General features: G+C 52.4%; 8 protein-coding genes across 11 annotated transcripts; 3 read left to right on the top strand and 5 right to left on the bottom strand.

The window, feature by feature from the left end:
- Positions 1-25,107: 25,107 nt before the first annotated feature.
- LOC115914993 (cyclic nucleotide-gated olfactory channel-like) lies at positions 25,108-32,409 on the bottom strand. The gene is given in 8 exon segments (XM_030967903.1): positions 25,108-26,534; positions 27,191-27,297; positions 27,675-27,782; positions 29,944-30,017; positions 30,019-30,115; positions 31,006-31,116; positions 32,158-32,289; positions 32,387-32,409. Coding segments are annotated over 8 exon segments (2,079 nt in total).
- A 3,816-nt stretch (positions 32,410-36,225) lies between these two features.
- On the bottom strand, positions 36,226-46,784 carry LOC115914729 (mitochondrial fission factor homolog A-like). Its single transcript, XM_030967433.1, has 7 exons — positions 46,724-46,784; positions 42,901-43,096; positions 41,946-42,094; positions 41,140-41,228; positions 40,433-40,594; positions 37,353-37,431; positions 36,226-36,357 (listed from the first exon to the last, which is right to left on the bottom strand). Exons 2-7 carry the CDS (start codon positions 43,094-43,096, stop codon positions 36,226-36,228), a joined length of 807 nt encoding a protein of 268 aa, XP_030823293.1. The 5' UTR covers positions 46,724-46,784.
- Positions 46,785-47,555: 771 nt separating this feature from the next.
- On the bottom strand, positions 47,556-57,522 carry PRRG3 (proline rich and Gla domain 3). Of its 3 annotated transcripts, XR_004061449.1 has the most exons (5): positions 57,456-57,522; positions 54,196-54,236; positions 53,433-53,996; positions 52,386-52,567; positions 52,101-52,286 (listed from the first exon to the last, which is right to left on the bottom strand). XR_004061449.1 is itself a non-coding variant. In XM_030967435.1 (4 exons), exons 2-4 carry the CDS (start codon positions 54,200-54,202, stop codon positions 49,281-49,283), a joined length of 708 nt encoding a protein of 235 aa, XP_030823295.1. In that variant the 5' UTR covers positions 54,203-54,236; positions 57,456-57,514; the 3' UTR covers positions 47,556-49,280. The 3 variants fall into 3 exon arrangements, 1 of the variants encoding a protein (XP_030823295.1); XM_030967435.1 differs by lacking the exons at positions 52,101-52,286; positions 52,386-52,567; positions 53,433-53,996 and adding exons at positions 47,556-49,820; positions 50,351-50,511 and having other exon boundaries at positions 57,456-57,514; XR_004061448.1 differs by having other exon boundaries at positions 52,098-52,567.
- A 4,460-nt stretch (positions 57,523-61,982) lies between these two features.
- Positions 61,983-62,678, top strand: CLDN2 (claudin 2). The gene has a single exon (XM_030967436.1). It carries the CDS (start codon positions 61,983-61,985, stop codon positions 62,676-62,678), a length of 696 nt encoding a protein of 231 aa, XP_030823296.1.
- A 13,374-nt stretch (positions 62,679-76,052) lies between these two features.
- Positions 76,053-82,918, top strand: LOC115914721 (nuclear pore glycoprotein p62-like). The gene is made up of 12 exons (XM_030967425.1): positions 76,053-76,357; positions 77,151-77,527; positions 78,332-78,442; positions 78,903-79,034; positions 79,439-79,543; positions 79,989-80,097; positions 80,249-80,393; positions 80,830-80,879; positions 81,001-81,135; positions 81,810-81,921; positions 82,320-82,386; positions 82,707-82,918. The coding sequence occupies exons 1-12, from the start codon at positions 76,062-76,064 to the stop codon at positions 82,796-82,798; spliced, it is 1,731 nt and encodes a 576-aa protein (XP_030823285.1). The 5' UTR covers positions 76,053-76,061; the 3' UTR covers positions 82,799-82,918.
- Positions 82,919-83,180: 262 nt separating this feature from the next.
- RBM41 (RNA binding motif protein 41) lies at positions 83,181-91,742 on the bottom strand. The gene is made up of 7 exons (XM_030967430.1): positions 91,571-91,742; positions 90,763-90,879; positions 90,474-90,666; positions 86,410-86,614; positions 84,598-84,971; positions 83,852-83,999; positions 83,181-83,543 (listed from the first exon to the last, which is right to left on the bottom strand). Exons 1-7 carry the CDS (start codon positions 91,576-91,578, stop codon positions 83,386-83,388), a joined length of 1,203 nt encoding a protein of 400 aa, XP_030823290.1. The 5' UTR covers positions 91,579-91,742; the 3' UTR covers positions 83,181-83,385.
- A 2,266-nt stretch (positions 91,743-94,008) lies between these two features.
- LOC115914722 (nuclear pore glycoprotein p62-like) lies at positions 94,009-101,901 on the bottom strand. Its single transcript, XM_030967426.1, has 12 exons — positions 101,555-101,901; positions 100,385-100,761; positions 99,223-99,333; positions 98,631-98,762; positions 98,061-98,165; positions 97,507-97,615; positions 97,211-97,355; positions 96,725-96,774; positions 96,469-96,603; positions 95,970-96,081; positions 95,378-95,444; positions 94,009-94,232 (listed from the first exon to the last, which is right to left on the bottom strand). Exons 1-12 carry the CDS (start codon positions 101,848-101,850, stop codon positions 94,141-94,143), a joined length of 1,731 nt encoding a protein of 576 aa, XP_030823286.1. The 5' UTR covers positions 101,851-101,901; the 3' UTR covers positions 94,009-94,140.
- A 166-nt stretch (positions 101,902-102,067) lies between these two features.
- Positions 102,068-111,743, top strand: PIH1D3 (PIH1 domain containing 3). 2 transcript variants are annotated; one of them, XM_030967439.1, is made up of 8 exons: positions 102,068-102,094; positions 102,290-102,378; positions 103,102-103,219; positions 105,472-105,535; positions 106,682-106,787; positions 108,546-108,642; positions 109,435-109,520; positions 111,025-111,743. In XM_030967439.1, exons 3-8 carry the CDS (start codon positions 103,115-103,117, stop codon positions 111,158-111,160), a joined length of 594 nt encoding a protein of 197 aa, XP_030823299.1. In that variant the 5' UTR covers positions 102,068-102,094; positions 102,290-102,378; positions 103,102-103,114; the 3' UTR covers positions 111,161-111,743. The 2 variants fall into 2 exon arrangements, with proteins under 2 accessions (XP_030823299.1, XP_030823301.1); XM_030967441.1 differs by lacking the exon at positions 102,068-102,094 and having other exon boundaries at positions 102,230-102,378.
- The last annotated feature ends 9,933 nt before the right edge of the window (positions 111,744-121,676 follow it).

Here is a 121,676-nt window from a genome sequence, read left to right as displayed (position 1 = left end):
CTCTCTTTCTTTCTCTCTTTCCTTCTCTCTTTCCTTCTCTCTTTCCTTCTCTCTCTCTTTCTTTCTTTCATTTTCTTTCTTTCTCTCTTTCCTTCTCTCTCTCTTTCTTTCTTTCATTTTCTTTCTTTCTCTCTATCTTTCTTTCTGTCTCTCTCTCTTTCTCAGTTTGTTTTAATTACATGCCTCCTGTACCATAGAAATGTGTCTTGCATAAGAACTAAAGGCAGAAAGAACACTCCATAAAAAGTCTGATCAATACTGCTGGGCAGCCAGAGCCAAAAACATGTCAAAAGTGAGCTGGGAATTCAAAGAAAGTAGCAGCTGTCATTCAGAACCCCGGGGTGTGACAAAGGGCTGAGTCCTGCCCTGCCTGGCTGAGCAGCCCTGGCAGCCTGGGAGCTCTGGGACCAGGGAATCCCTGAGCTTTGGGCATCAGATGGAAAGCTGGGGGAGTGATGGAAACCACGGGAGCAGCAAGAGGGGAACTGCCCAGCCAGCACTGAGAGCTGACCCTGCTGCAGGAGAAACAGGAGGGATGGGACACCAAGGGCACAGCAGTCAATGGCACTGGAGGTGGGGACAGCAGGGATGTCAGGGACCATGGGGCGAGGGCAGCAGGGGGACAGCACTGTTGGGGGCAGATGAAACAGGAAAGCCTTATGAATATGATTGCCTGGCAAAAGATTTTGAGAATATAGAAACTATAAGTGAGATTGAAATGAAAGCAAGCTTTGAGATACCTCAGTTACTGAACAACTGGAAAACAATGGCGTGGCCAGCTGAAGGTGATCCCCTTTTGATGGAACAACACCCTCTGCTTGCAGACAGGCCCAAGGGTCAGAGCAGACCCTGCCAGCTTGGCAGAAGGGGCCCAGAGAGGAGTTTTTAGGGTTTAAAATGTAGCACAGTATAGTAATGTAGTGATTCTTATAGGCTGTATGTAAATGCTATAGGATTTGTATCTTGTACTAGATTGGTTAGTGAGAATTAGAATATTCAACACGGAAGAAGATTTATTGTGCTGTAATGGGAACCTCACTCTCTCTCATTCTCTTTACCTCTCTCTTTACCTCTCTCTCCCTCTCTGGGCCCTGCTCCAGCTGTGGCTGGCAGCTCCCAGCAGGGCCCTGCACCCAGGCCCTCTGCAATAAACCCCAGGTTCCATGACCTGGCCTCAGAGATCTCTGTCTCTGTCCATCCTGCCCATCCTGCCCCTGCCACTCCTACACATCACCCAGTGCTGAGCCCAGGGTGGCCCTGCTGGGAGAGAGCACCGAAAGGGGAGAGCAGGAGGATTTATGGGCACAGCCATAATGAGAGCCAGTTATCCGTGACCATCCTAAATCTTGTCAGGGAGGGGATGAAGGGACGTCTCCAGTGGACAGGCTGGAAGATTTAACACCCTCGTACCACAGTGTAATCACAAAATGAGCCCCCGGGCTGGCAGGACAGGGACTGACTCCTCCCAGGGCCAGACAGGGCTGAGCCACACCTCAGACAGGAGGGAGGGAGGTTAAATAACACCAGAGGCACTGCAGAGAGGCACAGCATCTCTCCCTGACCCCAGGGAGGATCAGGGTGCTGCCAGCATCTCTCCTTACCCAGGGATGGTCAGGAGGCTGCCAGCATCTCTCCCAAAGCCCAGGGAGGGTGAGGATGCTGCCAGCATCTCTCCATGACCCCAGGCAGGGTCAGGATGCTGCCAGCATCTCTCCTTACCCAGGGAGGATCAGGAGGCTGCCAGCATCTCTCCATGACCCCAGGGAGGATCAGGATGCTGCCAGCATCTCTCCCACAGCTCAGGGAGGGTCAGGATGCTGCCAGCATCTCTCCATGACCCCAAGGAAGGTCAGGATGCTGCCAGCATCTCTCCCAAAGCCCAGGGAGGGTGAGGATGCTGCCAGCATCTCTCCCTGACCCCAGGGAGGATCAGGAGGCTGCCAGCATCTCTCCTTACCCAGGGAGGATCAGGAGGCTGCCAGCATCTCTCCATGACCCCAGGGAGGGTCAGAAGGCTGCCAGCATCTCTGCCACAGCTCAGGGAGGGTCAGGATGCTGCCAGCCTGCTGCAGGTGCAGGATGCACTGAAAGGCTCAGGTCCCAGGGGCTCATGCTGGCCCTGCCCAGTGGCACACATCAGCAGAGCCACACACACCCATTCCCCCACAGCTTTTATTAATTACATTAATAAAACATTAATTCCACATTAATAAACATTTATTACCACATTTCCAGCCCAGCTGCTGCAGTGCCCCTTGTCCCAGGCACAGGAAAGAGGGGCCAGCCCCACAGCAGCAGCCCAGGGGCTGAGGAGGTGCTTTCCTTCCCAGCACCACCTTGGGAAGGCTGACCTAGAACAGAGATTGGGCAGAGTTGAAGAATAAAGTAGGGATTTAATAAAAGGCCTCAACAGATCCACCTTGGGCAGCAGAACTCAAAATGTTCACAAAAATGCACAACCGGTCACGGGGTCTCACACTTTTATAAGTTCTGCATTTTGGAGTTAATTGTCCAATTCCAGCTTTAGCCCATGCAGTCCCATCCTGCTTGTTTTTCTCTCTTCAGCCCACGGTGTTTGTGCTCTTGGGGCTGAGATTTGGATCATTTGTCCTTGGTCCCCAGCTGGAGCAGGAATTGTTTTGTCTCCCTGCTCTGTGCACAGAGCTCACCATCCCCTCATGTGAAACCCAGACCCACACACCAAAGCAGCACAGAACCTGAGAAATAGAAAAGTTAAACCCTGAGGCATCACCAGTTGTGCAGAACTCTCAGAGCTGCTCCTGTGTGTGGCTCCCATTGCTCAGAGCCCGTGCTGGGGCACTCACACTGCTCTGCCTGCCCTCCACACGTGCCCTGCTCTCAGCCCAGCCCTCAGCTCCTGGCACAGCTCTCAGACCAGCAGCAGTGCCCAGTGGGCTGAGATTGCACAGCAAGGCCTTGGGGAATGTGAACCCAGCCAGCAGCAGAGGGGCTGTCACCCTGATTTTTTAAAATTTCCTAAGCCTTCTGATGTTTGCATTCTTGTAACCAACTTTCTCACACACTTTATGTAAATAACTCATTGTTTTGCATTCTTTTATGGAGGAGGAGAAATTTGATGGACTGTTGGTTTGTCCAGTGTCATTGGAGAGGTGGCACTGTCACTTTTGGAAAACTATAAATGTTGGAGTCAGAAATTTAAAATTCTCTTTTTACCTTGAAAAGAGCAGTGTGAGAGTGTTCCCAGGGGTCTGAGGATGAGGGAAGAGACGAGGATCTGACTCCATGTTTCAGAAGGCTTGATTTATTATTTTATGATATATATTACATTAAAACTATACTAAAAGAATAGAAGAAAGGATTTCATCAGAAGGCTAGCTAAGAATAGGAAAAGAAAGAATGATAACAAAGGCTTGTGGCTCAGACAGAGTCCGAGCCAGCTGACTGTGATTGACCATTAATTAGAAACAGCCACATGAGACCAATCACAGATGCACCTGTTGCATTCCACAGCAGCAGATAACCATTGTTTGCATTTTGTTCCTGAAGCCTCTCAGCTTCTCAGGAGAAAAAATCCTAAGGAAAGGATTTTCTATAAAAGATGTCTGTGACAGAGCAGTGTGTCCTTGCCATGTTATTTCATGTCCTATAGTGACATGGGGCCTCTCCCCAGCCTGGGGACAAGGGTCACTGCCACCTCCCATGGGACATGGGGGCACAGGGGACATGGGGAGAGCAGTCACAGCCCCTGCAGCCCCCACAGCCACAGAGGGAGGCCAGGGGAGCTGCCTGCCTCCCCCTCAAGCAGCCTCCTCATCTGTCCCCAAGAGAGAGGGAAATCAGGTAAGCAATGTCTACGAGCCCATATGGACGGGCTGGGATGCTGCCCAAGCTTCAGCTCGGAAAAAAAAGTGCACATTTGATGGTATAAATATTTTGGTTTGCCTCCTCCTCGCCATCCCACGGGCTGCAGCACAGGAAGCACAGCAGCAGAGCAGCCTGGCAAGAGGCTGATCCCCACAGCTCCCAATGTGTGCTGCAACAAAAACCCACACACACTGACCTGCCTGCCCACGTGCCTCCCAGGCACGGCCACCAAGCACAGAGGCTTCTGGCACAGTGAACTGGGGCTTTCAGTCCCTGCAAGGTGCTGCTTCCCAAAGAACCTCAGTTGTGACCGGGTTCACAGGGGTCCGAGGATGAGGGAACAGACGAGGATCTGACTCCATGTTTCAGAAGGCTGATTTATTATTTTATGATATATATTACATTAAAACTATACTAAAAGAATAGAAGAAAGGATTTCATCAGAAGGCTAGCTAAAGATAGAATAGGAAGGAATGATAACAAAGGCTTGTGGCTCGGACAGAGAGTCCGAGCCAGCTGGGCTGTGATTGGCCATTAATTAAAAACAACCAACATGGGCCAATCACAGATCCACCTGTTGCATTCCACAGCAGCAGATAATCATTGTTTGCATTTTGTTCCTGAAGCCTCTCAGCTTCTCAGGAGGAAAAATCCTAAGGAAAGCATTTTTCATAAAAGATGTCTGTGACACTCAGTGGCTGCCACGTTTAGGACCAAGGAGATGCCTCGTGACACTACTCAGTTCTCATGGAGCTGTTTGGTACCTTTTGTTGCTCCCATGACAGAAAAGAGCTGACTCCCTTCCTGTTAGCAGCCTGAAATCACAGAATGGTTTGGGTTGGAAGGGACTTTAAAGTTCATTTCATTTCACCCCCTGCTGGGTTGCCCAGGGACACACTGGGAGCAGCTCCTCACTGCTGGATTGCTCTCAGACCCCCAGAGCAGGACAAGGAACCTGCAGCACTCACTCAGACAGTGCCTCCCTGCGTGTGTGTGTGTGCTGCTCAGAGCCAAAGCTGAGCCTGGGATCTGCACTTACCTGGGCAAACATTTGTTTTGTGCTCTATCAGCATGGTGAGTGTGCTATTCCCCTGTGTAAACAGCAGCTCTCAGACATAAGCACTTCTGAGCTGTGCTGCACTCCCCTCTTGAAACAGCCACTACGCACGTGAAATCTGCTGCACTCTCCTGTGTCAGCAGAGCCAGTGCTCCAGGCTGTGCTGGGCTCCTCTGAAATGCCTCTGTCTCGCATGGTGTCTTGGTTTGGAAAGACAGGAGTCTGCTGAGGAAGGCAGGAGCCTGCCCTGAAATGGAGAATGTAAACCCTCCCCACCCCTCCGAATTGCTATAAATTTTAAATTAAGGGGATCTCAGGCAAACAAATATGGGAGCAGCAATAACAGTTCTTTAATAGGGAAAGGAATTAAATAAAAGGATAAAATAAACAATAAACTGGAACAACACTGACAGAGTCAGAACCCAACCTGACACCCTGTGGGTCAGGCTGTTGGCAGCAGTCCCATTGGAATTGTGGCTCAGCCCTCCTGCAGTGTCAGGGGTGGTTCTGCTGGAGCAGGGATCCTGTAGAGAAGGATGTATTCTTCCTTCAAAGATCCAGTGGAAGAAGAGGCAGCTGCTGTTCCTCTGGGGAATCCAGGGGAGAAAGCCGTGCTGGTGTCTCAAAACCTCTGGATTATATCCAGGTAGGAATGCTTGGCTCCTCCCTCTGGGCTCACATCTCCCAATGGGATGCTGTGGTTCTTATCAGCCATGCAGGGACATTCAATGGCGGTTATCAGCAGATGTCCCCTCCTGAGGGAGGAGTGATTGTGGTCACTCAAAGAGAGAGATAAGGCAAACTGCCCACTTGACAAAGGTAATCTGCCATACAGATGGCAATTGAAAATATCTTGCATTGCAATCTTCAACACATGGCAACAGTCCCAGCGTGTTTGTTTATCCATTTGTAGGTGCACTCTGTTCCTTCTGCCATCTCAGTGGATGGGTCTGCAAGGCAGGAGCAGGAAGAAAGGAGGATCAGCAGCATTGACACAGGAGAAAAAGGGTTAACCACACTGGGTTTGTCCTGTCAGGGCAACATGGGACCTGTCTGAAAGAGAAAGCAAAGGGATAAAGCAGTTTCCCCTCTCTGGCCTGAGTGCTGGAGCTCCCTGGGAGATGGTGACCAAAGCAGGAACGTGTGGGGAGTGAGAGGACCCAAAAGCAGCCAAAAGTGAGTCCTGGAATGGGAAGAATGAGGCTGGAGGGAAGGTGCCAGCATCTTGTGAGCTCAGTTGTTAACTGCAGCCCCGAGATATGTAAAAGGTCTCTGTTCCGGCCCGCGCATCCGAAGAACGAGTCAGAGCTCTTCGGTTTTTGGTCTTGAAGTTGTTTATTAAATCTTATCTATAAAATTTTCTTTCTGCCCAGCCGAGTTCTGCTCAGCAGGACAGTCACAGGCACTCTGACCCCCCTCGGGGTGATGTTGTCCTTTTATACTACAAACTATGTATAACATATCTACAATTACTTTCCAATACCTATCACCTGTGTTAGACAGTGAGCTTCTGCTCTAAACCAATCCCAAAGTGGCAGCATCACAGCAGAAGATGGAGACCAAGAAGAAGAAGAAGGAAGGCTGGACATGCCCAGATTCCTCCATCTTGTCCCCAAAACCCTCATTCTAGAAATCCTAAAATCTACCTTTTCACCCGGTGATAATTTTATTATTATACTATTTAAACTTCTGTGACATTCAGGTCCTCATACAAAGCTGGTAATTTGCTCCAGGGGTCATAATCAAACCCGCAGGTGCTCTGGGCTGTGTGCCAGGGTCTCTGAGCCCCCCGTCAGGGCCCCAGCAACTCTGGACACCCAGAGGGATGGACTGAGTTCCAACACCAGCAGAGCTCCCTGCAGGGCAGGTCTGTGACCCCTCCCAGGGTCTCATCTGTGACCTGGTGCTGGTTTTGGAGCTGGTGTGGGGCCAGGAGGGGCAGAGGGAGCTGCACAGCCCAGCAGCCAGCCTGGAGCCTGCTGGGAGGGGGGGAATGAGGAGCACAACCTGCAGGGCTCAGGGAGCTTGGGGATGGGAGCAGCTCCTTCCACTGCCCAGCAAGGGCTCATCCATGGGAAGGGCCCAGGAAGAAAATTGTCACAGACATCTTTTATGAAAAATCCTTTCCTTAGGATTTTTCCTCCTGAGAAGCTGAGAGGCCTCAGGAACAAAATGTAAACAATGATTATCTGCTGCTGTGGAATGCAACAGGTGCATCTGTGATTGGCCCATGTTGGTTGTTTCTAATTAATGGCCAATCACTGTCAGCTACAGAGAGTCCGAGCCACAAACCTTTGTTATTCATTCTTTCTTTTCCTATTCCTAGCTAGCCTTCTGATGAAATCCTTTCTTCTATTCTTATAGTATAGTTTTAATGTAATATATATCATAAAATAATAAATCAAGCCTTCTGAAACATGGAGTCAGATCCTCGTCTCTTCCCTCATCCTTGGACCCCTGTGAACACGGACACAGAAAATTATCTGAGTCAATGAGCCCAGGAAAGCTTTGATAATACCTGAGTGTGACAGAACACCTGAGGAGAAAATGTCTGTGGGGTCCAAATGTCTCCTGAGACACTCAGGAAGGCCCTTCAGCCTCAGCAGATGGTGGCACCACACAAGCCCCCAGCTGCTGCTGTTTTCACTGGAAAACATTTTTGCCACGACTTTCTCCCCTGGTTTGAGGCTCCTGTCAGGCCATGTTTGGTGATGTGGGGGTGAGCTATCCCCACCCAGCCCTCTCTGGAGGCTCAGCTGGGTTGCTCAGCTATTCTGAGCTGCCTGCAGTGGTCTGGGGCACGGCTGGTGGTCCCATATCTCTGCTGTTCATGTTTCTGTTGAGATGGAAATGCACAGAGGACTGAAATGAGCCCACATGGAGGAGCTGGGCTGGGAAGGGGAAATCTCCTGTACCTCCTATAGCACCTGACTCACCCCATGCCACAGGATGGGGTCTCTATAGGTAGGGAAGCCAAGGCAAGAAAAGCAAAATTACTTGCCCAGGATCACTCATCAGAAGGCTCTGCACATCCAGAAGGGTTCAAAAGGAGCAGAGAAGGGCACCTGAGTGAGCTGGTGAAGGAAGGACACGTGGTATAAAAGCTCTGTAGAAGAACAGAGCTTGCTCAGCCTTGATAAAGCAAACTGGCAGTGATGTGATTTTTTTTCTCTATAAATACACCTGGAGGCCAAACACCGGGGGTGGGGGAAGCTATTTAAGCTGAAGGACGATAGTGGCACATGAAAACATCCATATTTATGCCTGAGGAAGTGAAAGAGCAAGTGTGGGGAGAGGGAAGGGAGAAATGAATGGCCTGAAGGGTAGGCAGAGGAGAGGCAGGCAGGGGCCAAGCAGGAGCTGCCTCTCCCAGAGGAGGATTCCTGTGGGATCAATGGCCTCGCAGAGCTCAGGGTCCTCACCCTTCCTGCAGGGTTAGACAAGGCAGCAGGTGGGAGAAGGGAGGGGGAGCAGGAGCAGGGCTGTGAAGGGGAGGAAGAGATGTTCAGCCCCGTGTGGTGTTCAGGGAGCTCTGGGTGTTTATCTGGGTGTGTGTTCTGTCCCCATCTGTCAGAGCTGGGGCAGTTCTCTGCTGTCCATGGGGCAGTTTTTTCTTTATCTTTCCCACAGCCAACCCTCCCTCCAGGAGATCTCTGCTGTCCATGGCCACTGAGTGTCCCTGCAGGGCTGATCCAATTCCAGCATCCCATGGGGAGATGCTGCGCCCAGGGGAGGAGCCAAGCATTCCTACCTGGATCCAATCTGAGCCTGGAGCAGCACAGCAGCCTTTGCCCCCTGCATTGCCAGAGGAGCAGCTTTCTGCTGCCCTGCATTGCCAGAGGGAGCCCAGGCCCATCTGCAGCAGCCCTGGAGCTGCAGAGGAAAACTCCCCCCTTGTGCAGGATCCCTGCTCCAGCAGCAGCACAGCTGGCACTGCAGGAGGGCTGAGCCCCCATGGGATGGGGCTGTGCCACCCCCTGACACACAGGGGGGCAGATCCTGCTCTCACTCTGGCAGTGGGGTGGGGTTTTTTTTGTTTTGGGGGCATTTTTTTGTCTGTTTGTTTGGTTTTGGTTTTTTGGTTTTGTTTTTTTTTTTTTTACTATTGCATTTGTTTTGTTTCCTTAATTTTTCCTACTAAAGAACTGTTATTCCTACTCCCATATCTTTCCCTGAGAGCCCCTTAATTTCAAAATTATAACAATTTGGAGGGAGGGGGTTGACATTTTCCCTTTCAAGGGAGGCTCCTGCCTTCCCTAGCAGACACCTGGCTTTTCAAACCCAGACACTGGGGAAGAATGTGATTGCCAAACTGCTCCTCAACGTGAGCAGCAGGAAAACAGCTGCCTGGGCTCACAGGAGGAGCTGGTGCTTCATCCTCTCATCCCCCAGGCCTTCCACACACACTTGGCAGGTGCTGGGAGAAGTCCTCACACCCCACAGGCCAGCAAAGGGTACAGACCCCCCAAAATGTCACCCCACAGCAGCCCCAGCACACCCCTGTGCTCTGCTGCCCTCCTGGCTCAGAAGCAGAGCCAGACATTGCTTCCTCACCCCTGCTTCTAGGAGCAAGCTGGGATTTCCATAACCATTAAAAACAAGCCTTTGTTATTAGCCCTGTGAATTATTTATCCTGCCATAATTAATGCAGGACTGTGAGGGGCCGTGGCAGAGCTCCCCTGGCAGCAAACACCAGCCCTGCTCACCGCTGGGGCATTAAATATGCATTGGGGCTGATAGATGGCTCCAGCTCCTGATCCCTGCCAGGCTGGGGTCCAGCAAAGTGCCCTGGGCATGGACACCTCCCTTGGGAAGGGCTGGATGAGCTGGGGGTGGCAGGGGAGGGAGGCAGCTCCAGGGAGCCCAGCTCAGCCCTGCTGCAGCTCATCCATGAGCAGAGACACCTTCCTGGGTGGGATCTGAGCCATCCTCAGACACATCCCTGCCCTCAGGCTCTGGATTCGTCCTGGCCCCTCTGTTTTCAGGTCAGGTTTGGGGAGGATGAGCCCCTGCAAGTCCTCCTGGCTGTTCAGAGATGCCAGCTGGGCTGCAGGGCTCCAGGGACACTGAGCCCAGAGGGAGATGCCCACCCTGTCCGGGCTCCCAGGACCCTGCAGAGAAGGGGTGGGATCCTCTGCCTTGGTGGCTTCACAGGTTTTAATCAATTGCCTGCAAAAAGGAGGGAGATGGGGAATAGCCTGATTAATTAAACAAGAGGAAATCAACATTTGCTCTGAAGCTGCTGAAGTCTTTTGCTCATTGCTCAGACCAGCCCTTGAGCAGCAAAGCAATTCCAGAGTCTGAGGTTTCTCAAACTGAGCAGGCTTTTAGGCAGAGAGCTGTGCTGGGAGCCTGGGGAGCAGGATCCCATAGGCACAGATATTACAGGGCACCACAGGCGCTCTGTAACAAACTCACTGGCCAGCAGGATGGTGAAAAACAAACCAAATCCAGGCCCAGTGCCACAAATCAAGCTGCCAGGGATCAGCACCTGGATGCTGATACTCCTGACCCCACTAAAATCCCCTCCCTTTGACTGCCCTCTGTCAGGCTGGGTCCTCCAGGACACTCTCAGCACCCCAATCCTGCTTGGTTGACACCTTCTTTCCCTTTTTTCCCTTTTAGTTTAGAAAAAAGTTTACACCTTTTTTTCCTTTTTTCCCAAAACTGCCACTCCTTATGGATGACAATGGCAGGGTCCAGAGAAAAGCTGGTCCCAAGTACAGCTAAATTGATTTAAATCCAATATATGATACAGAGCACATAGATTTCATCAAGATATGTATATGTCTGTGCTCAGAATATATATATAACTGTAAGAGCAGCAGTTTTGCAGCCTGGTCCCATAAAATTGCTGCAAGCAGCCTTTCCCTGGTGCCTGAGAAAGGATTATTCCAAAATATTCCATTAACTGACTCTGCCACACAGGTCTGAACCCACTGGCATGACTGGAGCTGCTCCCATCCCACCATTTAGGAGGTTTCAACCTAGGAGAGGAAAAAAGAAGCATTAAAACTTATTGTGTGGGCTAATCCTGGCCCAGCAGTGAAGTGCACTTAAAATGACCCTTCTCTCATTTGATGTTTCTCTTATTCGAGGCTCTTTCTGGCTCCAACATCCATTTCTCTGTCAACAGCCCTCAGTGCATCTCTCCTGCTATCTTTAGGCTCAGTTTATTGATCCCTCATTCCTATCTATCCATCTCATTCTTTTGTGCTCATTCCTGCCTGTCACTCCATTTACCGCAGGACGCCTGTCCTGGTTTACAATGTGCAGCTCATTTCAGCCCCTTTTTTCCACATTTCCCCTTCCCTGGTGAGGAGATCCATGAGGCAGGGACCTGCTGGGCAGCCTGCAGTGCCCACCCAGCTGGGAGATGAGCACACAGAGCTGTTTTCTGCGCAGGAGCAGCCCCCTTTGGCAGGGCTGGAACATCCCCTCGACCGCTCCTGGGAGGGAGTTAAATATAAACCGAGCACCAGAGCTGTGGTGCCAGACCTTCTGGCCTGCAACTCCTGCTGTGACACTCCTTATCTGAGGAGATTAGTCAGAACTCTGTCCTAAAGCTGCCTCTGAATCCCAAACACCAGCCTTACCCTTGGAGATAAGGGCATCAGTGTCAGCAGCCTCAGTGCTGGATCACAGCAGAGCAAGGAGCAGGGAAAGGCAGGGGAATGGAGGGGAGACAAAGGCTGAGAAAAGGGGGAGGATGAAGGTGTGCCCTCAGAGCTGCTCTGGTTTTGTTTTCACCTTTCATGTCTGGAAAGGTGAGCTGGGGAAAAGAGAGGCCAAGAACAAAGCCCTGTCACTTAGCCTGGCTGGTTAACTCATTATCCCTAATGTGTGCCATGCTGTGGCAGGCAGGACAAGGTGAAGGAGAAGGGTTTTCTGTCTCAGAGCAGGGAAATGAAGCCCCTCCCTGCTCAGCAGACAGCCACTGTTCAGAGGGTTTGAGCTGAGGGATGCCCAGACACCCCTCCCCAGGCCTTGGCAGGGCTGAGGCCCTCCCAGAGGAAACCCAGCTTCCCTGAGGATGGTTTGTAACTAAAAACACCCTGCCCTGCAAGCAGGGACACACACACACAGAGTGGGAAAACCAGCTGGGAGCCCAGTGCCTCAGTCTGAATGAGAGTGAGGCCTCAGAAATCTCAGGGAATCCCAAATTCTGTATTCACCCAGAATACAGCATGGAGCAGCGAGAAGGGCTGAGGGGGAACAGGCAGTTCCATGAAAATGTGGCCATGAAAATAATGGAACTGCAAACCTGACCCCCTCTCAGTGAAAAGAGATACACCTCAGGGCCATCAAAGCTTAGGGGTTTGCACTCTAAACTTTCCTTTACTTATCTTACCATGTCTCTGCTTTAAACTATAAATCCACATTCTCACTTCTAGCACCTAAGTTTGGAAGCTTTTCCCAAGGCTTCAGATCAAATGCTGTGTTTAATTCCAAGCTTTGGCTTAAAAGTTTTGGGAGTTCCTTGCATTTCAGATTCCAACACAGATCCAAAGTTTTGAGGGTTCCTTGCATTTTGGATTCCTGACAGCAGTTTTGTGACCACCAGGGACATGGGGAACAGTCCTGGGGTGTTTCAGAAGGCAAGGGAAGGGAAGGGAAGGGAAGGGAAGGGAAGGGAAGGGAAGGGAAGGGAAGGGAAGGGAAGGGAAGGGAAGGGAAGGGAAGGGAAGGGAAGGGAAGGGAAGGGAAGGGAAGGGAAGGGAAGGGAAGGGAAGGGAAGGGAAGGGAAGGGAAGGGAAGGGAAGGGAAGGGAAGGGAAGGGAAGGGAAGGGAAGGGAAGGGAAGGGAAGGGAAGGGACTCAGCCTTAATTAATCTGGTAATTTCTCTGAATTTACAGAGAATGTTAGCAGCATCAATACAACTCATTTGCTGCACAGCACAGTCCTGGGCTGCCATGGCAGAAGGCAGTGCAGAGCATCCTGTGCTGGAGCCAGAGGATGAGCCCAGTGGGTCAGTGCCCAGAGCTCCACCAGCCCCTGGAGTGCTCCCCAGTCCAGGCCAGAGCTGGGTTTGGAGCTGGCAGCTGAGACGTTTTCTGTGCTCAGGAGACACCACCTGTGTAGGAACACCTCAGCCTGAGGGTGCCAGAGCACAGCCCCACCATCCTCCTGGTGCAGCACTGAGGCTGCAGCAGGGAACAGGAACAGCCTCCATGCAAACAGGGCTGTCAGGCTGAGCTCTCCCACAGGCACCAGCCCTCTGAGTCTGGCAGAAAGCAATCAAGCCAAGGCCAGCTTACAGGCAACCTTTGCCTCTGCTTTGCAGCAGAAAGATTTCCACAGACTGCTGGTTTGGTTGTTCTTTTCATGAGCCATTTTGTCTCAATTTGTCTTTCCCTAAAGGTCATTCTCACAGACAGCAGCCCACTGGCTCCCATCAGTCAGAGGCTCTGACAAGCCAGAGGATCTGTCAGACCACAGTTTGCCTCCCAGCTACACTCAAGGTTTTACATTCAACATTTTTAATTCCCCTAATGGAGTTTTCCCTCCAAGGCTAGCGCACTATCAGAAGCCAGGGAGGCAGGAGCTGGCACAGGAGAACTCTTAAAATGCACATTACTGCCAGGGAAATGCAGGCAGCCACAGCAGGAGAGCTCAAAGCAGACTTTGGGCAAGAGGACACAGAACAGCCCCAAATTTGGGAGCATCCAGGTAAAGGTGAGATGCACAGGGATCCCAGCAGCTTGAAGAGGAGTCAGACTGTGTATCCCAGGTGAGCAGCCTGGGGAGTGGATCAGGAGATGGCAAAGCCTTGTCTGGAGCAGGACATGCCTCTGTGTCACCTGCAGGCTGCAGAGCTGGCAGAGACCCTGCCACAGGGTGTGGAATGGTGAAGGAACTCCACAAGAAACTTGTCCTGCTCCTGCCAGTGCTTCTGGAGGGCAGCAGCCCAGCAGGGGCTGCAGCTGGATGGCCAAAAACCACACACGTGGCAGCACCTGCTCCAAGAAGAGCTGTGTCAGTACACAGCATTAAATATAATCATTTCCACTCCCTTTTGGTGAGGTGCTGTGTGGTATTTGCAGGAGTCCCCAGGATGAGGTGAGAGATGAGTGAATCTGAATCCAGGTTCTTAGAAGGCTAATATAATATAATATAATATAATATAATATAATATAATATAATATAATATAATATAATATAACATTATAATATATATTATGATGTATTATATTATATTATATAATGTTCTTAGAAGGCTAATATAATATAATATAATATAACATTATAATATATTATGATGTATTATATTATATTATATTATATTATATTATATTATATTATATTATATTATATTATATTATATTATATTATATTATATTATATTATATTATATTATATTATATTATATATTATATATACTGTACTAAAACTATACTATAGAATACAGAAAGGATACAGACAGAAGGTTTAACAAGAATGATAATGAAAAACTCCTGACTGACTTCTCAGAGTCCAGCACAGCTGATGGTGATTGGTCATTAGGTAAAAACAATTCACATGGAACCAATCAAACATTGACCAGTTGGTAAACAATGTCCAGACCACATTCCAAAGCAGCAAACACAGGAGAAGCAATCAGATAATTATTGTTTTCATTTCTCTCTGAGGCTTCTCAGCTTCCCAGGAGAAGAAATCCTGGCGAAGGGATTTTTCAGAAAATGTGACAGTGGCAGTGCTGGAGGCAGCTGTGAGCCATGCCAGGGCTCAGGCAGCCCAGATTTATTTCACTGAGGGTGTGAAGGGTGGCTCTGGGTACCTCAGGACAGCGACCTGGACCTGGTGAGAGGGACAATGGTCTCACCATTGCTCAAAATCATGATATAAATAAATGATTTAAAAGCTGAGGTAGGATGAACCCCCTAAGCCCCAGAATAAGCTGCAGAGGCAGAGTTATGAGCCTGAGTGCTGAAGATGTGGGCAGAGATGGTGTGGGACCCTCAAATCTCAGGGATGGCCGTGCACACTTGAGAGCTGAGCAGAATTCAGGGTAACAGGAGCATGGGGCACGGGCTGTCCCTTGGATGTGCAGGGAACAGGTTCGGTCAGATGAACCTGCAGATCAGTGAAGAGTGAGATGAGCACAAATCCTGTTGAAAAAGCCATAAAACCTGTCCCAGGTGGTTTCCAGGAGGAAGAAGGAGCCCCCATGGTGAGTGGCAGAGAGTTCCTGGCAAAGAGCTGAGGAGGGGGATGGCTTCTGGTCCCTTGTGGACCCCAGGGCACCTGGGGGAGCCCAGTGCCAGGGGCACAGGGGAAACCCTGGCTCTGACTGCACAGCAGCACTGCTGATGCCATTTGTTAGCCATTGATTGCACAATCAATGGGCTGTCAGCGTTAGTAGCATTTTAGCTGGAATTATAATAACAACAACTCTTTATTGCCTTTTTGGTTATATTGTTAGAACTTCTAATTAGCCAAACAATGAGTTTTGGGCTTGGCATAAGACAGTGTGTTTGGCTTTTGGTAGGTAACAGCCCCAAGCTGGGCTAACACATCTCTGTGCTGCCCTGCCTCAGGGGGATGAGCTCAAGGAAAAGCTCAGCCCCACACGCCCCTGATGCAGGCTCCATCCCTGTCTGCTTCACCTCCTGCAGCCTTCCCCAGGCTGCTCCTGGGGACAGATGTGCCAGGCACCATCCTGAGAGTGGGCACGAGCCTGACAGCCCCAAACTCTGCCCCAGTGTGGGGCTGCTCAGCCCTGGCAAAGCCCCTCTGAGTGCCCATGGCAGCTTCACCTTCTCAGTGCAGTCCTTCATCCCACCATGGAGGCACAGAGCAGTTTGGCCAACCAGCACAGAGCTGCTGAGCCCCAGGTCCCTCAGATCAAGTGGAGACTTCATCCAGCTTCCCCCAGCAGCCCAAATAATCCAGGCATTTCCGCATCTCCCAAATAATCCAGGCATTTCTCCATCTCCCAAATAATCCAGGCATGTCTCCATCTCCCAAATAATCCAGGCATTTCTCCATCTCCCAAATAAACCAGGCATTTCCCCATTTCCCAAATAATCCAGGCATTTCTCCATTTCCCAAATAAACCAGGCATTTCCCAAATAATCCAGGCATGTCTCCATCTCCCAAATAATCCAGGCATTCTCCCAAATAATCCAGGCATTTCTCCATCTCCCAAATAAACCAGGCATTTCCCCATTTCCCAAATAAGCCAGGTATTTCTCCATCTCCCAAATAATCGAGGCATTTCCCAAATAAACCAGGCATCTCTCTATTTCCCAAATAAACCAGGCATTTCCCCCTCTCCCCTGCATGCCCTCCCTTTGCTCCTCTGAGCCCTGCCCCAGTGTCTGGCAGCATCTCGGGGCTCCCAGGGCTAAGAGACAGCCCGTGCTCACAGCCCACCCAAGGGAACAGCTCACCACAGCGTGCTCCCTTTTCACGTGCTTGTCCAAGCAATCAAGCAGAAATGAGGACTGGCAGCTAATTAAAAGTGTCGATTCATGTGGCATTGAAACCAGCCAGACCAAGCCAGGGTGGGGCAGGGAAGGAGGGATGAGGGGCCTGGAACAGAGCAGGGCACAGCAGGGCTGCAGGCAGGGGTGTCCTTGCTCCCTACATGGGGAAAACTCTGCTCTAACAACCCTCTCCTACCAGGCTCCGTCCCTGAGACGCTGGGACTTTTCCTTACCAGAGTGCAGGAACGTGTTCCCCGTTCACAGAGTGACAAAATCATCCTTTGTCTCCTCAGAAAGGAAAAGAGCCCAGAAGTTTCTCTCGTCAATTAGGTGACAAGACACCTCATAGCACCTGGGGCACTTCACCTCAAATTTAAGGACAGCCAACTGGACAGGAGCCAGAAAGTCCCTCCTAAGCAATTTTTTAGAAAAAGAAGAGAAATAAACTAATCACTTTTGTGAGGTGTTTTACCTCTTGCACCTGGCTTGGTTTTTCTCTGCAAAGAGTTTTGTTATTTTGCCTTTTTATTAAAACTTTTTTGTTTCCAACACTACCACAGAAGCCATCCTGCTGATTTTAAGCCTTCTAAGGCAGCTGAGCTATCTTGGGTGTGAAATAGATCCTGGCTGGAGGAGACCCCTATTTCCCCAGAGGAATCTCCAAGGTTCCCCCTCCCTCAGCTCCCTGTGCATCCTCCTTTGACCTGCCCCATGTATTTTTAAGGCTGGCTGACAGCAGGCAGGCACCCAGAGACTGGGGGGAACACAGTCAGGATGTGTTTCTGCAGTGAGGCTCTCAAAGGTCACTGCTGGCAGAGCCCTCTGCCCTTCACATCAGGAGAAAGCACACGGGAGATGTTGTCTCTGTGACTCAGGCACAGGCAGGACTCACAGCGTGCCTGGGGCCAGAAAATCCAGACAAGTTCCAGCTCACCTGCTCTGCACACCGTTGCACAGGGTGGTTTTTAAAAGTCAGTATCTGTCACTCACATGGGAATGGGAATGGGAGAGATGGGGGCCAGCACCAGGGTCTCAGGTGTCTCTTAGCAGAGAGCTGATGGGAATGGATTCACACTGAGAGTAGGTTTAGATTAGCTATTAGCAAGAATTTTTTTCCATGAGGGTGGTGAGGCATTGGCACCAGTGAAATCGTGGCTGCCCCATCCCTGGAAGTGCTCAAGTGCAGGCTGGATGGAGCTCTGAGCAGCCTGGTCTAAGGGAAGGTGTCCCTGCTGGGCTGGGACCAGGTAATCTTTAAGGTCAACCCGGCCATTCTACAGTTCTGTGAAGAGGAAGATGTTCATAACAAGACAGGAGCTGGGTTTGCCTAAGCCTGGCCAGCGTGGGTCTGTCTGGAGGGGAAGGTGGCTGCTGAATCCTCACTTCCCACCGGAGTAAAATCTTTGCATCTCAAGGAACGAGCCAAGTGAGGAGCATCCAGGGAGTGCTGTGCCAAAGACAGAGCTGGGAACAGGCTCAGGAGCATCCACAGCCACTCATGAGGTAAGAAACTGTCACTCTCTTCTTGCTCTGCATCACCCATCCCATCCCATCCCATCCCATCCCATCCCATCCCATCCCCCCCCCACCCATCCCACCCATCCCATCCCATCCCATCCCATCCCATCCCCTCGTCTCCCCATCCCTCTGTGTGGCACAGTTACCAACAGCTGTGCTCATGGGATCACTGAAGAGCCAGAAACTCTGCCAGAAATCTTGCTCCCTGTCCCTCTGACCTCACACAGCAAGCAGATGCCAGCATGGCCTGGAGGACGAAGGGAGCAGAGTCCCCCAAGTGCATCATCCCCATCCCAGCACTTAGAAGCAAATAGGAACCTGCAGAAAAGGATTCCTGCTCTGAATATGGTCCAAAAGCTTCTCAGAGAAGTGACAAAGTACCTTCTCATTTTTCAGGCTGCCCTGGCAGCCTCCTCAGTGAGGTTTGCACCCAAATTGTGGGCATGGACCCAGGGGGGTCTCCATCCTCTGCCTGGGGTGGTATCACACCACAGCTCCCTCTGAGCTCTGGGGGACTGCAGGCACAGCTCAGGCTCCTGCTCTGCTCCTTCTCCTGCCTTCCCAGCCAGCAGCCTGCTCCACCAGGCCATGGCACACCCTCCTGCCTTGCCAAGCACTCAGGCAGCTCTTCCCAGAGCACAGCTGCCACCCTGATTTTTTAAGATTTTCTAAGCCCTCTGATGTTTACATTCTTGTAACGAACATTCTCACACACTTTCTGTAAATAACTCATTGTTTTGCATTCTTTTCTGGAGGAGGAGAAATTTGATGGACTGTTGGTTTGTCCAGTGTCATTGGAGAGGTGGCACTGTCACCCTCCAATCCACTGTCACTTTTGGAAAACTATAGATGCTGGAGTCAGAATTAAACTTTCCTTTTTTTCACCTTGAGGGCAGCGGTGTGTGTGCTCGTGTTGTTTTGTGTCCTACAGTGACACAGCCAGACACGGAGAGGGCCAGTGCCAGCTCACAGCTGCTTGTCCCCATCCCACGCCACACCTGGGCATCACAGCCCTGCAGGAGATCAAAGATCCTGCTGAGGAACCCATCCAGGCAGGCAGGAGAGGGATGCACTCTCTGTGACAGGCTTTATGTGGCTCCCAGAAGGATAAACCCAAATCCTCTCCTGTGTTTCCCCTCCACCCTCCAGTCCAGCACATGAAATGTGACGTGTGGCCAAGACCCCAAGGCAAAGTTTAGGACCAGGCAGGGGGGGCTGAGGAGGGCACCAGGGAGAGGCCATGATGGGACAAGGAAACCTTCACCCTCAGGAGCCCCAGACTGCGGGCTCAGGGGCAGAAGGGCTCTTGGGAAGGCACCCCAGGATCTTCCATTCCATCCCTCCAAGGGAGGTGGTGGAGATGGCTTCACCTCCTGCTCACCCATCACCCTGAGCTGCTGTCATGGCAACACAGGCTTGGATTCAGGAAGGAACAGGTACTTCAGCTTGTTTACCCAAGAAGGAGGCAGCATCCTGGTATTCAGAGCAGGAGAGAAGGAGGGGAGTGAGCCAGCAGGCAGCTCACAGAGCTGGACCTGCTTGCTGTGCAGCCTGCAGCCTCCTGGCACCCACAAGAGGGGCGCAGCCTCCATCCACTCTGGTCCCGCTGCTCATGGCTGGCAGATGTGCTCGTGGGGGTGGTGACAGTGCCCACACCTCGCTGGGACCCCACACAAACAGGGGCTGATTGAGGGTTGAACTGCACAGGACAAAACTGGGACGTGCTGGGCACTCAGCGCCAGCCTTGCCCTCCAGAAGGGGAACCACACCTCAGAAAGGTCCTTTAGTGCTCAAAGAAAACCCAAAGACTGCAGCCTCCCAGGGCTCTGGCAGGGGGCTCCTGCTTCTCCAGCCCTTTATTTGCCAAGAGCAGCCCCAGCACATGGCACATCCAGCACCACCCAAGGACCACGAGAACAGCTGAGGGCAGAGCCTTTCCTTGGAGCCTCCTCTCCCTGCAGGAGAAGCAGGCAGTGCTTTGATCTCAGAGCTCCTGAACCCAAAGGAGCCCGAGCAGGATGTTTCCCCCTGCAGGAACCCAGGCTGGTGACCACCTCCACCTCCTCCAGTGCCAGCCCCTTGGGAAGGGGTGGAATCTCACTTGCAGCAGCCCTGGCTCCCCTGGGTGCAGAGGAGGCAGGAGCTGGGGGAAGAAAAGCTGTCTAGGGAGCTCTAAAAGAGGCCCATGCTGGAGCTGCCTCCAAACTTTCCTGCTTTTCAAGAGATTTGGGTGCAACCAGCCCAAAGGAGAGCCACAGAGTGGTCAGGATGACAGAGCAAGATGGGAGCTTGCCCCTGAGCTTCACACCATCCCCCTGGCACACAGATCTTCTCACCAGGCTGGGTCTGCTGTGCTTCAGGCTTCATGCCAGACCCTCTCTGCAATGCCCAATCCACTGCTCCAGCCTGCTCTGCAGCTTGCTGACCTCACTGAGCTCTGGAGAAGGGGCAAAGCCAGGTGGCCTCCAGTGCTGCAGCCCTGCTGCCCACAGCCTGAGCAGAGGTTGTTTTGGGGTTTGCTCACTATCTCCAAGTGGCCTCCTCGTGAACACCTTAAGAAGAACAGCAAGCAGGCAGCTGGGAGGCAGCAGTTATCACTGTGGTGTTCTGCAGGCTCCCTCCATTCCCCCAGCTGGGAAATGGGGACCTGCCCTCCCAGAGGTCGGTGAGAGCTTTGCCTGGTGTCATCCAGTGACATCCATTCCATTCCTGGAAGCGATGCTCACAGGGGAGGGAAACGCAGCGTGGCACAACACAGTTATGGGTGATTCACCTGAGCATCCCAGGCCTTTGCCTGCAGCTCTGGCAGGCAGGTCAGCTCTGAAGAACCTTTGAGAGCAGAAAACATCTGCTGCAGATGTCAGGGGGCTTCCCTGGTCTGATGGGTGGCTCTCTGGTGAAGTACGTGTTTCCCCCTGGCATGACCTCTCCCAAAGCCAATATATTTGCTGCACAGTTGATGTCTCCCATCCACAGCACGCAGCTGAGAAACACCCCCTGTACAACAGAAGCTATCTTTGGAGAGAGCTAAAAGGAGGAAATTATTAATAATATATGGTCAAGGCAGCTCAGTGCTTTGTGTCCCTGCAGGGCACTGAGCAGACCCTTTCAGAGGGGTTTTCCTCCTGGATGCCTTTGGCAGCTCTCTGCTCCCCATCTCCAGCAGAGCCTTAGGGAAACCACCTGTGAAACGGGCAGCAGCCAAAGCTGGATCTGCTGAGCCCCACGTCTGCTCTGCCGGGAATTGAGGCAGCCTGCAAGTGCAGCTGTGCCACTGTGTGCTTCCCTCCAACATCTGCCTGTCCTGCTCACTGAAAAAACCATGGAGCTGCTGCTAATTTCATTAGCAGGCCCATCAAGCGGTTCATCAATCCATGATTTCCTGGCTTGCAGCCCTGAGGAAACAAGCGGGATCTGCTCTGAATTCACAAAGCCATCCCCAGGGGTCATTTGTCTGAAGGCTTAAAATTTCCCGAGTGCATCATTATCTCGGATTAAAACTGGGGGAGGGAGGGGCCTTGATTGGTTTTTCTGTCCATCCCCGGGGGTAAAGAAGAGCTCCCTCAGCCTCCAGCAGCTCCCGACCCGCGGCAGGAGCTGCTCTGCTCCGTCCGTGCCCCTTCTCCTACCCGGGCTGGGGTAAGGATGGGGCAGAGCCCACGGGCAGGGGCACAGACAGAGCCCACGGCGCTGGGCGGTGGAAGGAGGGGACATCGAGAAACACCCAAAGGCCACACCGAGGGTCCCGCAGGCAGGGTCCCACCCGCTCGCAAGGAGGGTCCCGCACAGAGGGTCCCTTCTCCCGCATGGAGCGTCCCGCCCGCAAAGACGGTCCCGCCTGGATGGTCCTGCTGCCCGCAAGGAGAGTCCCGCACAGAGTCCCCGCTCCCACCCGGTGATGTCGCACTGAGGGTCCCCCATTCCGCACGATTCTCCCCTCTGCACGGGGATGTCGCATTGAGGGTCCCCCCGATCCCGCACGGGGATGTCGCACTGAGGGTCCACCTATCCGGCACGGCGATGTCGCACTGAGGGTCCCCTCTGTCGCACGGAGGGTCCCTATCCCGCACGGAGATGTCGCACTGAGGGCCCCTTCCCGCACGGGGATGTCGCATTGAAGGTCCCCTATCCCGCACGGGGACGTCGCACTGAGGGTCCCCTCCTGCACGGGGATGTCGCACTGAGGGTCCCCCCTATCCCGCCTGGGGATGTCTCACTCAGTGTCCCCCCGTGTCACTCACTGTCCCCCGTGTCTCACTCAGTGTCCCCCGTGTCTCACTCACTGTCCCCCGTGTCTCACTCAGTGTCCCCCGTGTCTCACTCACTGTCCCCCGTGTCTCACTCACTGTCCCCTTCCCCTCTCCCGCACGGTCGGGTCCCGGAGGGTCCCGCGCGGACGCGGCGGTTCCGCGGCCCACAGCGCCCTCTGGCGCTCGCCCGCGGCACCGCAGCGCCGGCTGGGAAACGGGGAATGGAGAACGGGGAATGGGGAACGAGGATGGGGAACTGGAACGGGGAATGGGGAACGGGGAACGGAGAACGGAGAACGGGGAAGGGGAGCAGGGAATGGGGAACGGGGAAATGGGGAACGGGGAAATGGGGAACGGGGAATGGGGAACGGGTGGTGCGGGAGAGAACGGGCGGTGCGGGAAGGAACGGGCGGTGCGGGAAGGAACGGGCGGTGCGGGGAAAGAACGGGCGGTGCGGGAGGGAGAACGGTGCGGGGAAAGAACGGGCGGTGCGGGGGAGAACGGGCGGTGCGGGATAGAACGGGCGGTGTGCGAAGGAGAACAGGCGGTGCAGGAGGGAACGGGCAGTGCAGGATGGGGAACGGGCGGTGTGGGATGGAACGGGCAGTACAGGGGAGAGAGCGGGCAGTACAGGAGGGGGAACGGGTGGTGCAGGAGGGAGAACAGGCAGTGCGGGAGGGAACGGGCGGTGCGGGATGGAACGGGCGGTGCGGGAAGGAGAACGGGCGGTGCGGGAGGGAGGGAACGGGCGGTGAGGGAAGGAGAACGGGCAGTGCAGGAGGGGGAACGGGCGGTGCAGGAAGGGGAACGGGCGGTGCGGGAGGGAACGGGCGGTGCGGGGAGGGAGGGAACGGGCGGTGCGGGAGGGAACGGGCGGTGCGGGAGGGAGGGAACGGGCGGTGCGGGAGGGAACGGGCGGTGAGGGAGGGAGGGAACGGGCGCTGCAGGAAGGAGAACGGGCGGTGCGGGAGGGAGGGAACGGGCGGTGCGGGAAGGAGAACGGGCAGTGCAGGAGGGGGAACGGGCGGTGCGGGAGGGAACGGGCGGGGGGGAGGGAGGGAACGGGCGGTGCTGGAGGGAACGGGCGGTGCGGGATGGAACGGGCGGTGAGGGAAGGAGAACGGGCAGTGCGGGAGGGAACGGGCGGTGCGGGAAGGAGAACGGGCGGTGCGGGGAGGAACAGGCGGTGCGGGAAGGGAGAAGGAGCGGTGCAGGGGGAGAATGGACGGTGCAGGAAGGAGAACGGGTGGTGCAGGGGAGAGAACGGGCGGTGCGGGGAGGAACAGGCGGAAAGGGAGGGAGAAGGGGCTGTGTGGGGTAAAGGGCGGGCTCTGCAAAGTGCCAGGTGCAAATCCATGACCGATCCTGGAAAGGGGGCATTTGGGAGCCGTGGCTCGTGGCATTATAAGGAGTAGGAACGGCAACTATGCTGACTTCAGCCAAGAGCTACTTTACCATAAAAGGAAAAAAAAAAAAAAAACAACAACAAAACAACAAACCCAGAAATGCCACAGTTTAATTTAGAGATTATGAAAAACTTTTATTCTTACCCCGACTTCTAATTTTGGTAATGTAACCATTCCTACCCCCACAATCCCAAAACACTAGGCCATTATTTTTAAAAGAAAAACATTCCTATGAAATGGAGAGAGGCAGTTTTAGATTGGAGGGAAAGAACAAAGGAAAGAACAAAGGAAACACCCCCAGTTTTCCACTATGAACCCTTCTGGGTTGGTATTTCCCCATGTGTCCTCCCATCATTTTAACCAAATTCTTGGTTCAGTTTGACCCAGAACACGAATTCCCTTCTGCACCAAATATTTCCCTGCTTGGAAACCAGCCCAAGCCCACCCCATGGGTGCACAGGTCCATATCCAAGAAATGAGGTGTCATCCTCCCGTGCCAGCACTGCCCCATGCCCTGAGGCAGAGGTGACGCTGCTGCTTGCACTGGTGCTGCTGCTGCTTGCAGGGGTTTGGGGCTGTCCCTGCACTGTCCCCCTCTCCCATCAAGCTGCTCACACCACGGAGCCCCCATGGCTGCAGCACAGCCTGGCAGAGCTTTGCTGGCTCTCACAATGGTGCCACATTTCCACCCTCACACGTGTCCCTGTGGCTCTGCCACTCATCTCTCCTCCAGAAGGCAGGGCAGGGGCTTCTGCAGCCTGCAAAGCCCCAAAACTCCCACTGAGTACAAGAAAACCCCCTGCCTAAGAAAATAAATGTGTTCTGTGCTCTCTCTGAGCTACCCACAGCCAAGCAAATATGGGCACAGTTGGCTCCCACCATGGCTTTGTTCCTTAAAAACATGTCCTTTCAGTCAGACCTGTCCTGGCACATCTGGCTGTCATTAGACAGAGGAGAGAGACGCTCTCAGTCTGACTGCTGCTCTCTGTCTGACTCTAGCACTGCCAGCACTGCACCTCTGCATTGCACTTGTCATGCAAGGCACCCACAGCCCCAGTGGGAACCACACTGCTTCCACAGCAGCAGGGCTTGGGAAGGCTGTCCCCAGGAAGGTGCAGTGCTCAGGGCACCAAACCACCTGCACCAGGTGCCCCCTGGCAGCGCCAAACAACAGAAGAGAGAGGCAGCAGCTGCAGGCCCTGCCAGCTCAGTGCCCAGGGCAGTGACAGTGGCCCAGACGAGCCTCTCTCTCTGCAGATGTCAGAGGCACAGTGTGGCCTGTCTTAGCTGAGTTTGGGCACCTTGTGGGTAAAGTTTCTGGGCAGTGTTTGCAGACACTCACTGAGGACTGATGACATGAAGTGAGTTATAAAGGCTGAACCCAAAAGGCAATGAAAAAAGTGACAGGACAGAGGAGGAGCTGGGAGAATCCCCTGATTTGGAGCCACCTCAGGGGCTGCCATCAAGGCAGTGCCACAGCAGCAGTGCTAAGGACCTGAGAAAAGGCCCTGGCAAGGCAGCCTTCACGGGGGTCTGCCTTGTGAAACAGCAAACACTGCCTCAGCACCAGGTCAGACATCATCCAGCTGACTCTGTTCCCCTCACTGCATCCCACCCCCAGGTGAAGCTTTGTCCTCATCCTCAAACAGACTGTCTGAGCTGTCAGAGAAGAAATCCTCCAGTTCCTCCTGCCTCATCCTGGACTCCAGAGCAGTGATGCGCTGCTTGAGCTTCATCTGGGCATCGTTGTACTCGGTCAGGAGCCGGCCAAAGCGGGTGTGCAGCGTGTCCAGGTTTGAGGCCACCCTGTCCAGCCTCTCCTCCACGCTCTTCCCTTCTGTGCTTTCCTCTGCAGCTGACTCATCCAGCAGCCCTTCCTTCATTAGGATCTCCCTGCCACGCTCCTCCAAGATCCTTTTGGCATCGGGATACTCTGTGACTGCTTCCATGAGATCTTCCTTGGACAGGCAGAAGAGATCAGAGTAGCCCAAGCTGATGATGTTGGCCGTGCGCCTGTTGCCCATCTTGCTGCCTTTGATGTTGAGGATGCTGATCTCACCAAAGCAGCCCCCTGCAGTGAGCAGAGCATACTGTGTCGTGCCATCGTCCCCCACCACGGCCAGCTTGCCCTCCTTGATGATGTACATCTCCTTCCCGATGTCCCCTTTCCGGCACACGAAATCCCCCGGGCTGAACACCTGAGGGCGAAGCTTCAGCACCAGCTCCACCAGCAGCCCCGCCTCACAATTCTGGAAGATTCTCACCTTCTTCAGCGTCTCCAGGTGAACATTGATGGCAATCTCTGCCCTTAACTTATCAGGGAGGTTCTTGAGGACCTCCCGTTCATCCACCGCCTTCTTGTTGGTCCACAGATAGTCGAACCACTTGATGACTTTGGTTTCCAGCTCTTTGCTCACCTTGCGGAATTGCATGTAGTGTTTGACGGCATCGATCCTGGCCTGGAACTCCGCCCTGGTGGCGTTCATGTTGGAGATCATGGAGCCCACGTTGCCCACAATGGTGGCGAAGATGAGGACGCCGACGAGGAAGTCAAAGATCACAAAGAGATACTCTTCATCCCGCACGGGAGGAGGCGTCTCCCCAATGGTGGTCAGCGTGAGCGTGGACCAGTAGAGACAGTAGACATACTCCCGGGTCAGAGAGCCATACTCGGGCTCTGTGACGTTGGGGTACACCCAGCTGTCCTCCCCGAAGCCAATGGCCTTGGAGATGGCATAATAAATGCAGGCGTTCCAGTGGATGATGACCAGGATGTAGAGAACCAGGTTGCTGATGCGGAAGAGGTTGGGGTGGCTGGTTCTGGTCTCGGTCCTGTCGAAGAACTCGAACATGCGGGAGAAGCGCAGCAGCTTGTTGAAACGCAGCTCAGGGCAGTGCAACCCCACCCAAAAATAGGCCAGGTCTGTGGGCAGGCTGGAGAGAACATCCAGCTTGAACTGCAGCGTGGGGATGTAGTTATCCCGTAACTTCTTGAGGTCCTTGACCAGGAGGCCCTGTTCCAAGAACCCTAAAGAGAAGCAAATCACAGGATTATCTCGGTTGAAGTTTGATTTTTCTGCAGGTTTTGTGAGCACCTGGGCAATAGTCTATGGTATGCCGTGGATTTGTGTGCATAAATACTCAGGGTCACCCAAATATTACCAGTTCCTGCTCTACTCAGTTTGTTATCACTCAAGGCCTTCATCTGGCAAAAGCCACCCAAAGATATAACTCAGGGATTTAGTCTTTTGCCACGAAGGAAAAGGAACACAAAAGTTTCCATCCTCCAGATCATGAATTATTGCAGTTCTGACAGAAAACGTAGAACCAAGTGCTGCCTTCCGAGAACATTAAATTCTACCATTTTTCCATGCAGATAATTCATTAGCTGAACTGATGCAAAATCAGAGATACAGACCTTCAACCATGCCCGAATACTAATAGTAATGCAGGTAATTTTGTACAATTATTCAAAGGTGAAGTTGAAAGCTGGGATGATTAATCTTTCATATTGAAACTTGCTCCATTTCTCAGATCCTCTAATTAGATTCTTTCTCTGGAGACTGTTTCATACTAGTGAACACCGAGGTAGGCAAAACCCTCCTTCTAATGGAACTGTGGATTGGGCCTGTCCCTTGCAGCTCATCTCCACTTGTAAGGGATTAAAGGAAAGCTCCTGCTCACCTGTGTGCAGGCGGATCACTGTGTCCCCGAGGTAGAGAGCATCTGAGATGTAATCCAACACCAGCCACAGCACAAAATAGGTCTTCTGCAGGTCAGTGAAGCAAGCCCTGGTGGAGGAAGGTCATCAAACAGGGTGTGAGACCACAAATCCCCACATCTTCTCTAACTATTACAGCTGAATGTTGGCTGATCCTGAGGCACCCAGCTCTGCAACAGAGCTTGGCCACTGGGAGCTCCTCTTCCAGGAATTTAAACTCTCTCCTCTGAAAAATCTGCCCTCCCTTGATGGAGGTGAAGCAGCACCTTGAAACCACCTCCCAAATGACTCTGAAACCAAAGTCCTTTCCAGCTGGGCCAGAATTGACCGTGATGGGAAGGGTCTCTTTCCTTTCAGTGCCCAGCAGTGTCAGTTTGGTCCTGGCTGAGCCACAGCCAGCAGGTGATCAGAAAGGACAGAAGTGGCAAGAACAACCTCCCAGCTCACCTGGCCACGAGCAGGCACCAGTTGTAGAGGACAGGAACTGCAATCACAGCCAGCCAGTGGTAATAGCAGTCCCCCGCAGGGTCCACCACAAAGAACAGCCATTTCCTCCTGGAAATGTGGGAAACAGGGTTGGAACAAAGCATGTGAGCCACGTCCTTCATGCCCTGCACCACACTGCCTCCAGCAGAGCTGCAGCTCGTGCGCCAGCCTGTGAGCCAGGACCAGTCCCAGCAGTGCAGAGTCCCAGCACTGTTCAGGCTCCTTTATCCCTAAAACTGAGCTGAGAATGCAGCAGAGGAGGGACCCGTGGGATGGTGAGGCAAAGCAGGTGGCCCACATGCCACAGCACCCCCTGGCAGAGCCAGGAACAGATGTGTGGAAGGTGGGATCAGAAAAGTTCCTGTGATGTACATGACATTGCTTCTCCCAGGTGAGGCAGGGACCGGTGCCAGGCACATCTGAAGAGAACAGTAATTGGAACGGGGAGCAAAGTGTGCTGCAGATCAGCGGCAGCACCAGGAGGGGCTGCCCAAGCCCCAGAGCAGCGGCCCCGGGGGCAGCTGGCACGGCGGGGCTGCCTCCTGTGCCTCCTGCAGGCTGCACAGCCCGGCCTCCAGCCTTGAACTGCTCCCAAGTGTTTGATCCTGCTCGCCCTGGGACTCTGAGATAAGGAGTGCGTGCTCCACTTGCAGATTCACTGGAGAGACTGGGGAAGAGAAGCTCTGTGGCTGGGTTGATAGGCTTGTAGCAGCCTGGTGAGGCGAAACATCCTCCTTCCCTCCCTCCCAGCTTTTGAACACACAAAACTCCCTCCAGCAACAGAAAAAAACCCCAACCCACTTGCCAACAGGTTCCCCATGCCCACCCCATGACTGTGGCAGCTCCAAAGGCAGAAGCCCTGCTTGGAAGGCTCCTTTCCCTGGGGTACAGGCAGTGCCTAGATATGGGGACTGGCACTCAGCTCAAAGCCAGCCCCAGTCCCTCATGTTCACCCTCTGTGCACCCACAGACAAGTGATGATCCAGCCTCCCCATTAAAAGGGCTTATTTTTAACCAGAAAGTGCAGCTTGAGCATTTGTTTTTTGAGAAGGGGACTCTGCTCCTCCCTGGGACAGACAGCAGTGCCACAGGGGAAGGACAGCCAGCACCCACAGCCACCAACAACCTCAGTAATGCTGTTCATGGGGTTGGTAATTTCAGCTTTAAATCACCAGTGCTGCCATGACAGGGGGCCAGGGTCACTGATTCTGGGCAGCAGGGCCAGGGTTGGAAAAACAGGGTTAACCCAGGAGAGGGGAATAATCATCTGCCTCTCCCCAAAGGCTTTGGAGCCTGCCACGGCCATGAGCAGCTCATGTGTGGGATTACCAGGCTTGGGGCTCTGCTTACCTGTGGAAATGAGCACCTAGAAACCCCCAGCAGGTCCCACTGGATCCCCAGAACCCCCAGGCACTTTCCCAGCACACCTCAGCTCTTTCCAATCATGAACAAGCCCCCTCAGCCTCACAGGGCAGAACAGCCTTTTCTTCCATTACTAGTAAAGACCCAGATACAAGGCTCAGATTATTTTTCTCCTACAGAAAACAATTATTTCTTGGTGTTTTAATTACCCTGTGTAATGGTAGGGTCCAGAGCAGGCTGTGAGCTTTGCCCTCTAATTAGCCAGCAGAAGAAAAGCCAGGTTATTGCTTCTCACCAGGAGTGTGAGCTGAGGAGATGAAAGGGCTGGATTTGAAAGATCCTTTTCACAAAGCTGCTCTTTGTGAGGACACAGGCAGCAAACACAGTCCCTTCATGCTGCAGATGATGAATGAGACTGGCAAATCCCAGGCTGGTGGCTCCTGGGTGGGATGCAGCGGCTGCTGGGTGCAGTCCTGCATCCCTTGGCTTGGGTCCAGCCCCTCACCTGCACAAGCTGCTTCTGCATGTTATTACAGACCCAGGGCTGGCTCCAAAAACAACCCCATGAAACTGGGGAGGTCTGATGTTATTTCCCACCAGGGCAGGGACCAAGAGGGATGGTTCCCCATGGCTGAGGGACAGGCCAGGTCTGAGATTTCCACGGGGACACTCCACCAGATCCTGTGTGCCACCAAAAGAGCCCAGCAGAGCCAGGCTGGTGCCAAGACAGGGGCTGGAGAGGGCAGGAGGGACCCTTCCCACCACCCCACCCCAGTTCCTTCTTTCCCACCCCCATGGGAGCCCCCAAGCTCCACACACAGCTGATCCCCAGCCAAGGATGGCAGGGACCACAGGAAAGGGACCCTACTTTTTGTTTAACTTCTCAGTCTCCTCATCCTCAAGCACATCAGCAGCTCCTGCAGGCACTGTCAGGAGCTCAGGGCGCGTTGAAACGCTCCAGGAAGGGGTCTGGCCTCTGCTGCTCCTCGTGCAGGCTCTTGTTGGCCCAGTCCCTGAGCACCAGCACCAGCCGGACTATCCTGCACAGGGAGACAGGCACACCAGGGGTTAACACTCAGCAAGGACAAAGAAAATCTTCAACACAGACATCAGGGGAGCTGCAGCTGGGGAGAAAACTCTCACAGCTCCCTCTTGAGTGTGCTGGTGTTCACAGGGGTCCCAGGACCAGGGAAGAGAGGAGAATCTTGACTCCATGTTTCAGAAGGCTGATTTATTATTTTATGATATATGTTATATTAAAATAAAATTATCTACTAAAACTATACTAAAGAATAGAATAAAGGATTTCATCAGAAGGCTTGAAAGGAATAGAAAAGAATGATAATAAAATCAGAGATAATAAAATCAGCTGACTGTGATTGGCCATTAATTAGAAACAACTGCATGAGACCAATCACAGATGCACCTGTTGCATTCCACAGCAGCAGATAACCATTGTTTACATTTTGTTCCTGAGGCCTCTCAGCTTCTCAGGAGAAAAAATCCTAAGGAAAGGATTTTTCATAAAATGTGTCTGTGACACTCAAGCGCTAGAATTTGTGGTTTACCCCTTTTAGTGAGCATGTGGGACCAAAAATATGCAAGCAATAGAGACCACCCTGATGGAGTCCCACAACTTCTACCCCAGTCCTGCTGTCACTCTCACAGGAATATGGGGAATCTGGGGGGCACTGAGGCAGAGGGAGGCTGCCTGCAGGGAAAGGAGCCTCTGAGCACAGTGAGGGTGAAGCCATCCCACACCAAAACCCTCTCCAGGGGCGCTGGGGCACAAAGAGCAGCATTCACAGATGCTCATCCCATGAATTCCATACAGCAGAAGGGGCTCCTCACCCCACAGAACAAAGGGCTGTGCAAAAGGCTCACCCAGTGCACAAAGGGCTCACCCCACACCAGGGGCACACACAAATACCTGGCCAAGGCTCCCTGGCCTTGGAAAGCATGGTCAGCCCTCTGCTCCCCGCCACGCAGGCTGGCTCCTCTCTGCAGCTCTGAGCTGGTGCCATCCTGGGTTGAGCAGGTCCTGCCATGGGGAAAAAGGAGATTATTGTAGTAGTGAACCCCAGAATAATGGATATTGACTCCATGACTGTAGAAGGCTGGTTAAATGTTTTATTTAGTTATACTATATTGACACTATACTGTATCATACTAGAAAGAAAAACCCGTGACCCTTACAGACAGTCACAACACAGTTTTGACCTAATTGGTTAATTAATTAAAACACTATTGCCAAAGTCTAATTAAGAAATCCCTTTTGGTAAATAATCTCCATAACACATTCCACATGTGTCAAACAACAGATGTAGCAAGCGAAGATAAGAATCGTTTTTCTTCTTTCTCTGAGTTTTCCCACAGCCTTCCCCAGGAAATCCTGGTAAAGTCTGTGTCTCTCTCTGTTGTGTGACACCGCAGGGGATCACATCCACTCTGTGCCACCACACACAGGCACACTGGAGGAAGCTGGCACCAGAGATAGGGCACCACAGCCCTGCCCTGTGCTGCTGTTCACAGGGGTCCCAGGACGAGGGAAGAGATGAGAATCTTGACCCTGTGTTTCAGAAGGCTGATTTATAATTTTATGATATATATTATATTATATTATATTATATTATATTATATTATATTATATTATATTATATTATATTATATTATATTATATTATATTATATTATATTATATTATATCATATCATATCATATCATATCATATCATATCATGAAAATTATATATTAAAACTATACTAAAAGAATAGAAGAAAGGATTTCATCAGAAGGCTTGAACAGAATAGAAAGGAATGATAATAAAATCTTGTGACTGACCAGAGAGTCTGAGACAGCTGGACTGTGATTGGCCATTAATTAAAAACAACCACACGAGACCAATCACAGATGCACCTGTTGCATTCCACAGCAGCAGATAATCATTGTTTACATTTTGTTCCTGAGGCCTCTCAGCTTCTCGGGAGAAAAAAATCCTAGCAAAAGGATGTTTGGTAAAATATGTCCATGACAGTGCCCATGCCAGGCCTTTCCCTCCCCTCCCAAGGCAGGGAGCAGCTCACCTGCTGGTGCTGAGCCCTGTCTCCTCCGTGCCACCCCCGGGCTGGTGGTTGGCTGGGGAGCTGTGCACACCATTGCTCCTGGCTGGCATCCTCAGGGAGAGGGGACCAGGGGCACACACCCTGCCCAGGGACCTGCAACAAGCACAGAACAGCCACAGGGAACACATGCAGGACACATCACAGGTTTGAACGCAGGAATCCAGCACAGCGTGGGAAGAGAGGGTCCCACACCATGCCAGGGGCCCACACCATGTTCCCCAGGAGTCCTCCAAGAGATCCCACAGCTGCCTGGAGCCACGAGAGATGCTCTCCTCATCGTTCAGGCTCCTCATTCATTGCCGGAGGAACACCTCTGTTTCCTTCTCTTCCCTGGTTCTGCCCACCTCTCCTTTGCCTTTCCTGCTCTCCTCACCTTCTGCTGCCCTGCCTTGCCTGCCCCTCCTCTTCCCATTCCTTACCTTGTGCACTCCTCCTTTTCCCTTCCCTGCCTGCCTCTCCTTTGCCTTGCCTTTCCCACCCCAACCCCTCCTTTTACCCTGCTTGCTTTCCCCTCCCTTGCCTCGCCTTTACTTGCCTTGTCCTTCCTACCCCTCCCTCCCTTGCCTTGCCTGCCTCTTCCTCTTTTGCCTTGCTTTGGGTTGCCTTGCCTGGCTTCTCTATGCTTTGCCTTGTCTTTTCTTTCCTTGTCTTGCCTTTCCTTTCATTTCTCCTTGTCTCCTTTCCCTTTCCTTTCCCTTTTCCCTAGGGCACAGGTGCCACCGGTGCCGCCACCATCATCCACTTATGAGCCCGGTGTCCCCTGGAGCTCTGCCTCAGGTGGGCTGGCAGGGCTGGCTGGGTCCCATCCCTGCCCCAGGAGCTCCCTCGGACTTTTCAGACACGAAGGCAGGGCAGGAGCAGCGGAGGTACCGGCATGGTGACAGGGGGGACAGTGCCCACCCCGAGTGATGTTCTGCTCCGGATGTTTCATTTTCCTATGCACGTGTTCCCTTCTCCCACCAGCCATCACCTCCTGGGGGTTGGAGGGACCCCAGACAGTGCCCAGCTGGGGATGCCAGCCCTGCTGAGCTGCTCTGTGCTCTGGAGATCCCAGCCCTGCTGAGCTGCTCTGTGTCCTGGAGATGCCAGCCCTGCTGAGCTGCTCTGTGTCCTGGAGATGCCAGCCCTGCTGGAGATGCCAGCCCTGCCGAGCTGCTCTGTGTCCTGGGTCACTGTGCAGCCAGGGACAGGCACAGCCAGCAGCCCCAGCTGGGCTCAGCTGCTGCCACACCAGGGGATGCACCCGGATTGCTCCAGGGTTCTGCTCCCACTCCCCTCCCAGCCCTGCCCTGGGGAAGTGCAAAATGGTGATTCTATCCCTGCTTCAGAAGTGTGGCACAGCTACTGCTAGGATGGAGAACTGGGAAAAGCAGACACATTTAACACCCTCACATCCACTTACCTCTTTGCCTGCTGGCAGAGCAGGGGACCAAAAGTGCTGCTCTGGAGTCCCAGCAAAGAGAGCTGCAGAGTTTGAAGGTGATCATGAACTGCACCTTTCACCAATTTCTGTCCTCTTATTTTGCTCAGGAAGTCATTCTAATGCCCAGTTAGCCAAAAATCTGCATCCCCAAGGCAGTCAGGAAGAGGTCAGCTTTTCTCCTCTCCCTCAGGATGTAACCATTAGCAGTGGCTGAGGATCCATCCCCAACAGGCACACGGAGTCCTGCACCTTGTGCAGGGCTGATCTGCAAGCACCAGCACCTGGAGTCTCTTTTATCTTTGCTATCAAAGGTTTACCTCTTCCTTTCCCCTTCAAAGCTTTAAATTCCACTTGTTCTGATCTCGCTGAGCACCCACGCAGCAGGCAGTCCACAGGAACAAAGAAAATTTCCCAGCCTTGGCTGGGGCTCCTGGGCGAGCACCCAGCAGCACAGGATGGCACCCTGCTCTTGTCCCCACATCACACACTCCAGGTGACAGCTCCCCAGGAGCACTGGCAGCAATGTGCCTCTATTCCAATTCTCTGTTTGCTCCCTGCCCGCAGCTGCCTCCAAAAGGAACGTGGGAGCTCCAGAGCTGCTCCCTCGAGCACCATCGTGCACAAAACACTTTATTTGCTGTGCAGTTGTCGTGGCAGTGGCCCTTGGGGACACCCAGCCCTGCCACGTGTGCTGCCTTGGGACAAAGCAGCCCGGAGGAGGAGGAAAGTAAGAGGAAAAAAGGAAATAAAAGCATCACACTCCAACAGGGACAGCATTAACCAGAAGCTTTTCTACTCAGGATTCTCCCCCTCAGCCAGGGCAGCTGAGACACCCACAAGCAGGTGACAGTCCTGCTGCCAAGGGAATAAACCTTACCTGTTCCCACTGACTGGGACATCAGCACCAGACTCCACAGAAAATAAACACATCCAGAACACAAAGAGTTTATTAAAATATGCATTTTGTAGTCAGTGTTTCCAGATTTACACCAGCATTTATGCCTTACAGAGAAGTCTCATTTTCCACAACCTGCCCATGAGAACATATCCAGTTTGACCACCTCTCCTCCAAACACCTTCAAGCCACACTTTGAAGGTGCTGTGCCTTCCCAAAGTCATCTCTCCTCACCCTAAAATAAACCCCGAACACAAGCTTCCTCCACAACACACTAACACCTCTCAAAGGGGAGAAACCAGACAATTCACCTCATTTCCTGGCCCCACTCACACCCCCTTACCCAGAACAGCTGTGCAAGGTCCTCTGGTGACCCTGCCACAGGAGGGTGGGTACCCTGCACACCTTCCTGCCACAGCACCCAGCACACCACCCTGGCTCTGGTGTGCAGGGAATGCCAGCACTGTCCTCAGCTCAGCAATCAGCCCCAGGTTCAGAGCTGCAATTTCTTGGGGACAGTTATTATCAGTTATTCATCAGTCCCTGTCCAGCTGCCAGATTTACAGTCACGGACGCTTGGTGCGGTGTCAAGCAGAAACCACCCGAGCTCTGATGTCTGTAAATAAGCTATTGGGACATCTGGATGACATGTAGATCCAGCTATAATTAGGTACAGGTGACACAGAGAGGTCCTGTTAAGCCTTGCCAAAACCTGCCCCCAGGGCCTGCGTGCACAACTCCAGCAGATGTGCTGGATGAACCACCAAAAACATCTCAAAGTCACCTCAGAATCAAGTGCTAATAAACTCTGGAGAAGGGAACAAACAGCAAAGCTGTTAAACTGAGCTTGTTCACAGCTAAAGAGCATCTGGGTCAGGAATTTCCCTCACCCATGTTCTTGCACCATGGCTGAAGTTGCAGCTTGGCAGCAAGACCTGGGAGAGACACTCCTCCACTCCCCTCTGCCATGGGGAGCCTAACAAATATCTATTTTCCCTGACCTGTTTGGTGCTATTGCTGTTGCTCTGAGGTTTTATAATCCAGAGAGTCACCATGGGCAGGTTTCCCATGTAAATCCCTCTGGGAAAGAGCCAAGCCCCTGGATAAGCCCAGATGCCAGCAAGGCTCTCACATGTGAACATCTGCAAAGCTGCTGTGGCTGCAGGGATGGGAGCTCCTGGCCCCTCCAGCTCCACCCTGCAAGAGGGGCTGTGGCACAGGAGCACCACCTCCACCAAACAGCACTTGCACAAGGAAGAAAAGAGAACCCAGCAGAAGTTTAGGAACACTCAGTCACTCTGTAGACGGTGAGGAACAGAGCATAGCAGCTGGCTGAGAACTTTTATGGGGTCAGAGTTGAGATCTCCAAGGTGGGATGTGGCCAGGCTGTGAGTGTAACAGGACCCCACACCCACAAACACCCAGCTCCTCAGGTTTGCATCTCCTCTGGCAGCCTGAGGGCAACTGCACAGGACAGACACCTCCTGTGCCAGCCACCAGCTCTTCAGAGAACTCAGCTCTTCACAGCAGCTTCTCACACCTTCTCTGTCACCAAGGCCTGAAGGACACACACTCTCGAGGGCCCACAGTGCAGAAAGCAGTTCTAGGCAAGAAAAAAAAGAGTTTCACTGCTGGCAAGTACACGAGAAATGCTCCTCTGCCTGCCCTCACCCACCCTGCCAGGTGAGCAGGGGAGGCTGGCCAGGGGCTGTCATCTTCTGAGCCAGAGCCAGGTGTTGATGAGGCAAGCAGAGATCATCACAGAGTACACCAGGGCCTCCTTCTGTCTCCAGGCGTGGCACTGCTCCTCCAGCACCCGCAGCCTCCCCGAGATCCTGGCCAGCTGCAAGGCAAGCACAGGGGCACTGTCACCTCCCATGGCACAGGAAAGAGGCACAGCTGGAGCTCTGCTCCTTCAGTGTTGGAGTAGCAGAGGTAGGACGGTCAGGGACAGAGATCTCTGAAGCCAGGTCATGGAATTTGGGGTTTATTGCAAAGGGCCTGGGTGCAGGGCCCTGCTGGGAGCTGCCAGGCACAGCTCAGAGCAGGGCCCAGAGGAAGAGAGAGGTAAAGAGAGAGAAGGCAAGAGTGTGGTAAAGAGAAAATGAGAGAGCGAGGAAGAGTAAAAGAGAGAGAAGTTCCCAGTACAACACAATAAATCTTCTTCTGTGTTGAATATTCTGATTCTCACTAACCAATCTAGTACAAGATACAAATCCTACAGCATTTACATACAGCCTATAAGAATCACTACATTACCATACTGTGTTATATTTTAAACCCTAAAAACTCCTCTTTGGGCCCCTTCTGCCAAGCTGGCAGGGTCTGCTCTGACCCTTGGGCCTGTCTGCAAGCAGAGGGTCTTGTTTCATCAAAAGGGGATTACCTTCAGCTGGCCATGCCTTTGTTTTCCAGTTGTTCAGTAACTGAGGTATCTCAAAGCTTGCTTTCATTTCAATCTCACTTACAGTTTCCATATTCTCAAAATCTTTTGCCAGGCAATCATATTTATAAAGCTTTCCTGTTTCATCTTCCCCAACACTTCAGGTCCTCCTTCTCTAAAGCAGAAGCTCCCTTTGTGTGGGAGGAGTGGCAGCAGCACCTCGGGTCTGCAGCAGATGCTTCAGGAGGATTCTCCCCATCAGAGAGCATCTGAGCCCCTCTCAGTGCCACCAGAGGGGTCTGGCTGGGTCCTGCAGCCCCTCGGGGTAGGAGCTCCATGGATAACACACATGTAAGCCCTCTGCTGAAGGCAGGGCCAGGCTGACAGCAGCAGCCCCCTCACCCATCCCCTGTGGCTTTCCCAGCAAGCATTTGCAGCCCTTTCCCCCATCTCACCTGCCTTCTCATTGCTGCCACCTCTGTCACCCCCGCCTCCTCCGAGATGCTCTCTGCAGCTGGGACGGGCTCCTGGGAGCTGGGAAGGAAAGCAGAGATGCAGGGGGGGCAGAACTGCTCGTGGGGTGCAGCTGACCCCACAAATGCAGCGCTGCCCCAGGGAGCTGAGCTGTGCGGCGTCACCGTGATATTTTCTGAAAAATCCCTTCGCCAGGATTTCTTCTCCTGGGAAGCTGAGAGGTCTCAGAAAAGAATGAAAACAATCATTATCTGATTGCTTGGGAATGTGGTCTGGAGAGCGTTTTCCAACAGGTGCACCTTTGATTGGTTCCATGTGAATTGTTTTTAATTCATGACCAATCACCATCAGCTGTGTCAGACTCTGAGGAGTCAGTCACAAGCTTTGATTATCATTCTTTTCCAGCCTTCTGATGTATCCTTTTCTCTTTCTTTATATAGATTTAGGATACAATTTCTAATATAATAAATAATAGATATATGATAGATAATATTATATAATATAATATAGATAATATCTAATATATAATGTAATATATAATATATATTACATGTAGTGTATAATATAGTATAATATCTAATATCTAATATATAGTATATTATATATTATATATTATATATTCTATATTCTATATTATATATTATATATTATATATTATAAAATAGAATAATATATAATATAATGAAATATAAAAATATATAATAATATATACTATAATGCAATATAAAATGTATAATAATATATAATATTATATCATATTATATAATATCATGTATCAACCTTCTGACAACATGCAGTCAAATTCTCATCTCCCAGCTCATCCTCACAACACCACAATGCAGGGAGTGTGTGCCCAGGCTGTGCTGCACCAGGAGAAGGCAAACAGCCCCTGCACAGCATGCACTCATCTCTCCTGAACCCCCCTCCATGCACATTGGTACCCTCCAGCATGCACCCAAAGGGGCCAGCCAGACAGACAGACAGCACGTGCCAGGACAGGTAACAGGAAACACAGGCTTGTATTTCTTTAGAGGTGCAACAGAGAGAAAACATTTCTACTAAGCATCCATCCTCTGCAGTGCCGGGAGTTCACTGAGGGCTGGGTAAAACATCTCTAGAGCCAGCCAGGTAAGCAGGTGTGACAGGACACTGCTGAAATGGAGGGGTGATCCTGTCTGCATCAGCAGGTGGGGAAGCTGCCATCAGCTGGAGGGAACTATCACTTTTTGCTCTCGTAGCACATTTTACCTGCAATCTGAAACATAAACAAGCAACCCAAATGTTCAGCACTTTGTTCCCTCCCTGGAACCACAAGGGCCCCCACTGGAATGAGCTGCTGCACTGGCAGAGGCAGCACAGACCACTGATGTGCAGGGCAGCCCCTGGAGGCACAGCCTCCCTGCAGGGTCCACACCACTGAATCACAAAATAAAGCAGATCCACAGTGAGAAAAATACAAATTCCTGTCATCATAGGCTAGCCCAAAGTCAGCTATTCTATCACCAAAACTGCCCTGTGCACACCAATAACTCACACAGGCACTCACTGATCCCCTAGGGGTTAACAGGCCCCTAACCCCACTCCTTGGAGCCCTGGGGAGGAAAGGGTGTTTATCTCTGCTACACGATGCTGATCTCACTGAAGACAAGCCAGAAGAGCACCTGGAGATTCACTGAATCCCTGTCTGAAACTCCATTTGTGAGATAATACCTGCACAAAATGTAGCTGCAGTGTAAAATGACAGCCACAACAGAAAGAAAATGCAATTTTCCCCAGTAGAGAAGCATGAAAAAAGGACACATCCTGCAGCTTTTCACTCAAAATCCCAGCTGATACAGGTAGACACCCTTTAAAGTAGAGACTAGAAATTGCCTTCTGGTGACTCATACCCTTCAAGAGGTCACTGTCAGCCAGATATTCCAGCTCTGTCTGAGACCAGACTTTGCTAAAATTCAGGACAAACAAGTCAGCACAGTCCTTTTGGGTTTTTTACTGCTGCACAGGGGTGCAAAGCTGTCATACTGAAGGGATGTCTGCATCTGAAGGGATGTAAAGCACCAAGAAGAGGTGTTTGAGGGTGGCTGCTTTCAAAGGGAAATCAGTGCCTGGGGAGAAGCCCCAGAGTGACCCTAGTGCATCACAGCAGCTCTGCAGGCTGCCATGGCCTGCATGCCCTCCACTGCCACAGGGAGGAGGGAGAAGGTCCTTTGCAGCCACTAACCAGATCTCTTGGCCATTAAGAAATGAAAATGATGTTTGAAGACAGCCCCAGCCTCCAGTTTTTCAGAGCAGAGACATCACTTTGGATCCTCAGCAAGCAGCAGGCAGCTGGGGAGGGAAGGCAGGACGTGCCCCTGATGATGGATGTGATGATGGATGCTGCTTCTCCTCCCTTTCTGCCTGGAGGCTTTGCTCAAGGGGAATGAGGAGTATTTAGATGTTCCTGCAGGTGCTCAGCAGCCTTAGAGCAGTGGGGACACCTTAAGGCTGCACGGATGTCTTTGAGCAAAGAGAATTTACTGCAGGGGCACAGATGTGGGCGGTGGAGATGGTTCCTCCAGCACATCTGGAGGGACTTGAGGCCACTGCACACCTGCTCCAGGGAGCACACAGGGACAGCACAGCCTGGCCAGGGCACTGGCTGTGGGATGAGTTCACGGAAAGGCTGACTAAGAGTGACCAAGACACAGCCAAAGGTGTGTCTTGTCTCAGGGACAGCACCTGGGTCAGGCCATCTGCTCTGGATTTCATTCCCTTCACACACCCCTCTCCAACAAGCTATGAAAGCACACAGAAAAATCAGTCCTTGCTTATCAGCAACCCCCAGCAATGCCAGAGCAGCACAGGGCACTCAGTGTGCCCAGGGACTGGTGTTAAGCTGAGCAGCAGACTCAAGGCTGGTTAGTGAGGCTCGCCCAGGCCTGGCACCCAGAGCTGGCACAGGTGAGAAAGGCAGCCCAAGGCAGCCATGCAGGAGCAGCCTGCAGCCCAGAGCTCACAGAGCTCGTGCCCCAGCAAGGCCCAGGCCAGGGTGACACAGAGCTGGCTCAGGACACGTCACCTGCACGGCACGGGGTCCCGCAGAGAGTCCTGGACACGCTGGAGCAGCACCTGGCCCAGCAGGCACATGGTCTGGAAGATGTTCTGCATGGAGTAGATCCTGCCTGCCCCTGTGAAGAGGGGCAGTGGGGCACTGGGAGCAGGCAGGGGACAGGAGCCTGGCCTGGGTGCACACAGAATCACGCCTGTTACTCCCAGTCTCACACAGCAGGGCACAGCCTGGCACAAGGCACTGCCCCTCATCCCTTCAGCAGCTCCACAATCTCTGGGCAATGCCACTGGCACCCAGGCCCCAACAGCATCAGCTGGGAGAGCCCTCAGAGAGCCCTCTCCAGCAGCCCCCAGGCTCAGAGGGCCACCTGGCTGCTCCAAAGCCAAGCACAGCTGTGTGCCGTGCTGCTCTCCTGCCACCCAGGGCAGCTCTGGGCTCCAAGGGGCACAGCAGTCCCTGCTCCGGGATGAGCTCAGAGACAAATTCCCCACTGCAGAGACTCCTGAGCAGAGGCCTGGGGAACAACACAGCTGCCTTCAAAGCTGCCCAGCACAAACAACTCCTCCTCTCATGGATGAGCAGGACCTGCCAGGCATGGCAGTGCTCTGATTTGGATCCTCCCTGCCCCTCCCAGGACACTAAAACAGCTCCAAAACAGCCCAGTGAGAGGAGATGCTGCTCCCCACCCACCCTGGGTGCTCTGGGCCCATGCTCACCCCTCGTGGTGCTGTCCTGGGCTGTGCAAGGCCAGCTGGGCACTGTCACTCGGGGTCCTGTCCCTCCGTGCCCTGCTGCTGTGGTGGCCCTGTGGGAATGGACCAGAACCACATCAGCACAGGGCTGAGCCCAGCCTGGAGCCCTGCGTGGGCTGCAGGGGCCCATCAGCACAGGGAGAGCACTCTGCAGGAGCCCCAGCCTGGTGATGCTGCTGCAGGTGGGGAGATGTGCCCAGAGCAGACACAGGGTCCCCAGCAGGAGCCTACTGAGCTGAACTCTAGCCAGATCAAAAACCCTGAACCTAACCCACCCAGGATCAGCTCTCCAATTTCAGGGAGGTTGAAGCACTTGAGGAGGCAGAACGGCAGCTCCAGCAGCCAAATCAAGTCAAGCCTGCCCATGCCTGGGACCTCTCTTTGAAAGGTTCTCACACAAGGATAAAATCTGCTTTTGGCTCTGACCCCAGAACCCTTTACACTGCTGTAATGAACCAGCTCTGCCACATACTTCATTAAGAAGGAAAACAGGACTTAAAAAGCAGCAGCAGCCAGTGGTGGGACTGCAGGTACCTCAGCCTGCCCCCTGCCCACAAAATGCAGCAGGAGATGTGGCTGGGTCAAGGTCCCAGCACACAGGTGTGCACTGGCTCTGGGGCAGAAAGAGACCCCACCATCCCCACCCCCTCACTCCCAGGGCCTCCTGGAAGATGAATCCTGCCTTGGGGTGATAACAGCTATCTGGAGAACCCCGAATTTGGGATTGTTCCCCTTGCCACCCCAGCAGCCCATCCCTGCCCCCACGGTACCGCTCGCTTGCGTCGCTGGGCGCTGGCTCTGCTGACTGGGGGCAGGAAAGGGACATCCCCAGAGGGCTCTGGGCACACGTGCACCACCACAGAGGGCACCTTCCTTGGCTGGGGCAGCAGCACTGGCCTCAAACCGGTGTCTGGTATCTCTACAGGAAGGAGAGAGGGAAGAATTAAGCCAACATGAATGGCCTCAGGAGAGGGGAGAGAGATGCACCCAGGTGGAGAGTCAAGGCTGTGTTTAGTGCCACATGAACACCATGCCCTGGGTTGTTTGGGCAGCCCAGAGAGGCAGAGTCACTGCTCCAGGACAGCAAGGTTTCAGAGCTGTCTGTCAAAGACAGGGCCAAACATCCTGCATCCCAAAGCAGGGACCCTACCAAAGGCCAAGAGGGAACTGCAAGAGACACGGAGGGAGATGCCTCCGCATTTTGCTCCTCACCCGTTGGAATTAAGGTGTAGGGGGATAGAATATAAGTAAATAAAGGTAGTATAGAAAGTAATCTTACTCCCTAAAGAGTTGCAGCTGGGTTAATTATTAAAGATTAGGAGCAGGCCTGATTTTAACAGGCCACAGCTGTAGCAAATAAGAAGAGTGTTATAAAAGAGGGGATTGGTTGGCTGAAAGGAGCTGGAGTCAGCTGGCTGCTGTGAGGACAAGGAAAAGTCAGTGCAAGAGGAGCTGTCTACAAGAAACATCAAGGAGGTGTGAAACTAGCAATGTGGAACCCTTGCAATGTAATGACAACATTAAGGCCCATCCAGACCTCTGCTGGCGACCTTTTCCCACCTCTTCCCAAGCCATCCCCCATCCTGCCCTGTATTCCTGAGGAGAACTGCCTGCATTTTCTGCCCCATCCTCTCCTCTAGCAAAGCACACAAAAGGGGGATTTATAAAAGGGTTCTACACCCTAGGATGTTGTGCCCCACCCCAAAAGACAACCCAGGGCTTTACCTGCCAGAGAAATCCTCTCAGGGATGTGCATCCTAAAGGATGCAGGGACATCCTCTGCCACTGTGCCCCTGTCCCCAGGGCTGCAGCTCTCTGCCACCTTCAGCCTGCTGGGAACCTGCATCCTCTGGTTGATGGCCTCTGTGAAGAGCAGGTCACAGCGTGCCCGGTGCAGGTCCAGTCCCCAAAGAGGCCACATCTGGGGGTGAACAAGGAGGGATTACAAGGGACTCACCCCTGGAAAGTCACAGCTGGACCAATTACCAAAGAACAGCCTTGTCCTGAATGGGTCACAGCTGTGACTAATGAAGATAAGGGTGATAAAAGGGGTGAGTTGGGTGGTCAGGGAGAGGCCTGGAGGAAGAAGGAATAATCCAGAGAGATGCAAAAACACACAAAAAAAAAAAAAAAAAAAAAAATAAAACAAGGAAGAAAGTTACTGCTACAAAAGATCTGCTGTGAGGTCAGTCTGGGTCTCATAAAATCAGAGCCTGCAGTCACAGTCAAACCAGGTAAAAGCCTGTGGTCATACCAAGGAAACATTTGCAGTCATATTCCAGCAGGAACAGCCAGCAGAGTCTGTCAGAGAAGCCAACAGCAGGAGTTTGCTGTAGTCACTCAGGATGGCTAAGCTGTGAAGAAGAATAAACAGGGCCCCTTTTCATGTTGTTAAATGAGAGTCTGTGCCTTGGCTCATTTCTACCCCTAAGGAGAGGTGTGCTGCAGCACACACCTTTGCAGGTGTCCTCGGGTGTCCTGGGGTTTCACACAGAGGAAAGAAAGCTGCAAAGTGACAACAGGGACAGCACAGCATGCTGAAAGACAGCTAAAACACAGGCAGAAACAAGCCAAAAGGCAGACCCTGCAGGAGTGGTCTGGGACAAGGGATGTCCCACAGTGCCCAGCTGGCAGGACAAGGTGTCCTGGGAGCCACTGCCTCAAGTGAAAGCAAGGAAAGGGCTCAGCACACAGCTCAGTGCTAGTGGAAAAAATTATTTTCTATCCAGAAGTAACTTTTTTTGGAGGGCTGAAATCATATTTTTGTGTTCATATACACCTTTGAGGAAAAATGAGGTTTTCTAAAAGCAAAGCACACTTTTTTTGGTGATGGGCTTCCAGGTTACCACAGGAAAGGCTTTGGTGCTCAGTTTTTCTCCCCACACACACTCACTGCAGCATCCCCAGGGCCATTCCCCCTCGACGCAGCACTCCTTGGGTAACCCACATCCAGCAAGGATGGACTTTGCCCTGAGCAGAGCTGCCAGATGCTGAGCCACCCTCCCAGAGGGGAAGGAAACCACACATCCCCTTCCTCAGCGTGGAGCAGAGCCCCCAACTCAGATTCCTTCCAGGTGGGGAGCAGCTCCAAGGAGGGACACAGCCCCCAGTTCTCCTGGGAGCAGCTGACAGCAGCACCAGGACAGGGGATGTTGGATTATCATTTTCTTTTTTACTTAGAGATGGGGCAACTGAGAGGCATTTTAAAAACTTTTATTCTATTTTTAGCCTTATGTGAAGGGTGAGACAATACAGATGTTTTAATTTACGCTATTATAATCAGAAGTTTACTATTTCTTAATTACAATACACTGTAAGTTTTTCTTGTATGATGGGTAAATCTTTTTTCTTTCTGTTTTCTCTGGATGATTTTTTAATACTAGGTGTTATCACAGTGAGCTTTAAGATTTTTCTATAAATCCACTTCCCACAATGGGACATGGACACCACTGGGGCTTTGCAGCTCTCAGCACACACAGTGGCCCTGTGCCTCAGTTTCCCTTTTGCCAACTCCCAGTGCTCTGAGAAGTGCTCGGGGGCCACAATGTCCCACGACTTTCACCAAGCCACACAAGCAGAGGACAATCAATGCACACTTTTGGGAGAGGAGCTCCAAAATTCACCTTCCTGGCTCCCAGCATTAGCACTCTTTATTCTTTCCCAGAAAGCTGCAGCTGGGGAGAAAGCCCCATCAAGCAAGAGGTGCTGAGGCTGGAAGACCCCAGCCAGACCCCAGTGCTGCCCAGGCTCTCCAAACATGCACGAACAGCATCCTGCACCCTCCTTGCTGGCACCTTTTGATCTCAGGGTGCCCAAAAAGGTCCTTCTTTGCTTCTAGAAAAAATTCTCCACCCTAAGAGGGCACTTTGGACCCTCCTCACCTTCCCCAGCCCCCTGCAACCCTTTAGGAAACCCCTGGGGAAGGACCATGGGATGTGTCCCCTGCCCAGGCCTTGACACTCTGGGCACAGGAGGGTGGCAGAACCAGCTCTGCGCTGCCACAACCAGCACTTCCAGTGATCACTCACCTCCTCCTCTGCCATTAAAAACCTTTTAATTACCCAAGGATTTGCCCAGCACCAGCAGTGGTGATTCCCTGCTTGCAGACAGAATCCCTGTCCTGTGTTGGGTCTGTGGGGACCCAGTGGGGGCCCCACACCATCCCCACCACCCCAGCCAGCCCCAACCCATGGGTCTCATCACACACACATTCCCAAAACCCCAAAGAAACTATTTTTTGCTTCTCCCAAAGCCCCAAAGAAACTGGATATTTTGCAGGCAGCCCCTACTGAGAAACAGGAGAGTAATTCCTGGGATGGTCCCAGATGTGTCAGTCCCACAGGAGAAACCTCAGACCCCCAGGCAGGGTACAGAGCCATGGAGAGCACCAGGATTCTCCTTCACATCTGTGGTGCTGCAGAGGAGCCTGTGCTGCATTCCCAGCCTGTTCTCTGGGAAACCAGCTTATATTAATAACAGTAAATCTGGAGAGGGCAGAGCTGCTCATTTTCTAATCACCTGTGAAACCACTGCAGCTCCCAAGGAACAGAGGGATGGGAGGGGGTGAGAAGCAGGCTCTGAGACTGAGCTATTAAGAAAGGGGGAAAAAATCAGCTGTCAAAACTCATAAGAACAAAATGCTTAAGTGGCTGGATTTCCTCCTTTAACTTTCTTTAGGGCTTTTTCGAGTTCCTGCCAAGCACTCCCCACTCGCCTGGAGAGGCTCAGCCTCTGCTTTGGCACTTCTCCTTGGATTTGCAGCGACAGGGAATTTCCGGCTCACTAAACCGGAGGAGCTTTAAGTCCTGCAAGCCAGGAAAACCTGTCCTGGGGAGGGAAACCCCACAACCTCCCTCTCTCTGTCTCTCTCCAGCCCGGGACACCCCAAACGAGGCAGGCCTAGTGCAGCACACCCCGCTCGGGCTGGGGAGCTGGACGGGGCAGTGGGATTGCTGCCAGCTCTGCCCTGGGCACCCCTGTGTCACAGACATTTTTTATGAAAAATCTTTCTTTAGGATTTTTCCTCCTGAGAAGCTGAGAGGCCTCAGGAACAAAATGTAAACAATGGTTATCTGCTGCTGTGGAATGCAACAGGTGCATCTGTGATTGGTCTCATCGAGTTGTTTCTAATTAATGGCCAATCACAGTCAGCTGGCTCGGACCCTGTCTGAGACACAAGCCTTTGTTATTCATTCTTTCTTTTTCTATTCTTAGCTAGCCTTCTGATGAAATCCTTTCTTCTATTCTTTTAGCATAGTTTTAATATATAATAAAATAATAAATCAGCCTTCTGAAACATGGAGTCAGATCCTCGTCTCTTCCCTCAACCTAAGGCCCCTGTGAACACGCTCACAGCCCTGTCCCGGCAGAGAGGGGCACGCCAGGGCAAATCACCCGGCTCGGGGGTACCTGTGCCCCGGCACGGCTCCGGGGACACACGGCACAGGGGGGTCCCTCGCCCTCCCGGCCCTGGGGACATCCCGGCCCTGCCCCGGGGTCGCTGCAGCGGCCCGCAGAGCCCCGTGCGAGCGGGCAAGGGGACACTTACTGTGTGGCGCAGACCGACGGGACCTGTCGGACCTGTAAACAGCCGGGACGGGCCGGGGCGGTGCCGGTGAGGACAACCCGCCCCCCCCGGTAATGAGCCCCCGGTAATGAGCCCTGCCCCCGTTGCCCAGCCCTGCCCCCGGTGCCCAGCCGCTCCCTCCTCGCTTAAAGCCGCAGCCGGTGATTAATTAACACGTTGCGACTCATCCTGGCGCCAGCTGCCCCGGGAGCCCCCCTGTGCCCAGCCCTGCTCAGAACACAAGGTTTGCTGCCGCCAGGGGCAGAAGCAACCCCAGGACCTTCCCTGTGCCCCCAGCCCCGCTCCCCGCAGGCCCCGGCCCAGCAGAGCCCCGGGCCGCCCTGTGCCGGAGCTAATCTCTGCCCTCCGCAGCGATAAATGATCCCTTCGGGATTAACGGCACTTTTAAACACTTCTGAATGGACACAGGGTCCAAGACCTGACCGTAAAATCTGGGTTTGAAAGGACTTAAAATAAATCCCCCGCTGCCCTAGTCTTGCTATTTAAAGGGGATTATCTAAGGGGTTTAGGAGCGCACAGAGGACGGCAGGACAACCTGCGCACCTCAATCCCCTCAAAGACCCTCAGAAAACCTTTCTGCATCTCTCCTGCCGGCAGCTCGGGGCTCGCAGGACACCCTTAAGGCTTCTCAGAAGGTGCACCACACGGCCAGGTGATGTTCAGGGCTCCAGCTGGATGTGTGGGGTTCACTCCTGGACACTCCCGTCCTCACTGGGGACCATGCAGCAGCTGTGGCAGGGGTTATTGGTGTCACTGTCCCCCACAACACCCTTTATGGGAAAAAGCCACCCTGTGCCACTCAGACAGTGAGGGTTTTTTAATAAATACCTTTTTTTTTTTTTGCACAGAAATATACCAAGTTTTACAGAATACAAACTGCAGGGATAATGACCGAGCATCAAAGACAGAGGATGCAGAGCACCCTTGTGTCTCCCTCTGGTGTTCTCTAGCTCTGGCCCTGAGCTGTCAGCTCTCCCCATAACCCCACCCTGCTAAGGCTGGGGAGGGGACAGACGAGGTGCCAGCATGTCCTGCCCCAGGAGCAGCCAGGCTGGGCAAGCCCCAGCTCTGGGCTGAGGGCACCAGCTGGAGGGCATCGCTGGGGCTGGGCGGGATGCAGGCCACTGATGGATGGACAATAGCCTTTTGGTGCTGGTGGAGAGGCTGCTGCTGGGTGAACAGCGGGTGGTGGCAGTGCTGGGAGCTTCTGGGCTGCTTCTGCGGGGTTGGAGCACAACCCTTGGATTAATCCATCAGACGTGACTGGGGAAGGACCCCCCCGTTGCCTGGACCCTACAGGCAGCTGCCCAGGGAAATGGGACACTGATCCCACAGCAAAGTACCCTGCTCTGCCCTGCCCTGGCAACACAACCACCCGAGCAGGGCTTGGCCCTGCTCCTGACTGTCAAGGCATGGTCTTGTGGCTCCCTCCCCTGTCAGCAGGACTTCCAGGCCACAGCCCTGGACACTCAGCCCACCCGAGAGGTCAGGAGGAGAGTGGGGTCCCTCATTCCACTGTACCTGCTCTGGAGGACAAAGAGCCCCAAAGAGAGGGGCCAGGCAGGGCAGAGAGGTTTGGGGTAGGGAGAGGGGAGGTTTGGCCTGTCTGCAGGCTCTCACCTCTGGGGCAGACACCAGATAGGCCACGCGCCAGGAGAGAGCTGAATCCCCATCACTTAAAGCCGTGAGACCACAGTTGGCTCGGGCCAGAGAGGACCCCCTTGGCCAGCTCTGCAGCAGCCACACCTCCAGCTGCTCAACACCCACAGAGGGGGAGCAGAGAGCATCAGGAAAAGGCCCTGCTACTCCAAAGTCGCTCACCTCAAGTACAAGACCACCACGAGCCCTTTTTCCCTTTCCAAAGAGATCTAGGAGATCAGAGAGCACCTTCTAGCTGCTCCTCCCTGATCTCCACACAGCAAATATCCCTACAGGCACCACAGTGTGGCCCGGGCTCCCCACTCCCACTCGGCAATAAATCCACACGGGGGAATCACCATCTCCCCACAGAGCTGGCCCCACCAACTGCAGGGATGGACAAAAATTTGCCACACCAATCCTGCATCTCCATCACCTAATCAGAGCCCTGAGCAGTAGAACAGGGCCCAAAACACGGGGTGAGGCTGAGCAGCAGCCCAGGGAGCCAGCAAGGCTGCTCTAATCATGGGAAATGTTATGTCTGTTTGAGGGGGAAGTGAGGAAATCAAATGCACCATGGGGAGACCCCCACATTGAGCCAGGAACAAGCTGCTGCTGTGCTCTGGCTGGTACAGCACTTACGTGAGTGGGGAGTGAGGGGGCAGGAGATGGCTCCAGAGCCATCCCACAGCCAGCCCTGCCTCACCCCACCTGGGGACAGCCATTTTTGGTTAGGAGGGTAAGGCTATTGTGTGATGGCACCAGGTTGTACAGGTGAGATGGGGGCCTGACGAACACCTGAAGGGGGTCCCAGGCACGGCGAAGGGAGGGTGGCTGGGTGAGTGTGACAGTGTGAAGAGGCAGCAGGGAGGCACACCCGCTATTTGCCCGCGGCGGGGGCCGTGGCCACGATCTCCTCGTACTTGGGCGGAGGCTCATTGTAGGAGACGCTGGTCTCCTCGCCGCTGCTGCTGCTCTCCGGGTGGCCCGTCACCTCCTCGTAGGAAGGCGGGGGTGTGGCGCTGGACAGTCTGGAGAGGACGGACACGGAATGCTCGGGCGGGCACAGGGTGCCGTCTGCCTGCGGGGTGCCCCCGGCCCGGGCATCCCCGGCCCCGCGGCTGCTGGCTTCCCGCTGGTACTGGGTCTCGCCCTGGCTCTGCGAGCGCTCCCGGTACACCATGACCCTGGGCAGGCTGCGGCCCGTCCGGCTGGCCAGGTAACGGTTCTGGGCGTAGGAGGGGCGGTGCCGGGTGGCCTTCTGCAGCTGGCACCTCCAGATGATGAAGAGGGCGATGACTATGAGGAGAGCCACTCCCAAGAGGGGCACCACCACGTACATAGCGTCAGAGCGCTCCGTGCTGTGCCCGGGGTCCTTGACAGAGTACACAGAGCTGGTGTAGCCCTTCCAGAACTCCATCTGTGACGGGAACAGAGAAACAACCATCAAACAACCATCAAACAACCATCAAACAACCATCACGTGCTGCAGGTGGGAGAAGGACCCCAGCCACCACCAGCAATAACCACTGCCCTCCCCATGCCCACAAAAGGACCAGTGTTTTGGATGTCCCCCAGCCTTTCAACCTGAGATGCTGTGGGACCAACACAGAAGGTCCTGGGAACATCCCTCAATATCCCACAGCAAGCAGGGAAAAATTTATTCTACACCAAGCCCAGCCTAGAGCATCATGGACAATAGCACAGATTTGCCACACGTGCCATGGGAGCACCAGCTCAACCTGCAGCTGTGGGCAGGGAGTCCTGGCAAAAGCAATGCCTGGGAAGGGAAAGCCATGCTGGGAAGTCAGGCCACAACGTGCTGCCTGCAGCCAGGAGAGGACAAAAGGAACAGGAGAGGGTGTTCCCCTTGTGCTCTCCCTCTGTCTCCAGCCTGCTGAGTGTGAGCCCTCGCACATGCCCTGGGACACACATGCAGGACACACGCACCGTCTTCTCCTTGTTCTCAAACACCTCCTTGACCTCCTCATAGCTGCAGACCTCCTCGATGCACTCCCGCTCGATGGTGCCCTGCCGGATCTCCTCCAGGAAGCCATTGGCTCTGGGAAAGCGTTTCAGGAGCGAGTGGGCATTCCTGGCCCCCAAGAACACTGCAACACACAAGGCAGACACATTCTGAGCAGGGACAGATACCCCTACCCCATAGCTGGCCTCTGCCCAGCCAAGCTTCCAGACACCACACGCATCCCCAACACCAAAAACCCAGGGCTACAATCAGGTAGGACAGCAGGTAGGACAGCCAAAGGGGCACAGGACTCTTGGGGTCTGCACCAGGAGCCCTCCTGTCAGGCCTGAGGTGCTAGAGACACCAGAAGCAGCAGCTGCAGCCACACAGGGCAACTGAGGAAGAGACAAAAGGTTCCAAAAGTATTTGTTTCCAACCTTCTGTCCCTGATGGATTTCATCTTTCTGCCCCTTTGCTGCAGGGCAAGGGAGATCCCACCAGGAGAGCAAGACCCCACAGGGCTGGGACACAGAGCTGTGCCAGGACACGGGGCCAGCACTGAGAGGGACTCAGAGCCCACAGTTCAACACGACAGCCTGCTGGGAGCTGGTGTCCCTGCTGCCAGCTGCTCAGGGTCATGCAAGCTCAGGTGGCATCAAGGACTCTGTCCAGGCCCCAGAGAAACCACTGTCTTCTCCCAGGCCCAGGAGAACAAGGGCAAACATCCCCAAAACACAGGGACAGCACAGGGGGTATGAGTTAGGGGCCTGAGCAACCTCTCCTCACACAGCAGCACATTCTCATCCCCACTGTGTTTTGATGCAGAGGCCTCACAAACTTTCCTCTGCTCCCAAAACCTGGGAGACTCAAGTCTTCCCACAGTGCATGCAGTCCTGAAGTCAGGAGCAGGAACAGCACCTTCCTGCCTGCAAGAGGGACACCAAAGCCTCTCCCCATATCCTGAAGGAGGGACACCTCCAGGGGGTGCAGGAGGCCAGCACCTGCCAGGACCTGCAGCAGCACAGGAGGCAAAGAAGCTGTTTGCTCAGAGAGCAGAAACTTCACACAGAACATGATCCTTCCAGGATCCAAACACACATTTCATGCATGAGTGTTTCCATAATGCAGGTCAACACACTCAGCTCTAGGCTGCTTCCAGCTCTTCCTACCAAGCCACAAAATCCTGCTGCTTCCCTTGGGAACGTGAATCAGTTCAGCTGGGTGATCCACAGGAACCTATTTACCTCCTTCACCCTCAGGCTCAGTTTTCCACTGGATCAACAAGGTGAACCCATTCACACAGCAGCAGGAGTAGCAGAGGAGGCAGGGGGACACAATCTCCCATCTGACCAGCTTGGTGCTAACAAAATACTGGCTCCACAAGCAAAACTGTCAGTGAAAAGCCACCAACTTCTTTCCTTAGGAGCCTTTTGCCAGGAAGAAAGGCAAGTTTCCTTCTGCTTTACCTTCCATATATGCTGCTGCTGAAACAATACAGCAAGGTATTTGTGAGAGTGTTTGGAAATATCAACAGGGACAAGATCATGGTGTAAGAAACAACTACTACTGTGCTCCACCAGCCTGGGCTTGGAGGCACTGAGCTGCTTTTGTGCTGTGTAGGTGCATTTTCCCCTCGTGATTTATTAATGCCTTGCTTCTGTGAGAGTTTGCAGAGGGCTGAACCACTGAGGTGTGAATGAAGAGCAGCATGAATGATGTGAGTCACAGATCTTCCCTCAGAATCGACTTTATTATGCAAACCATTTTTTTTTTTTACAAGGACAACCGAAAAAGCATTTTCAAGAGGCACAGAAGGCATCTTGCAGAAGGGCAGGGATCAGCTTGCCTTGGCTTTCACAGTTGAGGAGGGCTATGCTGGCTGGAGAGGGAACAGGCTGGCAGGCTGACCTTGTCTTGAGCCTTTCCAGAAGGAGATGAAATTTTACAAAGACAACATTCACTCTGCAAATGTCCTGTACTTTGCTGGAGAAGTCTGGCCTCACCTCCTTTGCCTCCCACCTTGATCAGGTCGTGGTATAAACTCTCCCCTCCTTGGCACTTGAGCCTGAGACTTGGATTTCAACTTCCTCAGCACATCTTAGAGCAACAGGCTTGGCTGCAGATCTCACAGTCAGGGTTTTCCATCCCTGCAGAAAGCAGTCACTGGACCCCTTCCCTGCTTTGCCATGCTGAGCTGGCCACTAAGGTAGGAAATAAAAACAGACACACAGGCAGGCAGGTATCAAAAGCACTTTCCCAACTGCAAGCATGCTGTGACAGAGGTGTGTGTTTTTCCCCACATGCAATTTCTCTCAGGGACACAGAAATGGCAGGAGAGCAGAAACTGAGGCACTGCTCCTTCCCCTTGAAAGTGCAAAGTGGCTCAGGACCAGAGCAGGAAAACCAGTGGCCCTCAGGAAATGAGCCTCTCATCTCTACTGGATCCCCAGGTGACATGAAGAGCAGACAGCCAGGCAGGTCCTGTCCCCAAACCAGGGGGCTGAGGGGACCTGCCAATGCCCAGCAGCCCCAGTGCTGATCCCCTGTGCCTCTCCAAGCCTCCCCACACCAGCTGGAGAACCGGTGCTCAGGAAAGATCAGAGCTTTTAGGCAGGGGAAGCAGGAGCAAAGGCTGGGTTCACCTCAGCCCTGCTGGCTTTGCTGAGGTGCTGCTGGCCCCTGGTGGACACCACCCCATGTCTCAGCTGCCCTGCTTGGGGGGCTGCTTCTCTGGGGAAGGGCTGTGGCTGTGCCTGCAGAGGGACAGCCAGGGATGGCAGGGACCATGTGGTGGAGAACCTGCCCATCACCACATCCCCCCCTGAACATAAGGGTCACCATGAAGGGGACACTGCCACCACAGGGAACACCTTCCACCACCAGGACATGCTGGTGAGCCAGCACCTGAGCTCTGGGAAGGAGAAAAGGCAGCAGTGGAGGAAGGCAGGGACCCAGCTGGGCACCCTCCTCATTAACTGAAGATTAAAGCAGCCTTTTAAAAACACTGCCTGAAGATCTCTGCTCCCTCCCGCACCAGCACAGCAGAGATAATGAAAGAAGGCATACCTGTCATCCCTGAGGTCCTCCTCCTCCTCCCCAGCGTGGCTACTGCCTCCACCTTCACAGCTGGCTCTGGTGGCACTCCAAGCAAGTCCTGAGATCCCAGACAGATCTCTCCATCTCCCCTTCACTACTGCCGTCCTCCTTATGCTCCCATCACACCAGGGCACGCAGCCTTCGTGCAGGCTGCCCAGGAGAGCCAGAGGGAGGCTTGAGCCCAGCTCTGGACAGGCCACACACCTCTCTGCAGCCTTGCCAGGCTCAGCCCATCTTTAGTGCTGGCCCAGCAGTGCTCTGGATGTGGCACAGCGAGCTCGGGGTGGGGCTGAGCTCGGCTGCCTGCACAGAACACAGAGCCCCGGTGCCACCGGGCACACAGGGCAGTGTGGCCCCCAGGGTGGGCATGGGCACGAGGAGCACTGCTGATGAGAGATGTCAGAGCAGACAGGCAGCCCAGAGGGCCCTGGGGAGGCCCGTCCTGCACAGCAAGCAGCACACAGAGACACAAATGCTGCAGCTCCGGGTAGTCCCGGAGAGGTCAGACCTTCAGCACCTCCTCTCGACTCCCACCTTGCAGAGGGGAGAGAGAAGCACAAGTCAGGCCGGACCTCACACCTCAGCCAGGGCCAACAGCTGATGGCAGCTGCTCCCCAGAGAGGATAACACCCCCCAAAATGCACAGGCACCCCTTTGTTGAGAGGTGGCTGTCAAACATCCCCCTTCTCTCCAGCACCACCGACACCTCTCCGCCTTGCCTGGGAGCACTTACTTGCCATGCTGCCTCACTCGGCCAAGGGGGCTCCTGCCTACCTGCAGGGAAGAAAACAGGAGAGTCACTGACAGCTTAAATTTCCAATCCATTTTCAAAGCCCAAGCTTCCATCACCCAGGATCAGATTCATGCAGAAAGCATGGTGCTGAGCAGTGGACCCATGACAGATCCCAGCCCAGCAGTGCCCCTGCAGAGAGCCAAGGATTCCAGCTGCCTCCCTGCTCCTCACCTGCCTGGAGGGGCTGGAGGGGCTCAGGGCACCCTCAGCTCCCAGAGAGAAGCAGGGCCCTTGCAGACCAGCAAAGTAGGAGGGAAAAACTGGATGAAGGATAAGACTCCATTTCTCACCAGCAGATGAGATGACCTGCATGTCAGAGACTGCTGGGAGCAGCCTGGTGCTCTTCCCTTCCACAAGAGATTGATGGATACAGGTGAAGCAATCATCTTATTTTAGAGCAACTTCACAGACGTGCCAGTTCTCACTTCTGCAACTCCTACCCACAATCTGGTTGTTGGGCCAAGCTAAGGGCAGCAGCAAGAGTGACAGAGCTGCCTGCACACCCAGGACAACAGCTCTCCAGCTGGACAAGCACTTTTTGTGCTTCAAAAGCAAAACTGAACTAAACAAAACCCCACAGAAGTCAAACGAAGCCCTGTAGAGGATATCTGTTTGTTTTCCACGCTTTGTCTTCTCCCTGTGCTCAATGCCCCATGGATTAGAGTGCCCTGGGCTGGCTATTGCTGTGTGTGACACTCGCTGTGGCAAAGCTACAACTCTGTCAGGAGACAGAGGGAACAGGACTGCCCAGCTCCTGCAGGGATTTACTGCAGATGAAGGAGCAACCATGGTTAGAAACAGCAGGAACTAAACTATGTGCTGGTCTCAGGCCCAGGACTTCAGATATCCTGTTATTCCAAAAGCACTTGGATCTGCCCTGCTGGGGTCAGGGACAGCACAGAGCTGCCCACAGGGTCAGCAGGGCTGGAAACACACTTCTCCTTTCACATGAAAGGCAGGCACCCAGAAGGGCTGATGCTGCACACCAGCACAACTCACAACAGCCACCTTCCAGTAAATGCAGCACCTCTCCCTGCCAGCATCAGGTTTGCTGTGCTTTCCAAGGCTCCTACACCTCAAAGTGCCAGGAGGGCATGCAAGCCTGGAGCTGTGTCCAGAGAGAGAAAGCAGCTTCTTCCCAATAGTTTGGGAAGCTCAGATTGCAAACCTCAGTCTGGAGTGAGGGAAAGCAGCACCAGAAGTACATGGGAGAGGTCTGCTGCCTCCAGTGCCCCACAGCCCAACCCTGCTTCTCTGAGCCCTTCTGGGGGATGTGAGAGGCTTCTGGATCCATGAATTCCCCCACAGGCTCTGGGCAGGGACCACCTGACCCACTTCTGCTGTCATCAGTTCTTACAAAGAGACCCAAAGCCCCAGGATAAAAGAAGGCATAGCACAGAGCACATGCCACAGTTTCCACACAAACCCTCCTTGTTACAGGCATCCTCCCCCTCTGATGGACAGGAGAACAAAGACACAGAAAGAAGGATATTCTCACGTCACACACCAGGCAACAAATTTAATGCTGTTTCATTTAATTTACACTCTTTTACTTTCTTCCACGTATCTGTGTCAGTGCACCCAGTGCCACAACCAGGGAGCTGCACACAAGGCTCCAAGCACAAACAATGCCGGTGAGAAGGGCAGACGTCCCAGACGCTTATTTTTATTTCCACATGCAAATTCCTGGCCACCTCCCCTGGCTCCAGCGAGCAGGAAAAGCTGGAGCAGCGCACACGCTGACGCCAAGGGCAGCAGCATCCCTCCTGCCCCCACGCAAGCCGAGAGAAGCCTGAAGCTGGAGGCTGACCTAGCAGACGCCCACCCATTCCCGATGCCCCCCCTCCGGCTTCCCATCCTCTATAAATACCCCATCGATAGGAGGTTGCTAAGGCAACCGTGAGGAGGCGCGAGGGATGCAGCCATGGGAGTGAGGATGCTGCAGTCGCACATTTGTGTCTCCCCCAGGCTCCCCCCATCTCCGCCCCCGCTCCCGTCACTGCTGCCAAAGGAGGAAATCGTGCCGGGAGAACACGGAGCGCGCCTGGAGCCGGCTCCCCGCGGACCCCGAGGGGACCTGGGGGTCCACAATGGGAGGTGGCACCTCCTTGACAGGCTGGGGGTGGCCCAGTCCCCCCAAGCCCCCAGTGCCGCGCCACGGCGCGCAGGGAGGGTGCTGACTGTGCCAGCATCACGTAGCCGCGGTGCCAGCTGGATGCCAGCAATATTGGGGCTTTTCCGTGCCAAGATCCACGGCGAGGAGAAGAGGCTACGCCGGCTACGCCTGACAGGGCAGGAAGCCTCGCCCTCCCAAAACAGCCGTCACACCCCAGCCTGCTCCCTGGCTGCTGTTCACGCTGCCCTGGCAGTGCCAGCCCGGCCCCTCTGTGCCCAAACTCAGCTCCCAATGATCCCCACTGCGCTCTGCTCCCAGAGCCACCCCACGGCTGGGACCCCCAGCCCATCTGTCACCCTGCAGCAGGGACCCCCAGCTCACCTGTCACCCTACAGCTGGGACCCCCAGCCCACCAGCCCAGGTGTGCAGGGGCTTTCCAGTCCCCCCTCAGCCTTCAGAGCCACCCCACGGCAGAGCCCTCAAGCCCAAGTATCACCCCACAGCTGAGACACCCAGATCACCTGTCACCCCACAACAGGGACCCCCAGCTCACCTGCCACCCCATGGCAGAACCCCCCTGCCTACCTGTCACCCCACAGCGGGGTCCCCTAGCTCACCCATCACCCCACAGCAGGATCCCCTTCCTCACTTGCTCCCCCCCCAATAGCGGGGTCCTCTAGCTCATCTGCCACCCCACAGTGCGGTCCCCTTCCTCACCTGCCACCCTATAGCGGGGTCCCCTAGTTCACCTGCCACCCCATAGCGGGGTCTCTTTCCTCACCTGTCACCCTACAACAGGGACCCCCATGTCCCCTGTCACCCCACAGCGGGGTCCCCCAGCCCCACCTCCCCGGCTGTGCGGGGTCTTTCCAGCCCCACCCTCCGCCCCACCGACACGTCCTCCTCGTCTCCGCCGCTCTGCCGTTCGCCGCGCGCCTGGACACGCCGCGCCAGTCCCAGCGCTCCCGGATCCCCTCTCCGCGGGACCAGCCCCTTCATCACCGCTCCAGCCCCGCAGCCACGGTCCCACGGCTGCGCTGTCCTCCCCCCGGCCCCGCGGCCGCACCCCGCGCCCCGCCGGTACCTCATGGCGGCCCCGCGCCCGCCGCAGCCGCTCCCTCCCGCCGACGGGCAGGGGAGGGCAGGCCCCGCCCCCGACACGCCCCCTCCCGCCCCTCGGCCAATCGCATCCCTCCGCGGCCCGCGCGCGCCGCCTTCCTCCTGGATGCGAGGCGGGGGGTGGGCGGGGCCACGCGCTCCTCCCCCTGCTCGGGATGGATCGGCAGCCAATCAGAGCGGGCTGCGGCTGCCGGGCGGTGCCGCGGTGGCTGCTGGGAGCTGTAGTCCTGAGCCCCGCCGTGGTTCCGCGAAGCGCGGGCGCGGCCCGGGGGCGGCCCCGGGGGTTGGCCGGGGCTCCGGGCGGGTCTGGCCCCGGTGCCGCACGCAGCGCTGTCTGCCTTCCCCTGCCGGTTGCCTCACGCCGGCCTGCTAAGGCCGGGGCTGCCAGCATCCTGCGGGTGTCCCGCGGTCACATCCCCTGTCGCCTCCTCCTCTTCATCATCCCTCTCTTCTTCTTCTTCCTCCTCCTCCTCCTCCTCCTCCTCGCTGCCCGAGTCCTCATAAAAGAAGAGGGTGGCCTGCACCGGGAAGTTCTCCAGCAGCTTCTCCCCCACGCTGTACAGGTGGTCAAAGGCCTTGGACTTGGGCCAGAGGAGCCTGTGTGGGGAGAGCCGGGGTGAGCCCCCGCCCGCCGCGCCCCCGCGCCCGCCCGCGGCCCCGGGGCCAGGGCACGTACCTGACCGGGTGCTGGAAGAACGCCAGCGCTTTGCTGGGACCGCTGTGCCCCTCCGCCGGCCGAGCCTGGGGAGACACAGCCGGGTGGTACCGGGCTCCCGCTGCCCGGGCTCGCACCGGGGTGCCACACACACAGCGACTCCCCCGTCCCCTGCCCCCGAGCTGAGGCGCTCACTGCGCCGCAGGGAAGCTGGCATCTACCCCCACACCCTCCTGACGGGCTTTTTGCCAGTGTAATCTCTGCCCCGTGCTCCAGAGCGGGTGCCCAGGCATGCCGCTAACGCCCTGAGGAATGCCCGCCCGGCTGGGAACAGGCGGCCCCCTCAGGGCTGCGGTGGCCGTGTCCCCTCAGGGGCTCCGCCTGGCTGGTGCTCCAGGGGAGCTGGGCACGGCACGGCCCTGGGACAAAGGGACAGAGTGACGGCCTCTGGGGTGAGAGGCTGGTTTAGTGCCTGCAGGGACCCCACGGGCATGGGGACAGTGCCAAACTCACAGTGTCCATCTCCTCCGGCCGCGGCACGGGTCCCTCCTGGGCTCGGGGCAGCCACGGTCTCCAGAGAGGAAGGGCTCTGGGGGAGACAGAGAGAGCAGCTTCAGCGCCACAGCCTGGCCAGCCCAGCCAGCCCTGCCCGAGTGCCAGCACCTCTGTGCCACCCATGGCCACTGACATCAGAGTGTCCCCAGCACCTCTGTGCCACCCATGGCCACTGGAAACAGAGTGTCCCCAGCACCCTGTGTGCCACCCATGGCCGCTGGCATCAGAGGTGTCCCCAGCCTGCCACCCATGCCACAACAACCCCAGCATTGTCACCCACACCGCTCAGAGTGTCACCCAAACCCAGGCTGAGTCCAGACCTGGACCCCCATCCCACCTTCCTCACCCCCCTGCCAGCCCCATTCCCCTGTACCTTGCCCCTTGCTCCAGCCCTAGGGGTGGGCAGGCACTGGGCACCGGCACCCGGAGCCCGTGGGCAGTCAGGCAGCAGGCAGCAGCTTGCATGGTGGCAGGAGATGCTGTCCCTTGTGACACTGCAGACCTTGGTGGGGACACATTTATAGCTCTGCCTCGGCCGTGACTCACAAATTCTTTGGGGCAGGGGAGCGAGGGACTGGGGCTGTGGGGACAGCGGTGTGAAATTTGTCCCAGTTGTGTAAACAGAGGGCCGGGGGGAGGCTGGGGGCGGAGGGGCTGCAATCTCTGGTGGAAAAGCAAAACACAAAAGGGAAAATTTGGACACCATTTGTGAGAAAATCCCCGGGGGGGAACAGGGGAGGGTAGAGACAATTAACAAGGATGATTAAGTGCTCCTTGTAGCCATTTGCATAAGGGAGGCGGGGGAGATGGGAAAGGGATGGGAAATGGTGGGGCAGCATGATGGGTATGGGACTGGGACAGTGCAGTGGGCATGGGATGGGACTGCGTGTTGGGCATGCCATGGGCACAGTGTGGTGGCCTTGTGTTGGGGACAGCACAAAGGGCATGACGAGGACACTGATGGGCTACAGTGGTGGCAAGCACAGAGCAACCAGGAGGCAGCTGAAGGCTCCAGAGAGGCTCAAGAGCAGACAGGGAGGGGGGACACATGGTAGGGATGGACCCCAGGCACTATCAGGGCAATGGTCTTGCTCAGGCACTCATGGCCCACCACTCCAGGGAGCTGCCAGATCCCATTTCCACAGACGGCAGAGCAAGCACTTGCCAGTGTTCCTTGCCCTCTCCTTTGAGTTTTTGAGATGTGGACCACAGCAGGAGGGACAGAAAAGCTCCTCAGTGTGAGGGTGCAAGGCTGATGCAACCCCTAGCCCCAGCAGGGCCACTCAAAAGTGCCACTGGCAGCTCCTGGGAGAGTTTCAGTTTGGGACAAGGAAAGAAAATAGCAAATGGTCCCTGCTGTAGCTCTGCTATCAGCATCCAAACACCGCTGTCCAAACGCTGGCCGGACCCTGCTCAGCTCTGAGCACAATTTGTCACCAGAGGCCCTGCCTGCCCCTGTCCATCTGTGGCAGCCGGTGAGCAGGAGGGGGCACGGGGCCAGCACAGCTCTCATTACCTTCCCCATTTGCTCCTCATTTGGGCCAGTAGTCTTACAACAACAAACCCCGTGGAGGACAAGCAGGGCCAGGAAGAGTAAACCAAAAGTTCAGACTGGCTCTGAGGAGTGGGGAGCTCAACCTGCTGGTGTTTCACTGCCCCTCGAACCCCAAAACAGGCAGCACAGCCCAGAGTGGACACATGGATGATGGCACAGTCACCTGCCAGCCACTAAGGCTGTCCAGAAGGATGACAGCAAGCCTCAAAGCTGAACCCATTAGGTGAACCTACCCCAATAATTCATAGACAACCAGCAAAGCGTTGGGCATCCCAGCTCCCCAATCCTTCCCGACACCCAAAGGGTTTAATTCTGATCTGCAATAAGCCTCTGATCCAGGAGATTTGCAGGTGGATTGTGCAAAGCTGTAGCTGAACAACTGCAGCCCCTGATCCCCTGGGCTGGGGCCCTGGCTGCTCACCCTGCCCCGAGCAGCCGCCTCCAGTCCTGGGAGACTCCCGGCTGCAGTCACCCTGGGTCCCACCTCCAGCCACCTCCGTAAGTACCTCAGAGCCCCCTCCCTCGCCTTCTGCCAGCACCCTGAGCACCCAGGTTTTTCTTTTCTAGGTGTGGGAGGTCTTGGTGAGAGCACAGGAGAGCAGACAGAAAGCTGGCAAACTTTGCTGCCGAGCATTTGAGGTGGCGGTGGGGGGGACAGGAGCAGGGGCAGGCCCCGGGTGGTGGCAGCACGCTCAGCCAGGAGCACTCCCAGCGGGAGGGAGGCCACTGGCCGCCGTGCCGGGCTCAGCCCGGTTTCGCAAGGCACCACAGAAGGAGGAATTTTTAAACAAAGCAGAGGGAAAACAAACCAACCCTCTCCACCACGTCTGCCAACCTCCCCCGGCCTGTGTACAGGGCTGTGGGCGGGAGGTGGCACCGGCACAAAATCCCAGAGGAGCTGCACCCCGAACTGCTCACCCTCCACAGGACAGGTCACCCCGCTTGGCTGGCATGCTTCCACAAAGCATCCCAAAGGAGATGCCAGCCCTGATGTAATTGTGCCCTCTGTGGGCCTCCAGGCTCTCCTGGGGATGCAGGTGTCACTGTCACATGCATCCCTCTCCATCCTTGTCCCCAGCAGCGCAGAAAGGCTGATATCCATGGTTCCACCTCAGGTGGCCATGTCCCTTTGTGCCAAAGGAGCCTCAGCAGCTCGGGGTGGGTCCTGGGTGGCTGCAGATGCCTCGGGTGAGCTCCATGCGGACGGGGACGAGGTGCTATCCCCTTTCCTCAGCTGGGGGAGCTTTGGCTTCACCACCTGAAGTCACCTCCAGCAGGTCCCAAAGAAGATGGGGCAGCCATAGCTTTTTGGCTTCCTCAGAAGACAAGGGACCTCGAGGAAGGCAGTGGGCACTTTCCCCCCGGCAGCAGCTGGCTCTCCATCGCTGCCCGCGGCGTCAGTGCAGGGGAGGGCTTTGGCGTCCGTCCTGGGCAGCGCTGCTCTGCCTCTGGAGCCTGCCTGGGGAGATAGCGGGGGTGAAAGGGCGCCTGGCGCTCCTCCACGGGCTCGGGTCAATCGTTAATCGGGAGGGATTGCTTTCCGCTCCCGCAGGTAACTCCCCGCGGCTCCCACCCGGCACAAAACCGGCACCCCCGGCAGCGGGGTGGAGCTGCAGCGCTGCGAGCAGAGCCTCTCGCAGGGCCATGGGAACGTGAGCACACGGGAGGGACCTGGGCGACAAGCTGCGAGCCTCGGCTAGCGACAGAGGTGACAGCCAGCCCCCACCATGGTGTCCATGGGGCTCCAGCTGCTGGGCTACACCGTGGCCTTCCTGGGCTACATCGGCACGCTGACGGCCACGCTGCTGCCCAGCTGGAAAACCAGCTCCTACATCGGCTCCAGCATCGTGACAGCCATCAGCTTCACCAAGGGGCTGTGGATGGAGTGCGCCACGTACAGCACGGGCATCACCCAGTGCGACATCTACAGCTCCCTGCTCAACCTGCCCGCCGACATCCAGGCGGCCCAGGCGCTCATGGTGAGCTCCTGCGCCGTGTCCTCGCTGGCCTGCCTGCTCTCCGTGTTCGGCATGAGGTGCACCGTGTTCAGCCAGGGCTCGCCGGGCAAGGACCGCGTGGCGGTGGCGGGCGGCGCGGTCTTCGTCCTCGGGGGGCTGCTGTGCTTCATCCCGCTGGTGTGGAACATCCACGTGGTGCTGCGGGATTTCCGCAACCCCGTCATCCCCGACAGCATGAAGTTCGAGCTCGGGGAGGCTCTTTACCTCGGCATCATCTCCTCCCTCCTCTCCCTCGTCGGCGGCTTCATCCTCTGCACCTCCTGCCCTGCCCGGGACACCACCACCGCCTACTCCAGCGCCTACCAGCCCCAGCTGCTGGCGAGCAAGAGCCCCCAGCCCTCCGTGAGCCAGGTGCACAAGACCAAGAGTGAAGTCAATTCCTACAACCTGACAGGATACGTGTAGTGGCTGCAGGGGGAACCAGGCTGGCGCCTCTCCCGGCTCCCAGGGCGTCCGGGCTGGCACCGAGGGACCGGGTAAGAGCAGAGGGCACGGGCATCGCCGTGTACTTGGGGGGGTTGGCCCCGCTCTCTCCCCGGCATTCTGAGAGCCTTGTGACTGCTCGGAGATCCCAGCTGGTGGCTTACACTGCTGAAGGACCCTGAACCCGGCTCCTATTCTGTACCCCGTGCTGCAGCTCCTGGCGCGCGCGGGACCCCAGCCCGCAGCCCCAATGAACCTGCCTGCACAGGGGAGTGGGCTTGTGGCCGCAGGGAGCGGCCCGCTGGCCATGGAGGCACCGCAGCAGGGTCAAGGGCGTGTGCGTGGGTCTGGAGGTGCTGCTGGGGGTGGGGGGTGAGTGCTGGTTGCAAACCGATGTCGCAATAAATACGTCTTTCTAGCCACACTGTATCCGAACCTTTCTCTGGCACCGAGGGGCCGGCACGGGGTTGCGGAGGGGGCCGAGATGTGAAAGGTGCCCCTGGGCCTTGCCCTGGCCTGGCTCCCCCAGCCCACGGCTGATGGCTTTGTCACCCGGGAGCCCCGGCAGGTGGGAGCCCTGCTGAGGGGGAGGAGGGCCACTCCCTGGCACAGTTTGTCCCTGGGCACCACGCTGGGACGTTGCCATGCACCGCTACTGCCAGGGTGCCAGCAGGGACATGCAGAGCTCCCTGTGGGATAATGGCAGGCAGCACCTGCCCTGTGTTCCCCCAGCCCTTCTTGCTTCAGGTGTGATGAGACTGGGGTGCCCGCAGGGGGATTCATTGCCCCTGTGTGTGGCACACCCCAGTCCCCAGGTGGTGGGCAGCCCTGGCATTGCCACATCCCCATCCCAGTGAGCACTGGCACCCTGGGCAAACATGGTCCCAAGGACCAGGGGCAGCTCCTGGCTGTGGTGGAGTCTGAGCAGCCCAGCTCAGCTGCAGGGAGGCCTCACACGCAGGTCCTGAGCCCTGAGGTCCTTGAAGGGTCTGTTTGGGGACAAAAATGCCACCAGTGAGACACTGGAAAGCTGCAAGGGGTGGGAAGCAGGAGGCAATGGTGTGGAGGGAGAGGCTGTGTGGCTGCAGCCCTGCACAGGAACAGCAGCAGGACATCCCCACAGGCTGCTGGTGGCACTGGGGGGTGCTGGCACGTGCCAGGCCATGGCAGGACAGGAGGTGCAGGCAGCCCAGCCCCACAGCCCACCAGGGAGCAAGAGCATTTGAACCCATGTGCTGTACCACTGCCCCAGGTGAGAGAACCCCTGCCCTGCTGTGCCACAGCTCAGGGCCGCCCAGAGACCACCCCTGGGAGCAGCAGGCCTTGGTCTACCTGCTGGCCCCTCATAAAGCAATTTAGATTAGGCCATGGAAAGGAGGGGACCATGTTCTGCACTCGAACGTCACCACCGTCACCCTTGCACCAGTGAAATCGTGTTTGCTGTGGGGTTAGCACGCTCCTGATAACGTTGGGTCACGCTTTCTCCCCTCCTCAGAGGGCAAGGAGCTACACAGGGACCCATCCCAGGGTGACACTCACTGAAGCGACCAAGGTGGATCTCCAGGCAAAGGCCAGTGACCCCATTCCCATGGCCAAGGGACAAAGCACAAAGCACAGCATCAACCCTGGACCAGCTGAGTTATTTATTCCTGCCCTGGGGAAAAGAGTGCCCTGGGGTGTGCAAGAGGTTTAACCTGCTGCTGCAGCCCCCCAGGAGATGCTGCAAGTTCTGAGGGTCCTTTGGCCATAAATGGTTTTTTTCTGGGCAGCTGGTGGAGAGAGTGGAAGAGAAAATAGTTGGCACAAAACGTCACACCTTAAAGAGGAGGAATTCCTGGGCACTGGGTCCTTGCCCCTCGCCTCCCACCCCTGTCTGCAGGCAGAGGCTGTGCTAATTAAACAAAGGGGCATTTGAAACACTCAGAGCTTGATTGGTGCTGGGCTTATTAATGCTTTAATTCAAGGAGCAGAAGGGAAGCTTCCCCCAGAAGGAGAAAGGCAGCTGGCACAGGCAGAGCCCAGAGCTGGGGTACAGAAACACCATCACACTGCAACAGGGATCAGCCACCAGCCCTGCCACAGGGGAACCCCTGCATTAAGCACTGGGTGGGTTCAGAGAGAGGAATGTTTTTCCCCTCCAGCTTTCCTGGCCTTCAATGTGAATGAACCCAAAGACGTGAAACCTGGCTACAGGGCAAGGCAGGGTGACACAGATTTTCCACTTGGGAAGGAGGATGGGGAAGGGGAGGGGAGGACACTGGGTGCACAGCTGTGGTGGCAACGGTTATCTCTGCATCCTGCAATAGCCATGTTCTCATTATTGATAAAGCAGGTTCTTGAGGGCAGCCTGGATGTGGCCCAGCCTAGGGACAGGGAGAACAGGAGCCCAGACTGCCCCAGGGGCAGCTCTGCTGATGGACAGTGTGAGGGAAGGGATGGAGCCCAGCCAGCCAGCACAGAGCCAGCCCCTTGAAGGCTCTTGCCCCTCACCAGCTCAGTGGCAAAAGCTGAGGGTGCTCCAGGATTCCTGCAGGAACAGCACAGGGGAGCACAGCCAAGTTCAAGACAAGATGGGGAAGCAGGGCTGGGCAGAGGGCTGGGTGGGGAAGGGCTCTCTCCATCTCAAGCCCCATCTCACAGGCTGGTGTGGTGGAGTGGGGAGCCCTGCAGCCCTCTCTGGAGGGCCAGGCTGCAGTGACTAATCCTCTGCCATAAGGAAATGTGTCCTTCCCCTCTTTCCCCTCTGGATGGTGCCTCGATGGAAGGAGCAATAAAATAATGTGCCCTTATCTTCAAAAGTGATAGAGGCACTGTAAACACTCAGTACACCCCAACCCAGGATCAGGGACTGCAACCTCATCAGCTGGTCATGAGAAATGTGCAGAAAGTCACAGCTTCTTCTTCCAAAGAGGGAATAACCCAGCCCATCTGCAAGGGCCCTGCATCCAGCCCTTGCCCACCAAGCACTGCCCCAGGGGCAAGCAGAGCCTCTTCTCATGCAGAGCACTGGGCAGGGATGCCCAGGTTAAATAGGGCACAGGTTTGCTCTAGAGCCACCAGGATCACACACCTCCTGCCTCCCTGGAGCCCTCCAGGCAAGCAGAGCTCCTTCTGGCATTCCCAACCTGCTGCTCATCTCTGCCTGGCACAGCTGACCTGGAGCAGCAGCAAAGAATCCATGCAAGCTCTCTGGGGAATATCAGGCCACGAGCTGGGAGGGCCCATCTCTGCCCACAGCCCCCAGGAATTGCTCAGATGGGAGAGAAGGGAGGGGGAAGGAGGTTCAGGCCAGGTTCCTGATGGGCTGAGGCACTTGGAAAGGACCAGCACATTCCTCCACCCTCTCCCCAGCCACAGCACACTCCCAGCTGCCTCCCACGCCGTGTCAGGGCCTCCTGGCCCCTCAGCAAGCCAGGGCTGATGTGGAACATTGCCCGTGGCTCTGCAGCAGCCTTTTCAGGAGCAGCAGAGGATACACAACCAAAAGGGGCTGCTCTGGACACCCCAAATCCTGACTGCCAGGCTGGGCTCAAGTCGTGCCCTGGCAGGAGTGGGAGAGGCAGTCCTTGCTCCAGCCATGCCCCTGAGCCCAGGAAAGAGGCTGATGTGTTCACCTCTGGTATCTGTGGTGCTCAGCTGGAATTGCACTCACATTTCACCTCCAGAGCCTGCCTGCCCTCCTGGGGCCGTGGGGATGGCCCTGCCTGGAGTCAGGGCACACAGCACGGGCTGTTGGTGCCCAGCTCTTCTGGTCCTGCTGGGAGACCCTGCACTGGAGGTGAGGAACAAGCTCCTCTTTGGAAAACACCTCCTATCAGGGGAAAAACTGGTGCACAAACTCACAGCTGTGGCTCCCAGGTGAGACCTGTTTAAAGGAATGTTAAAGGATCTCTCGGTCTTGAAGGAAAGATATGAGGGCAGAATGAACTCCATGACGCTGCAGGGGACAGAGGCCTTTGGAGATTGCTAGAAAGCACCTTCCTGTTTGAACAACAGCTCAGAAATCTATCAGGAGGGTTATAAAAGGTGTTTATCTCAGAAAAGCTGATACCCATGGAGAGGACACGGATGTTTGATCTTCCAGGCGTTGCATTAACATCACAATCAGATTGTTCCATAATAATTGGAGTCTAATCTCTACTGGAGGAGCTTCAGTTAGAGATCTCAGCAAGCCTCATGTACATGCAATCTGTAGCAGCAAAAAAAGGCTTTGCAGTAGAGCCCACACCAATTCAGTGAGCAAGGCATACTTGTATAGTGCTAAAATATAAGATCTTCCACAGATTTTAAAGAAGTATTGGGAAAAACATCTCCAAAATCTGCCAAAATCTGCTTTGGAGAACTGGTTTAGAGAATTGCAGATAAATTGTGATGGTTCCACAGCACCATGCTGGACAGAAGAGAGGAAGAGCAGAGGATCCCAAACACCTTTACATGGACAAATAGAGCTGCAACCCCCTTAGCAAGAGAGCTAGAGAGTCACCCCAAGCAGTCCCTGCATCCTGTCACCTCCATGCCTGAGGGCACCAACATTTTGGCAGCTGCTAACAAAGGTTCATGCCTAGAAGATGCTCTGACTCCGGGCACAGCTGAGCCCCTCCAGGTTCCCTGCTGAGCACCACGAGTCTGGAAGGAACAGATCTCCCCATAAGCAGAGAAACCAGTCAGCTTTGGGGCTGCCTTTTATCTCCACTCAGGATATCAGGGTGTGCTTTGGATGAAGTTTTTCCCTCACTGGCAAGCTAATCTTTCCCCAGGTCAGGTGTCTTTTTTCACAGAACTTACAACACCCTCTATTTCTGGGATGTCCAGCCTGCAAAAAAGGGCTGAGAGCAGAACAAGACTCACGTCAGAAGCAGCATGATTGCCTCGAACTTGCTTTCCCAGAAAAACTGTCTCTCTAGGTTTCTTAGGTCACTGGAGCAAAGTCCCACAGCACCAGCTCTACCTGGCAGGTGCTCCTAAGATTTCTCCAACAGATGCATTTTCATTACTCAAATGTCTAGCCCTTTCCTTTTGAGGCAGTGGGCACAACTTCAGCCTTCAGTATTTTTCAGGGCATAGAAAAGCAATTACAGAGCTAAGGGCTGACCTCAGCTACCCCTGGATGCACCACTGTAATGCTGACATGGCCCTTTGAACAATTCCAGCACACTTTTACAGGAATGAGGGCACTGTTCTTTGTCTCTGGTTCTTCCCCACTGCCACAGAAGCCAGGCACACATCTCACTGATCACTGGAGCCTCTGATCCTCCCACGACTGAGCACCTCCTCCTCAGCCTTCTGCCCTTCCCAAACACCCTTTATTTTAATGTTTCCAGATGGTGAACTGGCAAGATGTCTCACCCCAGGCCTGGCTGCTGGCCGGGGCAAGGCTCACTCCACCTCTGTGCTGCTGGGGAGGTGGCAGGGGAGAGATATCAGGGACAAAAACAATTAGCTCCTTGTTTCAAGGCAAGGAGAGCAGGTCCAGGGATATCCTCAGCAAGGGGAAGGACCCCCCGCCGTTGGAAGGCAAAGCCCCTGGAAGGGGCTCCCAGAGCAAAGTCCCCATAGCCCAGCCCAGGGAGCTGCCAGGATCCTGGAGCACACAATAAATTTCCACCTGCCTGGGCAGACCTGTGCCTGTAGCTGACACCCCAGGGCCTGCTCACAAACAAGGGTCTTGCTGGGGGTTATGGCCTCCTTCCCAAAGCTCAGGGAGCCCCATCTCCCTGCTGTGCTGGGTGATCAGTGTGCCAAGGGGCTGATTCCTGCCTTGGGATTCTGCAGCTGAAAACTCTTGTACCTCACAGGTCACAGGCAGATGCTGATCCAGCCAACTTCAGCCCTGAGTAAAATCCTCATGGGGAATAAAAGGGAATAAGCAGTGCCAAACACAGTGCAAAGACAGGCCAGTCCTGTGTGAGGAGACAAGTTTCCCTCAGCTGTCCCTGAGTGCAGCTGCCCTTTCCCATGGAAGATCTTTGCAAAGCAGAGGGAGGCTGCCCAGGAAAGGCAGGACTAAAGCTCCAGCTCAGTGAGGGGATGAAGAGAGCCACAGTGCCTTCAGCACAGTGAGCTTAGGAGAAACACACCACTGCTCTTCCCTGGCTCCTTGCACCCCTGCCTGCTCCTGCACACCCCCATGCAATGCTGGGACCAAGGGCAGGACAAGCTGGGTCCCCCCCAAGCCCTGCCAGGGCTGCTGGCTGCAGCCCCAGGGCTTCATGGGGCACAGCATGGTGCTGGCACAGTGGGCACTGGGAGGAGAAGGCTTTACCAAACATCCTTATCTCTGAAGATGCCTTTCTGACCTCCTCACCTCCAATATGTGTTTATCTCCACTACACAACTTAATCCTCCCAACTACTCTGGCAGCAACTCCTGGCACAGGCATCCTCGAGAGAGTTTTGAAAGATGCAGAAGAGAAGTGCCAAGTTTCAAACCCAGCTACTCTGATACCAGTTTATCCAAGGAAAATTAATAGCTGCAGCTTGCCAAGCTACATCCATTTAGGAAACGTTCCATCACAGAACTACTTTGTGTGTTATTTCCTCACACTGGGGAAAACAAATCAGCTCAAGAAATGCCAAAAGACCCATGTATTGCTGTAAGGAGCATATATTTTTATCTTGTTGCTGATGTCAGACACAGAGAGGTGAGAATATGAAGCCTGCTAGCTGTTCACAGGCTGCTGAACGCTTCCGTAGGCTCACGGCTCTCTGCTGATGGATGCTTGCATCAAAGCTGCCCTTTGCTCACCACCTCCTCATTCAGCACAGCCCATTCCTCTCACTAACTCCTGAGTGTCTGTTTTCTGCACTTCACCATGCTGGGCTTGGCTGGGCAGACTGAATTTCCTTCCCAGCAGGTGCTGTGGGGCTGGGTGTGGTTTTGTGCTGATAACCCAGGGATGTTTGAGCTCTCCCTGAGCAGGAGTTGCACACAGCCAGGGCCTGTCCTGCTCCTCACCCTCACCAGCTGATCCCAGCTGACCCCAGGGACACCCCAGACCTCATGGCATCACCCTCAGCACACAAAGCTGGGGGAGAAGGAGGAAGGGGAACATTCTGAGTTTGTCTTCCCAAGTAATTGATGGAGCCCTGCCTTCCTGGAGCACCTGCCTGCCATGGCAGGCAGTGGATGAATTCCCTGTTTTGCTTTGCTTGCATACACGACTTTTGCTTTAGTTATTAAACTGTCTTTATCTCAACCCACGGGTTTTCTCACTTTTACTTTCCCAATTCTCTCCCCCATCCCACCGGTGGGGAGGGAGTGAGTGGCTGCGTGGGGCTGAGTTGCCAGCTGGGGTTAAACCATGACAATCACTCAGCCATGTTCTCCTTTCCCTGGGTGGCAGGAATAAACCAGGAGACAGGTTTTAGCCCAAGGGCTTGACACACGCCATGAAAAACTCTGGGGATGTCTGTGAATAATCTGCTGAAAAATAAGGTCGAGTATGTTAGGGATAAAGTTCAGATCACAGAGCTGCTTAAACGGGAGGGAATAAAAAAAGATGCAAAGAGGAGGAGCAGCAGCAGCTAAGATTACGCATATGTGCCGTGAAGAGCATTGAGATCAAGTCTGAAGGAGGTGTGGACATTTCCTGCTTTAGAAGCAGCTTTGGAGAAGAAAATAAAGGTCTGTCTTTTCACCCACCCAGGGTAGATGCTTCAAAGCATGATTGGCTTTGGGGATAAAACTTCCCAGAATGGTCAGAAACATGGATGCTCCCAAAATCATGGGCTATTTTGTACTTCAGAAAATGTATTTCATGCAACCATAAAAGCTGGTGATAAAAACTGGTGCAAGCATCCCAAACACTGCTAAAGTAAAACTTCAGCTCATTGCAATATCCTGGTACAGATTCAATCTCCTCAACAGCTCTACTGAAAATTGAATATGATTGGGGTGTAGGCCTGTGTATTGAGGACTGGCTGGAGAGATGTCAGAAGCAAAACACCAAACAATGAATGAAGGTAAGAAATGCTGCTTTCAAACCATGAATGGAGGGAGATAAGGGACATACCTTCAATCTCAAGTGTTCCCACCTGCAGCACTGACCTGGAAACACAGTAAACAACACAATCTGAAAAAGTCAAGAGAAGTCACAGAAACAGCTCTGAAATCTCAAAAGATGAGCTGGAAATGAAACAGGATTCAACCAAGCAGGAGATCAGGAATGCTAGACACAGACACAGGTCCTACAGACTGCAAAAAACCCCACAGCTGTATAGACATGTCCTTTCTGCCTGCAACAGCAACAGAGAAAGTCCTTTCTGTGGTAAGTTATAAATGCAGCCCTTTCCAGGGGGAAATGACGCGGCACAACCCTCACCATGCAGGATGGGGGATCTCTGTCCACAGCACTGTGTTGCTCAACTCACTCTCAGGAAACGCACACAGCACAGTTTGGTGATATCACCTAAGCACTGGTTTCTGTCACATGGCCTCATGCCTTTCCAGGTAAAATGAAGAGTTTCAGTCAAAGGAGGGATGCTGGGCTGGCCACCCACACATCATCTTCTCCACACCCACGGCCTGGGTGAGAGAAGGCACTTCAGAAGGGACAGGGAATGTGTGACTGTAAGGGTGGGCTCTCCTCAGCTCCTTGGAGCCAGTCATTTTAAGGTATGAAGGAGGAAATCAGGTTTCAAGATGTTTCTGCACTGGAAACCACCTCAGGTTGGAACAACATTGGACTACTTGCACTTGCCCTCGTTTTCTTCCCATGAACCATATACCGCAGGCAGCACAGGGAGTTGCAGCATCTTTTGGGTACAACCCCTCCCCTTTGTCACATTTGGCTGCTCCCAAAACCCTCATCTCCCTCAAACTCACCATCATCCTCGACATTTCCAAGTTTAAAGTACAGCCATGTGTCACTGTGATATTTTATGAAAAATCCCTTTCCCAGCATTTCTTCTCCTGGCAAGATGAGAAGCCTCAACTTCTCCATGTTTTGCTCCTCTGGAATGTGATTTGGAGAACTGTTTACCCAGCATGTGAATTGTTTTTAATTAATGGCCAATCACAGCCAGCTGTGTCGGACTCTCTGAGTCTGTCACGAGTTTTTATTGTTCATTCTTGTCGAGCCCTCTGATGTCTACTTTCTCTTTCTGTAGTTTTAGTATATAATTTTAATATAATATAATATAGTATAATATAAATATAATATAGTATGATAATATAGTATAATATAAATATAATATAGTATGATAATATAATATAATATAATATAATATAATATAATATAATATAATATAATATAATATAATATAATATAATATAATATAATATAATATAATATAATATAATATAATATAATATAATATAATATAATATAATATAATATAATATAATATAATATAATATAATATAATATAATATAATATAATATAATATAATATAATATAATATAATATAATATAATATAATATCAGCCTTCTGAGAACTTGGAGTCAATTCTCATCTCTCGCCTCATCCTGGGGACCCTCACAACATCACAACAATTGGTGACCACAGCCATGCTGCTGGCTGAAGAAGAGTCTAAGAAGACAAGCGTGAATGAGTGAAGCTGCCAGGCAGGACAGCATCAGCTGGAGATGGAGGGAGCAGGGCTCGGGCAGGCTCACCAGAGCCTTCCTTGCAGCAGATCTGAGGCAAGCCCGGCTCAGCACCCGCCGGCTGTTCCCATGGCTACCCAGGAAGATAAATTGAGTTCAAGGAACCTCATGTTGCTACATTATTTAACAAACAGACAGTCACGCTCGGAGGAAAACACAGGCGGGACCCAGTTTAGCAGCTGCGTGGGCCAGTCAGACCGATGGATGCCCTCACGGCATGGAAAGGCCAAAATCCAGCTCAGCCCAAGCCTGGCAGGTGTTAGCCACAAGGAGAGTCCAGCGTGGACACAAAAGAGCCATGCTGGTCCTGCAAGCCACAGCTGTTTGTCCAGAAACACAGCCAGACCGTGCACCTGACACGGCCCTGGGTGCCTGAGCTGTTTATGAAAGAATCCAAAGCCTGACTGCAGGAAAGGAAAGGCCACCCCACCTCCAGTCTGTGCTCTGGCCCAGGCCTCAACGGCAGCACTGGGCAAAGAGGAAAGGGATGTGGGCACAAAGGAAAGCACAGGAGAAAAAAAGAGCTTGGAGGAGTATTGCAATGCTGTGATGACCCCAGCAAGGGGAGAGAATGATGCATCTGACTCCATGGACATCGAAGACTAATTAATTACTTTATTATACTATATTATTCTATACATCTAAAACTGGATCTGTCAAGCACTCAGCCCTGCACACACTGCCCAGAATCTGGTGACTGTCCCCCAACAGCCCCAACACACACACTTGGCCCTGACAGGCCAAGGAAACAAAACCCCATCACTCTGGGTAAACAATCTCCATATTGCATTCTACTTTAGCACAAACACAGGCACAGCAAATGATAAGAATTGTGCTTCCTTTCTCTGAGGTTCAGAGAATGTAAATCCCAGGAATATTCTTGGGAAGAATTGCGCCTTGCTTTTCTCTGGGAAGAGAAATGTGGGGCTACAGAGGAGTTAATGGGGTGCTGGGAGAGATGAGCAGGCTTTGAGGGAAAAGGCATTGATGGAGCTTATGTTGGAAAAGTGGCTCAGCATGGCAGCAGTGAGGAGAAACAAGAGGGGCCTGGGGGAGCTGAGGCAGGGAAAGCAGGAGCAACAGGAGGGGTTTGGCCCCATGAGTGCCCCGAGCCAGCGAGGGATGAGCAGGACTGCTCTCACCACACCATGTTCTCAGTGCTGGTGTAACCCAGCCTTTCCCCTTCCCCAAAACGCTGCAAGGAGGAGCAGAAGGTGACACAGATCGCTTTGTGATTCGCCAGCCAGCTGCACAGGGCCACGATGCTGGGGTTCTGTGAGATGCCAGGGTCCACCGGGCCATTCAGAGGACCCTTCTGGGCAGGCAGGGGACACGCGCGGGACACAGGCAGGCCAGCAGTGCCACCGTGTGGGAGCAGGTCACCTCCCTCTGCAGGACACGGGCAGCGAGCTCTGCAGCGTGACAGAGAGCACTGGAAACACAAACACACACACATCTATAAATAAACGCAGCTCTCACCCTCCCCCCGTCCCGAAACTTGAAAAGAATGAGAGATTTAGCCAGAGAAATTTTCTCAGCCAGAAACCTGCTCCTTGCTGGAAGCCAAACGACTGTGTTGTCTCTCAAGTGAGTTTCAATAATGCCCAGAAAAATAACTCTCTTTCACCAGGCACTGGAGTGAGACTGACAGGACTGTAAATACCTGGGTCTTCCTTCTTGCTCATCTTGAAAACTAGGGCTTTGGCCAGCTTCCAGTGTGCAGGGACCTCTCCAGGCTCCCAAGACTTGAAAAATAATGGAGAGAGATCCTGTGATGACAGGCCCAGCATTTTCATTTCACCCTGGGATGAACCCCATCGTGCCCCATAGATCTGTGTGCATCCAGCTAGAGCAGCAAGCCTCAAACACGTTCAGTTTTGGCTGGGAGTTTATCCTGCCCCTAATGACAGCTCCAGGGGTCCCAGGGCCCATCTGATGTTAATGACAGAGGGGAAGAAGGCATTAAACCTCTCTGCTTTGTCCATGTCTCTGTTTGTAAGGTGTCTGACCTCATCAAGTGCAGGCTGCTGTTATTTCTGAACCTCCTTTTGCTGTTAGCATGTTTTAACAAGTGCTTTTTGCTGTCTTTCACAGCGCTGGCAAGCTTGAACACTAATCAGGCTCTGGCCACATGAACTGTTGAACAGCATCTCCCTCATTTTCCTGTGTAACCTGTCCTTGCTTTCAATGTCTATACACTGGGCCTTCTGTTCCCCCCAGAAATGAGTCCCTGTGACAATAACCTGTCCTTTTTTTCTCCACAGGAGTGATTCTGATACGGAATGCAGGTCAGCTTGACCTCATTGATGCCTCCAACCTCAATGGAGCATAGTCCTCAGCACTGGTTCCACTTCCTCTGACCCAAGGGCACCTGAGAAGGTGGGGTAATCCCAGAGGAGTACACAAGAAATGCAGTTTAACCCTTGTGTGCAGCACAGAGCACTGCGAACAGCTGATTCCAGGGGAAGGCACCAGCACAGTCAGGAGTTACAAGGAAACAGCGTTAGGAGGAGTTCTCTCCAGGCACCACTGTGCATTTGTGTTGGTGTCCTGAAGCACAAGGTAAAAATCTGGCATGTAGGGGTTTAGAACAGAAATGTAATTATCATTTTTCTGGCAGCCACAAGTACTCCACAAGTGTTTTCGCTGAACTTTCCAACACATTCACAGGTCTCCATCCTCAGACAGCGCTGCTGAATTTGACATTGCTTCCTTCTGTTGAAAAGTGCCTTTATTATCTGGTTTCTAAGTTATAAAAATTTACTTCTTGGCCTCCAGAGCCAGCTGGTTTCCTTTCTACTTAATGATAAAGGCTATCTTATCTGGCTCTATGGAATGCTGAACTTCAACAGCTAACAGCCATCAAGCCATATGAACTGGTTGCACCCCGGAATTTGTTGATCAGAGAAAATAATTTTCCTTCAGTAATATCCAGATAGTTGTCCAAACTCTAGCAGTTCTTCCCACTTGGCATTTGAGCAGAAATTTTTCGTAAGAAAGTAAAACTTCTTGTTCTGCAACAGGTCAGGAGTTCTCAACAGGAAATTAATTTTTCTATTGATGTTTTGCCATTGGAATGTAACTCAGTCAGCACATTTAACTAAAACCCACCCAATTCTCTAGAAATTATTGAAATGGACAGATTCCTCTGGAATGAAAGGCTGTTATTCTAATCAGGAAAAAAGAGATCAGGCAGTGATCAAAGAAAGCAGGCACTGAAAAAAGTTCCTGATTTAATGTCGCCTGTTTGAATGAGAGGCAGATATTGGCAGGCACATGTTCCTGTCCCGCAATTCCAGCCTGGTGTCCCCTGTCCCACACCCCGTGTCCCGCACCCCTGTCCCACTGTCCCCTGTCCCCCACTCCGGTCTCTCCCCCGTCCCTCGCTCCGCTCGGTCTCTCCCCCGTCCCTCACTCCGGTCTCTCTCTCCCCGTCCCTCACTCCGGTCTCTTCCCGTCCCTCACTCCGGTCTCTCTCTCCCCGTCCCTCACTCCGGTCTCTCCCCGTCCCTCACTCCGCTCCCGCAGCCGCGTCCCCGTCCCCACAGTAACGCCGGCACGCCCCGCCCCTCACTCCCCAACAGCCAATCGGAGCCGTCATCCCGCGAGTGGCGGCCGTCCTGACCAATAGCCGCAGAGGGCGGGAAGGCGCGGGGGCGGGCCGGGCCGGGCGCGGTGACGCCATTGCGGCGCGCGGGCCCGGTGCCGGGGGCGCTGCCGGAGCTCGGCCCCGCGCCGCCGCCGCCGCCGCACGGCCATGAGCCAGTTCAGCTTCGGGGCGGCCGCGCCCGGCGGCGCCTTCGGCCTGGGCGCGCCCCGAGCCGCCGCCAACGCCACCACGGCCACCAGCGGCTTCTCCTTCTCCGCGCCGGCGCCCGCCCCCGCCTCCACCGGCTTCAGCTTCGGCAGCGCGGCGCCGGCGGCGGGCGGCAGCCAGCCCGCCGGGCTCTTCTCCTTCAGCAGGCCGGGCACGGCCGCGCAGCCCTCCAGCTTCAGCTTCGGCTCGGCCAGCGCGGCCCCCGCCGCCACGGCAGCCGCCGCCTTCCCAATGGGGTGAGAGCCGGGCCCGGGCGGGGACGGACGGACAGGGGGACGGACGGGGGGACGGAGGGAGCGGCGTCCTGTGGCTGCCGGGCGAGGGCTCTGCGGGCAAAGCTGCTCGGAGCGAGCCCTGGCCCTTGTGCCGGCTCTTCCCAGCGCCCCGCAGGGCTCGGCGAGCCCCGGCCCCGCTCCGTTCGCACGGGAGCTCCCGCAGCGGGGGGAAGGAGATGTTCCTCGATCCCGGTTGGAACGGGGCTGGAGACGCGAGCACGCAGAAATGCTGGAGCTCTGCTGCCCAATATCAAACGTCTCGTTCTCTCTGAGCCGGATCCGGAGTGCTCGGAATGCTTTCCCGGCAGTTTGGGAGGGATTTGCCGATCAGGAAAGGCGGCGAGTCCTGGAGCGGCTCTGCAGAGCTGCTGCTGGCAAAGCTTGCCAGATGGGAGCTGTGGGAAGGGAGCTCAAATGGGGACGAGCAGGAAAAAAACAGCCTTGTGGAGAGGGAGTGGAAATGGTGAGCTGAGAGAAGCAGCAGCAGCTTCACGTGTGCTCCATAGAATGCCCTGTGGTACCTGGGTGGGTGGAGGCAATGAAGGGACAGGCGGTAGAATGAGCCCTGAGAGGGGTGGCAGGTGCCAGCAGCTGGATGGAGTCTCTTGTCAGAACTGGGACACAGCCTGGCCAGGTGTGCAGCTCTCTGAAAGGCTTCTGCTGTCAGCAAATGCTCAGGGAGGAAGCCAGCTGTGGACTTGGGTGGATGTGTGCCTCAAGCAGAATGGCTTCCTTTCTGTTCTTTCCTCCCTAGGGCAAACACCCCAAAAGTGACCTTTGGAGCTAGCACTGCCACTCCAGCTCCTGCAGTCACGGGGAGCTTTTCCTTTGGTGCCCCTGCTGCAACCAGCACCCCCTCGAGCCAGGCAGCAGCCTCGTCTGGCTTTACCTTTGGCTCTGCTGCCAGCAGCAGCAGCAGCACGGCTCCCTCTGGGACCCCAGGAGGCTTCACCTTCTCCAGTGGCACCACGGGCCAGGCGGGCACGGCCGGGTTCAGCATCGGCCCAGCGGCCACGTCGGCAGGGCTGAGCTTTGGCACGGCCCCTGCGGCTGCTGCCAGCACCAGCACGGCCACCCTGGCAGCTGCCACCCCCACAGCAGCGCCCTTCAGCCTCGGGGGGCAGCCCTCAGGTGGGTGAGCAGCCTGGGGGGCGTGGAGGGTCAGACTGGGACACGGGCACACAGCTTGGGGTCACTGGGATGGGGCTGTAGGCACAGTTTGGGGTCACTGGGATGGGGCTGTGCTGTAGGCACAGTTTGGGGTCACTGGGATGGGGCTGTGGGCACAGTTTGGGGTCACTGGGATGGAGCTGTGCTGTGAGCACAGTTTGGGGTCACTGGGATGGAGCTGTGCTGTAGGCACAGTTTGGGGTCACTGGGATGGGGCTGTAGGCACAGTTTGGGGTCACTGGGATGGGCTGGCCCAGCCTCATCCCCAGTGGGCACAGCTGTGAGCAGCAGGTGAGCAGCACTGACAGCAATGAGCCATGGAGTGCCCAGGTGTGCTGAGCAACCACCAAAGGGAACAGCGGGGACACAGGGGCACTGCATCAACATGAGGGGGGTAAAGGGTTGGGCTAAAGAGCAAGAAGGGCTGATGCTTGCAGCCTTCTGAAGTGGTTTGGTGTTTTTCTGTGTGGGTTGAAGCCTTCTGAAATTGTTTGTTGTTACTCTGTGTGTCCTGGCTGTCACAACTGTGCCCTGTGCTCTGACAGCCCTGGGGGGCAGCTGGGGGCTGGGAGCCTTTGGCATGGGATATCTAAGGGGTGGAATGGGGTTGCAGATTCTGCATCCCCTGGGTTGTGCTGGGGCAGAGGGCAGCGAGGGGCTGCAGCCAGAGGTGTTTCTGCCAGGCCTGTCCAGGGGCTGCAGTGCTGGGCAGCAATTGCTCTTTAGCCTGGAGGAAGGAATTCCATCTTTTGCTCCTGGTTCCAGGTCTGACCTTTGGGGCTCAGCCTTCAACAGCAGCCACCAGTACAAGCACAGCAACACTGACCACAAGCACCAGCCAGGCACCCAGCCTGAGCTTTGGAGCCAAGCTGGGAGGTAGGAAGCTGTTCTAGAAAACAATTCCTCAAGGCTTTGGGCAATCTGCTCTCCTCCTGGCCATAGCTGTCTGTTAGAATTAGTCAAATCTCTTATACTGGGGTGTGGGAAGGGGCCACAAGTGTTTGTTCCTGTGGGTTTGCCCTGGCAGTGGGAATCTGTGACAGCTCTCAGAGCCATTGCACAGTGTGTCCTGTGGTTCTGATCGTGTCCCACACGCCAGAATCTGTTCTGTGCTTGTTTGGGGAGCACAGGGGAAGGGAGGCACAATCTTAAAGGGGCAGATTGTGAAAGACAGGGAGGGGAGGGAGAATAAGAGGAAAATAAAGTTAAAATGCTGATATGCCCAAGAACCAGGTGTGGCTGGGCAGTTGGTGTCACCCTCCCAGCAGGGTTGTTGTGCAGGGGCTGGGAGCTCAGTGTGCTCTGCTTGTACAGCTGGAGCTGTTTGTCCCTGCAGTGACATCCACAGCTGCCAGCACGGCCTCCACCACCAGCACCACCTCAGTGCTGGGCTCCACGGGGCCCTCCTTGTTTGCATCTGTGGCAACTTCTTCAGCCCCGGCCTCCTCCAGCACCACGGGCCTCTCACGTGAGTCTCTGCAGGCAGGTTTGTCCCTGGGGCAATCCAGGGGCAGCCAGGGGGCTGCTGCTCCCCTGGGGCTGGGGCTGCTGCTGCTGCTCCCCTGGGGCTGGGGCTGCTGCTGCTGCTCCCCTGGGGCTGGGGCTGCTGCTGCTCCCCTGGGGCTGGGGCTGCTGCTGCTCCCCTGGGGCTGGGGCTGCTGCTGCTCCCCTGGGGCTGGGGCTGCTGCTGCTGCTCCCCTGGGGCTGGGGCTGCTGCTGCTGCTGCTGCTTCCCCTGGGGCTGGGGCTGCTGCTCCCCTGGGGCTGGGGCTGCTGCTGCTGCAGGGAGAGGGGAGCAGGCTGGGCAGAGCTTCTCCAAGGGCCCTGCATTCCATGGCTCATGCAACCTCTTAATGCTGTCTTCTCTTCACAGTGGGTGCCACCTCCACTGGTTCCACTGGGACAGCCAGTCTGGGGACACTTGGCTTTGGATTAAAGGTTCCTGGAACCACAGCTGCCACCACAAGCACTGCCACAGGTAGGAACAGGATGCTGAAAGTCACTGAAGAGAAGGGAGACTGAATTCAGTGCTCTGTACAGGTGTAAAGGGCCATGTCAGAGTAGCAGCTCAGCAGCTGTGATTTGTAAAGCCCTCAAGTAACTGAAATCCACAGTCTGTCTTTCTCTGATCCTTTTCCACCTCTTTGAGGAAACACAGAAGTTCTCTCACCCACTGCAGAGGTGCAGGGGAGGAGCTGGGTGTGCTGGCAGTTCTTGGTTCTAGCAGTAAAACATGGGGATGTTGACAAGGGGTTGGGCTGGGGATGTTTTCATTCCCTCCTTGACTGATGTAGGATCTGCTGTTGTTCCCTTCAGAGGGATCTGCTGCAGCTCCCCAGCCATGGGCACCCTGGAGCTGCTCTCTGTTAGAGAGGTGCCAGCTGTGTCCCCTTCTGCTGCCTGACTGGAATCTCTTCCTGCAGGGACAACTTCTGCTTCTGGCTTCCCTTTGAACCTGAAGCCATTGACCACCACTGGTGCCATTGGAGCTGTGACCTCCACAGCTGCCACAACCACAACCACCACAGCCAGGTGGGTGTTTGCTGCCATTGACCCTTTCCTGCCTGGGCTGGAGCAGCTGCAGGGCTTAGGCTGGGCTCTGGAGCAGGAAGGGGAGATCAGTGAGAGTTGTGGTCTTTGTCTGTCCTGACCTCGTGTCCTGTGCTGCCCTCACTCCTCTCAGTGCCCCCCCAGTGATGACTTATGCCCAGCTGGAGAGTCTGATCAACAAGTGGAGCCTGGAGCTGGAGGACCAGGAGAAGCACTTCCTGCATCAGGCCACACAAGTCAATGCCTGGGACCGCATGCTGATCGAGAACGGGGAGAAGGTGAGGAGGCCTCCAGAGCAACCTCATTCTGCTGGCTTGGCTCCTCCAGGGGCTCTGTTACAGGTGCCACAGGCATCTAGAACATGGTACAGATAGCTGTGAGCTCCCCTGGGTGCTTTTCACAGTCTCTGTGTGTCTCTTCTGGCCTTTAGGCCTTGGAGCTAGGAATGTGTTCTGTGCCTTTGCTCTGTGACACCAAGTTCTCTTGTGGGGGATTATTCCAAGTTTATTCCATCACTGGGGTGGATTAGTGATGAGGAATAAGGAATAAGGGAGGATCATTATTCCCTTATTCCATCTTGGGTCTCTAAATCTTTGTGTCCATCTCTCATTTCCAGCAGAACTTGCACGGTGCTGCTTTCTCCCTCCCACCTCTCTTCTTTGCAGAGCTGACTTCCTGGCTTTCAGGGTGTAATGAAATGTCTTCTGTTTCCAGATTACTTCCTTACACAGAGAAGTAGAGAAGGTGAAGGTTGACCAGAAGAGGTAGGTGACCATGAGCACTTGAATTGATTTTATTTCTTCTCTGCATTGTCCTGCCTGGCTGTGGGACAGCTCTGCAATGTCTGCAACACGAAAGGGAAGCAGTTGGCATTTCTCTTTGCAGGCTGGATCAGGAACTGGACTTCATTCTGTCCCAGCAGAAGGAGCTGGAGGACTTGCTGACCCCTCTGGAGGAGTCTGTGAAGGAGCAGAGCGGGACCATCTACCTGCAGCACGCGGATGAGGAACGGGAGAGGACGTGAGGCACCGACCTGCTGGGGATGGGCATGGGCACTGTGCTGGGCTCACAGCAGCCAGCAGCACGTGGAGCTGGGATGGGGGACAGGATTGAACAAGCAGTGGCTGCTGTCAGATATTTAATCCTGTTTTATGCATGGCAACTTAGATTTTATTCTTTAGAAACTAGAACTGTGAGTGGAAACCCTTGAATCAGCATGAAAAGCTCTTTGGATGTTGGTGTAATCAGCTGTCTGGGAAGAGGTTACTAATTTTGGCATAATCTTGGAAAGTTAATGGTTCTTCAGTGCCAGCAGTGGTGAGAGCAGAGAACTCTGTGTGGCACAAGTCACCTCGTAAGGCGTTAGTGGTGCATCATGGCTGGGTAATTAAAGGCAGTGCTTGTCTGGTTCAGGAGAGAAGGAATCCTGAATCCAGGCTCACTGCTTCCTTCAGTCCCCACAAAGCCTTGCAGGACGTCCTCCACTCTCCTGCTTGTCTGCAGATCAAGGGAGACAGGGGTTGGGAGTCCCTTCATGTGGGTTTGGAGCCTCTCTGGCTGCTGTTCCCAGGTCTCTGCTGCTCTTGGCTGCAGATGTGGAAGCTCATTCTGATTGCCCACAGTTGCTGTGACTGCAAGCAGGTCCTGAGGGTTTCCTTTAACCATTCTGATCTTGTTTCCTGTGTGCTCTGCAGCTACAAACTGGCTGAAAACATCGATGCTCAGCTGAAGCGCATGGCACAAGATCTGAAGGACATCACTGAGCACCTGAACACATCCAGGGGCCCAGCAGACACGAGTGATCCTGTAAGTGCCAGCTTCTTTCTTTATGATTTATGTTAAATTGATCTTAATGTTCCTTATGGCTGTACTCAGCAGCTTTTTTTTCAGTTAAAATTTCACTTCAGTATTGCAGACTGAGTTTTTCCACATTCATTTTCAATTTTGCCACTTCAAGCCTGAGGTGAGGAATGTTCTCCTAGTTCCTAGGGCTAAATTAAAATAAACCAAAGCCCCAGACACATGCTCTAAACTGTGCAGTTTTCTTGCTGGTTTGGAGGAGCAAAGTAGCAGCATTGCTGCACACACTTCCCTGGCCAAGTGGCTGCTGCCTTAGGGAAGCTGGGCAAGGAGAAACTTGCCTTTGACTCCTCTTGCTGTTTATGCAGTCTCACAGCTGACTTGCACCTTCTCTCTCTGCTCAGCTTCAGCAGATCTGTAAAATTTTGAATGCACACATGGATTCCCTGCAGTGGATTGACCAGAATTCAGGTAAGCTTTGTCCTGCAGCCTTTTGGGACTGTGAATGGGAAGCAGGAGCCTGTGTGTGAGTGTTTGTTCATCCCTGAATTCCTGAGGATGCCTGAGGAGTGTTCCTCCTCCCCTTCAGTGGCACTGTCCCTTCTGGGCTTGAATTCTCCTGCTGTGCCTGATTAGAGGCCTCTGCTCAGAAGTTACTCCTGACAACTGCTGGTGTTTTACCAAAAAAGCCCTCCTAAAATGTTTTTCTTTGTCCTGCAAGCAAAACTGTGCAGGGTTGTGTTCTGGGATGACTGTCATTAACTGACATTAATCCCTTGTTTCTGCCACAGCTGTGCTGCAGAGGAAGGTGGAAGAGGTGACAAAAGTTTGTGAGAGTCGTCGCAAGGAGCAGGAGCGCAGCTTTAGGATCACCTTTGATTGAAACACTCCCATGTTCAAAGGATGGACATAAACACCTCTCTTTTCTGTGCAGGTTTTGAGATCCAAAATGATGACCTGGCTTTTGTTTCCTTTTCTTGAAATAAAATGTGTTGTTTGTTCCCAAAGGTGATCTTTGTTATATTGGACAGGAGAAGCTGCCTGAAGTTTGTGGGGAAGTGTGGTCTCTGTGCTTTAGCTGTGCCTGCAGACTGGTGAGATACACAAATGCTGCTTTGGAGGGCTTGGGGCAGTCTCTGTCTCCAGAGGAGCCAGCAGAGCTGGGAGGCTCCCAGGACTGAGGGTCTGCAGCAGCAGCAGTGTGCAGCACACTTGGCTCTAGAGGACTTAGGACTATAAACATCAAGAAGCACACACTAAGGAAATACCACAATTAGTGCATTTATTTACCTGGCCTCTTCCCTCTCTCCTTGCCACAACAGTGTGTGGGCACTGCCCAGCTCTCAAGAAGAGCCCAGTCCCCAGCTCTCCTTTCCCCACTCTGAGATTGCTGGTCCTGCACTGTCCCAGGTTCAGCCACAGCTTTGCCACAACCCACTGAACTCCACAAGGCTGCTGGTTCTCCATCCCTCACGTGGCAGGAGGGTTCTCTGCAGCAGAGGAGCTGGGGATGGCAGAGTCAGCCTCTGGCAAGTGCTTCCTGCTTTTCCCAAAGGCGATGACCAGGGGCTTCCCCTGCAGCTTGTACCCGTTCAGCAGCTGCAGGGCTCTCTGGGCTGACTCTGTGTCTGCAAGGAGAGGACACAGTGAGCACAGGCACCTGCTGGCACAGGGACACAGGGTCATCCTCTGGGTGTTCCCATCTGCTGGCCACTCAGCCTGCTCTGACGTGCTGAATGAACACTGCACATGACAGACCACATCACTTCTGCCCTGGTAAATCCCCTTCCAACCCAGGGAAAGGACCATGGCACAACAGGAAGATAAAAGAAGTGAATTCCCCTGCTTCTCCTTGGCAGCAGCACAGTGCCCTGCAGGACGATGTGACACCTCTGGGAGTCAGGGAAGAACTGGGAGGCACAAGGCAGCAACTCACCAGGGAAGGTGATGAAGGCCTGATCCCTCATGCGGCCGCTCAGGAGGCGGAACTGGATCGGGGGGCTTTCCTCCCTCTGGAACCGAGCAAACAGGGACACCAGGTCCCTCACTGTCACTCGGGGACCCAGGTTCTTCAAATACAGCACCTGTAACAGGGACACACGGGGTCAGCCAGCCTTTGCCATGCAAACACACCTTCCAGCTTGTACAGCTCAAGGTGTGATTTAGCTCAACCCTCACACCCACATGCTAATGATGGCATTTAGAGGACACGTGGGTGTACAGAGAAAGGCAGCTCTGAAGTCAAGGCATCACCATGCTTGCCTGCATCAAAAGCTGACAGTTTCAGTTTATTATAAAACAGTTCAGTTTATTTAGTTCAGTTTATTTATAAAACAGTTTATTCAGTTCATTCTGTTTATTTATAAAATGCAATCATCTCCAGCTACCAGACAGGAACAGTCTGAGTAAAGTGACAGCAGGACTCAGCCAGGCCCAGACAGACAGAGCACATCTTGACAGGTGAGCTGCTGGAGCCAGGGAGGGCTGGGCTCACAGGTACAGCTCTTTGCCAGGCTGGTGCCTCCCCATCAGAGCCCAAGGTCCCTTTTCCCCCCACAGTGGAGGCTCCTCTCCCCTGGCCTGCAGGATCAGCCCAGCAACTTCAAGGCAACAGCAAAGAGGAGCCTTTGCCTACTGACACAGCTTCAGGGCATCCTGCTGAGCAGGTTCATGTCAGCTTACCCTGCTGGGCTCCCCTGGATGGTAGGATGAGAACCTGGGGATTTTCCGGAGTTCCTCCTCTGAGAGGCGGTTCCTGAGGATCTTCTGTTCTGGGACAAACTCAACTGGCTCTTTGATAACCACAGTCCTTGGAGGGGACTGCTGGGGCTCTGTTGCAGACACACTGGGACTTGCTGCTTGTTCTGCTTGCTCCTCCTGGTCTGGAAGTGATGAAGTCTCCTCAGTCCTAGACCCCTGTGGGGTGGGGGACGAGCAGGGGTCACTTGCAGCAGACTGGACTTTTTCAGGGCATTTCTTGCTCAGCAGCTCCTGGTAAACACTCTCCAGATGAACCATGGGGTCCTTTTCATCTGTTCCTCTCTTCTGAGTGTCATCTAATTCATAACAGAGATATGTGGTAACTATCACCAATAACCTGGAAAACACAGACTGCAAGGAGAGACACAAAAAGGAAGAACCCTGTTTCACCCCAGCCTCTGTGCCCAGCCCTGCAGGTTGTTTAAAACAAGAGCAGCCCCAGCAAGTGCTGGTTCCTCAGCCCAGGATGAACCTGCAGAGAGCAGCAGCTCCACCTGTGCTACCTCAGAGCTCTTTTCAGAGATGCCCTCACTTGCTTATCTGCAGCCATATTTCAGCACTTTCTAGTGACTCCTTCAACACACTTTCCTCCCCCAGCATGTGCAGCAAGGATGGGCCATGCTGCCTTCCTGTTCCACTACCTGGAATAGGAACATTTGGCTTTCAAGGACATCAGATTAAGGTTCTGGGTTTAAAAAGGTCCATGACATGGACTGATCAATGATCTCTTTTAACTCTGTTTAATGGAAATAAGGACAAATGTGAGAGCAGCATCCCCCAGCCTTCAACTGCATCCAAATCCACTTCAGGGATGAAGCTTTAAACAAGTCATTCCTCCTCTTACCTGCTCTGTGCCTTTGCTACCTTCACCCCCTGCAGATAAGGAACAATCCCCAGTCCCACCCAGGCACTTTGTGTAACTCAGACCTCGAGGCTCTACCAAAGCATCACCCCAGCTCCTCTCCCACAGCCTGAGCTGCTCTGCACTACATGCACCACCCCAAGGAGACCCAGAAATGCACTTTTGTGACAGTGGTCACAGGGGTCTTATGTTGAAGGAAGAGATGAGGATCTGACTCCATATTTCAGAAGGCTTGATTTACTATTTTATGATATATATTACATTAAAACTATACTAAAAGAATAGAAAGAAAGGTTCTCAGAAGGCTAGCTAAGCTAAGAATAGAAAGGAATTAATAACAAAGGTCTGTGGCTCAGACAGAGAGCTGAGCTAGCTGGGCTGTGATTGGCCATTAATTATAAATATTTAAGATGGGCCAATCACAGATGCACCTGTTGTATTCCACAGCAGCAGATAACTATTGTTTACATTTTGTTCCTGAAGCTTCTTAGCTTCTCAGCAGGAAAAAATCTTAATGAAAGGATTTTCATGAAAAGATGTCTGCGACACACTTTAAAAAGCAGGCACTTTGCTTAACTCAGGCACTCTGCTTAACTCAGACCTCGAGGCTCTACCAAAGCATCACCCAGCTCCCCTCCCACACCCCGAGCTGCTCTGCACTACATGCAACACCTCAAGGAGACCCAGAAATGCACTCTAAAAGCCTCTAAGTTCTCATAAAAGAGAACCAACTCTGCCTGCTCCTGTAAGAGAGGAAAATATCTCCTCCCACACAGCACCAAAGCAGAGCCACATCCTCAGGGACAGAACAGCGTGAGGCTCACACACGGGCAGGCTGTGTGTGCAGGAGGAGCCCTGGCTGGGGGCAGCACCTTGGTGGTAGAGGGCCCTGAGGAAGGAGTGGCGGTCCGTGCCCTGGAAGAGGGCCTGCTCGATCTCCATCTCCCGCCGGCTCAGCTGCTTGCTGCCCGCGAAGCGCTGCGGCAGCGCCAGGATGCGGCGCCGCTCCTCCAGCTTCTCCCGGATGGCATCCAGCCGCTCCTGCGTGGCCTCGGGGGCTGCCCCCAGCCCCGAGCCCTGCAAAACAACACAGCTGGCATCAGCAACAGCACAGCCTCCTCCCCTGAGCCAGACAAATGCCCTGAGCCCTGCAAAACAACCACAGCTGGGATCAGCAACTCCGGTATTCTCTGAGACCCCCATCGTTGGAAGGAATTAATGAATCTGACTCCATGTTCTTAGAAGGCTAATTTATTATTTTATGACCTGTTGTAGTGTGTTTTTAGGCTTTATAATTATTGGAACCTGTGACCGTGTTCACAGGAGTCTTAGGATGAGGGAAGAGACGAGGATCTGACTCCATGTTTCAAAAGGCTTGATTTATTTTATGATATATATTATATTAAAACTATGCTAAAAGAATAGAAGAAAGGATTTCATCAGAAGGCTAGCTAAGAATAGTGAAAGAAAGAATGAACAACAAAGGCTTGTGTCTGGAACAGAGAGTCCGAGCCAGCTGACTGTCATTGGCCATTAATTAGAAACAACCACATGAGACCAATCACAGCTCCACCTGTTGCATTCCACAGCAGCAGATAATCATTGTTTACATTTTGTTCCTGAGGCCTCTCAGCTTCTCAAGAGGAAAAATCCTAAGGAAAGGTTTTTTCATAAAAGATGTCTGCGACACGAACCCAGGAAATTCTTCTGGCTGCCCTGGAGGACTCGAGCCCCTGCCCAGGGGGCTCAGAGACCTTGGCACAGAGTGCCTCTGATTTAGCCCTTGAAAAAAACAATTACCAACCTTATATGAAGAATTACAAGCCACAGAAGTTTAAGTAGAATGATAGTGAATTTATCACAGAGTTAAAAATAGATTTTTTGGGGTTTTTAGAATGGGGGTTCAGGAGGCAAGATGGAGGAATGTATTGATTAAATGACCAATCAGGTCCACCTGTAAGGGACCAGTTTATAAAAGAAGCAATTTCAGTAAAGTTGGGGCTTCCAGGCTATCAGCCTTCTGCCCTAGAGTCTGTGTCACTTATTACCCACTCCTGACCCTTACAGTGACATGGGGGCAATTAGGAACCATCTCCCAGGCACCAACAGGTCCCATTACTGCAAGGGTAGGACAAATACAATCACACAGCACGCTCAGCTCTTGAGGGGAGTGGAGAAACAGCTCCTTTGTCATGGCCTGTCTGTGCTGCTTCCATCTCCCTCTGTCTCTGCTGCCTCTGACAGCCACAGCTGTCACCACAGCCACCTTCAGTGACTGCACCACCATCCTCCGGCAGTTCTTTCCCCACACTACAGCATCGCCAAGCTCAAGTTTCCACCAAGCTCTTATTCTGTGACCCTGAGAACCTTATTTGCTGAAAAGTGGACCCCCAGCTGCTGCTTGGCACCCGAGGGGAGGTTTATGCTGAGTACTAAACCCCAACCAGCACCACTGAGCCAGAAACCATAGAGGAGCTGCAGCACGGCCCTACAGCTCAGCTGAGAGCAGGGAGCATCCCTGGGCACACAAACCTGACTGCAGGGGCCACTTCATGCTGCCAAAGCACACCCCAGCTGCTGGAAGGGCACTTCTCCTCCATCAGAACACGTTTTCATGGGGCTGGGGGTGCATTTTCTGTTCTCAAACTCACTTTCAGAATTATGGTGGCAATCCTTCTGCCTCAGGCAAGAAACCAGACTTAACTGCACTGAGCACAGCCCAACAGAGCTTCCCATGGTACCTCTGCCCCACATCTGCACAGCTTCTGCCATTCACCATTTCACAGCTTCCCCCAGGCACAAAAGGCTGTTTATAGGAAAGGCAATTCCCGGAAATCATTTGTTGTACTTTGTTTTCAAAAAAGCTGCCACTTAGCAGATGAAAATAACAGAAATCTGCGCTCAGTACTTTGCCAAGAGCTCCCCAGGCAATCTGAAGTTCTGTCTCAGCTGACATCATTCATCACTCATGGTGGAATATTTCACTCAGGGCCTCCACCTCCAAAGCTGCACATCACTACCTGACTTAGGCTTTCTCCATAAATATTCTCCTTCCAGAACCTGTAGAAGACATATCCTGATGTCACCCTTTTTTTTCTGTCAGAGGAATGTTTTCCATACAAATAATTTTTTCTGAACGTCCCAGAATACATTTCATACTAAATATAACAGCTGGTACTGACAACATTGATTTTCATTCTTAAATTAACACCACTCCTCTCTGCACCAAGCTTTAATCAGGCCACACCAGGGCTGGATTTGCATTTAAACACCAAAGCAAGTAATGACTTCAGCTGAAAAGAGGCAAGCCCCTGATTAGCACAGACAACTCTCTCCTGCACACAGCTATCACTCAGGAGGAGGAGACACAGGGAAGCCAAGGATCAGCCCAAGTTCTGGTTTGCATTTTCCAGTTTGGCAAGTTAAGAGCAGGACACTTCAGTGCACCTGACATAGGAAAACCACAAAAGCCTCTTGTGTCTAGAATGTGAAAAAATAAGGGTGAAGGTTGGGGAAGGGGAAAAACCTGCTGGAAGAGCACACAGGGAGGAGCCAAGGCAGTGCCACCACACACTTGGTCTGAGAGCTCTGCACCATTTTCATGTGGCTGTCCCAGGGCCCCTGAAGGACCTGCAAGCTCCTAAGGAGAACACTCCCTACAAACAGCCATCCTAAATCAGCAGTGGCATCCAGGGATCTATCAGGATACCCAAAGGAGGATGTTGGCATGCTTTGAAATATTTTCTCCTTCTCTTCTAGCATTTAAATCCTTCACACACAGGTATAAACAGGTGAAATGATTTGAGATCAAGACAGAGGCAGGAATATCCTCACGTCCTGCTCTGTTCCAAAGGACCCACTCCCGTCTCCACCACACCTTTTAACACCGACCATTCCACCAAAGGAAAGAGGCCAGAAGAAATGTAGGATAGTGCTGGGCTAAAGGCAAGGGATACAAGGAGTGGCCATTCTTTACCAATGGCTTACAAAGGACTGGAATTTTCTACCAGAGTGCCACAGGGTCAGAGGAAGCTGACCACCCTCAGGTGAGAGCAGAGCACACCCACCTGCCACTGCCACATTTTCTGAAAAATCCCTTTGCCCAGGATTTCTTGTCCTGGGAAGATGAGAAGCCTCAGAGAGAAATGAAAACAATAATTATCTGATTGCTTCTCCTGTGTTTGCTGCTTTGGAATGTGGTCTGGACATTGTTTACCAACTAGTCATTGTTTGATTGGTTCCATGTGAATTGTTTTTACCTAATGACCAATCACCATCAGCTGTGCTGGACTCTGAGTAATGATTTTTTCATTACCATTCTTGTTAAGCCTTCTGATGTATCCTTTCTCATAATGTAATGTAATGTAATGTAATGTAATGTAATGTAATATAATATAATATAATATAATACAGTGTTCACAGGGGTCCCAGGATGAGGGAAGAGATGAGGATCTGACTCCATGTTTCAGAAGACTTGATTTATTATTTTATTATATATATTATATTAAAACTATATTAAAAGAATAGAAGAAAGGATTTCATCAGAAGGCTAGCTAAGAATAGAAAAAACAAATTATGCTTGTGGCTTGGACAAAGAGTCCCAGCCAGCTGACTGTGATTGGCCATTAATTAAAAACAATTCTATGAGACCAATCGCAGATCCACTTGTTACATTCCACAGCAGCAGATAATCATTGTTTACATTTTTTTCTTGAAGCCTCTCAGCTTCTCAAGAAGAAAAACTCTAAAGAAAAAAAAATTTCATAAAAGATGTCTGTAAATATAATATAATATAATATAATATAATATAATATAATATAATATAATATAATATAATATAATATAATATAATATAATATAATAGCCTTCTGAGAACATGGAGTCAGATTCTCAATTCCTCCTTCGTCCTGGGGACCCCATAAAACACCAGACCCACCTTCCTTGCTGAATCGTGGTTCTTCCAGAGCACGATCTCCGAGTCAGAGAGCCCCAGCTCCCGGAGAGAGGAGGTTTCCTTGTCACTCTCCTGCAGGGCCTGGAACTGCGACAGGCTCAAAGCCCCCGCAGCCTCTTCCCCAAAGGGTTTGTAAAAAGCTGCAGGGGCAAAGCATCTCCGCTTGGACTTGCACCTGGGAGCCAAAGGAACAGCACAAACAGCTCAGCGCTGAGGAACGGCGAGCAGCAAGGGGCTGCTCCCTCCCAGAGCACACCAGATCAGGACTTACTGCTCGATGGAGACACTGGTGTCCAGCTGGTGGTGAAGGAGGCTCTTCAGCTGCCTCTCTCCTTCTGTCTCCAGGTCCTCCAGAAGGAGCTCATCGCTGGACAGGCTGCTGTTCACCCTGGGGCACACAAACACAGCACAGGCATGGGAAATCAGGCAACAGGGGAAACACTGCTCAAAACACACCCCTGCTACAGCTCCTCCACCTCTTGGGCTGGTTTTATGGGATTTAAAAAACCAAGGAACCAAAACTACATGACTAAAACTCCCTTTAACATTACTAGAAAAGTCAACAGATTTGGGGCTCCTTTGAGAACATTAAAGTACCCCAAGGAATCTTCGGGTGTTTTTGTATTGATGGGGAGGGTGTTTGTTCACTTTAAAATCACACGCCATCATTTTTATTGACGGAAATCATCCTGCATCTAGCATCTAGCTGCAAGATGATGCATAACTTCCATTCAAACACAGGATCTAGCATCTAGCAGCGTCTGGCTAGTTTCAAATGAGTCAGGCAAGAAAGAAGTGAAACCGCGACGCCGAAACGAAACTGTGACTTTCAGCAGCGCTTTTCCCTTTCCGGGGTCACCTGCTCCGGAGCACAGAGCCCCAAACCCAAAACCCACCCCAGAGCCAGACCCAGCCCAGAGCCAGCCCAGCCCGGCCCGGCCCGGCCCGTGCCGCGCTCCCGCTCCGGGCCCGGCGCCGCTCCGGCCGCAGCACCGGGGCTGGCACCGGGACTGACACCGGGCCCAGGCCGTGCCCGGCAGCCCGTGGGGGCTCTCTGGGCACCCGGGAGCCCCGCTCACCGGCGCATGGCCCCGCCGCTCCGCACCGCCAGCGCCTGAGGGCAGCACCGGGAGCCGCCCCGGAAGGAGCGGCCGGGCCGGGCGGCGGCACCGAGCGGGGCCGGGCACCGAGCGGAGCCCCGGAGCTGCTGCACCGAGCGCTGCCCGCCGTGGGGTGAGCGGGGATCAGGGGACAGGCACACCCCAAAAACACCCGCACCCCTCTGCAGCTGAACGGAGGAGGGAACATTGAATGCAGGGCTGAGAGAAGCACCGGAAGAGATCGCTCGTCAAATGTCGTCACGGGGAAAGCAGGCTGAACGGAGCTGGGAAAAACGCCAATCGCTTGGTTGTGAAATTTTAAAAGTTTAATAGTAATAAAGCGTTTTTTAAAAGAGGAATATAATTAGAGTAATAAAAATTTTGGACAATTTGAATTAGGACAATATGAGACAATAGAGACAAAGAGTTACGGACAGTCCGGGTACCTCTTTCAGGGCAAAATAAGCCCGAAAAAGGACCCACGTTAACAGAGGGTTAACCCTTAAAAGCAATAGCCTGATGCATATTCATACACCTCATACATGATGCATAAATTCCATTCAAATACAGAATTCTGTCTGGTCATCATCAACTTCTTCCTCTGAATCCTGAGGACGTCGTTAAACCAGAGCGAGGCAGGGAGAAGTTCCTTTCCTCGGATAATGAAGCAATAAATTCTTTTTCTCTGAAAGATTTAGGTGTCCTATGGCTGCTATCTCGCTTCAAGTCCTTTCTTTAAACAAGTATCTTACACAGCATAGTTTCTATTTTAACATTTTGTTATAACCTAAAACTATATTTAACACACTACTTAAGAAAATTAATACAGCATAACTTACTTAAGAAAATTAATACAGCATAACTTTCTAACATAACACATATAACACTCATTTTAATATTTTCAAAAACCCAATCATACAATGCTCATTTTTCACAGTAGAGATACTAAATAAGTTTATTGCTAACCAAAGCAGAGCAGGATAAGAGAAAGTAAAATCAGCCCTTAGAAAGGCCTTCCCCCCCAATCCGTCCCTCCTACCCCAGCAGCACAGGGACAGGGAATGGGGGTCATGGTCAGTTCACAGGGACAGGGAATGGGGGTCTGTGGTGGTGTTCACAGGGACAGGGAATGGGGGTCTGTGGTGGTGTTCACAGGGGTCCCAGGATGAGGGAAGAGACAAGAATGTTGACTTCATGTTTCAGAAGGCTGATTTGTTATTTTATTATATATATATTATATTAAAACTACACTAAAAGAATAGAAGAACGGATTTCATCAGAAGGCTTGAAAGGAAAGGAAGGAATGGAATGATAATAAAATCTGACCAGAGAGTCCGAGACAGCCAGACTGTGACTGGTCATTAATCAAAAACAACCACATAAGACCAATCAAAGTTGCACCTGTTGCATTCGACAGCAGCAGATAATTATTGTTTACATTTTGTTCCTGAGGCCTCTCAGCTTCTCAGGAGAAAAAATCCTAGCAAAAGGATTTTTCATAAAATATGTCAGGGGTCATGGTCAGTTCATAGGGAGAGGGAATAGGGGTCATGGTCAGTTCACAGGGAGATGGGAATGGGGGTCATGGTCAGTTCACAGGGAGATGGGAATGGGGGTCATGGTCAGTTCGTAGGGAGACAGGAATGGGGGTCATGGTCAGTTCAGCACCCCAGGTTTGGGGTCCCTCCCATGGGAGACAGTTCTCTGTGAACTTCTCTGACATGAGTCCATCCCACAGGCAACAGCCCCGCTCAAACTGCTGCAGTGTGGGTCCCTCTGCCTTCCAGGACAGCTGCTCCAGCCTGGGAGCAGAGCACCTCAGCCACAGGCTCACAGCCTCCTCCCAGGCATGCCCCTGCTCTGCCCTGGGGCACCTCCATGGGCTGGAGGTGGATCTCTGCATCCCCTTGGGCTGCAGGGGCACAGCTGCTTCACCATGGTCCTCACCACAGGCTGCAGAGCAATCTCAGCCCTAGTGCTTGGAACACCTCTTCCCCTCTTCTCCTTTTCCACTGACCCTGGTGGCTGCAGAGTTGTTCCCCTCACAGGTTTTCACCCTGCTCTTTGGCCACAATTACAACTACGCCACAAATTTGTTTTTATTTCTTCTTAAATCTGTTTCACAGAGGCATTATTACCCTATCTGACTGGCCCAGCCCTGGCCAGCAACTTGTCCATTTTTTTGGAGCCACCAGGGATTGGCTCTGCTGGACATGGTGGAAGCTTCTGGCAGCTTCTCACAGAAGCCACCCCTGCAGTCTCCTCCCAAAACCAGGCCATGCAAAACCACACAGAGCCCTCCAAGGCATCATTTCTGTTACCTCACCAGTCTGCAGGCACAGCTAAAGCACAAAGAGCACAAACTTCATCCAGTTTCTGATGGGAGCAGGTGAAATCCTGTCCAACACCACAAAGACTGGCTCTGAACAAACCACATATTTTATTGTAAAAAAGGAAACAAAAGTCAGGTCATCATTTCAGTCCTTAGCTCCCAAACACCTCTGTTTTCTGTGGAGGTTTTATGTCCATCCTTTGAATTTGGGAATGTTTCAATCAAAGGTGATCCTGAAGCTGCGCTCCTGCTCCTTGCGGCGACTCTCACAAACCTTGGTCACCTCTTCCACCTTCCTCTGCAGCACAGCTGTGGCAGAAACAAGAATTAATGTCACAGTCACCCCAAAACACAACCCTGCACAGTTCTGCCTGCAGAATAAAAAATATTTTCTTGTTGACAGTCACTCAGATATGACAAAGCAGGAGGAAAACACAACCCAAAGCACTGCCAATAAGAAAACTTTTTCATTATTGAATGGCAGAGGAAAAAATTGGTCTACTTTCTAGGAAAATTTAAAGGAAATGGATAGCTATTTTCACACACATTCTATAAAGAATTCAGGTGTCACAGGAGCTGTATCAGATTTCCTAAAAAAAGGCATGTTTGGAATGCGGAGCTTAGCAGCAGTGCTATGAAAGAAAACACCTAATTAGATCCCGACCTAAGCCAATAATTCTGTGTGAACACAGAGAACAGCAGGCCTGCTTTCACACAAGCAGTTACCCCAGGTGTGAGCATTTCCCAGCACTGCAGCCAGGCAGTGCACTCGGGCTGCTGAGAGGAGAGCTGCTTCATTCTGCCGTGCCCCCGTGTGGCTGCTACCAGTTAAAATCCAAACGGCACAGAATTCCAGAATCCCTCACCAGGAGGCACTGTCCCAGGGAGAAAAACTCCTTTTTTCTGTCTTTAGTATGACTCGTGTCAAATGTTCACTCCTGAATGCATCTCTCTGTGCATTGGATCTCAAGCTTTTGAGGCTGTGAAATTCCCAGATTATTCCTCCAATTACCCCACCTGCAGATAAAGGCAGGCTGCTCCATCCTGGCTGGATGAGGCTTCCCATTTTCAGATTCAAGGGATGATAACACTCAACACACAGACCTCCCCTCATCAATTTTCCTGCATCACAAGCAAACCCCACACTCCTTTAGAAGTTGAACTACTTAACATTGGTTTGACACAATGAATAAGGTTTTTAAGTTCTCTGCTTCGCACTGACACATTTCAAGGAGAGCTTTTTGGGTAAAAAATACCAGTTGTCAGGAGTAACTTCTGAGCAGAGGCCTCTAATCAGGCACAGCAGGAGAATTCAAGCCCAGAAGGGACAGTGCCACTGAAGGGGAGGAGGAACACTCCTCAGGCATCCTCAGGAATTCAGGGATGAACAAACATTCACATACAGGCTCCTGCTTCCCATTCACAGTCCCAAAAGGCTGCAGGACAAAGCTTACCTGAATTCTGGTCAATCCACTGCAGGGAATCCATGTGTGCATTCAAAATTTTACAGATCTGCTGAAGCTGAGCAGAGAGAGAAGGTGCAAGTCAGCTGTGAGACTGCATAAACAGCAAGAGGAGTCAAAGGCAAGTTTCTCCTTGCCCAGCTTCCCTAAGGCAGCAGCCACTTGGCCAGGGAAGTGTGTGCAGCAAGGCTGCTACTTTGCTCCTCCAAACCAGCAAGAAAACTGCACAGTTTAGAGCATATGTCTGGGGCTTTGGTTTATTTTAATTTAGCCCTAGGAACCAGCAGAACATTCCTCACCTCAGGCTTGAAGTGGCAAAATTGAAAATGAATGTGGAAAAACTCAGTCTGCAATACTGAAGTGAAACTTTTACTGAAAAAAAAGCTTCTCAGTAAAGCCATAAGAAGCAACAAAATCAATTTAATAGATATCAGAAGGAGCTGGTTATTCAGATCTTGTTTAATGAGGATATTAAAAACAGTATAAAGTATGAGTGGAGTATCCACATGGGGACAAATGAAGAGTGAGAACATTTCAATATCCTTTGCCTCTTCAGCAATATAAAATAAAAGCTTGCACTTACAGGGTCACTTGTGTCTGCTGGGCCTCCTGATGTGTTCAAGTGATCAATGATGTCCTTCAGATCTTGTGCCATGCGCTTCAGCTGAGCATCGATGTTTTCAGCCAGTTTGTAGCTGCAGAGCACACAGGAAACAAGATCAGAATGGTTAAAGAAAACCCTCAGGACCTGCTTGCAGTCACAGCAACTGTGGGCAATCAGAATGAGCTTCCACATCTGCAGCCAAGAGCAGCAGAGACCTGGGAACAGCAGCCAGAGAGGCTCCAAACCCACATGAAGGGACTCCCAACCCCTGTCTCCCTTGATCGACACACGGAGAAAGACAAGCAAGAGAGGGCAGGACTATGAGTAAAATCTAAGATAACATGCACAAAACAGGATTAAATATCTGACAGCAGCCACTGCTTGTTCAATCCTGTCCCCCATCCCAGCTCCACGTGCTGCTGGCTGCTGTGAGCCCAGCACAGTGCCCATCCCCATCCCCAGCAGGTCGGTGCCTCACGTCCTCTCCCGTTCCTCATCCGCGTGCTGCAGGTAGATGGTCCCGCTCTGCTCCTTCACAGACTCCTCCAGAGGGGTCAGCAAGTCCTCCAGCTCCTTCTGCTGGGACAGAATGAAGTCCAGTTCCTGATCCAGCCTGCAAAGAGAAATGCCAACTGCTTCCCTTTCGTGTTGCAGACATTGCAGAGCTGTCCCACAGCCAGGCAGGACAATGCAGAGAAGAAATAAAATCATTTCAAGTGCTCATGGTCACCTACCTCTTCTGGTCAACCTTCACCTTCTCTACTTCTCTGTGTAAGGAAGTAATCTGGAAACAGAAGACATTTCATTACACCCTGAAAACCAAGAAGTCAGCTCTGCAAAGAAGAGAGGTGTGAGGGAGAAAGCAGCACCGTGCAAGTTCTGCTGGAAATGAGAGACGGACGCAAAGATTTAGAGACCCAAGAGGGAATAAGGGAATAATGACCCTCCCTTATTCCTTACTCCTCATCACTAATCCACCCCAGTGATGGAATAAACTTGGAATAATCCCCCACAAGAGAACTTGGTGTCACAGAGCAAAGGCACAGAACACATTCCCAGCTCCAAGGCCTAAAGGCCAGAACAGACACACAGAGACTGTGAAAAGCACCCAGGGGAGCTCACAGCTATCTGTACCATGTTCTAGATGCCTGTGGCACCTGTAACAGAGCCCCTGAAGGAGCCAAGCCAGCAGAATGAGGTTGCTCTGGAGGCCTCCTCACCTTCTCCCCGTTCTCGATCAGCATGCGGTCCCAGGCATTGACTTGTGTGGCCTGATGCAGGAAGTGCTTCTCCTGGTCCTCCAGCTCCAGGCTCCACTTGTTGATCAGACTCTCCAGCTGGGCATAAGTCATCACTGGGGGGGCACTGAGAGGAGTGAGGGCAGCACAGGACATGAGGTCAGGACAGACAAAGACCACAACTCTCACTGATCTCCCCTTCCTGCTCCAGAGCCCAGCCTGAGCCCTGCAGCTGCTCCAGCCCAGGCAGGAAAGGGTCAATGGCAGCAAACACCCACCTGGCTGTGGTGGTTGTGGTTGTGGCAGCTGTGGAGGTCACAGCTCCAATGGCACCAGTGGTGGTCAATGGCTTCAGGTTCAAAGGGAAGCCAGAAGCAGAAGTTGTCCCTGCAGGAAGAGATTCCAGTCAGGCAGCAGAAGGGGACACAGCTGGCACCTCTCTAACAGAGAGCAGCTCCAGGGTGCCCATGGCTGGGGAGCTGCAGCAGATCCCTCTGAAGGGAACAACAGCAGATCCTACATCAGTCAAGGAGGGAATGAAAACATCCCCAGCCCAACCCCTTGTCAACATCCCCATGTTTTACTGCTAGAACCAAGAACTGCCAGCACACCCAGCTCCTCCCCTGCACCTCTGCAGTGGGTGAGAGAACTTCTGTGTTTCCTCAAAGAGGTGGAAAAGGATCAGAGAAAGACAGACTGTGGATTTCAGTTACTTGAGGGCTTTACAAATCACAGCTGCTGAGCTGCTACTCTGACATGGCCCTTTACACCTGTACAGAGCACTGAATTCAGTCTCCCTTCTCTCCAGGGACTTTCAGCATCCTGTTCCTACCTGTGGCAGTGCTTGTGGTGGCAGCTGTGGTTCCAGGAACCTTTAATCCAAAGCCAAGTGTCCCCACACTGGCTGTCCCAGTGGAACCAGTGGAAGTGGCACCCACTGTGAAAAGAAGACACCATTACCAGGTTGCATGAGCCATGGAATGCAGGGCCTTTGGAGAAGCTGTGCCCAGCCTGCTCCCCTCTCCCTGCAGCAGCCCCAGCCCCAGGGGAGCAGCAGCCCAGCCCCAAGGGAGCAGCAGCCCCAGCCCCAGGGGAGCAGCAGCAGCCCCAGCCCCAGGGGAGCAGCAGCAGCAGCAGCCCCAGCCCCAGGGCAGCAGCAGCAGCAGCAGCCCCAGCCCCAGGGGAGCAGCAGCAGCAGCCCCAGCCCCAGGGGAGCAGCAGCAGCCCCAGCCCCAGGGGAGCAGCAGCAGCCCCAGCCCCAGGGGAGCAGCAGCAGCCCCAGCCCCAGGGGAGCAGCCCCAGCCCCAGGGGAGCAGCAGCAGCAGCCCCAGCCCCAGGGGAGCAGCAGCCCCCTGGCTGCCCCTGGATTGCCCCAGGGACAAACCTGCCTGCAGAGACTCACGTGAGAGGCCCGTGGTGCTGGAGGAGGCCGGGGCTGAAGAAGTTGCCACAGATGCAAACAAGGAGGGCCCCGTGGAGCCCAGCACTGAGGTGGTGCTGGTGGTGGAGGCCGTGCTGGCAGCTGTGGATGTCACTGCAGGGACAAACAGCTCCAGCTGTACAAGCAGAGCACACTGAGCTCCCAGCCCCTGCACAACAACCCTGCTGGGAGGGTGCCACCAACTGCCCAGCCACACCTGGTTCTTGGCCATGTCAGCATTTTAACTTTATTTTCCTCTTATTCTCCCTCCCCTCCCTGTCTTTCACAATCTGCCCCTTTAAGATTGTGCCTCCCTTCCCCTGTGCTCCCCAAACAAGCACAGAACAGATTCTGGCGTGTGGGACACGATCAGAACCACAGGACACACTGTGCAATGGCTCTGAGAGCTGTCACAGATTCCCACTGCCAGGGCAAACCCACAGGAACAAACACTTGTGGCCCCTTCCCACACCCCAGTATAAGAGATTTGACTAATTCTAACAGACAGCTATGGCCAGGAGGAGAGCAGAATCCCCAAAGCCTTGAGGAATTGTTTTCTAGAACAGCTTCCTACCTCCCAGCTTGGCTCCAAAGCTCAGGCTGGGTGCCTGGCTGGTGCTTGTGGTCAGTGTTGCTGTGCTTGTACTGGTGACTGCTGTTGAAGGCTGAGCCCCAAAGGTCAGACCTGGAACCAGGAGCAAAAGGAAAAGATGGAATTCCTTCCTCCAGGCTAAAGAGCAATTGCTGCCCAGCACTGCAGCCCCTGGACAGGCCTGGCAGAAACACCTCTGGCTGCAGCCCCTCGCTGCTCTCTGCCCCAGCACAACCCAGGGGATGCAGAATCTGCAACCCCATTCCACCCCTTAGATATCCCATGCCAAAGGCTCCCAGCCCGCAGCTGCCCCCCAGGGCTGTGTCACAGCGCAGGGCAGCTGAGACAGCCACAATACACAGACTGTCACCATACAATTTCAGAAGGTTTCAACCCACACAAAGAAACACCAAACCACTTCAGGAGGCCTCAGGGCTAAAGAGCAAGTGTCTGCTCTTCTTGCTCTTCAGCCCAGCTTTTTACACCCCTCATGTTGATGTAGTGCCACTGTGTGCCCTCTGTTCCCTCTGGTGGTTGCTCAGCACACCTGGGCACTCCATGGCTCATTGCTGTCAGTGCTGCTCACCTGCTGCTCACAGCTGTGCCCACTGGGGATGAGGCTGGGCATCCCAGTGACCCCAAGCTGTGCCTACAGCCCCATCCCAGTGACCCCAAACTGTGCCTACAGCACAGCCCCATCCCAGTGACCCCAAACTGTGCCTACAGCCCCATCCCAGTGACCCCAAACTGTGCCTACAGCACAGCCCCATCCCAGTGACCCCAAACTGTGCCTACAGCCCCATCCCAGTGACCCAAACTGTGCCCACAGCCCCATCCCAGTGACCCCAAACTGTGCCTACAGCCCCATCCCAGTGACCCCAAACTGTGCCTACAGCACAGCCCCATCCCAGTGACCCCAAACTGTGCCTACAGCCCCATCCCAGTGACCCAAACTGTGCCCACAGCCCCATCCCAGTGACCCCAAACTGTGCCCACAGCCCCATCCCAGTGACCCCAAACTGTGCCTACAGCCCCATCCCAGTGACCCCAAACTGTGCCTACAGCACAGCCCCATCCCAGTGACCCCAAGCTGTGTGCCCGTGTCCCAGTCTGACCCTCCACACCCCCCAGGCTGCTCACCCACCTGAGGGCTGCCCCCCGAGGCTGAAGGGCGCTGCTGTGGGGGTGGCAGCTGCCAGGGTGGCCGTGCTGGTGCTGGCAGCAGCCGCAGGGGCCGTGCCGAAGCTCAGCCCTGCCGACGTGGCCGCTGGGCCGATGCTGAACCCGGCCGTGCCCGCCTGGCCCGTGGTGCCACTGGAGAAGGTGAAGCCTCCTGGGGTCCCAGAGGGAGCCGTGCTGCTGCTGCTGCTGGCAGCAGAGCCAAAGGTAAAGCCAGACGAGGCTGCTGCCTGGCTCGAGGGGGTGCTGGTTGCAGCAGGGGCACCAAAGGAAAAGCTCCCCGTGACTGCAGGAGCTGGAGTGGCAGTGCTGGCTCCAAAGGTCACTTTTGGGGTGTTTGCCCTAGGGAGGAAAGAACAGAAAGGAAGCCATTCTGCTTGAGGCACACATCCACCCAAGTCCACAGCTGGCTTCCTCCCTGAGCATTTGCTGACAGCAGAAGCCTTTCAGAGAGCTGCACACCTGGCCAGGCTGTGTCCCAGTTCTGACAAGAGACTCCATCCAGCTGCTGGCACCTGCCACCCCCCTCAGGGCTCATTCTACCGCCTGTCCCTTCATTGCCTCCACCCACCCAGGTACCACAGGGCGTTCTATGGAGCACACGTGAAGCTGCTGCTGCTTCTCTCAGCTCACCATTTCCACTCCCTCTCCACAAGGCTGTTTTTTTCCTGCTCGTCCCCATTTGAGCTCCCTTCCCACAGCTCCCATCTGGCAAGCTTTGCCAGCAGCAGCTCTGCAGAGCCGCTCCAGGACTCGCCGCCTTTCCTGATCGGCAAATCCCTCCCAAACTGCCGGGAAAGCATTCCGAGCACTCCGGATCCGGCTCAGAGAGAACGAGACGTTTGATATTGGGCAGCAGAGCTTCAGCATTTCTGCGTGCTCGCGTCTCCAGCCCCGTTCCAGCCGGGATCGCGGAACATCTCCTTCCCCCCGCTGCGGGAGCTCCCGTGCGAACGGAGCGGGGCCGGGGCTCGCCGAGCCCTGCGGGGCGCTGGGAAGAGCCGGCACAAGGGCCAGGGCTCGCTCCGAGCAGCTTTGCCCGCAGAGCCCTCGCCCGGCACCCACAGGACGCCGCTCCCTCCGTCCCCCCGTCCGTCCCCCTGTCCGTCCGTCCCCGCCCGGGCCCGGCTCTCACCCCATTGGGAAGGCGGCGGCTGCCGTGGCGGCGGGGGCCGCGCTGGCCGAGCCGAAGCTGAAGCTGGAGGGCTGCGCGGCCGTGCCCGGCCTGCTGAAGGAGAAGAGCCCGGCGGGCTGGCTGCCGCCCGCCGCCGGCGCCGCGCTGCCGAAGCTGAAGCCGGTGGAGGCGGGGGCGGGCGCCGGCGCGGAGAAGGAGAAGCCGCTGGTGGCCGTGGTGGCGTTGGCGGCGGCTCGGGGCGCGCCCAGGCCGAAGGCGCCGCCGGGCGCGGCCGCCCCGAAGCTGAACTGGCTCATGGCCGTGCGGCGGCGGCGGCAGCGGCGCGGGCCGAGCTCCGGCAGCGCCCCCGGCACCGGGCCCGCGCGCCGCGATGGCGTCACCGCGCCCGGCCCGGCCCGCCCCCGCGCCTTCCCGCCCTCTGCGGCTATTGGTCAGGACGGCCGCCACTCGCGGGATGTCGGCTCCGATTGGCTGTTGGGGAGTGAGGGGCGGGGCGTGTCGGCGTTACTGTGGGGACGGGGACGCGGCTGCGGGAGCGGAGTGAGGGACGGGAAGAGACCGGAGTGAGGGACGGGGAGAGAGAGACCGGAGTGAGGGACGGGGAGAGAGAGACCGGAATGGGAGACAGGGGACAGCGGGACCGGGTGTAGGACAGGGGACACCGGGACCCCAGGGGGCAGCTGGAGCTCCCTCAGGGGATGTTTAGGTTGGTATCTGCAATGGTTCTTCCCCCAGAGGTGGTCGAGCACGGGAACAGGATCTCAGGGAGTGGTCACAGCCCCGGGGCTGGCAGAGTGTAAAGAGCATTTGGACAGCGCTCCCAGGTATTGTATTATTATTATTTTTTGCCCCCGACGAGGGGAGAGAATGATGCATCTGACTCCGTCTTATCAGAAGGCTAATTAATTTCTTTATTATACTATGTTATTCTATATAATATTACACTATGTTTCATTCCGTCTAAACTGGATCTGCAAGCACTCAGCTCTGCACACACTGCACAGAATCTGGTGACTGTCAGTGACAGTCCCAACACACACACACACACCTGGCCCTGACAGGCCAAGGAAACAAAACTCCATCACTCTGGGTAAACAATCTCCATGTTGCATTCTACTTTGGCACAAACACAGGCACAGCAAATGAGATAAGAATTGTTTTTTCTTTTTCTGAGGTTCAGAGAATGTGAAACCCAGAAATATTCTTGGGATGAATTGTGCCTTGCCTTTCTCTGTGAAGAGAAATGTGGCGACACCCAGGCACGTGCTGGGGCTCGGGCTGTCCTGCCCAGGGCCAGGAGCTGGACTCACTGATCCTGATGGGTCCCCTCCCACTCAGCATATTTTTTGATTTTATGTTCCATATTCTTTGATTTTATGTTCCATATTCTTTGATTTTACGTTCCATTTTACATGTTTTGTCATCACACACACAGGAACTTAGCTAAACTTTTCCTTCCCGAGCACACAGCAGGAAAATTGTGCTCTACAGGCTGTTCCAAGCACAGTTGGTTCCTGCTTCATCTGCCACTTGTTTCCCCTGCACAGGTGAGCAGTGGCTATGGATTTGGACAGCATGTTCTCAGGCTCTTCTCTGCAGAGCCTCGCCAAACTGCTGCGTGATGCTCCAGAACAGGATGATGATGGTGGTGATGATGATGATGTGGTGAGCCTTTCATGAGAATTGCTGCTTCTTTTATATATTGTACCATAGCCTTATCTTTTTAGTCAAGGAGAAGCAAATCTCTTTTTCTCCAGGGTGAGTAAAAGCAGAATGAAAACTGTGCTGGTGTTCTCAGGGGTCCCAGGACGAGGGAAGAGATGAGAATCTTGACTCCATGTTTCAGAAGGCTGATTTATTATTTTATGATATATATTACATTAAAAGAAAATTATATATTAAAACTATACTAAAGAATAGAAGAAAAGATTTTATCAGAAGGCTTGGAAGGAATAGAAAAGAATGATAATAAAATCTTGTGACTGACCAGAGAGTCCAAGCCAGCTGACTGTGATTGGCCATTAATTAAAAACAACCACATGAGAGCAATCACAGCTCCACCTGTTGCATTCCACAGCAGCAGATAATCATTGTTTACATTTCATTTCTGAGGCCTCTCAGCTTCTCAGGAGAAAAAATCCTAACGAAAGGATTTTTCATAAAATATGTCAGTGACAGAAAACCTTAGAAGGTTTTGGTCTGAGTGAAACAGCTTGAGGATCCTTTCAGAGTAACAAGCTCTTGAGAATGAGCAAAATGCCCCAGGAAAACAAGGAGACATTGTGAGCACAACATGTGAGGGAGGTTTAGTTTTTCAGCCTGAAGGAAAAGAGAACATGGACTTGAAAGAGCTAAAGAGCTTCAGATACTTCAGGCTTCCCCTACTTTTCCCTGAACTCTGCTGGAGATGAAGGCAATTACAGCCAGATATGAGGGGAAAAATTTGCTGCTCAGCTTCTGAGTAAGGACCAAAATACCCAGAGGCAACTGAGTGTATTAATTGCATATGTCAGGCATTGAAGAGCTGCAGAGATAATTGATCACTGAAGTACAGCAGGTGTTTGGTGGTTGTAAAATAGGGAAAGGGGAACAATCATTCTAAGGTGCATAATCTGAATGAACAATGAGAGAAATATCTGATTGTGTTCTTCTGTATCAATTCCTCTCAGGAGCAGATAAAAATCACAGTGTTTAGAGAACATGCATTATTCCTGCAACATGCAACACCTGATTTTATCCAGGCCTGCCTGTGTGCTGGGAAGAATTATTCCCAGGAGCCACAAAGGTGCCAGCAATGTAGAAGGCCTGTGTGAAGGTTCAAAACTTGGCCAAGTCCCTCAGAATTTTGAACAGATCATATTATGACATCTATAAAAAAAGAAAAAACAAACAAAAAAAACCCCCACACACAAAACCAAAAAAAAGCCCAAAAAACAAACAAAAAACACGAACAAATAAAACCCAAAAAACAAACAAAACCCCAAACAAACAAACAAAAAAACCAGATAACCAAAAAAAAAACCAAAAACCAAATAACAAAAATGGAAATACCTGACTGTTCCTCCAAATCATTGCTCAACAAAGAGCTGACCAGCCCCAGTAGTGGCAATGCAAGTGATATTTGGGATAAAAGGGGTGCATATCCCTTGAAGTTTTCTTTCAGTGGGTTACAGATGTGGTCCTTCACACCCCAAATATCCTCCAGCTGTTTAATGCCTGCCTTTTAAACCCTGCATTATTGCTGTACATCTCTGCAGTAAACATCCTGATTTTAAAAGGAATTTGTTTACATCTTATTAATAAAATGAATGACACTTCAGAGACAGAAATGGAAAGTTGCCACAAGAGATGTCAATTAAGTCTGACTCAATCTGGGTAAATTGAAATCTTTATTTTGATTTAATTTAATGCTCTGTGCATATGAGGCACTTTTATTGAACCAAGGAATCTTCATATATAGAGAAATGCCTCACATTGGCCTATTAGCACTAAATTGATTCATAATTAGAGGAAAATGTTCTTGCCTCATGATCTCTACAGTAAAAAGCAATCCAAATGTTGTGATGGGGCTTTCATGTAGCACCCTTGGTTTCCTGTAATATTTTCATGGCAGGCAAAGCATGGAAATTTTGCCAAAATGCCATGGAAACCAAAACTCACAAAGCACATCTGTCTGTATGGCTGGGCTTCTGTGGGTCCTGCTTCAACCCAGTGTGTCAAGGTCACTTTCTGCTGTGTGAGAGTGAAGAAATGAGAATTTTCAGTGGTTCACTCATGAAACTGTGGGATAATGTGTTTTCAATTCCATCAGGGATTTGTTTGACCTTAGATGATGTGTTGTATTTACAGACATCATGGTTGTAACCAAGCTTGGCTCTATAAAAATTGATTTAAGATGCTCTTGCCTTTCTTTGCAGCCACGCTGTTCTGTTGCTGCCATGACTCCTGGGAGTGTTGGACCAGTCAAAAAAGAGACCAGCAGTAAGGAGAAGCATTTGTGTGTTTTGGCATTCAGTCTCATTTACAGTTCAGCTTTTTTTTTTTTTTTATTTAAAATTTAAATTTTAAATTCTGCTGAATTTAGAATTCATTTACAGCAGACTGTAACAGCTATAAAAGAGGGGTCAGTGATGTTTGAGATGGGCATAGCATGACACTCTTTACAATTACACTGTAAAATTATTCCTTTCCTGAAAGCTTAACTCTAAAACATGCAAAGAGGAGCAGAAAGGGTAATGCCAGAGCAGCCTCCAGTGTAAATTATAGTAGTTCAGAGCACAGCCTGGTCAGGGGCTGCAGGGATCATAACTGAGCAGCAAAAGCTCCATAGAAGAACTCAGGAAAGACAGGAAGGCAGTTTTGGCAGAGACTTGGCAATGTTAGTGTTAAGGTTTTTTGGAGCTGAGGCTGTCACATTATTGAGCCCTGAGAAAGCCCCACAAGGGCCAGGGTGAGTTTTGCAGGAAAGGAACTGTGGCAAATAAAATAGATTATTTTTGCTTTTATTGCTATCCAACAATAACCAGAGATTCTAATCCAAAATCTTCAAGTTTCACATTTGCCAGCTTACCAAAAGAATGTTTTTCCATGCAGCACAGACATAAACCATACTATTCTGCCCAAAAACTTTCATGTGTCTTCAGCACCTTATCTGGGCTGTGCCCAATAATTAATGGAATGAGCTGGATTTCTGTGTGAGGAGGTGATCCTCTTGTGAATGACTCTGCTCACTGAAAATCTCATGTCAGGGGGCTTGTGGAAGATTAGTATTTCATCCCTCTACACTTTACTGATTTTGAAGTGCTTGATATTATATGCCAGAAAGGAGGATTTCCAGGAAATAAAGGTTGGGTAAAGAAGATTTAAGTGAAAGGAAAACATCCTCCCTCTGCAAATCCTCATTCATAAGAGAGTAAGGTGAAGAAGACTGTAATCATTACCTAGAATGCTTTTAATGCAAAGATTTTTCTAAAGCCTAGAAATACTTTTCCAGGCTTTAGAAAAGGATTTTCTTTCTTTTCCTTTTTTTTTTTTTTCATTCTTGAAAAATATTCTAAGCTTTCAGCAACACTTGAGGAACAGAGACATTTCAAAATGTGTCAGTGAGATTTTTCTCCTCACTCACAGGTACTTTTCAAGTGAAATCTGAAAACAAGAAAACCATTTGGAATACAGAGGAGGTCCCAGAAGGATCTGAATTTGATGATACATGGGACCCTAGAGAAAAGCCAGAGTAAGAAAGCTGAGACTGCCTGTGTGGGCTTCACATAGCATTAATGGAAATGAGAGTTAAACAGCATCTGCAGCCAGCTGAAAAGATTGTGTTGTGCAAGAAGAAAGGAAAGATATCAGTGTTGCATCTAAAGCAATATGTGAAGAATGGTTTTAACCCCTCTCTTGAAGTCTTCTGATCTCAGAACAGAAACTTTGTGTTGGTTTTTCCAGCATAAGTTTATGTGCAGTGTCAGTTACTTGTATAAAGTGGGATTAGGAGGGGAAGTAGGTCAGAAAAACGATTTATTAACTTTAAAATATGCCATTTGTGTGAAATACCTGCTTTTTCCTGCTGCAACTGAGATGCATCCATTTTTCCATACTCAGAAATTCATAAAGTACTCCAATGTATATTTGCATTTCAAAGATTTAAGCTCTTTAGAGACAAATAGTACTGCAGAAGGAAAGCTGTGTGCAGGCAATTTTGAGCTCTTAAATCTTGTCACTCAATCTTAGTATGTCAAAGCACAACTTAAAACCAGAGCCTTTTCCCTTGCTTATAGAAAAACAGTAGCAAAAAATATTCTTGAAATCAGGCATGTGAATTGGAGTTTGTAGAGGTCAGAAAGCCCTGAGGGTCATTCCATAAAGCAGATTTTGCGTTTCCAATCATTGTTTCAATGTCCTGAAGTGTTAAAGGCTGGAGCACATGGGCTGTGGCCCATGATGCTGCCCATTGCTATCAGAATCTTCACTTTTTCCTGCATGTAAGTCAGGACATGAGGAGTCCAATTTCCTAGTTAAACACAGGACTTGAGACCCACCTGAGCAGGGACTCAGCCTTTCTGGAAATAATTTGGAATTCACCCTCATGCACAGTTGTCCCTGAAATGGTCACTGTCAGGTACAGAACACACTGTCAGTATTGTGGGCACAGAGAAGTTTTTCTTGTGCTGTTCTTTGACCCTTCCCCTCTGCAGTGCTTCTCCAGCCTCAAGCACTTCTGACCCTTGTTGCACAGATGAAGAGAGAGAATATAAGTCTTTGCAATAGTTCATCAAATGAAGCAAAGAAAATATGCTAAAAGGAAAACAGATGGCTACAGAGGTGCATCCAGAGCTATTAGACACACTGACTTAGGAATTATTCCATATGCAGATGCACACTGGAGATGTGAAAGATTTTCTAACAGCTTAGACAAGTGATCCACCCCAATAATTTTGCTGAACTTAGTAGGAGTAGCATATGTTATAAATACAAATTCAGCTTTCCTTTCCTCATTCATTAAGAACCAAGAGCAAGGGAATATGTGATTCTACATTTTGTAGATGTGAAGGAGAAGAAAATAAATGTTAGCTGAATGCAAAACTACAGTCTGGCTTTAAAGTGCTATGCTCAGGCTGCAAGAATATGCTAAAGGACAGGACAGAACACATGTAATTGTGGCATCCCCCTTTTCAAATCCATTCCCCAGGAGTTTGTGGTGTTTGACTTGTTGATAAGCATTAGGAAGCATTTCCTAGTCCTGCCAAGGCTGGCTGGGGAAGCAGAGGCAGCACAGTGAGAGCTTTGGGAGGTGGAATGAGTGATTTTAGCCTGTCTTCCAGCTGTCCCAGTCATGGCTCTGAACAGAAACACAGTGCAGATGGATTGGAGCCTTGAAGGGAGACTGCAAAGGAGGAGAGACAGTGTGAGGAGGATTTAGAGTCCTCTGAGAATCACAGCCTCCTTCAGCCTCCTGCTCCAGTATTCCTAGGCAATGGCTTCTCTTTGGCAGGTATGAGATTTCCTTCAAGCAGCACGTGGGAACAGAGGATGTCTTCTTTGGGATGACTGGGAAAGACCCCTCCACTGCCTGCTGTGAGGATATAGTGGTGAGCTGAGCCTGGAGCTCTGGTCCCTTCCCTGTGCTCTTTCTCTGCCTTTCCCCCCTCCCCATCTTTCTGAGGGGCAGAATGTAAACACCAAGCTCCACTGCTGCCTTTGATTGACCTCCTGTAGCATTTTCTCGTGGTTCTCCAAGCATTTTTAGATGACATTTACACTTGCTAACCTGAGGAACTTGTGTATCTCCTCAAGGACCAATTGTGCTCAAGGCAATCTCTGCAAATGCATATGCCCCATATGAACTTAAAGGGAATAAAATGTAGCTCTAAGATGAAGTTTCATCTTGGACACAGTTTTGGAAAAGAGAGGGGCTGGGAAGGAGATTTTTTGCATCTTCCTGCATTTTTTACAAGGTATGTGGGCTAGCAAAATGCTACAGTGCTGACAGCCTTTAAAGTTGCAGCTATCAGATCCTGCTTCATCATTATATAATCAAAGACCTCCCTGGTTTCTGAGCTCCAGGACAGGTAGAAGTGCTGTGTTATCTTTCTAGAAGAAGCAAACTGTCCCTGCAATGCACAAAGCCTGAGGCTTTGCTGAGTGTTGAACACCTGTCAAGCACATTAGCAGCTCAGGAACTGGAAGAGAATAGGATATCAATACACATCACTAAGCTATTGAAAGCAGTCATTATCACTGTCGGATTTGCTCTGATACAAATTACCTACTCAAAACGTTGCTCTTTGATACTAGCATTGAAATATTCATGAAAATGAGCTCTTTTATGGCTTTTAGGGCAACATATGTAATCACAGCTTTACCTCTGCCCATCGTTTCAGATTAAAATCAAGCTGCCAGAGACAAAGTACTCCGACATCACATTAGACATCCAGGACAAGGTTCTTGACCTTCGAACTCCCAAAAAGTAAGTGCAGCACAATTGATAAAAGTCCAGTTAATATCCTGTTTGAAATGGGGTTTAGCTAAGCTTTTAACTGCAGTCTGTGTGGACAGCTAAAGATTGCATTATTAATTACTTGTGAGAAATAAATACAGAAAAACCACCCATAGTCCATCCATAGGTGTGCAATCTGCTGGCTTTGAATCTGTGATACTGTCCAGTAAAAAGCTTTGGGACACATTTTGGCTACTTAAACAGCAAGTATCAGGGGCTCAAAACATCTGGCAAAAAGCTGCCCAAGATCTTGAAAGACTTAGTCTAGTATTCCTAAGCACTGATTTGTACAAATACTTATGACTAAAGGTGGTAAAAAAGGTGCAGATAAATTTTCAGTAGCTGAAAGCCAAATTATGGACGTACCCAAGCACAAATGCAGAAATGGAAATGTTACAAGGTTTTCTAGAGTTTTCCTTTGATTTTTTTAAATAGGGCTATTTCAAGCCTACAAAGATAACTGATAATACACTCTTGGATTTCTCAGTCTTCCTCCATCTCTCCCTCAGTGTGCAATTCGCCTCTCTGAGATTTCCAGATAATTCCTATGTCTGTTTTGCTCAAAGTCCTTCTTCACAAAGACTGTTTTTATAAGAAACCTTAATCCTCTCTGGGCTGACTTGCTGCACTGAATGGGGTGTGGGAAGATCTATATGAGAATAGCCTTCTGCAGATAAATTCCAGGAGCAGGCCATGGATTAAGGCCTAAATAAGTCCCCAGCAGACTAACTATAGAAAAGCCATTTTTCTCTGCTAAAACCAGGCAAATTCAGTTACCCTGTGCTTAGTTTTAACCCAAGGATGCAACAGGAGTGGAAGAAGGTTTGGGAATGTTTGTTTTGAAATTGGAAAATTGGGAGGAATAATTGTTCAGCTAATGACTTGCTGAACCTATGGGCAGTAAAAGAAGGAGCTTAATGCAATGCTGCAGATGTAGGAAAACCTCAGCATCCTTTTCCTTTTGCAATTCTATCCTTTTTTGGTGACTCAGATTTGCCATTATCTTCTCAGTACCCAGCTGTCTCTAGTCACAAGCTTAGCAAATAAAAAGTTCACCATAAATCTGATGGTTGCTTGGGTACAGCCTGAACCAGTGCTGCTTTCACAAATATAAGTGCAAGTCTTCTCAGTAGGAAGGAAACAATCAAGATGTCAAGTTCTACATGCTGAAAAACTTCGTTCTCCCACAGATGGGTAAAAAGATTCCAAGCAACTGCTTCCAGCTCTGTAGTTCTGGGGCTGCTTCTAAGCCAGGCTGCTTTTAAGTGATAGAAATATTTCAATATTTCTATCAATATCCAGTTTTGCTGGGCATGAGGTGTTGCAGGAACCCCACAGCCCATCACAATAAGGAGATCTATTGGGATAACATTCCCTGGCATACTGACTGAGGAATTGCAGGAGTAATTTGCAATGACATCTCAACTGCTCACCTGATCTGAGACACTGACATCCCCTGTGTCCTCTTTTACAGCAAGCTGCTGCTGCACCTCCCCTACCCTGTGAACAGCAAGGAGGGCAGAGCTCGTTTTCTCTCTGAAGAGGAGATCTTGGAAGTCACCTTGAGAGTATCAAGGAAGTTGGATTTCATCAATTTTTCTGATGGGTAGAAAGATAGAGAAAGTTTGCAAAAACTAATGTTCTAGTTTGAAGGCTTTTGGAAACCCAACTTGTTCTGAAACAGTAGATGGCTTCCCTTGAGCAGTCCAGGGGAATGTCTCTGGAGAAATGAGTCAGGAGGAGCACAGCACCAGAGGTCCTAACAGCTGAAGCTGTCTGGCCTTTACACTGCTCTGGTTAACTTTCTGCTTCCTGCAGTCTGGAACAGACCCTGTGAGTCAGAAAGTGGGAGATTTCAGTTCAAAAGCCACAGGAAGCCTTTTGTGTGGTCATGGCTGAGGTAGCACAATGAGGCTCAGGACAATATCTGCTGCTTTGGTGCCATTTCAAAGCTTGCAAGTGCTTGCTTGTCTCCTTGCTTGGTCTCCAGTGCTGGGACTGGGGCCAGTTCAGAATCTTCTCTTGCCTATTTCTTGGTGAGAAGATCATTCTGCAGGGATCCATACCCATACCTGAGGCTCCTTTACACTGGCAGAACAAGTTAACCAGCTATAGTTGGGTTGCTGAACATCTCAGCTCTTTTGAACAGGTTTTTGACAATTTATAGTTGAGTGTTGTCTAGTCATCTGCTGTCCCTCCACCTATTTTTCTGATCTTTCTTGATCAATAAAATAACAGGTTCTAAGGAACAGTTATCTTTGCCTTCTTTATATTATGCTCTGAGAGACTTCATAAAAGTTGAGATAAGAGGAATTTTGCATAACAAAGCTTTTCTCAGAGGGCTGAAATGCTGCAAAATCTGTTCTTTGGCCTTCAGGTCCAATCTGGAGATACAGAATTGGGTTACCAGGGTGTTTCTCTCTGTGTAGCTGCTGGGCAAATATATTAATTTAACATTGTTAGTCCTGCAGGAAGCAAAGGCACTTTCTCAGTGATCAAAGTGGAGGGGAGAAGCAGGCCCTGGCATGTTAATGGCACACTTAACCAAAAGCCTGTGAGTACTTTCAGAGCAAAATGGCTTGAGTCCTGCATTCTTCTGGGGGTGGAAGTAGAGGAAAATAATTGACCAGCTAGGCTGCAGACAGCACCCATGCAGCTAAACTTGTGGCAGGCTGTAATGAGAAGATGGATGCTCCATGATGGACTGCAGACACTGACAGTGAGTTTAAGGGTGCAGTCACTGTATGTTTGTAATTCACTGCATTATAACTCCAGGACAAATTAGGCTGATGTCTGGACATTTCAACCCCTTCCCTGAAAAGTGAACCATTGCTTGGGTCAGAATAATCCTAATCAACTTCTGCTTTAGCCTTAATGCACTGGAAAGCAGATATTTCATTTATGATTCATCACAAGCTATGAAATATGCTGATAACACTCAGGGGCTACTCCAATTGGTATCTGCTTAAGCTTCCATAAATTAGATCTGAATGTCTCTTATTCCAAAGCTGTGGTTGAGCAGGACAATGTGGATGTATGAGAAAAGGCTGACATCATTCCTCCTGACTCAGTTTTTCCCTCCTGTGCCTGCCAAACAAGCTGTTTCTTGGAAAAAGGTTGTCTTTGTGGTCCCTAGACAATATGCTGCTTCATTTTTGCATTTCTTATACACATTACAAGAAAAGTGGAAGATTGACCAGTATTGATATGCATGTGAAAGTAACATTTGTCCAAATTAATTCAGTATATCCATGGCAGGGTACAACTCTTCTGAGGCCTACTCCAGTGCTCTATCCACAAGGTTATATTGCCTTTATAATTGGCAGTAGTAATTTACTAAGCCTTAAATCATCAAGCTCTGCTTAATTTAATGTCAGTGTTTGATACTGAAAACAGTGATGAGTCTGGCTCATTGTGCCTCCCTCCAATGTTAGTTTCTTATGGAAATGAGCATATGCCACACTAGTATCCATATCATAATTTATCTCCAAATATTTTTTAACCTGAGGGCATTTTATCAGCATTCAGAAGACAAAAACCTGAGGTAAGTATGTTTTGTAAGAAATAGAAAAGGGAAATACAAATTTGTACTGCTTAGGAGGGAGGTTGTAATGTGATTTCTTGTACCTGCTGGGCACTCTCTGTGCATCCCCCTCCAGGCTCCTGTAGGTCACCCATGAGGAGGAGCTGGCAGGTTGGTGACACTGTAGGGTGGTATCCTGGCAGGGGGAGGCTGAAATCACAAAATGAGGATAGAGGAACACAGGGGACAAATTCATAAGCAACCAGGCTTTGTGTGTTCAACTCAGGATAGGCTCTGCTGCCCTTTTCACTGGAGCAGGGACACTGCTCTGGGGGTGGGCAGTTTGCTGGGCTGGTTGGATCCCCTGCCTGAAAGCACCATCATCACCTGGAGAGCCTCTCACAGCCTCACTTCCTTCCTATCAAAGACACAGAGGCTGCCCTAGGTAAAAGTTTGAGTTTTGGGGTTTGGATTTTTCCATATCTCCTCCCAAAACGACTCACAGGTTGTCAGAACTCCCAGAAATCTGGAGGCTCCTGCCAACTACAAGGGTTAACTTTTTTTGCACAGGTTTGAGAGCAGCTTTGCTTTGCTGAAGTAGCACTGGCAGAAATCCTCCAGGAGGGGAACCCCCTTTGCCTCTGAATATCAACACTGTGGAACTGATGTGGAAGTGCCTCTCCAACACCTGCAAGCATCTTAATTAATCAAAATTATGAGCCCAGTTAAACAACCCAGCCATCAAGCATCATCAAGCTTTATTTGGTTCCCATAAGAAGGAGCTTGATTAAATGTATTGCAGTTAAGTGGAGGGCACTGCGGATGTGGAACTGAGATAGAGGCTTGTTTGCAGCAGCATCCCAATAAACTGCAGGTTCTCATCTCACCTTGTTCACACATTCTGCCCTCCAGTTGTGGTTGCAGAGCCACCATCCCCATTCTGACTTGTTCCTGCCTTCTCTCAGAATGATGGTGGTGTGGTAAAACACATGGCCCAATTCACTCTGAATTTTACCTCTTTTCATATTCCCCTTTGTCCACTTACTGCCCTGGAGCCAAGACACTTGCCTCATTCATATAGCTGGAGGAAGAGAAAAGCCAAATGAGTTGCTCCATATAAACACCTACGACAGCACAAGAACTTAAATTTAGATTTTTCCCTTAAACCTGCAAGCTCTCATTCTCATCTTCCTCCAGGTCTGCTGTTGATACCATCATATACCCCTTCTGTTTGTCTTAAAAAACTACTTCATTTTTCTGCTGTTCAGTTTGAAGTTTGTATCCAAACTCTGTGTACTTCTTGCACTGTGTGAAACACTGCTTTATCAGTATATCCTTCCCTGCAGACCGAGTTTATCTAAAACGACTGAGCTGTACCTACGTGTACAGACACATCTGTCTCCCTCCTGCTGCAGCAGCTCCTTTTCAACCTGCTGCTGTTGCTGTGGACTTTCACCCTCTGCTCTGCAGCACCTGCAGCTTGGATTCCTCCTTGTTCCCTGGGATCCCCTTCAGGAGCTGCTGCCACAGACAGAGGCATTGTCTGCCCCTGGTCCTGGCTCCAGGGAAGGTGCCTGGAATATGCTGGGGGCTGGTTTGTTTTTTTCCTGTGATCTTCACAAACAGGAGATGATTTTTCTCTTGGTGTGTCTTTGCTGTCTTGGTGTCTCTCTTCATTCTGTTTTCTCCTTCGGGCAAAATTCACTTTCAGGTTGTAATGAATTCATCAGAGAATGGTGAGCAGCATCTCTATTTGTCCTTCCCATCACGGTTGTTTGTTCTGTGCTCTTTTCAGGAGACTCTGATCTCTCCTTTCCTAAGTGCTTTATCTCCCCTGATTGTTCTCCCATTAGGACATTTCTCACCAGAGCCTCCTGGCAGGCTGCAGTTGGCATATCTGACCCTTGCTGGATGTTCCTAATGTGGGTGAAGGGTGTGATTCATTTCTGCTCACTCAGATCAGTGCTGGATGAAGAGCTCTGTCCTCCCTTGATGTGTGTCCTGTGTGTGTGGGTGGGAAGGGGACACAAGCAGCAGCACCACAGGCAGAACCTGGAGGGTGTTAAGGCACTCCTAGTGAAGGACCACGGCACAAAAGCAGCAGATGCTGCAGGCTGTGAGGAGTGTTGACAGAATTGAGAGGCCTCTTGAGCCCTTGCTTCAAAGGCAGCCAGTGCCACACATCCCCAGTGGATATGGTTATAAAGAAATGCACCAATTCAGAAAAAGTCACAGTCATTCAGAATTTCAGCCTTCCCCAAGGCCTCGAAAAGTTTCTCTGTGCTTCCTGATGTGTGTCCCCACATCCCAGGTGAATGCTTAAAGAAGGTTTTGAAATCCACTCCAGGGCAACTGTGACACAGGCAACAGAGGAATGCCTTTGGTTCTGGAGTACTTCTCTCAATCCACGGGAATCTTTGATCATTTGGGGCTTTCTCATCTCAAGGCCTCCCTTTCATCTTTTTTCTCTGCCTCCACACACTCATTTCTGAAGAAAAGATCATAGGAAGCTGCCAGAACGATAGCAGCTACTGTCCACCTCCAGTCCTTAGAGACCATCTCTCTTTAATTGGGTGTCTCCTCTGTGCAGCTCAGCAGCCTGGAAACTCACTTCTGAGCTGATCAATATTTTTTTTAACCATGCCATTTTAACTTGATGGTATCACAACCCAGCAAACACTTCCAAGAGTGCTATGTTGTATTTACTGAAACAATTCTCTGATTCTATTTGGCAGCCTGTCTCCTGCAGCTGCTGGGCAGAGAGAAAAAGAGCCACACACCTCTTCTGGAAAACTCTTGTCGTGTCAGAAAGCTGTGTAAAAAGGAACAGGATAGGAATGGAGATGGACACAGCTGATTTTGTTAACTCATCAGGTGATGTGGGCAAGGCAGACATTTGCCAAACAGTGGCAGATTAGGAAATGTAAGCACCAATACTTGAGTTAAATGATACTGTGAGTTCTGGGTGGGTTCCACCCCTGACAGGGGCCAGGTAATTAGAGTTTAACACCCCTGGGGATTTCTGTGACTGGGAACTGGTGATGGGACCCTGATTCCTGTAGTTATGTCCCCAGAGCTGCTCTTGGGGGTCACTGGGGCAAGCTGGCAATAGAGGGGAATGAGGGATTGACTTCACCTGGGACAGTCAGCCATACCTTTTCTCACCTGAGCTGAGCCCCAGGGAGCCAGAGAATTCCATCTAGGATGAGTTAAATGGTGAGGAACAGCACTGTGAGGAACTAGATGAGCCTTAAACTGTGTTTAGGGCAAACCAAATGGGGGGTGTGGATTGAGAAGCTGAAAGTGAGGGAGTGATGTGAACTGGGCAAAAGCACAAGTGGGAGAAGAAAGACATGATCAAAACTTCTTTAAAACCAGTGTTGAAAGGGAAGTTCAGAGCAGCAGCCACCCTGAGCTCAGGGCTGATGAGATACCTTTGTTAGAATGTCACCAGCACTGAAAATCCTGTGCCAAAAGAAGCTGTGGGAAGGGGACTGTGCCTGGAATAGCTATGAGGTCTCCAAGAGGGCCTGAGCACTTGAGTCATGGAGATTTATAGGGCTGGGAACCTTGTCTCACTCTGGGGGTCAGGCTAAGGTGGCCCATTGCAATTACTTTTATCAACAGCAGATGAAAGGGGAATTGGTGTTGGGAGTTCATGAACCCTCTCAAATGCTCCCAACAGCCTGAGTCTCTGTGCTGTCCTTGCAGCACCTATTTCTGGGTAAGCAGGGCCGTGTGTGCAGTGCCTGGGTGACAGATTGCTGTGCCCTGACCTGGAGCAGGGGATGTCACATCTAGTTTTAGGCCTACATGCATATGCATGCTTGCCTCCATCCTTTTCCCTATTTAGAGCGGCCTACACTTTTTAAAAAATAAAAATAAAAACAAACAAAAACCTCACCCACAAAAATAAACCCAAATAAATACCACAAGGTTCTGCTCTAAGATCAATAGGTAAATAGACAAATGAGGGCATTAGAATTGTTCTTATTTTGGAGCCAGGTGCTACTTTCAGACCAGGGGTAGGGCATTCCTCAGATGAAGGGAAAAGTTTCACAAAGATTCTGCAAGGTTGTCTTGAGCCAGTGCTTGGATAAGAGAGCTGAAGGTGATTAACTGCTTGCTGTGATACAGATGCTGAATGAAGAGAATGCCTGAAGTAATAGAAAACCTCATTTCTGTTCTCTTGCATCATGAGTTCCCAAGTTTATGCTCAGTGAGTTTATTTAAATTGGACCACTGCTTCTATTTGGAACTAATATTCTTGTTTTCTTGACTAAAATGTGTTTTCCAATGTTGTTGCCCTTCCAAACCACAGCCAAGCAACATCTCAGCCTACTTTCTTAAATCAAGAGAATTGTTTATGTCCTTGGGAGCTGGCATAATAACATCTGAAGGAAGCCATGAGACACTACAGGAATTCACTCATAAGTTAATGAAAGCTGTGCAGTGCAGCATAAGGATGATCAGGGCAGGTCTTGGGCAGCATTTGTCAAGCTAAATTCCTTTCTGTTGAAATTGTTTTCCTTGGAAGGATCATGACCCAGCTTAAATACTGCTTCTATACAAGTTTGTTATATAGTATTTTTTTGGTACAAAAATGTGTAATAGAACAGGGTACAGCACAGAAAAAGAAAAAAGTTGGTATAGATCAAAAAAGAAAGAGAAAATTGGTTAAATTCCCTACCAAAGGGGGGGAAAGACCCATCTGGGTAGTGTGGCATATTTTCCATGGAATGTGTCACCTGGAAGAAGAATGGTACTCACTGGAGAGAACTGGAGATGGGGCTGATGCCAAACAGCTGATACAACCAAAGCACACAGAGCCTGAAGCCATCTGAAGAAGCTCTGAAAGAGCTGGGAATGAGTTTATGTGCAAGATGTTACCAGAAGACGAGCTGCTATGGTGAGCAAGGTCAACCCTCCCCCTAGATTTGGGATTGCTCTTGTGGTGGGAAAATGAGTTCCTAGAGTAAATATGGCCTTGAATGCTAAAGCTGTGCCTCAGTGCTCAGAGCAGGTGGCCAGAGCAGGCCAGTGGTGCAATATCACAGCCTCTCCTGGGCTGTGAGTCAGAGCAGACTCGTCACCATCACGCGGCTCTCCTGTCACAAGGACGTGTTTGTCCCCTTGCATTGCCCTGTGCCTTCCAGGAAAAGGAGCCCCTGCTCAGCTCTGTGCCCTACTCTACCACAGGTCTGCAGCAGGACACTGTGCCCAAAGGAACTGACCTGCTTCTGCCTCCTCTTGCTGCAAATCCAAGTGGGAGTGTGGGAATGGAGATGGCCATGGCTGTGCTGGGCACTGCTGAGGGCACACCCTGAGTGCTGTGCCCAGCTCTGGCCCCTCAGCTTGGGAAGGACTTAGAGATTCCTCAATGTGTCCAGAGGGGACAACGAGGCTGGAGAGGGGCTGGGAACACAAACCCTGAGAGGAACCCCTGAGGGAGCTGGGGCTGCTCAGCCTGGAGAAAAGGAGACCCAGGGCTGCCCCCATCACTCTGCACAGCTCCTGAAAGGCGCCTGGGCTCAGCTGGGGCTGGGCTCTTTCTGCAGCAGCACTGACACAACCAGAGCACACAGCCTCGAGCTGCACCAGGGGAAATACAGGGTGGATATTAGGAAAAGGTTTTTACAGAAAGAGTGATAAAGTTCTGGAATGTTCTGCGCCCAGGGAGGTGGTGGAGTTCCCATCCCTGGGTGTGTTTAACAAAGCCTGGATGTGGCACTGGGTGCCAGGGTTTATTTGGGGCTGGGGTGGACTCGATGATCTTAGAGGTCTATTCCAACCTCATTATTCTGTGATTCTATGAAGGTTTTTTCCAACCCAGTCATTCTGTGGATTCTGTGAAATGCCCTCCTGAGGCATGGGCTGGCAGAGAAGCCGGGGGTGTTAGCCCTCTCCCACATGGATGTGGTCCCGTGCTTTTCCTGCCTGGGAAAAGTTAAACAGAGTCAATTTTGCATGTGTGAACAACCTCTGTCAAATGAGAGCAAGGTGCTGAGCTACCAAAGCCTGTTTTCCATGGATCTGTCCCTCAGTGCACACAGGAGGATCCAACAGGGCCCTCAGTGATCAGAGCTCTGGTGCACAGCAGGATGTGCCTGTCATCCACATGGATTGACATGCCTGAATCAGCACACTCCTTTCCCCAACACTGGGAGCATCCGTAGGTTTATTTTCCATCTGGATTCTTGTTGACATGCATGGTGTAAACCCATCATTCCAGCTAACACTGACAGAGGCAGAGAGGTCTCATAGTCATTAAACACCAAGCTCGGATGTTGCTGAGAGAGGGAGGGGAGAGGAGCTGCAAACAGCATACTGGCATCAGCTGCCTCTTTCTTAAAAAAAATAAAATCTGCCAAACAAGTTTGCTTAGAAAGCTTTGGAACTTGGAAATTAAAAAAAAAATAAATAAAAAACCAACTGCAATTGCTCTGGGGAAGGAAGAGAAAGGCAAATTTGTGGTACTCTAACAAAGCTGCCAAGAGCCTAGCTCAGAATAGCTAGAGAAGATAGACATCATGCTTGCAGTGACTTCTCAGACTGGAAGGGGTTAACCAAGCTGTTAACGTTTCCATTCCCAGCACCTCAGGCTAGCAGATAAAGTTGAGTTCCCAGGAAAGACCCCATGCCCAAATATTGGCAAGCTGTGAGCCACAGCTGGCGTTTGGCTGAGAAGAATCTCAAAGCCCAACTGCCTGTGTTCCCCAAGGCTGCTCATCAGCCTGAGCCTCAAGGGAATGGTGTGCCCAGCAGGAGCAGGGAGGCAGGGAGATCATCCTGCCCCTGTCCCTGGTACTGGTGAGGGCACACCCTGAGTGCTGTGCCCAGCTCTGGCCCCTCAGTTTGGGAAGGACCTTGGGACACTGAGCACATCCAGAGGGGACAACGAGGCTGGAGAGGGGCTGGGAACACAAACCCTGAGAGGAACCCCTGAGGGAGCTGGGGCTGCTCAGCCTGGAGAAAAGGAGACCCAGGGCTGCCCCCATCACTCTGCACAGCTCCTGAAAGGCGCCTGTGCTCACCTGGGGCTGGGCTCTTTCTGCAGCAGCACTGACACAGCCAGAGCACACAGCCTCAAGATGCACCAGGGGAAATACAGGGTGGATATTGGGAAAAAGCTTTTACAGAAAGGTGATAAAGTTCTGGAATGGCTGCCCAGGGAGGTGGTGGAGTCCCCATCCCTGGGTGTGTTTAACAAAGCCTGGATGTGGCACTGGGTGCCAGGGTTTAGTTGAGGTGTTGGGGCTGGGCTGGACTTGATGGTCATGAAGGTCTCTTCCAACCTGGTGATTCTGTGAATTCTGTGAAATATCCACATGCAGCACCTGCAGCCCCTGTACTACAGGTAAATGGGGGCAGTGGCTCTTTCATTGCTGCAATACTGCTTCTGCTTTGTCGGGAAAGAAGATTTGGTGGGCAGTAGAGCAGGCACTTTGGACACTCCTCAAACTGGGCTGCAGTGCAAGTGGGGCTGTCAGGGGTGGAATTTACCTGCCCCAGAGCCACTCCCTGCTCTCTGCTCTGTGCAGTCTCAGCATGCAGCTACACCAGCACAAGTGAGGCAGCCCCATATCGCTGGTTTATTTTCCTGTCTCTGCTTTATCTCACTGAGATCTGTCTGCTGCCTCCTGGCCTGAGCTCTGCAGGCTGGCTCAGTTGCCAAGGGAAGCAGACATTCCTCCCCAGGTCTCAGCACTTGCTGCTGCTGTCTGAGCTCGATGGAGATCAGGGGCTCTGCGGGCAGGGACACGGCTGCCCTCTTGCTGATGCAATGCCAAGCGGGCTGGGAGCTTTCAATAAAAAGTAATTAATGGCAAAGCAGACTCCTGCAATCCTGCAGTCTCTTCTATTTCTGTTACTTAGGCTTTTAAAGGCAATGGGATCACAGTGATTTGACTTCTTTCTCTGGCCAAAGAAAGGAAGCACACTTAATCTGGTGACCTCACATCCATCTCCTGCCCTTTATTAGCACCATCTGTCTCCTTCTGCCTGCTGAAAGGAGACTCTGCCTATCCTCATGGCTGGGACAATACAAATATTGCTCAATTACAGCCATGCTCCAAATGCAATTACTCAATTGCAGTGTTAATTGAATTATTTGAGTTTAATTATTCCATTAGGACTTTTGTCAGTAGAGTCTAAGATGCTTGCTTTCTCGCTGGGCTAGCATCACAATGCAGCATCTGGGTGCACAGGGAAGGACTGATTTCACTCTCTCAGACCCAGTTAGGCTGAGGGAAGTCTGGCTCTGTGCAGAAATGGTGCTCTCAGGTTCAAGGAGAGGTGTCAAGGCTGCAGGGACCTTCTTTTCTCCAGTCCAAGCACAATAATTGCAAGCAGAGAGCAGACTATTTATGCAGAAATAATTTTGTCTGAAAAGTCAGTGACAAAAATACCTGTGAGGGTTTTGTAAGTGAAGGGATCAGTCCTAAAAGGTGCTGGGCAGAAATCAAAAGGAGCAGTTGCACAGCATGAGCCTGTGATAGAGGCAATATATACTCAGTGAGGCAGCTGCTAAGGGTTCCTTACAGCCCAGAGAGGGGCTGGGGTGGGGCTGCAGTGGGAACTTCTCAGGTTCTTGTGGTAAATTC

The sequence above is a fragment of the Camarhynchus parvulus genome, chromosome 4A (genome assembly GCF_901933205.1).
Source record: "Camarhynchus parvulus chromosome 4A, STF_HiC, whole genome shotgun sequence".
Taxonomy (NCBI): domain Eukaryota; kingdom Metazoa; phylum Chordata; class Aves; order Passeriformes; family Thraupidae; genus Camarhynchus; species Camarhynchus parvulus.
The sequence above is the reverse complement of the archived record's forward strand: the minus strand, read 5'-3'. Positions and strand labels throughout refer to the sequence as shown.

What these genes read in the sequence shown, in the direction of transcription:
- LOC115914729 (XM_030967433.1), bottom strand. Translation starts at nt 43,096, where the DNA reads ATGTGGCCTCTTTGGGGACTGGACCTGCACCGGGCACGCTGTGACCTG. An exon ending in CCAGGACAGCACCACGAGGG is followed by an intron (nt 40,595 to 41,139) that starts GTGAGCATGGGC and finishes GTGTGCACCCAG; the next exon opens with GCCAGGCTCCTGTCCCCTGC. An exon ending in TGGCAGCAATGAGAAGGCAG is followed by an intron (nt 36,358 to 37,352) that starts GTGAGATGGGGG and finishes CTTGCCTTGCAG; the next exon opens with CTGGCCAGGATCTCGGGGAG.
- PRRG3 (XM_030967435.1), bottom strand. An exon ending in TTGAGAACAAGGAGAAGACG is followed by an intron (nt 49,821 to 50,350) that starts GTGCGTGTGTCC and finishes TTCCCGTCACAG; the next exon opens with ATGGAGTTCTGGAAGGGCTA.
- CLDN2 (XM_030967436.1), top strand. Translation starts at nt 61,983, where the DNA reads ATGGTGTCCATGGGGCTCCAGCTGCTGGGCTACACCGTGGCCTTCCTG.
- LOC115914721 (XM_030967425.1), top strand. Translation starts at nt 76,062, where the DNA reads ATGAGCCAGTTCAGCTTCGGGGCGGCCGCGCCCGGCGGCGCCTTCGGC. An exon ending in CACCACAAGCACTGCCACAG is followed by an intron (nt 79,544 to 79,988) that starts GTAGGAACAGGA and finishes CTCTTCCTGCAG; the next exon opens with GGACAACTTCTGCTTCTGGC. An exon ending in GATGAGGAACGGGAGAGGAC is followed by an intron (nt 81,136 to 81,809) that starts GTGAGGCACCGA and finishes TGTGCTCTGCAG; the next exon opens with CTACAAACTGGCTGAAAACA.
- RBM41 (XM_030967430.1), bottom strand. An exon ending in ACCACGATTCAGCAAGGAAG is followed by an intron (nt 86,615 to 90,473) that starts GTGGGTCTGGTG and finishes GTTGTTTTGCAG; the next exon opens with GGCTCGGGGCTGGGGGCAGC. An exon ending in ATCCAGGGGAGCCCAGCAGG is followed by an intron (nt 84,000 to 84,597) that starts GTAAGCTGACAT and finishes TCCCTGTTACAG; the next exon opens with GTGCTGTATTTGAAGAACCT.
- LOC115914722 (XM_030967426.1), bottom strand. Translation starts at nt 101,850, where the DNA reads ATGAGCCAGTTCAGCTTCGGGGCGGCCGCGCCCGGCGGCGCCTTCGGC. An exon ending in CTTTGGAGCCAAGCTGGGAG is followed by an intron (nt 98,763 to 99,222) that starts GTAGGAAGCTGT and finishes TTGTCCCTGCAG; the next exon opens with TGACATCCACAGCTGCCAGC. An exon ending in CAGCAGACACAAGTGACCCT is followed by an intron (nt 95,445 to 95,969) that starts GTAAGTGCAAGC and finishes CTCTCTGCTCAG; the next exon opens with CTTCAGCAGATCTGTAAAAT.
- PIH1D3 (XM_030967439.1), top strand. Translation starts at nt 103,115, where the DNA reads ATGGATTTGGACAGCATGTTCTCAGGCTCTTCTCTGCAGAGCCTCGCC. An exon ending in AGTCAAAAAAGAGACCAGCA is followed by an intron (nt 105,536 to 106,681) that starts GTAAGGAGAAGC and finishes CCTCACTCACAG; the next exon opens with GTACTTTTCAAGTGAAATCT. An exon ending in CCTGCTGTGAGGATATAGTG is followed by an intron (nt 108,643 to 109,434) that starts GTGAGCTGAGCC and finishes CCATCGTTTCAG; the next exon opens with ATTAAAATCAAGCTGCCAGA.